The following is a 140,550-nucleotide window of genomic DNA, read 5'->3' as shown; positions in this document are numbered from 1 at the left end:
CTGAAAAGTCATCTCGTTTGTGAGTATGATGTACACATATTCCTTTTTAATAAAATTGTCGCAAAGGTAATGCGCTAGGCTGGTGCGCCCTTTGTATTTTTTTTATTTTAGAGTCCATTTGGGTTTACCCAACCTGTTTTGGAGTGGCAGCACAGCCTTTACACGGCCAAACAGTGGAGTGGATAAGACCAAGCGATTCATCACTCTTAAACGCAGGAGCATTTATTCTTCTTTCCATGAGACCCAGTGTCTGTACAAAGACGAGCTCCCAATCCTACGATTGGAAACCAATCAGAAGCCTTCCTCATTGAATAAACACTGTGACAGCCAATCGAGGTGATCATTCAGTGTTACATTTGTAAATATTAACAAAAGTAACACTAACTTTCTTATATCCTTTGTGAGTAAGAGAGCTGCAGCTAACACAAATGTTTATTGTGTACACAGGTAATTAAACCAGGACATGCCCTTATTTTACTACTTAACCCATTTATTTCAGTAGATCACCACATATAAGCACTATTTAACAGTCTAATCTCCTGATCCATGTTTCCAGCTTAAATTATTTATAAAAAAATATTATACAGCAAATATACCATTGTTATATTTAGGGGGTTTACTGTTAAAAAAAATATATGGTTTAGGGCAGGCATGTCCAACCTGCGGCCTAGAACCGCAGGCAATGCGTCCCACTGCCCCCTGACAATTTATCTTTGCAGGGGAGGAAGAAAATCAGGTGGGGGGCACGGCCACAGCAGCTTCCAACTAACGGTAGGCAGAGGCTGAGGGGGGGGGGGGAGCATGTGCAGTGTTTCTGACTCCTACCACTATGACCATTGCAAATCGTTGAAGTGGTCATGGTGGTTAGAGTGTTCCTTTATTGTCTCTCAGACGAAGTAAACCTCTGTATACTGATCCATTTAATTTGATCATCCTCTAGTTGTGTTAAATTAGTACGGGGGGCGCGGCGGCATTTTATTACATGCCTTAACTATAGTATATATTTTATATGCGGCCCGAGAAAATTTCTCTACACTCAATGTGGCCCTGAGAGGCCAAAAGGTTGGACACCCATGATTTAGGGTATATCTTTTTTATTTTAAATCAGTAAGAAGTTTACATTATTGATGCATTATGAGAACAGGTAAATATATGCAAAAAAATGTATTTCTTTTGTAAATAACTTTAACATGCTTTGTACCAAAAATGTAATTTAATGTTGCAGTAAGTAGAACAAACAGCAGAATGAAAATGTATATGTTTTACCCACAGCAATGGTACTTATGTTCAAAATATTACTTACATTTTTTTCTAATTTGTATTAAATTCTTTCCTTAAAATGCAAACAAATTAAAAAAAATTCTCAGAGGGCCTTAGGATCAAATGAAAGCCCTGTTTTCCCCAAAAACAATATATGTGGTAATTCTTACATAGTTACATAGTAGGTGAGGTGGAATAAAGACAATAGTCCATCCAGTTCAACCTGTGTAGGTGTGTGTGGCTGTAATCATCTCGCATAGCCCTGAATGTTCTGATCCTTGAGATGTACATCTAATAGTCTTTTGAAAGCCACCATACTACCTGCAGAAACCACCTCTTGTGGTAGAGAATTCCACAATCTTGTAGCCCTAACAGTAAAGAACCCCCCACGTTGCCTGAGGTTAAAACGCTTCTCCTCTAATCGCATTGTATGCCCCCGAGTCCTCATGCAATCCCTGCGACTGAACAGCTTTTTTTCTAAGCCTAGATCCCCATTGAGATATTTAAAAATTGCTATCATGTCCCCCCTCAGGCGTCTCTTCTACAGGGAGAATAAATCAAGCGATTGCAGACGCTCCTCATAATCAAGGTCCTCCAATCCCCTAATTAGTTTAGTTGCCCTTCTCTGGACTTTCTCCAGCTCCAACACATCTCTTCTGAGGACTGGTGACCAGAACTGGACAGAATATTCCAGATGCGGTCTGACCAGAGTTTTATAAAGTGGAAGGATTATAGACTTATCTCTGAAATACATCCCTTTCTTTATGCATGCTAATATTCTGCTAGCCTTGGCAGCTGCGCTGTTTTATAAGTAATCACAAAGCTATAGACTCGTGAATAAACACACTCAGAAATGCAAAAATATGGTCAGGGGTAAACAGGTGTGAGAGGTGAAATGGCTAGATGTGTTTTCAGATAAAGAGAAAGTACAATGTGTTTTCCATGAGAACATATTTTGAGCTATTGTTGTAGTATTTACTTTAGTGTACATTGCATGTGACCTTTACATTTTTGGAAGCTTTTTCTTCCAGATTTTTGGTATTATATTAAAGAGTAACTCCTTAAAAAAATGCAAATAAAAAATAATACAGCATATAAAATTGTTACACAAGCCATATTGTAATTTAATGTTTATAAAAATTATCTTTTCAGTCTGCAGTCGCTCTAATGTTCTAATGTTCTGTACAATTCAATGCAACATGGCTATCCGGAGGCCTTCTGAACACAGTTGGAGTACAGAATGCCTCCAAAAATGAAATTTCCTGCTTGTGTGATGGGTTCACTGACTTTTCCAGACTTCTGCCCTAAAATACAAGTCACAATTTAGGCTCCCCCTGCAACAGGAATTTCATTTTTCGTGACATACTGCTCAAGGATTAATTGCATTTCTAATATATCTATAAGCAAGGCCAATCTATAAGTGCTAGGAAATTCCATTACCGTTACTACAAACTGTACAAAATAAGGTATAATGCATTTAAACTTTGTAGCAGTTCTGTACCCTTCCAGGGTCTAAATAAAGAAATATAACCCAGGATTTTGAGGGGCTCCTGGGGGTTTGTCTAATGCAGAGGAAACTGGCTTTTCAGTTTCCTCATTGTTTTCTAAAATCCATTATGGGACCTGGAGCCTGGAGAATTCTTAGAGAACCCGGGTGGGATGAAATCTTCAATCCTGGGTCCAGATTTTCTGAACCACCAACACACTGACTGGTCAGGTGTGTGCTGGCCTACTAATAGTGACATGGCCTCTATTCTGGGCTCCACCCCGGCAGACAGAGGACATCACTGCCAGGAGTCAGGAGGGCTCCACGTGGAAGCCAAAGCAGCAAGAAGCTGCAAATGATGTGCACAGAGTGTGTATGAAGACTGTCTGTGAGAGGCAGGCAAAGGGCCTCAAAGGGTAAGGCCAAAGCAAAAGTGTTGCATGTACACTGCCTGGCCAAAAAAATGTCGCCACCAACAAAAAGGTTAGACACTCTAATATTTAGTTGGCTTTGATTACAGCACACATTCCCTGTGGCATTGTTTTGATAAGCTTCTGCAATGTCACAAGATTTATTTCCATCCAGTGTTACATTCATTTTTCACCAAGATCTTGTATTGATGATGGGAGAGTTGGACCACTGCGCAAAGCCTTCTCCAGCACATCCCAAAGATTCTCAATGGGGTGAAGTTCTGGACTCTGTGGTGGCCAATCCATGTGTGACAATGATGTCTCATGCTTCCTGAACCTCTCTTTCACATTTGAGCCCGATGAATCCTGGCATTGTCATCTTGGAATATGCCCGTGCCATCAGAGAACAAAAAATCCATTGATGGAGTAACCTGGTCATTCAGTATATTCTGGTAGTCAGCTGACCTCATTCTTTGGGCACATGCAGTAATATCCAATAGGAGAGTTACTGCATGCTTAGTTTAGTTAGTTGCTTAGTTAATTCCAGGTGGCAACTTTTTTTCTGGCCAGGCAGTGTATAAGCCTGGAAGCTGAAAGTGTATTTCTTTGGATGGAAATGCTGAAAACCCGTGTGAGGGAAATTCATTGCTTTTCTTTTCTGGAAGTGTGTTGAACATTCTTTAATAAAAAGTGGGCCAACAGGCCCTTAAATGACAATATTTGCCATGGAATGTACTCCCTAATGGGCGCTACACATGAACTATACAACCACAAACATCAATTGTCGCATTGTGCTATGTGTCAAAACCCAGTGCTGTCTTAACAATGTGATTCCCTATACAAGGGTTGTGTGTTACTTTAATTGAACCGTTATATCCTAACTGCCTTAATTAAACTAAAAAACGATAGTAATAATCAACTTATAAATAAATTTACCAGATAAAGTGCTAGTTTATGCAGTCTTCACAGTGCAAAATCAAATCTTCTGAAGTGCAATCCATGCTCCACATAATGTGCAAATAAGGGCATTCAGGTGTTGTGCTCCCCTCCTCATGTGCCCTCACTCACCAACTCTCAATATGTATTGCGCCTGTCAGTATGGGCAATCCTTGTGATCCTTCGAATCCTGTGAGGTATCCCCAGCCCTTCTCCATGCATCCTGCAGAGACAATCTCTCAGTGTTGGCATGTAGGAAGAAAAATCAGGAGATGTCCATTGTGTAATCCTGTCTATTTAAAAAAAATAAAAAATAAATAAAAATTGGACACTCACAAGTAAACTCTTGTGGAAAGCATAAAATGCCGGCGTGGAACACAACTTCGCGGCATGCGCTCCATGGCGTCGCCGGCGGTTCCCACTTAATGCGTTTCATTCCTCCCCCAGAACATCTTCAGAGGGCATTACATTTTAAAGGGAGATTGCACCATACACATAAGCAGCAGTCTATCCATTCATTTTTCAATAATGTTTTCAATTAGATTGTCACACCATAGCACAGGATTACCTACAATTTTAAATTGTCGCATTGTACAATGAACAGATAATAGAAATAATATTAGTCACATCAAACATGTATTTTTGTTCACAGTAACAACATTTGTGGAAAGCAGCATGTAACCTATACCTCTCTACTACAGATTTATACTGTATGTATTCCCAAATATAAAAGAGTCTCTATATGAACAGTGAAAATCAGTAAATTACATTAGAAACAAAAATGAAAAGTAAAAACATGTATAAATATTTATGAAAAAAAAAATATATATATAGATATAGATATATATATACACACACACACAGCCCATTGAGGTATGGACTCTACTAGACCTCTGCTGTGGCATCTGGCACCAAGCTATCAGTAGCAGATCCTTTAAGTCCTATAAGTTGTAAGGTAGGTCCTTGATAAGTAGTAAGGTGGACTGTCTCTTTCTAGCACATCCCACAAATGCTTGATTGGATTGAGATCTGGAGTATTTGGAGGTGAGGTCAACAACTCAAACTCCCTATTGTGTTCCTCAAACCATTCTTGAACTCAACAGACAAGGCTAACTTTTTCTATTGCTCTGTGGTCCAACTCTGATGGCCATATGCCCATTGTAGGCATTTTTAGCTGTGGACACAGGCTAGAATGGGCACAATGCCTGGGCTGTGGCTATGCGGCCCCCTATGCGACAAGCTGCGATTCAATATGTATTCTGACACCTTTCTATTAACACCAGCATTAACTTTTCTAGAAATGTGAGCTACAGTAGCACTTTTATTGGATCAGACAATATGGGCCAGCCTTTGCTACCCTCGTGCATCAGTGAGTGTTGGTCAACCATGACCCCTTCGCTGGTTCACTGGTTTTCCTTCCTTTGAGAACGTTTAGTAGGTCCTGACCACTGGACCCCAGGAACATCCCACAAGAGTTGCAGTTTTGGAGTTGCTCTGGCTCAGTTGTTTAACCATTACAATTTGGGCCATTGTCAAAGACACTCAAATCCTCATGCTTTCTCAACTTCAGGGGCAACATGAACAACTTGCAGCCTAAAATATCCCACACACTTTCAAATGCCATTGTAACGAGATAATCAATGATATTCCCATTACCTCTCAGAGGTCATAATGTTATGGCTGATCGGTGTGAATATGTGTATATATATACATATATATACATATATATATATATATATATATATATATATATATATATATATATATATATATATATATATATATATATATGGTATTTCACAAAAGTGAGTACACCCCTCACCTTTTTGTAAATATTTTATTCTATCTTTTCATGTGACAACACTGAAGAAATGACACTTTGCTACAATGTAAAGTAGTGAGTGTACAGCTTGTATAACAGTGTAAATTTGCTGTCCCCTCAAAATAACTCAACACACAGCCATTAACCACTTAAGCCCCGGAAGATTTTACCCCATTCCGACCAGGGGGTATTTTGCGATTCGGCACTGCGTGACTTTAACGGAGAATTGCGCAGTCGTGCGACGATGTAACTAAACGAATTTGGCGTCCTTTTTTTCCCACAAACAGAGCTTTCTTTTGGTGGTATTTGATCACCGGTGCGATTTTTTGATCACGCGCTATAAACAAAAAAAGAGCGTCAATTTTGCAAAAATAGCAATATTTTTCACATTTTTTTATATGAAATTCCCCCAAAAAAAAATGTAAAAATCAAAATTTTTTAACTTTTTCGGCCAATTTGTTTTATGCTACCTATGTTTGGTAAAGAAAATCGCAAAAAGCGTATTTTGATTGGTTTGCGCAAAAGTTATTGCGTTTACTAACAAAGGGAAAGATTTTTGTCATTTTTGTTGTTTTTTTTTTAACGCGTAATGGCGGCGATCTGCGATTTTTTTTGCGGTACTGCGACATTGGGGCGGACAGATCGGACCCTTGACTGACATTTTTGACACTTTTGGGGTTACCAGTGACATTTCTACAGTAATCAGTGCTATATATATGCACTGTTACTGTAAAAATACACTGGTAGTGAAGGGGTTAACTTTATTTGGGAGGGAGGGGCTGTGTGTATCCCTAGGGGCATGCTTTCTACTGTGATTGGTTGTGGCTTGAGTTGTAAGGACACTGATCAACGGATCTACATACTAGATCTGTGTGATCAGTGTCTTTACAGCGAGGAGAATGACAGGTGGCTTGTTTACACAAGCTGCCTGACATTCTCCCTCTCCCCCGCCGATCGCTGAGTGACCGGCGGACATCGGGTCCGCTGGTCACACGCGCGGGGGGGGTCCGTGACCACGCGGGAGCGGGAGCACGCCTCCGGCGGCGCGCGCTCGCTCCCTAGACCCTCACAAGCTAGTGACGTAGCCCTACGTCACTTTGCCTGTGAGGGGCTGACTGCCGACGTAGATCGGCGTTAGGCAGTCGGCAAGTGGTTAATGTCTAAACAGCTGGCAACAAAAGTGAGTACACCCCTAAGTGAAAACTTCCAAATTGGGCCCAATTAGCCATTTTCCCTCTCCGATGTCATGTGACTCGTTAGTGTTACAAGGTCTCAGGTGTGGATGGGGAGCAGGTGTGTTAAATTTGGTGTTATCGCTCTCATAAGGATGGCCCAGGCTTTAAGAAGATTGCCAAGACCCTGAAACGAAGCTGCAGCACAGTGGCCAAGACCATACAGCGGTTTAACAGGACAGGTTCCACTCAGAACAGGCCTCGCCATGGTCAACCAAAGAGGTTGAGTGCACGTGCTCAGCATTATAGCCAGAGGTTGTCTTTTGGGAAATAGACGTATGAGTGCTGCCAGCATTGCTGCAGAGGTGGAAGGGGTGGGGGGGGGGGTCAGGCTGTTTCAGACCATACGCTGCACACTGCATTTAATTGGTCAGCATTGCTGTCCTCTCAGAAGGAAGCACAAGAAAGCCTGCAACAGTAGGTGAAGACAAGCAGACTAAGGACATGGATTACTGGAACCATGTCCTGTGGTCTGATGAAACCAAGATAAACTTATTTGGTTCAGATGGTGTAAAGCGTGTGTGGCAGCAAGCAGGTGAAGAGTACAAAGACAAGTGTGTCTTACATACAGTCAAGCATGGTGGCGGGAGTGTCATGGTCTGGGGCTGCATGAGTGCTGCCGCCACTGGGGAGCTACAGTTCATTGAGGGAACCGTGAATGCCAACATGTACTGTGACATACTGAAGCAGAACATGATCCCCTCCCTTCAGAGACCAGGCCACAGGGCAGTATTCCAACATGATAAGGACCCCAAACACACCTCCAAGAAGACCACTGCCTTGCTAAAGAAGCTGAGGGTAAAGGTGATGGACTGGCCAAGCATGTCTCCAGACCTAAACACTATTGAGCATCTGTGGGGCATCCTCAAAGAGAAGGTGGAGGAATGCAAGGTCTCTTAACCTCCACCAGCTCCTTGATGTCGCCATGGAGGAGTGGAAGAGGACTTCAGTGGCAACCTGCGAATCTCTAGTGAACTCCATGCCTAAAAGGGTTAAGGCAGTGCTGGAAAATAATGGTGGCCACACAAAATATTGACACTCTGGGCCCAATTTGGACATTTTCACTTAGGGGTGTACTCACTTTTGTTGCCAGCGGTTTAGACATTTATAGCTGTGTGTTGAGTTATTTTGAGGGAACAGCAAATTTACACTGTTATACAAGCTGGACACTCACTACTTTACATTGTAGCAACGTATCATTTCTTCAGTGTTGTCACATGAAAAGACATAATAAAATATTTACAAAAATGTAAGGGGTGTGAGATACTGTGTATGTATATATATATATATATATATTTATATACATATATACTGTATATATACACACATTTCTCTAAATACACAGCAGAGTCTGTTTGCACCCAGTTGCCTATAGAAAACAGTGAGCTCTGTCCATGTCAGCTCTTCATAAACTGAACGGACACAGACCCGTCATCCGCCCTCTCTGCTGGATGGGGGAATCAGTTCCACTGAGGTATTGATTTCTGACAGTGGCAAGACATCCCTGCTTTTCGAATACATTGATCAGTGCTGTCAGCTATAACTGTCAAAACTAATCATGTGGAAATTTTCCAACAGGCTGGTTGTACAGAAGTTGATTGGCAAGATCGACTTCTGTACAACTAGCTGGTCTAACATGGATCAAAATAAGTCTGGTCTCTACTGAACCAGCCAATTATTCGATCCATGTATGACCAGCTATAGAGAACGTATTGTGTTAGCCATACTGCTATTGTATGGTTGCATATTTTGGCCTCCTTTAGTGTCTATATGTCCTTTTCCCAACCATCCGGTCACATCATCCATATTGTTCTTATGTTCCTGAGTGTGACCACTCTTGCATTAAGAAAAGAAGAATCTCCTAGTTGTTGATGAGCAGAGCACAACTTTCTGTGTCTGTTATAATCCCACACTGATCTAAATAATAGGATTGCTGAGTATGGTGCACAGCATGCAGTGCTGAGACAAGGTCATCCAGGGCAAAGATGCCAAACTGAGCCCCCCTCCCCCATTCATGATCTGCAAGATAAGGGGATTCTACACCCAGCATTTACAGTCACTGACACTGTCACTATTCCTATCATCCTTGGAACAGAAGGAAGGCGCCCCCATTCCTACAGTAAACCACTGCCCAAGGCAACTGCCCCTCCTTAGTTCTCATAGTTTACAAATTTAACATGTTGTAGCATATGTAGACGGCATTCAAACCACAGCGAGAGCAATAATTCTAGCACTAGATCTTCTCTGTATCTCTAAACATGTAATCCCTAAACATCTTTAAATCATTGTCTATGGAGCTTTTTAAGTACTGAAGTTTGGCGCCATTCCACAAGTATGCGTAATTTTAAAGCATGACATGTTATGTATCTTTTTACTCAACGTAACATCACCTATTCCATTATACAAAAAAATCGGGCTAACTTTAGTGGTTTTTTTTTTTTATTCATAAAACAGTTTTTTTCCCTAAAAAAATGCGTTTGAAAAAATGCTGTGCAAATGCCGTGTGACACAAAAAGTTGCAATGACCACCATTTTATTCCCTAGCATGTTTGCTAAAAATATATAACGTTTGGGGGTTCTGAGTAATTTTATAGCAAAAAAATTAGGATTTTTACATGTAGGAGAAAAGTGTCAGAATTGGGTGGCAAGTGGTTAACCACTTAAGCCCCGGAAGATTTTACCCCCTTCCTGACCAGGGCTTTTTTTGCGATTCGGCACTGCGTGACTTTAACGGACAATTGCACGGTCATGCGACACTGTACCTAAACTAATATGACGTCCTTTTTTCACACAAACAGAGCTTTCTTTTGGTGGTATTTGATCACCTGTGCGATTTTTACTTTTTGCGCTATAAACAAAAAAAGAGCGGCAATTTTGCAAAAATAACAATATTTTTCACATTTTTTTATATGAAATTCCCCCCAAAAAATGTAAAAATCTAAATTTTTTAACATTTTTGGCCAATTTGTTTTCTGCTACATATGATAGGTAAAAAAAAATCACAAAAAGCGTATTTTGATTGGTTTGCGCAAAAGTTATTGCGTTTACTAACTAAGGGAAAGATTTCTGTCATTTTTGGTGGGTTTTTTTTTAACGCGTAATGGCGGCGATCTGCGATTTTTTTTGCGGTACTGTGACATTGCGGCGGACAGATCGGACCCTTGACTGACATTTTTGACACTTTTGGGGTTACCAGTGACATCACTAAAGTAATCAGTGCTATAAATATGCACTGTTACTACAAAATGACACTGGAAGGGAAGGGGTTAACTTTATTGGGGAAGGAGGGGTTAAGTGTGTCCCTAGGGGCGTGCTTCTTACTGTGATTGGACATGGCTACTGGTGTAGGAACAGTGATCAACGATCCTACATAGTAGAACTGTATGATCACCATTCCTACAAAGGGGAGAATGACAGGCGGTTTGTTTACATCAGCCGCCTGCCTTTCTCCCTTCACGGCGGACTATCGCGAGTGACCGGTGGACATCGGGTCCGCCGGTCACATGCACGGACTTCCCAGGGAACGAGCCGGGGCGGGCGCGCGCCTCAGTGACAGGCTAGTGACGTACCGGTACGTCACTTTGCCTGGCCAGGGCTGACCGCCGCAGTATATGTACTTGCGGCTGTCGGCAACCGGTTAATTACCATAAGTTATATACAAATAATTATTAAATATTGTTTTTAAGGTAATTTACTATATTTTCAAAAACTGTACTTTTTTGGGTTTTAACTTCAAACCAGTAATTTCACAGTAAATCGTTAATTAATACATTGTTATGTTATCACATATAGCATAATACAGTAATATATTATTTTGCTTGATTAAAGAAGTACCTTTTCAGCAGCAGCAGATTCTCCTTCTTAAAGCAGAGTTCCGCCTCCCCCTCCACCCCCTCCACAAATTAAAAGTCAGCAGCTACACATACTGTACACATACTGTAGCTGCTGACTTTTAATATTAGGACACTTCCCTGTCCTGAAGTCCAGTTATTTCGGCACCTCAGCCAATGTTTCCATCGGCTGTCGGGTGCTGCCATCACCATTGCCGGTAAGCGTGCTGTGTATTCCTATTGGCTCGGCGGCGGAGGAGGGAGGAGGGGGCCGAACTTCCAAGGGACGGCGCCGTATCCCGGAAGTGGGGAAGGGTACATCTCAAAAACAGGTACCCATTCCACCCTGAAAGGTGCCAAATGTGGCACTGGAGGAGGGGAGGAAACAAAAGAGCAAAAGTTCCACTTTTGGGTGGAACTCCGCTTTAACTGTGTGAGAAAAACATGGGATTATGGGTAAACCTTATACCCATAAACCCAGGATTTCTCCTTGTAGTTAGGAGGGCTGGACTGGAAAGTAACATTTGCCTTTTAGACACACGCCCCCTTCTATGACACTGCAGTGAGAGGAGAGCCTCCACTGCAGCATTTTTATTGGACAGCTTGGACCAATACTGCTTTACCATTGGTCCAAGGCTCCAAGCTGTCCATTGAGCTCAGTGCCTCTGACAAGAAGCCATCCTCTCGGTCTGCTGCAAACAGCGTGTGCCAGCTTGTATTTAAACTGGCCGCGCTGAATGTAGCTTCTGACAGGCTGCGCAAGGAGGAACCATATTCCGGAATCCCAAATTTTGACCAGTGGTGGCTAACTACCCCCCATATTTGGGGTTCTGTGACCCCAGGTCGCCAAGCTACAACCCTTGAAGCTCGATATTTTTTATTTTTTTTATATGTTCATGGCAGGTGAGGCTCTGGCACCTGCCTCCCCTGACTGCTCGTCCCTGCTGGTAGGCACGAAGGGGGTGGTGGCTTTTCTTTCACTTTCTTTCCCAGGTTCTGGAGCCATTTGGGACAGAAATTGAGATAAAATCCCCTGACCGGAGGCACAAAAAATAATATAGATATGACAGGTTCTAACCATTTCTAACCCTACCCAAAATTGTGGGTAGACTTCTACTTAAGAAATGAACATAAGAATGATAAAACTAAACGTTTTAATGGAAAAATATAAGGAAGACATGCAGCCTCTTTCATTGATTTTTTAAAACGAAGTTTATAGAGAAAGGGTATGATGTTACCCAATTAGACACTACTATTAGAGATGTAGTAGCTGTTGATAGATCCTCTTTATTACGTCCAAGTCTAAAGGGGAATGACAACCAAAGTTTTAAAAATTAATTTATTACTTCTTACTCTACCCAACATTTTTTAATAAAAAACATTATTAAAAAACATTGGCCGGTGTTAAAAAATGACCGGATCCTGGGCCCTATTTTATCTGAACATCCCAAAGTTATTTTTAGGGGAGTCCCATCCTTGAGACATAAAATAGCTCAAAACGTTATTGAAAGACCCATCCAACCCACATTTTTTGGAGACTTTAAGGGTTTCTACCCTTGCCATAGATGCCAGATCTGCTCCCTTAATTCATTTAAGGGGAGAAAAATTGAGAAATTTGTATCCTCCACAACTGGACGAGAATAGAAGATAGATTCTTTTATCACTTGCTCGTCCACCAACGTTGTCTATATGCTGCAATGCAAATGCGGTCAACAATACGTTGGACGCACAACGAGGAACCTACAGATCAGGTTAGGGGAACATGTGGGAAACATTAGGAAAGGCTTCCCTGGCCATAGTGTATCTAAACACTATGACCAATGCCACCACAAGAACCCTAAAAATACATTATTCATAGGGATAGATAGATTTATACCTCATTGGCGAGGATCCAACGTGAGACGAGAAATATCTAGGATGGAAACTCGTTGGATCTATTTTTTAAAATCCTATATCCCTCATGGGTTAAATGTGGAATAGGATGTAAATTATTTTATTAATAATAGTTGATTTTAACCTTTTAATCTCTTTTTTTAATTTGTTGATGTTTATCCTGATTATAATATGCTGATTTTAAAATTGTAAGGCTCTATGTGACACACATTCCGTTTATAATTTTTTCACTTTTTCACTAACATTTTTAATTATTCACTCACAGGATTTTTTATGATCCTTTTATGGAAAATTCATATTATATTGAGAATAGTATGGGTTTATTATTCTATAAAAAACATGTGTTCATCCGCATGTTAGTTTACATCACATCACTAAATATCATTTGATTTTATACCTTAATTTATTCTCATCCTCACTGTTTTCATCAACAGTTTGTTTTCATAAATATATATATATATATTTTTTTTTCATAATTATTTTTTATATATTTTTATCACTTATATAGATATTTATCACCTTCACTGTTTTACACATATTTGGCCACTAGATGGCGTTCACTTGTAATGGAATGTAGTCTCACATTAGCCAATTACTCGATTAATATGTAAAAAACATTTTTAACATACATAATGGATTGGACATCAACTTCCCTTATCCGTTATAACGAGTACCTGGTACTCCACTATATCCTTAATAGTTTTTGAATCAGATAGCGACCTCGGAATTTTTTATATTTAATTTTTTGTATTTTTTATAGTTATATTTCTCATTGGAGGTTATACTCCTAATGAGTTTACACACCGGGGTTCTTAAGCTTGAATCCAATCAATGCTATTCATTATACTTCGCTGACTTCTTTTTCTACTATTGAGGACCGTGGAATACTGGATATTTCGTCACTTCCCGTGTTAGTGTTGTTTGTATACGTGACATCCTAACTTCCGCCCTGAGAGCTTGAATAGTTATTGGTGGATGTGGACCGTCACTTCCTGTTTTTAATTGTCTATTGCGTGACGATCGTATTCCCGCCTTTGGGCCTATCCACTATGGGCGGACGTACGTCATTTCCACCCTAATGACGAATAGTCATTGCGGGATGCGGATCGTCACTTCCTGTTTTTAACCGTCTATCATGTGACGATCGTCTTTCCGCCTTTTGGCCTATCGGCTATGGGCGGACGTACATCATTTCCGCCCCTATCGCATATAGTAACCATTGGCGGATGCGATCGCCACTCAATGTTGATGCGGGGGTACAAAGGTGTGGGGTCACGCCCAGACGACGTCTTTTGATGATGAAACGTTGGCGACTCCAGACGCAACGTACACACGCCCCCCAACGGAGCTGGCTGTTTTCAATTTTCCATATGCTGATTTGGAGACCTGCGGGACGCCGCGGTTAGATCCATGACCAGCCTAACTACATGCCTGTTTTGTCTCTTCATACTGTAAGTAGTTTTTTTTAATAAATATTGCCTATTGTTTACGGGATTACGCTATGGGCCTCTATTTCTTTCTACACATGCATCTATGCTCGATGGAGTAAATGAGGAGTTCCAAGCCTGACATATATTAATGTTATTGGTATAACAACCCACCGGGAAAGGCTGTCTTTCTGAGGAGTTTTGAAGCACTTGAGTTTGACCCCCGCCGATCTACTGGTTTAATTACTAGCTGGGAGAGGCTGTCTCATTCAATTGAGCAGCCACGGAATTCCGGTAAGCTGCTTGTTATACCTGAGCACAGAGGTGTCCCTTTCTTACACTAATCCTTGGTGTCACTGGAAGGAATCTGAATACTTTGCATGTGAATTCATATTTCTGAACCTGCTGTTGGGACTGTACTTATTTATTTGGACACTATCTTTTTCTCTATACAATTTTTGGAGCTTTTTAGCATTTCTAATTTTTCACTGGTTTCAGCGCTGCACTTTTTGGATATATTGCATTTTTGAATCACTGTTAGTTGATTTTGTGCCAGCTGCTTATAATTGTTTATAGTCACCATATTCTTTGTCATATTTAGCGCGGAAATTTTCTTCTTTTATAATAGATTGTTTTATTGGTAGAGTAATATATGTGGTTTTCATTATTTATTTATTAATAGCAGCAGCTATGCAAAATCGCATATTTTGAGAGGGATTTTTAGGATTTCTCTGTTTAGTGCGCTTGGTTAGGGATTGGTTGTGTTATCACATATTAATCAGCCTTATTTTTTTTTTTTAATGCAGTAGCATTGTCATGGTTAGTAGAATGGGAGGGGGGGAAATAAGTAAAAAAGCGTGGATCACCATAGAGAACACAATGAGTGAAACAAGTTTGGGTAATAATAGCTGGGTACCACGTAAATACAGAAGAATGGGAGAGAAGACACCTGATTTAACTAGGAATGTTTTCAGGGTATGGGATCATTACACTAGTGAGGTCAAATTATTTTTTCCAGGGAACAAACAACAGTTCGGTGTGTGGATATTAGATGAAGGGGTACACATAAAAGATATAATAAATAAGAGGAAAATATACACATATCAGGATTTGAAACAAAAGGAGAATCTGATGAAATTGAATGAATGGCGGTGCCTCCAGTTAAGACAATTCATTATGAAATTACCTCAACCAATTAGATCGGAAGAAGCAAAACAAAACATCTTGAAGATATATAAAATACTCATAGGAATGGGGGGACCCGAGGTGCCGCCATTCATTAGAAAATGGGGGGGGGGGGGGATTAGGCAGACATCTGGAGTCTGGAGACCCAACAAATAAAGGGAGTAGTGGAAGCAGTCCATAAGGTAACAACAGACATAAGCTCAATAGAGCTGAATTATAAAAGCTTGGCGAGGTGGTATATAACCCCCGAGAAAGTAAATCAAATACAACCAGAAAAATCCTCTAGGTGTTGGCGGGGTTGCTCCCAGATTGGTACAATGACCCATATATGGTGGGATTGCTCCATGATAGTGGAGAATTGGCAAAAGATTAGGCAGTTAATAAAAGATATAGAAGGAACTGAGGTTAAGGACGATCCATGGGTGTGTTTATTCCATAATGTAGAATAATCGAATAAACAATACAGAAATACACTGATCCCCAGTTTGCTGGTGGCAGCCAAGGGAGCAATACCAAAGAAATGGCAGGAACCAGAGGCCCCAACAATCAGAGTGGTTTAGGAGAGTGGAATTCATACAAGAAATCAAATACTTAAGTCGTAAAGATAAAGGGCATTAGCCAGATATGAAAAGATCTGGGGGATCTGGAGAGAGTTTAAAAAAACTAGAAGTTATAATTGAGAAAATGATAGAAGGTTGAGGAGAAGTAATAAGGGAAAGACGATGAAGACTAATGGCAACAGGGGTGGGATAAGGGGAGAGGGGAGAGGGGGTAGGTGTGAGGGGATGGATTGAAATAGTGTTTGCATCTTCTATACCTTTTTGTTTCTCTTTTTTCTCAAGTTTATAAGGAGAGATGATGTAAATGTATAAAGATGTAATCGTATGAAATTAAATTAAATTAAAATAAAAAAAAAAAAGTGTAACTAAAGGCAAAACTTTTTATTTTTATTTTGTATAGAGTAGTTATATGGTTATAACCCCTGTCAGATTTTTTTCTTGTTGCCATTTGTGTATCAGGTGACCTGGAATCGGTAGATCCAAGTCCTGATCATTAGTACGAGGCCCAGGGTTCTCTGTAAGACTCCGGTCTCTGTGCTGGGAGTGCACCGTGTGGCACAAAGGGAAATACACATACATGCGGCCCCACAGAAAAACCTACTTCCAAGATGCGGAATATACTGTATGTGTTACGTCGGTGTGTATGGTGAGTCTTGAGTTAATGTCAATCAAGATTCACCATACACGTTACACTTGAACCGTACAATCTTTATACATTCAACTTTAGATTTACCAAAACAATGCAATATTGAGACCTAAGAAAATGATCTAATCCATGTATATCTAATCAGGCAGCCATTTGCAATACAAAGTGGTTGGTACATCTAAAGGAAAGTGTAGTCATATGGTATTATGGTGAGCTTTAGGAAATCCCCTTGGTATCTTCGCTTAAATTGTGGAGTTGGGAAAATGTATTGTTTCTGTCTCATAAACACACTTGTATAAAATACTCGAAACCCATACTTGAGTAAAAGTACTTGATCAAAAAGTGACTTGAGTAGAAGTGGAAGTGCTCGATCAAAAAGTGACTTGAGTAGAAGTGGAAGTGCTCGATCAAAAAGTGACTTGAGTAGAAGTGGAAGTGCTCGATCAAAAAGTGACTTGAGTAGAAGTACTAAAGTATTCAACATTTTTTGTACTTAAGTATTGCAAGTAGTTTTTTTTTTAATTTTGCTACTCAAGTACTGAAAGTAAAAGTACCAGTAGTTTTTTAAAAAAAATTGCTACTCAAGTACTGAAAGTAAAAGTACAAGTACTGTGTTATGTAGTTATTAAAGAAATAAGTCAGAAGTTTGAACATCATATTCGGAAAAAAGGGTATTGGATGGGATTGTGGTAAATCCACAGGGTGGGGACCGAGGGGGACCCAGTGGAATTCCCATATTGAAGAGCGGACTTTGAGGGGCTGGTATAGTAATTGGTGAGCAAACAAATAAATAAAAAAGTATAAATTTATTGAAAATTGTTATTAAAAACAGAGAACAACATGAATGTATCACATTTGGTAACTAACAACATAGTTTGAACATGATGACATAAAATTAGTCCATAGACAACTCAACCATGTTGAAACGTAGAAGGTTGTTTCTTTGTAGTGGTTCGACGCGTTTCGCCGGCACAAAGTAATCGGCTTCTTCAGGAACCAGTTATTAGTGGCTAGAAAAGCCTTTAGCGTTAAACATTTACAAAAAGGAGAAGAAAAGACAATCATGAGTAACCTTCATATTGTACCATTAAACATAGGTAGTACATAGCATATAGCTAACCTATTGATTTAGATTCAAAACAATTATACATTACTAGTCAACTTGCTCACCTAGTTCACAGTTGGGGTTAACATGACTGTATATTAGTTTTCTTTCAAATTTGAACATCATATTGTTTTTTATTATTTCAAATGATTAGCCTAAAGGACAATTACAATTCCTTTGGCTGTAACTTTTTGTAAACAAAAACAGATAAACTATGTCCCTCCCTTTCCCCTTTAAAGCATCCCTCCTTCTCCTCCCTGCATGTTTTTTTTTTCTCCACAGCTTATTGGTGCGCAAAATCATATATAAACCAATGTGATATACAACAATATATTCCAATAGTGAAATAAAGGAAGAGTGTATGAAATCAAAGTCAATAAAAAGTCCATATATATAATGCCATAATACCATATATATGTGACAAAACAAGATGAATATATTTTCAAAGGTGCAGGAATCAAACAGGTGCTATTCCAAATAATAGGTGCCGACTCCCACCACCTTGTGGATTTCCCTCTTACCCGGCAGATGAAGGTAAGTGCAAAATAATATCCAAATAGACTCTTCCAGTGAAACAAAACTGCAAAACCTGTGCTCTCAACTTCCAGTGAAAAAAGCCAAATCAGCCTCTTACCAGAAAAAAGGTCTATGTACGCCTATGACTCTCCTTGGTTGGGGGAGGTTCTTTTTCCCCTTAACAGCAGATATGTAGACCATTTTATTTATACATACAGTAGCATTTATTTTGGTATGCGCTGATTAACACATGACATTATACACATTTTTTTGAACTTCATGAAACCTGCCATCTACTGTTCTGGCAGTGGTAATTTTATATAATAACGAGTAACTATGCAGCACAAAAAAAAATATCGGAGTAGAGGTATTGAAATCTTTGAAAAAATGTAGTGAAGTAAAAGTGGAAGTAGGAGAAAAAAATTCTACTCTAGGAAAGTACAGATACCGCCTTTCGGTACTTAAGTACAGTAGTGAAGTAGTTCTACTTAGTTACTATACATCTCTGCTCATAAAGATTACTGGATTTGTCCTCTTGATCTGTCACTGATGTTGACAAAAGAGCGACCCCTCTGAAAGGCAGTGTTAGTGTCTATTTCTTTTGTAGATTATTGACCTGCTTAACTTTGATCACCTTTGTGTCTTTTCTCCATCCTCATCAAAAATGCTCCTGAATCTTATTTCATATGAGGAATGGGGGGAATTTTGGGTGAGGTCCTTTACATCCATGTTATCAAGAATAGTGGGTTCCTGTTTTTCGCCTACCTCCAATTGATGGGAGGAAATGTCTATTGGTAAGATAGTTTCAAAGAGTTCTTCTTGGTTGGGTTTTACACTTCCTACACTTTGATCTTCTTTATGTTCCTTCTTCCTAGACAATTTCCCTCAATGTTCTTCTGCTTATGAGGAATCAGGGGAATTTTGTGTCACGTCCTTTATATCCATGTTATCAAGAAAAGCAAATTCCTCTGGATCACCTCCCTCCAATTTAGGGGAGGAATTGGCTGTTGGTAAGCCGGTGTGGATGGGTTCTGAATTGGGTGTTTGACTTCCTAGACTTTGATCTTCTTTATGGTCTTTTCCCATCTTCATAGAGGAGTCTTCTATATTCCCTTCTGAAGATGTGAAAGGGTTTTGTTTAAGGTTTTTTTCCTCCATGTTATCAAGATTAGTGAATGGCTCCTGATCATCTGGCTCTAGTTCGGAGGAAGAACTAGTGGATGCTAAGTCCGTGTCAATGTTGTCTTTCTTCTCCAACTTCACAGGACACTGTGGTTGCTCTTCATAACTTTCTTTTAAGGTTTCATTTTCTGGTTTGCATGTTTTTTGTTGGTCAGATGATTGAGGCTTGTTTTCTGCAAAAATGTGTGCTGTATGAGATTCTGTACATTGGTCCTTTCCTTCCTGAAGTGAAGCCTGGTTCTTTCCTGCAAAGATTTAAAAATAATTAAAGTATATACGAACACATAGGATAACATTTAAAATGCCTTCAAGTTTTTTTTTTTGCATTCACAGCAGTAAAGTAAAAAAAATGTAATTTTTTGATAATGATTGTAAAGTTATCACCTGATCGCTCAGTGCAGTATCTCAGGGCTCTGTGGGTTAGGGGTGGAGACTCCTTGTGATGAAAGACAGCTTCCTCCAAAGTCACATATCAAAACAGCTTGTTTGACTGCTCTGGTGTCTGCATACTATAGGCAGATGGGAGCAGCTCTCAATCACTATGGACTAGGAGCATATCACTGAACTAAGGGATTGCCACTGGTCTATGGGCTTGTCATAAAGGACAGCAGGCTCCCTATGCTTACGCATGGCATCCTGTATTCCCTGTGATAGATTGACAACACACGTCTATCCTTGCTACCATTGATACCATTGTAAGTAATGGCAAAAAAAGAGCAGAAAGCAGATAAGCACACAGATGAGCAGGAGCATCAGATGTCGGAACACACCCTTCCCCCAAAAAAGCAAATTAAATATAAAACAGTTTTTGACTGACTTAAAGCGGAGTTCCGGCCATGAAAAAACATTTTCAATAAAAATTCTGTCTCCAAAAGCAGCTGGAGCGGAGCTGCACTGCAGAGGTCCCCATCCTGTACAGGAGTACAGAAGTTTAGGAGGTAAAGTCAAGTGCATGTTTGAGTCCACGCCATGTGCATGGCAAGGTTCCATGCTGCTACCAGGATTGGTAGTGGGAAAGCGCTGGACAGGTGGCTGTGGTAAGTGTTCGGTATGGCCCATCTAATTGCAAGATACAGTGGGATAATGTACATTCATGCAGGGACCTGAGAGTAACTGGAGAACAGTTATAGTGCAAGTGTACACAGGGTATTGGTCATTTCTAAAGTCAGAGGCGCGCCTTAAGGTTGAGTATTCCCTGAGGGCAACCTCAGCCTTTCCCCAGGACACTGATGAAATGGCACTAAAGCAAAAGGTATCCCATGTGTAGGAGAGTGATCCTGTTACAGGTGCCTAGCATAGCCCAGAAGAACCCATACTGGGGTAGGCCTCCTATGTGGCCCACACTTGGTGCCCAACGAGAATGGGAACATGGAGGAAGTAGCACCCACCTACCCCTACATGCACGCAGCAGCAGGGATTTCAGATCCATAAATTCTGTTCTTTGATTTTCCTGTGAACTGTTTGGACTGCTTTTGTACTTGGCTTTTCTCTGTCTATCCTCATTGGCCTGTTAACTCTGCTTTTGGGAGCCTGTGCTCTGTGTCTGGAATCTGACCTGACCATCAGTCTGCTAATTTTTCTGCTGTCTTTAGTTTGGTATTCCAAATATATATTAGGCCCAAGGAGTAGTTATAAATGGTGCCACATCCCAAACACGAAATATATAAGGATGAATGGGGCAAAAAGGGACTTTAATGGCACAAAGTAAACACAATTTGAAATAGTCAAATATTTTATTAGAAACTCATTAAAATGTGCGTACATTTTTAATGAGTTTCTAACAAAATCTTTGACTGTTTTAAATTTTGTGCCGTTAAAGTCCCTTTTTGCCCTGTTCTTCCTTATATAGTTTGGTATTACAAACCATCAGCATTGCCAACCTACCAGATTTAAATTTACTGACATGACATCCAGAATTTACGGAAAGTGACGACAGCGACGATTCTGATGTCTCTTTCTGGCACATTGCTCCGTTGGAAATTCTGAAGAATCATTTGATATACTTCCCAAATTTATTTTAGTTTTGGTGATGAGTAGTTTGAAAATAATGAAGAATTTGATGAAACTACTCATTCTGCACCAAAACTAAAAAAAATTTGGGAAGTATATAAAATGATTCTTCAGATTGTGCCAGAAAGAGACATTAGAATCGTCGATGTCGTCACTTTCCGTACCTGATGACGAATTTTCCCACCAATCACTATTGCTCAGTTCTTCAAGTAACTCCATTTCTCTGTCGCTGTTTTCCAGTTCGTCAAAAGCGCTTTTGCGCAAAAAAAACGCTTTTTGGACGCCATGGTCGTTCTCTATTTTCCAGGCACAAAGAACTGGAAAAGCACAGGCAGGGCACTGGAAAAGTCACCAGGTGAAATCCTGTGGTGAAATGGCATGATACAGTGTAATCCGTTAGGATCACAGCTTTGTATCATGTAATTTAGTGTATTTACATTTTTTTAAATTGCTGCCCGTTTCACCCCCCTGCGTCGCGACGCTCGCAGGGAATGGAACCCGAAGACAGGTGCCAGCATCGCCTGAGCACAGAGCGGGAGGATGGCTGGAGGAAGGCAGGGGAGGACCGCGGGGGAATCGCAGGGGAAGGTGAGTTTTATTGTGGGGTAATCAGGAGTGTAGCTCAGGGTTACCGCTTTTGGTACACTATATTAACCCCGAGCCACACTCAGGGAGGTTATTATAATTTATGATTTCGTGTTTCAAACTTTATCATACCCGGGATGTCTGCTAGACTCTTGTTTGGACAGATTTAAGTGAGTTATTATTATTATTATTATTATTATACAGGATTTATATACCGCCAACAGTTTGCGCAGCACTTAACAAAATGAAGGCAGACATTTCAGTTACAATACAATTTGGAACAAAAGGAATCAGAGGGCCCTGCTCGTTAGAGCTTACAATCTAAAAGGGAGGGTCAATTGATACAAAAGGCAATAGCTGTGGGGGATGAGCTGATAAAGAAAGTGAAACAGTGTTATTAGTGAGTAGCCGGGTAGGCTTCTTTAAGGCCCCGTTCACACTGGGGCGATCCGACTTGCTGGGGCGACCTCATAGGTCACGGCACGCTGCTCGCACCGCGACCTCGGAGCGGCCGGCTCGGACTTCATAACATTCAAGTCTATGCAGGTCGCTCCGGGTCGCCCCAAAGAAGCTCCGGACCCTTTTTCTAAGTCGGAGCGACTTGTGTCGCTCCTATTAGAACGGGTCCGCAGCTTCTCAATGGCAGACGACCTACGGTGACCTGCCAGGCGACCAGGTCGCCTGACAGGTCGCCCCAGTGTGAACTGGGTCTTAAGAGAAGGGTTTTCAGGGATCGTCTAAAGATGGATAGATTAGGGTTATTCCTAAGAATTACAGGCCTAAAATATAAAACAACATATATCCATGCAAAACAATGTACCGCTTTTAGCACAAAAATTCAGACTGCCAGGGAAGTTAAAGTGACCATGTCACCACTGAAAAAAAAAAAAAAAAAATGGTCCTATTAAAGTGGAGTTCCGGCCACAAAAACATTTTTTCAATGAGCATACCCCCGGGACAGTCAGGGCTAGTACATTCCATAATGGCTAGCCTCTGATCTGTCTCGGGTTGCACTTACCTGCAAGAAGAAATACTCACTTTTAAAATTTCTTCTCCAGCGTTGCCATCTCTGTTGTGGGCAGCTGAAGCCGGCGCGATCCTCTTCCGTGTCTTCTTCTCCCAGAATGCGCCTGCACCGGCCCCTCTCGTCACTTCCGCTGCGGCGCCTCATTCCTCCACAGCTTCTGGGCATGCCCAGAAGCTGTTTATCGGGGAATGCGGCGTCACACCGGAACTGACGTCGGGGCCGGTGCCGTCGCATTGATTCCTGGGAGCGATGACGTTCAGCTCCCAGGAATCATTGCAAACCGGAAGTGACGGCGCAGGCCGTGGCCACCAAGGGAGGAAGTGGAAGAAAGGTGAGTATATTTTTCTACAATAACAAGGTAAGTAAAAAAAAAAAAAATCCTAACTATCCATTTCTGTTTCAGGTGAGGAAAAGCAAGCGGATGGCCACAAAATCGATTATGTCGATTTTGTGGCCGGAACTCCGCTTTAAACAAACAGGCATTTTATTTACTTTCTCAGTGGCCTGCATCTTAAAACTCCACAGTGCCTGACGCATTCCAAATTTTCAGGTATGTTAATATCTCCTCCTCCTACTGCACCCAGTATTTCTCCCACCAGCTCATACCCCACTATGTTCAAATGCATGCTTGCGATGGCTGGAGAATAGTGTAGCAGCGGCATTTTAGACGCTCTCCAAAAGTTCATTATATTTCCTCTTCCTTTACAGGGTGGCTTTTTTTGTACTGTAAGTGACCTTTTGGTTAATACAAAATTGCTTTATAATGACCCAAGTATTACTTCTGCATGATGTTTCCATACAACCACACTACAGGATTTCTATAAAATAGGTTGGTTTTACTCACCTGTGATATGTATTGGTCCTGTACTTTTCTTTATGAGAGGCCGTGCACCTGGAAGTTGTACTCTGAACTCGTATTCTGATTCATCATCTGACATCCAGACAGCTGGCAAATTTAGTTTCGCTATGTAGGTGTTTTGGTCATTAGATGTTTTGTCTCTTTCTACAGGTAAGCTGTTATATACATCTACTATTTTGTTTTCTCGCATTTTACACGCTGTCACTTTGTGTAAATGCTCCATAAAATTGTAGATTGTGCACTTCAGGGTGGCAGGTTCTCCTTCAATCAGTTCTGGTACCATTATTTCTCCAATTTCTGGATCAGGCAGCTTTTCTGTAGAAGTTTAGACTCAATGTCAGTGTATGGAATAACACAAAAAAACAAAAATACACTGCAACATTCAAACAATCTAAAATCAATTAGGAATTGTAAATCTTGCACCATAACAAGGATATGATCAGTACTACCTACATATGTATGGTATGGTTGTGCAACTCTATCCACTTCTGGACTGGAAGGATTTGCCCCCTTAATGACCAGGCCATTTTCTGCGATTCTGCACTGTGTTATTTTAACAGAAAATTGCGTGGTCGTGCAGCGCTGTACCAAAATAAAATTGATGTCCTTTTTTTCCCACAAATAGAGCTTTCTTTTGGTGGTATTTGGTCACCTCTGCGTTTTTTCTTTTTTGTGCTATAAACAAAAAAAGTGTGACAATTGTGAAAAAAAAAAAACAATATTTTTTATTTTCGGCTATATAACATTCCCAAATTCAAAAAATAAAAAAATCAAATTTTTTTCATCATTTTAGGCCAATTTGTTTTCTGCTACATAAATCGCAATAAGTGTATTTTGATTGGTTTGCGCAAAAGTTATCGTGTCTACAAACTAGGGGAAAGATTTATGTCATTTTTATTTATTTTTTATTTTTTACTAGTAATGGCGGCGATCTGCAATTTTTTAGCGGGACTGCGACATATATATATATATATATAAGTGATCGACCGATTATCGGCAACACCGATATATTGGTGGCCGATATGCACTTTCACCGATATATAGGAATCGGCCCCTGAGGTTACCGATATTGCCGATATTTTGCGAAAGTGCTTGTACCGGAGTGATGCCTGCAGCTAGAGGCATCACCCCAGTACCGACGGTCGGCTATCTTGTAATGACAACCTGATGCAGCTGAGAAGCCACTCAGCTGTCATTCCAAGGAGCGGGAGGGGACGCCCCCCCCTCCCGCCGCCTTCCGTGGCTCGCTCGGGTCTCCCGTCCCACCGGGGGACCCGGGAATCCAACCTGCAGGGCCGCCGAAGAGAAGATCCGATCAAAGCCGCATTCGGCTCTGACTGGGTCTCCATTTTTTTAATTTGGCGCCGAGTACCCGGAAGTGATGTCATGACATAACATCACTTCCGGGTACTGGCAGCGCCAAATTCAAAAATCTTACAGCATTTAAAAACAGCTAAACTTGGCGTTTTGAATGCTTCTAAGTGCAGAGGAGGGTTTGAGGTCTTTTAGACCCCCAGATCCCTTCATCACTGTATCTATAAACATTTAAAAGAAATGTTTTAATGTCCGAACATATCGGCCAATATCGGCTGATACCGATATCTGATGACCAAAGTATCAGTATCGGCGTTAAAAAAAACAATATTGGTAGATCAATAATATATATATATATATATATATATATATATATATATATATATATATATTGTGACAGGAAGTCAGGTAAATCTGTGAGTGTTGTCACAGACAGGAGATACATGTCTGCTTGGTTTAGACAATTCACCAATTACTATAGGGTGTCGGCTGCAGAGGTAGCCAGCAGGAAGGTGTAAGGAAGTTGAAAAACCTTCAGCTATTCAGAATGAGGAAATTAAGGCCTCTATAATTTGTCCAGAGAAAGTCTATTGATTGCTGCCTCCTGACGCTGTGTGAGTAGAGGAGGACAGTCAGATGTATGCCTCCTGAAGCTGTGTGAGAATAGGAGAGGAATGCCTCCTGAAGCGATGTGCGCTGAGGAGGGTAAAAAGACTGAAGACTTCTCAAGGTGAGGTCATGGATTGTTTCTATGTGAAGAGAAAAGGGACATTTTCTGTGTGAAGAGAAAATAAATGGACTATTGATGGTCTGCTGTATGATCAGCCAAGTCTGCCCAACAGTAGGTTGGGGACAGACTCCCTAGGTAGGTTCCTGTGTGTGAAGGTAGCCGCCCACAGTGGCAAGGATTTATTTTGTGTTTTATTTTTATTTTTGATGTTTTTGATGCTTGCACTTGTGTGAAGAAAATTGCAAGAATAAAACCATACACTGTTGTTTTCAACCACTTCTCGGCTATCTCCCTGTGTAACGAACCCCCCCAAGGGGTCATCCACACCCGTCACCGAGCTAATCCCTCACAATATATATATAATACTATACAGTGGGTAAAATAAGAATTGAACATGTCACCATTTGTTTTTTTACGTAAATATATATTTCTAAAGGTGCTATTAGCATTAAATTTTCACCACATGTCAGTAACAACCCATGTAAGTGATACATACAAAGAAACCAAAACAAATACATTGAAAAATGGAATGGCACAGGGAAAAATTATTGATCACATGAAGAAAAGGAGGTGCAAAAAGGCATGAAAAGCCAAGACACCAGCTGAAATATATCAGTAATTAGAAAGCAATCCTGCCCCTTGTCAGTGCAAATTAATATCAGTTGGTTCAGTCTCAACTGATGGTCTATAAAAAAAGGTGTCTCATTTTAGGGATGATCGAACTCTTGAAAAGTTCGGTTCGACCAGAACACCCGAATTTCCCGAAAGTTCGGTTCAAATTCCTGGACCCATTGAAATCAATGGGATCCAAACTTCGGGAATCAAAAAACACAATTATGAAGCCCTAAAACCTAATAAATGCCCCTTAAAGTGTCTAGGGTTCTGGGTCATGCCCCAGGGACTATGAATCAGGCAAAAAAAGTTCTTAAAAATTGTCGTTTTTGATAGACAGCCAATTATTGAAAAAAAAAAAAGAGATTTCTTTGGATTTAGTGTCTGTGGGGTCTAAAAAGTGTACCTGTGAAGTTTCAGCTCTGTAGCACATCCAGAACCAGAATTATAGACATGCAGAACCTTCAAAAATGACTTTTTTTCTTAACCGCGCCTTTATTTTGCTCCTAATCAACGGCACAGCCAATGTGTATGATGGGGACATAATGCAGTGCACTGGGAACAAGATTAGAGTTTTTTTTGGAAAAAGGTGCTGTCTCTTTAAATGTGGATATAATTAACGGGTGTATTTTCACAATGGGGCTATTATTACCAAATGTTTTCAAGAAGTCAAAAGATGTATGTAGATGCACTTTATTTCATGTAAAATGGTGTTTGGTGCACTTTAACCACTTGCCGACCGCCGCACGACTATCTACGGCGGCGGTCAGCCCCTCACAGGCAAAGTGACGTAGGTCTACTTCGCCCGCCTGTGAGGGTTTAGGGAGCGAGCGCGCGCCGCCGGAGGCGCGCTCCCGCTCCCGCGTGGTCACGGACCCCCCCCGCGCGTGTGACCGGCGGACCCGATCGCCGCCGGCCACTCTGCGATCGGCGGGGGAGAGGGAGAAAGTCAGGCAGCTTGTGTAAACAAGCTGCCTGTCATTCTCCTCTCTGTATGAGAGATGATCACATGGATCTACTATGTAGATCCATTGATCACTCTGCATACAGTTGAAGCCCCAGCCAATCACAGTTAGAAGCACGCCCCTAGGGACACACACAGCCCCTCCCTCTCAAATAAAGTTAACCCCTTCACTACCAGTGTATTTTTACAGTAACAGTGCATATATATAGCACTGATTACTGTAGAAATGTCACTGGTAACCCCAAAAGTGTCAAAAATGTCAGTCAGGGGTCCGATCTGTCCGCCGCATTGTCGCAGTACCGCAAAAAAAAAATCGCAGATCGCCGCCATTACGCGTTAAAAAAAAAAACAACAAAAATGACAAAAATCTTTCCCTTTGTTAGTAAACGCAATAACTTTTGCGCAAACCAATCAAAATACGCTTTTTGCGATTTTTTTTACCAAACATAGGTAGCATAAAACAAATTGTCCGAAAATATTAAAAAATTTTGATTTTTACATTTATTTTTGGGGGAATTTCATATAAAAAAAAGGGAAAAATATTGCTATTTTTGCAAAATTTACGCTCTTTTTTTGTTTATAGCGCGTGATCAAAAAATCGCACAGGTGATCAAATACCGCCAAAAGAAAGCTCTGTTTGTGGGAAAAAAAGGACGCCAAATTCGTTTAGGTACAGTGTCGCACGACCGCGCAATTGTCCGTTAAAGTCACGCAGTGCCGAATCGCAAAATACCCCCTGGTCAGGAAGGGGGTAAAATCTTCCGGGGCTTAAGTGGTTAACTTGAATTCTCACAAGAAACAGACATATATGCACGGATACATTGAGGGTTAGGGGTAGGGGCCACAATGTAGTGCACAGTGAACAAGATTAGAGATGTTTTGGATGAATTCTGTTGTCTCTTGACTTTAAATAGAAGTAAAGGATGCTTAAAAATTGGGCCTTTGGTGGTGCCGACGATGCCTTGACACCATAACCCTATGAAAGTTCTGGTCATGAAGGCAATAATTACCTTTGTAAGGAAAAAAATCTGTAAAACAGGTGCGCAAAAATTGTTGTTTGGGTGTTGGCGGAGCCCTACCACTGTAAGCCCAAAGAGCTGGTGTTGAAGTAGGCAAAAAAAATAAGAAGATGTGTACCTGTGGATCAGGTGAGCAAACATTGTGTTTTGGGTGTTGGCGGAGCCTCCCCACCATAAGCCCAAAGAGCTGGTTTTGAAGAAGGCGTACAAATTATGAAGGTGTGCACCTGTGGAACAGGTGCGCAAACATGGTATTTTTGGTGTTTGCGGAGCCTCCCCACCGTAAGCCCAAAGAGCTGGTGTTGCAGAAGGCCAAAAAAAAAAAATTAATCTTTTCTAGTGGAAACTAAAATGAGGTTCTGTGAACCTAAACAGAACGAGAGGAGGGTTGGAGGGTGGCACCCTGGTCCAGGCTTAAACTGAGGCTCAGCTGCCACATCGCAACGATAGACTAGTCTACAAGGTCTGCATCAGGTGCATCAAAGCTTGATATCCATGACTGATTCATTTTAATGAATGTCAAACGGTCGACTGAGTCGGTGGAGAGTCTCGTTCGATGGTCTGTGACGAATCCTCCTGCTGCGCTGAATGCCCGTTCCGATAGGACACTGGAAGCAGGGCAGGCCAACAACTCCATGGCATACTGGGCCAGTTCTGGCCAGTGGTCTAATCTTAAGACCCAGTATGCCAGTGGATCGGATTCCTCACATGAAAAGCCCTCTGTGTCACTTTGTGCCCTGACGTAATCGTCCACCATTTGATGCAGACGCTGTCGATGCGATGTGGCAGCTGAGAGGCCTGGGCGGTGAGGACTAAAAAAAGACCGAAAGGCATCCGTCGACCGCACGCCTTCTCCAACGCTCCTCTCGTGACCCGCAGTAGAGTCCATGGTAGGTTGTCCCCGCCCCTGCACCCTACGGAACTCTGAGAACATGTTCACCAGAATCCTCTTGAGACTGTTCTCAAGGGATTTGATCGTGTGGACTCTCTGGGTGGATGGGAAAAGCTCAGAGACTTTTGACTTGTACCGGTGGTCAAGTAGGGTGGATAACCAATAGTGGTCAGTCTCTTTAATGGCCTTGATTCTGGGGTCCTTTCGCAGGCTCTGAAGCATGATGTTTGCCATGCGTCGCAAATTTGCAAAGGCCTGAGAAGCTGACTCCTCGGGGTCACTCAAAACGACATGATCTTGAACATACTCCTCCTCCTCCTCCCAGCCACGTACTACTCCAAAGTGTCCCAGAGGGAGTCAAACTAGGCCTTGCAGATTGCCACATGTCTTCCTCCTCCTCCTCAAAGCCTGCAAAAGTTCCCGAAGAATCGTCGTCCTCCTCCTCCTCTTCCACCCCTGGATCCTGCTCGTGCCTCTGGGAGCTAGGCATGAAGGGGTCAGGATAAAGGGGGCCTTGAGAGGCAAGAAAGTCCTTCTCTTCCTCCTGCTGCTCTGCCTCCAGTGCCCTGTCCATAATGCCATGCAGAGTGTGCTCCAACAAAAACAGTACCGGTAGGGTGTCACTGATGCATGCGCTGTCCTGGCTGACCATCCTTGTGGCCTCCTCAAATGGAGAGAGGACAGCACATGCATCCTTAATCAAAAGCCACTGCCGTAGCGAAAAAAAGCCCAGGTGCGCTGAGCCAGTGCTGGTGCCGTACTCGCAGAGATATTCATTGAGGGGCCTCTGCTGCGTGTACAGGCGCTGCAGCATAGCCAAGGTGGAGTTCCAGCTGGTGGGCATGTCAAAGACGAGGCGGTGTACCAGCAGGTGAAACTCGTGCTGCACTTCGGCTAAACGTGCAGTGGCACTGTACGACCGCCTAAAGTGACTGCACACCCTTCTTGCCATCCTTAGCACATCCTGCATTCCCGGGTACGAGTTCAAAAACCGCTGTATCACGAGATTCAGGACATGCATCAGGCATGGCACATGGGTTAACTTTCCCTGACGAAGGGCGGCCAGGAGGTTTGACCAGTGGCGGCCCGTGCATAGGGGGCGCCAGGGCGCCGCCCCCTACCCCTAAAAAAAAGAAAAAAAAATGACAAAGCGAACAAATAAAGTTTTACAAAAAAAAAATTGGGTTCGCCGGCCTCTGTAATGGAAGTGGTGGCTAGGGGGGGGGGGGGTTACGTCCCAGAAGAGGCGCCGATCGGCAGCCTTCTGGGGGCGTAACCCGAGCGCAAGTCCTTGCGATTGGACACCCCCACTTTCGGATATCCTGGCTGTGATTGGTCTAGTCTCCAGCCTGGACCAATCATCATCCAGGACATCCAATCCCTGACGTCACAATGGGGGCGGTGCCGGTGCGTGAGTCAGTCACTCACCGTCACCGCCGCTCGGAGGACGAGGGAGAAGCCGCTCTCCTTCCCGCCGCCGCCGCAGAGAGGACGGACTGGATCGAGAAGGGAAGAACCCGCCACCGCCGCCGCCAGGTAAGTGCATTAAATTGAAGGGAGCATGCACGCTGGTCTCTGCATTGATTGGGGGACAATGCTGTGGGCACTCTGCAATCATTGGGGTACAATGCTGTGGGCACTCTGCATTTATTGGGGTACAATGCTGTGGGCACTCTGCATTTATTGGGGTACAATGCTGTGGGCACTCTGCATTTATTGGGGTACAATGCTGTGGCACTCTGCAATCATTGGGGTACAATGCTGTGGGCACTCTGCATTTATTGGGGGACAATGCTGTGGGCACTCTGCATTTATTGGGGGACAATGCTGTGGCGCTCTGCATTTATTGGGGTACGATGCTGTGGCACTCTGCAATCATTGGGGTACGATGCTGTGGCACTCTGCAATCATTGGGGTACAATTCTGTGGCACTCTGCAATCATTGGGGTACAATGCTGTGGGCACTCTGCAATCATTGGGGTACAATTCTGTGGCACTCTGCAATCATTGGGGTACAATTCTGTGGGCACTCTGCAATCATTGGGGTACAATGCTGTGGGCACTCTGCAATCATTGGGGTACAATGCTGTGGGCACTCTGCAATCATTGGGGTACAATGCTGTGGGCATTCTGCAATCATTGGGGTACAATTCTGTGGCACTCTGCAATCATTGGGGTACAATTCTGTGGCACTCTGCAATCATTGGGGTACAATGCTGTGGCACTCTGCAATCATTGGGGTACAATGCTGTGGCACTCTGCAATCATTGAGGTACAATTCTGTGGCACTCTGTAATCATTGGGGTACAATTCTGTGGCACTCTGCAATCATTGGGGTACAATGCTGTGGGCACTCTGCAATCATTGGGGTACAATGCTGTGGGCACTCTGCATTTATTGGGGTACAATGCTGTGGGCACTCTGCAATCATTGGGGGACAATGCTGTGGGCACTCTGCAATCATTGGGGACAATGCTGTGGCGCTCTGCAGTGATTGGGGACAATGCTGTGGCGCTCTGCATTGAAAGGGGCATGCACGTTGAACTCTGCATTGTGGGGGCACAGCACAGTGTTCATTGCATTGAAGGGGGCACAGCACAGTGTTTATTGCATTGAAGGGGGCACAGCACAGTGTTCATTGCATTGAAGGGGGCACAGCACAGTGTTTATTGCATTGAAGGGGGCACAGCACAGTGTTTATTGCATTGAAGGGGGCACAGCACAGTGTTCATTGCATTGAAGGGGGCACAGCTTCAAAGTCACGCAATTTTTTTACTGCGTTTTTTGGCACGAAGCAATACCTATTACATTTTTCTTTTTGCGCCCCCCCCAAAAATTTTGAGCACCAGCCGCCACTGGGTTTGACCCATTATCGGAAACCACCATTCCTGGCTGCAGCTGGCGTGGTGTCAACCACCTCTGGGCCTGTGCCTGCAGAGCAGCAAGAATCTCAGGGGCAGTTTGCTGCCTGTCCCCTAGACACACAAGCTGCAGCACTGCGTGACACCTTTTGGCCTGAGACATAGAATAGCCCTTTGAACGATTACTTGGTACCTCATCATATTCAAAGGACCATTCTGCAGAGGAGGGCATGGAGGAGAATGAGGAGGAGGAGTAGGAGGGGGTAGAAGTGATCGATCTACCGGGATCAGCGACACCACCAGCTGTTTGCAGATGTGGGGGCAATACCGGCTGCAGCACCGAGCCCTGGCCACAATCCCTTCCGCTGGCAAGCATTGTCACCCAATGAGCAGTGACAGAAATGTACCGTCCCTGCCCATGTTTGCTTGACCAAGTGTCAGCCGTCAGGTGTATCTTACAACTGACTGACTTGGCCAGGGACGACACTACATTGCCTTCCACATGTTGGTATAGGGATGGCAGGGCCTTACGGGCAAAGTAATGCCGACTTGGCACCTGCCACTGTGGAACTGCATATTTTGCAAAGTCGCGGAAGGGAGCAGACTCTACCAGGTTAAATGGTAAGAGTTGCAGAGCCAGTAGTTTTGCCAGACTACTGTTTAGACGCTGGGCATGTGGGTGGCGGGGAGTAATACTTTTTTTTTTCTTTCCAGCATGTGTGGAATCAAAATTTGCCATCTAGATGTTACAGCTGGTGGTGTGCTGGAGGTAGATGCAACACTGCCTGCTATATCATCATCCCTGTCAGTGGAGGCTGCCAACAGGTGACGAGTGACTATAGCAGGGACAGATTGATGTGCAGGTGGAGCACGAGGAGGAGCGCGAGGAGGACTAGGAGGCCGTCTAACTGATCTTTGGCCCTTTTGCGGGTTTTTCAAGTGCTTCTGCCAACGGGCCAAGTTGGTGGGTTGTCAAATGCCTGGTTAGGCAGCTTGTACCCAAGTGGTTGACCTTTTTGCCACATTTTATTCCCTTATGACAAATCTTGCAGATCGTAACTGTTTGATCTGCATGAGATGTCTCAAAAAAGGCCCAGCAAGAAGAGGTTTGTATAGTGGCCCGGGAGACAACAGGTGCGGCCTTAGAGGGAGTGGGCAGTCTGCTCTCCCCTCTTGCTTGCTCTGCCTCCTCCTGAACCTCAGACCCAACATCAGACTCCATAAAGGAGTGAGCATCAGGCAAGAGTAGATGGCCGACCCTGTGGTCAAACAGCACAGCTGACTCCTCTGCGATGTCTGAAGTTGGGTCTAAGGGAGGACTTGAGGTGGACATGGACTCATCTTTGTTTGCTCTGCCAACTGCAGAAGACTGACCACTTTTCTCTGCCTGGGTCACTGTAGTTGCTGATGATGACGATGATGAGGATTTGGTAATATAGTCCACCACCTCCTGTACGTACTGTGGACGTATAGCTTGGCCACTGTGGGAGAACCATCGAAATGGTGGCCTGGCTGAGGACTGACCACCACGTCCACCCTTGCCTCTAGACACCCTAGAAGCTGTGCCACTTTCCGCAGCAGGACCACGTATGCATTTCCTTGGTCTACCCATAGTTGTCACTGAGGCTTTATCAACTGTGCAATGTGAAAATCCCCTGCAAGACGCACACTGCTATGCGACACAAAGTTGTCGCTAAATAAAGCAGATGTGTGTGACGCAGAGTAGCAAAGCCTTTTGCAGTGGACTTAACGCTTACAACAAGAACAGGCGTTAACTTGTCACTGAGGCTTTATCAACTGTGTGATGTGAAAATCACCTGCAAGACGCGCACTGCTATGCGACCCAAAGTTGTTGCTAAATACAGCAGATGTGTGTATCGCTGAAATGTATTTTGCACAATAGTTGACTAGCAAGCACGTATACCTGCTGTAGATATATCAGCAGTGCAACGTGCTCACTAGACGGAACCCTGACACTTAAAACTATCCCTACAAAAACTAGATTGTTGAATCTAACTATAGTGGTATATAGTACCCTAACTACACTGCATATCCCTTTCCTCACACTAAAAGAACAGCTCCATACAGCAGAAGATAATTTCTAACTGACACTGTCCCTTTAAATTTTTATTTTTTTTCTCAAACAGCACATTCGCTGTATTTCTAACTACACTGACAATCTTTCTGTAAGCTGACTGCTCTTCTGCTGATCTGGAGCTTTACAAGCAATCGGCTATGCAGCAAATGTTGTTTAACACAGCAGGAGAAACACAAATGCTTCCAGTCTCTTCCAAAGCCTCTGTATTACAGTGCTAGAGGTTAGGCGGGGCTATGTTATATACTGGGGGGCGTATTCACTCCTGATTGGCCTCTGGTCCCCGTAGTCACTCCAATCACATTCCTAGCAAACTCCTGCCCCCTCATTGGCTTTTACTGATGTTTCTGGGCCAATTACAGGCTTTTAAAGCCCACTTCCTGTCCCATTGCATTTTGGGCGGTTCGGGTTACCCCGAATTCCGAACTTTTACCGCAAAAAGTTCGGAATTCGGCCGAATTTCGAACACCCAATGTTCGGGTCGAACCGATGGTCGACCCGAACCGTTCGATCATCCCTACTCATTATCAAGGTGTCACAAAAAAAACATCTCATGATGGGTAAAAGCAAAGAGCTCTCTCAAGACCTTCACAAACTTATTGCTGAAAAACATACTGATGTTATTGGTTACAGAAGGATTTCTAAACTTCTGAATGTTTTAGTGAGCACTGTGGGGGCAATAATCCAGAAGTGGAAAAAACATAATTTCACCATAAACCGGCCAGGACCAGGTGCTTCTCCCGAGTTCTCCTTGGACTGATCCCAGCCCTTTAACAGCCAATGACAGTTGATCACATGATGTAAACAAAAGCCAGTAAGCGCCCTTTTTTTTTTCCTTATGCTGACTGCGCAAGGAGAAAAAAAAAGCTGGTAACCGATTTCTGTAAAAGGGACATCGGTTCCACACAGTGACTGCCAGTTTCCACCGGTGCTCCTAACCAGTGCTCACCAGTGCCACCTACCAGTACCCATAAGTACTGCTAACCAGCGCCCACCAGTGCCACCTATCAGTACCTATCAGTGCTGCCATTCAGTACCCATCAGTGCCTCATCATCAGTGCCACCTATCAGTGCTGCCTATCAGTGTCACCTACCAGTGCTACCTACCAGTGCCACCTAGCAGTGCCCTTCAGTGCCATCTATCAGTGCAGCCTCATCAGTGCCCATCAGTGTAGCCTCATTAGCTCACATCAATGAAGGAGAAAAATTACCTGTAAAAAACTATAAAAACTGTTTTGTTTTGTTTTTTTCTAAATTTTCTAAAATCTTTTTGTGTTTGTTTAGCAAAAAAATAAAATAAAAACCCCAGTAGTGATTAAGCACCACCAAAAGAAAGCTCTATTTGTGTGAAACAAATGATAAAAAATGTAATTTGGGTACAGTGTAGCATGACCGTGCAATTGTCATTCAAAGTGTGAAATTAGCCTGAACAGGAAGGGGTTGAAAGTGCACGGTAAGCAAGTGGCTAACATAATCTCTCTTACAAACTCTAACACAGCAAAGAATGGGTCAGTTACATAGATAGGAGCCCAATAGGTAGCTGAGTACTTACAGCAGGATGTCAACATTGCTGCTAATTATGAAACAGTATCTTAGTGTTGTCAGTCTGAAACAGGAAGTGCTGTTACTGGCAGGATCTCCAGGTAAGAAACAGATTCACAAAAAACAATCCGCTTAACCAGTTCTGGGCCAGAAGGATTTGCCCCCTTAATGACCAGGCCAGCCTCGTCTGGAGACGGGACTAGTCTCACGGGAGTGTACCAGCCATCCAGCATCAGGCACTGTACCAGCGAGCCAGCCAGCTACCCACAGCCCTGTACCAGCCAGTCCCAGGCCCTGTACCAGCCAGCCACAGGCACTGTACCAGCGAGCCACCCACAGCCCCTGTGCCAGCCACCTACCTTCCACAGGGTGCCAGCCATCCACCACAGGGTGCCAGCAAGCCAGCCATTAAGCATTAAACAAAAATTAACATGTTCAGTTCCAGATTTGTCAAAAATTGTCTTTATTTTTCAAAACTTTAAATGTACAAAATATCAGCCCATAACGGCCGATACAGATACGTTGTGACCAAAATATTGGTATCGGCCCTAAAAAAAACATATCGGTCTATCCCTAATTATATATATATATATATATATCTATATATATATATATATATATATAGTGGGTACGGAAAGTATTCAGACCCCCTTAAATTTTTCACTCTTTGTTATATTGCAGCCATTTGCTAAAATCATTTAGGTTCATTCTTCTTCCTCATGAATGTACACATAGCACCCCATACTGACAGAAAAACACAGAATTGTTGACATTGTTGCAGATTTATTAAAAAAGAAAAACTGAAATATCACATGGTCCTAAGTATTCAGACCCTTTGCTCAGTATTTAGTAGAAGCCCCCTTTTGATCTAATACAGCCAGGAGTCTTTTTGGGAAAGATGCAACAAGTCTTTCACACCTGGATTTGGGGATCCTCTGCCATTCTCCAGTTCTGTCAGGTTGGATGGTAAACGTTGGTGGACAGCCATTTTTAGGTCTCTCCAGAGATGCTCAATTGGGTTTAAGTCAGGGCTCTGGCTGGGCCATTCAAGAACAGTCACGGAGTTGTTGTGAATCCACTCCTTCGTTATTTTAGCGGTGTGCTTAGGGTCATTGTCTTGTTGGAAGGTAAACCTTCGGCCCAGTCTGAGGTCCAGAGCACTCTGGAGAAGGTTTTTGTCCAGGATATCCCTGTACTTGGCCGCATTCATCTTTCCCTCGATTGCAACCAGTCGTCCTGTTCCTGCAGCTGAAAAACACCCCCACAGCATGATGCTGCCACCACCATGCTTCACTGTTGGGACTGTATTGGACAGGTGATGAGCAGTGCCTGGTTTTCTCCACACATACCGCTTAGAATTAAGGCCAAAAAGTTCTATTTTGGTCTCATCAGACCAGAGAATCTTATTTCTCACCATCTTGGAGTCCTTCAGGTGTTTTTTTAGCAAACTCCATGCGGGCTTTCATGTGTCTTACACTGAGGAGAGGCTTCCGTCGGGCCACTCTGCCATAAAGCCCCGACTGGTGAAGGGCTGCAGTGATGGTTGACTTTCTACAACTTTCTCCCATCTCCTGACTGCATCTCTGGAGCTCAGCCACAGTGATCTTTGGGTTCTTCTTTACCTCTCTCACCAAGGCTCTTCTCCCCCGATAGCTCAGTTTGGCCGGACGGCCAGCTCTAGGAAGGGTTCTGGTCGTCCCAAACGTCTTCCATTTGAGGATTATGGAGGCCACTGTGCTCTTATGAACCTTAAGTGCAGCAGAAATCTTTTTGTAACCTTGGCCAGATCTGTGCCTTGCCACAATTCTGTCTCTGAGCTTTTCAGGCAGTTCCTTTGACCTCATGATTCTCATTTGCTCTGACATGCATTGTGATCTGGAAGGTCTTATATAGACAGGTGTGTGGCTTTCCTAATCAAGTCCAATCAGTATAATCAAACACAGCTGGACTCAAATGAAGGTGTAGAACCATCTCAAGGATGATCAGAAGAAATGGAAAGCACCTGAGTTAAATATATGAGTGTCACAGCAAAGTGTCTGAATACTTAGGACCATGTGATATTTCAGTTTTTCTGCAACAATCTGCAACAATGTCAACAATTCTGTGTTTTTCTGTCAGTATGGGGTGCTATGTGTACATTCATGAGGAAGAAGAATGAACTTAAATGATTTTAGCAAATGGCTGCAATATAACAAAGAGTGAAAAATTTAAGGGGGTCTGAATACTTTCCGTACCCACTGTATATACATACATACACACACACACACACTATCTTACAAAGGTGAGTACACCCCTCACAAAAATGTAAATATTTTATGCTATCTTTTCATGTGACAACACTGAAGAAATGACACTTTGCTACAATGTAAAGTAAAGGCCTGTTCTGGGTGTAACTTGTCCTGGTAAACCGCTGTATGGTCTTGGCCACCGTGCTGCAGCTCAGTTTCAGGGTCTTGGAAATCTTCTTATAACTTAGGCCATCTTTATGTAGAGCAACAATTCTTTTTTTCAGATCCTCAGAGAGTTCTTTGCCATGAGGTGCCATGTTGAACTTCCAGTGACCAGTATGAGAGAGTGAGAGCGATAACACCAAATTTAACACACCTGCTCCCCATTCACACCTGAGACCTTGTAACACTAACGAGTCACATGACACCGGGGAGGGAAAATTGCTAATTAGGCCCAATTTGGACATTTCCACTTAGGGGTGTACTCACTTTTGTTGCCAGCGGTTTAGACATTAATGGCTGTGTGTTGAGTTATTTTGAGAGGACAGTAAATTTACACTGTTATACAAGCTGTACACTCGCTACTTTACATTGTAGCAAAGTGTCATTTCTTCAGTGTTGTTACATGAAAAGATATAACAAAATATTTACAAAAATGTGAGGGGTGTACTCACTTTTGTTAGATACTGTGTGTATATATATATAATATATATATTTCACAAACACTAAGCTATTGCTTCAAAGTCAGTAGCAACATTGTCATCCTGCTAAATCTTTGTGCACCAGTACTGATGCTGGAACAAGGGGGGGGGGACCCCTGAAAGCAGTTCTGAAGAGATAGATTACAAGTCTTGTCATATCCTTCCTAAACTTAAACCTACTCCAACCCCCATTCTAAGCTTATTTTAACTTCCCTGTAACAGGAAAGATCTGTATACTTACCTATTCTAAGGGCGTTCCAATCCGGTCACATGATCGGGTCCCAGTGGCAACTTCAGTGTAGAGGAGGGATAGCCGACAACTGATGCCCCATAGTAAGCCTATGGGTGATGTCATCGTCCAGGCTCTGCAGTCGATGTCGCTGTCCCTCCTCTACACTGAAACTGCCACTGGGACCCGATCATGTGACCGGACTTCAGAATAGGTACTGTAAGTATAAACATCTTTCCTTTACAAGGTAGTAAGAATAGGCTTAGAATGAAGGTGGGAGCAGGTTTAAGTATAGTTAGGATGTGACTGGATTTCCATTTTAACTGTTAAGATAGCCATAGATGGATTGAAATTCAACTGGTTCAGAAGGGACCATCCAAATTTCTATCCATGTGTGGCTGTCCCTGTTCAACAGAAGTCGATCATTGGATGCATGTGTGGTATGCTGGAGAATAAAGGCTCAACACCAATAGTCTAACCTCCCGTAATAAAGCTACTATACCTCTATTTTCTTCTTCTTTTTGTAGAAGCGGATACTCTGAATGTTTAGCACAGTCCCTTCTGGTTTTATTAGCCGATTGGTTTTCTTTGGAAGGGATGTGGAAGAAAATATAAACAAAGGCATGTCAAATAAAGAAATTCATATACTAAATACTGTCATTGCAGATATTAAACCCATACAGTTACCAGTCAGCAATACATTGGTGATATGGGTATTTCAACTGTATAACATATCCTACACATAATTCAAACCAAACAGAACTACATCAAACAAGACACAAAGTTATGTCATTGGAGAACTTCTCTCGATAACGAAATGCTCTTGATCCCCTTAGGGAAAGAGAGCCTTGACTGATGGGGGCATGGACAGAAAGTGGGAGTTATATTGGGAAAGTAGTAAAAGTTCATTGGATGAAGTCACAGGGTGATGGGTGGGCCTGAGCTTGTTAAGTATTCCCCCAGGGAATTTTGGGGCTTTTTGGAAGATTACATGGTGTGAAGAGCTGCCCACCCACCTGCCCTTAGTGGATGGTACGTCACAGCTTTAGCAGCGTTTTTTTGACCTTGCAATCATTTGAAGTTTGTAGTAATGGGCTATGCCCGTAATCGGGAATTAAGCTGTCTGTCCAGCACTTATGGTAAGAACAGGCCCCCTTTGGAATTGTTTTGTTAAGGCTAAAACGTGCTCACAGTACAACTGTGACTGGCACTGGTTAAAAGTGTTTACATGTTCTGTTGGAAATTAAATAAAGCTGTGGCCTTGACCCTTTTCCAACTTAATGGTTGTAAGTGTGGTTTCCTACATGGGGCAAGGGAGGGGAGGTGTTATAATGTTAATTATTTGGTTTGCCTAGGCCTATGCGCCTCAGCAGTCATGGTTTAACCATTTTACCTTTGCCTTAAGTATTAGGTAGCTCTTCCCCAGAGGTGGCTCTAGACTTTTTGAGGCCTTAGGCGAAATTCAAATATGAGGCGCTGCAAAACGCTGCAAACTGTGCAACCAGATCAATCTGTCTAAAAGTGTCACACACACAAATGGGACCTTTAATATAACGGGATCATACAACTGCACCCCCAGTAATGTTGTGTACCTCATCCAATGCAAAAGATCTAGCAAAGGATCTTATGTAGGCGAAACAGGACAGAAGTTGCAGGTGAGGATGAATTTGCACAGACATACCATCAAGGAACATAAAGAAGATAGTTTCTGCACACCTGTGGGACATCATTCTTCACAACCGGACCACACTATAGAAGACCTCAATGTTTTAGTTCCTAAAGCGGAGTTCCAGCCTAAACACACTCTCCTGTCCCACGGTCCAGCGATGCGCCGTCTTCTGCCTCTCTGCTCTGCGGCGCCGGCATCATTGCTGTGGGCACCCGGCTGTGGCAGTTTGCGGCTTCACAGCCGGGTACGCACTGCGCATGCGCGATTTGCGCTACGCGTCGCGATTCGCCGGAAATCTTCTGGGACCTCAGAAGATTGCAGGGAGGGAGGGGGAGAGGAGAACTTCCGCTCAGGGCGCCGCGGCACTCCGAGCGGAAGTGGGAGCAAGTACCTGTCAAAACTAGGTACCCCCCCCCCAAAAACAATGACATGCCAAATGTGGCATGTCAGGGGGTTGGAACTACCTAAAGCGGAAGTTCCACTTTTGGGTGGAACTCCGCTTTAAAGGGAATTTCAGAACTATCCAGGAAAGGAAAACTTTTGAATTAGGAATGATACTTCTTTTTGACACAAAAAATAACGGCTTAAATTTAGATATGGGTTTCCTTACTCATTATCCCACAGTTTTATGACCCCCTCTGTGACTATCCCCCCCCCCCCCCACCTTCAGCTCTCCCTCTGTCTTATCTCACTAACTATGCTAGTTATACTAGCATAGTTAGTACTTTTGATACTGTCAATACTTTTGACAATATAGTGTATGGTTAATGTGACCTTACTTTCACCCAAATATCCCTTTATTCGACTTTATGAATTATATGATTAGTGTTTAAAGAGTTAGTAAACCCTCACATATACCCATTGAAGTGACTGGTCTCAGGTGATGCACAGAGATGAAAGAAATCCTCTTAGGTAAGATACACCTGTTTATCTGCCATCTTCTTTTATCTACAGTCCAGAATTGACTCTCATTTGTCTGAGTTTAGGAAAAAGAGAGCTGAGGTTACACTGTGCATAGCTCAGTGAGGATAACTCTGAAAGCCGATTGGTGGGAGGGGACACACCCCTCTACAACAGCTCACAGGAACAGAGCTGAGGCTGCCAATCAGCTGGAGGTCCCTCCCCTGTCACCTTTTTCCTCTTGCTGTCAGAAAAACGTGTCAGAAGTAAATCATGCTGATAGCAGAGGAAGGAGGCAGCACACAGAAAAATACACTTAGTGCTCTGGATTGAGACAAGTACACATTATAGAGGGATATGCTTTGTTCATATTTCATATCTTTGGTTTGCAACTACTTTAACATGGTATTGGTACACACATTTTTTACAGATTTTGTTTAAATTTTACTTTCCTCCAATATATTTCCCCCACCTCTTTAACTCACATGATATTGAAGCAGCGCTGCTTCCCTGGCAATAAAGCCTACTTAAAGAGCCACAGGGTGGTGGCATTAAGGGGTTAAAGAGGAGTTTGAATAAACCCACAAGAGATATGGGAAACCGTTTTACACTGAAATTCACACTGGTATACTATCTCAGACTAACAATTATTTTATAATACATTTAAAGAGCTTTAAGGTTTGTATGTTACCTCTTCTCTGGGATTTACATTTGCAATAAATGAATACAGCTACACATATCACCAAAGCCAGTACACCCAGTACAGAACAGATAATGGCCGGCAGATTGGAGGACTCTAGAGGAAAAAAAAAAAGACAATAATATTTAAAGATAGGGAGGTTGTTACTAGCACATACACTATATTACCTAAAGTATTGGGACGCCTGCCTTTACATGCACGTCAACTTTATTAGCATCCCAGTCTTAGTCCGTAGGGTTCTATTTTGGATTGGCCCAGCCTTTGCAGCTATAACAGCTTCAATTCTTCTGGGAAGGCTGTCCACAAGGTTTAGGAGTGTGTCTATGGGAATGTTTGACCATTCTTCCAGAAGGCACTGATGTTGGACGAGAAGGTCTGCCTGCACTCTAATTCATCCCAAAGGTGTTCTATCAGGTTGAGATCAGGACTCTGTGCAGGCCAGTCACGTTCCTCCACCCCAAACCCGCTCATCAATGACTTTATGGACCTTGCTTTGTGCACTGGTCTAAATCATTTGGTGGAGGGGGATTATGGTGGGGGGTTGCTTTTCAGGGGTGGGTCTTGGCCCCTTATTTCCAGTGAAGGGAACTCTTAAGGCGTCAGCATACCAAGACATTTTTGGACAATTTCATGCTCCTAACTTTGTGGGAACAGTTTGGGGATGGCCCCTTCTGTTCCAACATGACTGCACACCAGTACACAAAGCAAGGTCCATAAAGTTATGGATGAGTGAGATTGGGGTGGAGGAACTTGATTGGCCTGCACAGATTCCTGACCTCAACCCGATAGGACACCTTTGGGATGAATTAGAGCGGAGACTGCGAGCCAGGCCTTCTCGGAAGAATGGTCAAACACTCCCATAGACACTCCTAAACCTTGTGGACAGCCTTCCTAGAGGAGTTGAAGCTGTTATAGCTGCAAAGGGTGGGCCAACTCAATATTGAACCCTACGGACTAAGACTGGGATGCCATTAAAGTTCATGTGTGTGTAAAGGCAGGCGTCCCAATACTTTTGGTATTATAGTGTACATGGAAGATATACATAATCACATAAAGAATACCTGACTTCACACCTTGATATGTGAGCTGGAAGTCCTCCTGTAGAGGTTCTTGTAGGGATACATGTTGGATTCTGCAGGAGAACGTTTTGTTCCGGTCATCATCGATCGGTGTGATTGTCACAGTGCTGTTCACTTGGTACGTTCCATTGTCGTATTTGAGTGGTTCTCCCATGGACTGATTCTTCAGGACCTCTCCATCTTTATACAGCGTTACATTAATATCATTAGGAAAGTATCCACTGGCCATACAGGTCAGAGTGTTCTCCGTATTTCTCTGGACACTTTTGCCAAGTATGGAGAGTAGAGGTTGGGCTGTAGAGGACATAGGGATGGTAATGAAGTTGTACATTAGATACACAAGAATGTTTTGATCCACAGATAGTTAGAAGCAGGGCTTTTTTTCAGCGGGAACACGGGGGAACGCAGTTCCGGCACCTCCAGCACTGAATGTACTGTATGTAATAGAAAGGGGTGCTGGGTTTGCTACAGTGTCTGTTGATGCTGAATGATCTATTGTTGCTGGAGGGGATATATTGTTGCTGGGGGGATCTACTGTTACTGCTGGAGGACCTATTATTTCTGGAAGGGATCTATTTTTTACTGGGGGAAGGTCTATCGTTGCTTGTGGCAGATCTATTGTTGCTGGGTTTGGTCTTATGTTGCTGAGGGGTCAATTGTTGCTGGGAGGGATTTTCTGTTGAGGGAACAGTTTATTGTGTCAGGCTTCTGGTGGGTCTATTGATGCTGTCTACAGGGAGATATGTTGTTGCTGCTGGGGGTCTATTGTTGCTGGGGGTATTTTGCTGTGGGCGGTCCATTGTTGCTAGTGGGATCTACTGTTGCTGATGGGGTCTTGTTTTTGGCTGCAGGGGATCTATTATACTGCTATTCTTGGTATTATTAACGCATTCTATACAATTTACCTAGTATCACAAAATAATACTTGGTTCTGTATTCTCTAAAAGGGGCAGTACTGGGAGGTGGGAAGGGGGTGGAATCAAGGAAAGGAAAGGAGGAAGGTAGGGGCGGAGACAAGGGTAATTTCAAAAGAGGGAGTTCCTGCACCTATTCTCTGAGAAAAAAAGCCCTAGTTAGAAGAATACATTTGTGAGCAATAGGAATAATAAGGGACATTTAACCTGATTCAGAAAGCAGGAACCATCCTACTGCAGCCATGGAGGAGGTAAGTGTGATGTGTTACACTTACCTTCACTTTATACAACATTGCAAAACTTAGCTGTTTCTGCCAGTCCCTGAGCCATGCTCTGCATCCTTTTATTTGAAGCATACAGTCCCACTGACGTTTATGGGGATTTCTTGACTGCTCAGTGCAGAGAGCACAATGAGCCTAAGGAAAGAGGGTGAAGCAGGGGCAGACAGGGAACTTTCAGCCCAGGGGGCAGGAACAAACCAGAGGCCCATGGAGCAGTGACTTGGCCCCCCTCCCACTCTCCTTCTTCCCATCCTCCTCCTGATCCCAATTCCAAGCTGAAGCCCTGCTCTAAATACTCTCTACTTACCGGCTGAATCTGGGTTCCCGACCTGGCCAGCAGGGGGCAGTTGGGGAAAGCTGAGTCAGCTCGGTTGGGGCTGGCCGGGGGAGGAGAGTCTCCAGTGGGGCATGGAACTGGCCTCTGCTCAGACACAATTTATACCATCCACACCGGGGATGTGCTCTAGCCTTGTCTTCAACCGCCCTCAGTAGGTCAGTGGAAGGGACTTCCCTTCACCAGGAATCCTTTAGACATGTCTGTGGCAGAAACAGTGCAGCTGTTTTACAGGGGCATCAGAATGGCCCAGGGGGCAATTGCCCCCCTGCCCCCTGGCCCTGTCCTCTCCTGTCCTCCCCTGTGGTGAAGAGTGGGTAGATCCAAGGTTTTGCAGTAGTCTATTTGGTTAAGGATGCTAGACAGGTGAGTGTTACTTACAGAGTACACCTACCTCCTCTAGAATAGCAGAGAGACTATGTTTATTTAACCACTTTGCATCTGGGGCAATTTTGTAATCTTTCACACATGTTACAGCGGAGTTCCACCCTAAAATTATACTTACCTCCATCTTCTCGCTCCGGGTCACCTGAAAAACAAATGGATAATCACAATTTATTTATTTTTTTTTTACTTACCAGGTTTAGAAGAAAATATACTTACCTTACTTCCTCTATCTCCCCTCGGCGGCCACGGCGATTCGTCACTTCCTGGCTTTCAATGATTCCTGGGAGCTGAACGTCATCGCTCCCAAGAATCAATGTGCCTGCACCGGCCCGACGTCAGTTTCGGTGCAGGCGCCGTCATACCTTGCTAAACAGATTCTGGGCATGCCCAGAAGCTGTGCAGGGATGACGCTGCAGCCCAGGAAGTGACGGCGGGGCCGGTGCAGTGCATCGTGGGACCGAAGAAGACAGAAGAGGACGCAGAAGAGGATCGCGCTGGCTTCAAGCTGCCCACACCTGAGATGGCAGCGCTGGACAAGACTTTTTCAAGGTAAGTATTTCTTCTAAAAGGTAAGTGCAACCCGGGACAGATCAGAGGCTAGCCATTGTGGAATGCACTAGCCCTGACTGTCCCGGGGGTATTTTTATTAAAAGAAACGTTCCCAGGGTGGAACTCCGCTTTAATTTTAGTTTTGTATGGGGGTGGCTAAAATATCTGATATCTATGTTGAGACCGGAGGAAGCAGTATTCTGATGGAAGCACACATATGGCACTTTTCCACTGCAAGTACCGGCTCGGCTCCACTCGGCCCTGCTTGGCTCAGTTTGGTTTTCCACTGCATGGTACGGTGTTGGAATGGTTCGGTACGGTCCACCGGACCTGCTGATTGGCTCCCGCTGTATCAAATCACAGGTCGTCGTCGGCCCATGCACGCCCCAGACCCAGTGCACAAAATGACTTACAGGTATGTCATTTCGCGCAGGAGGGCCGTTCTGCTGCAGTATATCTGCATGGGGCAGTGAATAAGTGGTTAACTAAGCTCTAAAAAGAAGCAGAGTATAAAAGTTCCCGTAATAAGAAATCAAATCTAAATTTCTGTACCTGAAACGTCCAGTCTGATCTTTGTCTCCATTAGGAAAGAACTGTAGTTGACTTTACACGTGTAGACTCCACCGTCTGATACTGATGTGTCAGAAATGGTCAGATTAGCAATTCCATTCAATGCTTGAGCTCTATCCAACGAAAATCTGGGATCAATTGATGTCTTACTGTAGCTTAGGATATGGTTTCCTTTAAAATCCCAAAAAACTGCAAAATATCTGGGATCTGCAGGAAGTTTATCTGCTGTGAAGCTGCAGGGAATGCGGGCAATGGATCCAACTCTGGCTGTAGATGTAGAAGGTCCCGTCATCTGTAAATTACCACCTGCAAGAGATGACAATCAGTCAACTTTATACTTAATTACAATAAATGTATTCTTGCACATGGACATAACAACTGATGTTTATACTCAGGATCTTGTTGACAGAAAGATCCTGACTGAGTAAAATGTTCTGTAAGGACCTTGTGTAAATGCACGTAAACGTGTGTATGTCAGAAATATAAGAAAATGGGAAGAAGATCTCCAAGCGTCCTTTTCTGAAAACCAGTGGCTGGCAGCCATTCGCTGTAATTACTCACACTGTGTGACCCACCGGGTGCAAGCGCAAAAATTGATTACAAGATGGTACCTGACACTGTATCGTTTGTCAAAATTTTCTAACACACTCAGCCCCCTATGGTGGAGGAACTGTGGTCAAGTTGGTAACATCATACACATCAGTGTTAATTTTGGCAGCAAATTACAATTTAGTTTCAGTCTTAGTCTTAGGACTAAAATGGCATTTTAGTTTTAGTCCCATTTTAGTCTTCTGCAAGTGTTTTAGTTTTAGTCGTATTTAGTCGACTAAAACTCCAGTACATTTTAGTCGACTAAAACTCCAGTACATTTTAGTCATCTATAATCGAATGGGCGTAGTTCAATTGTAATTTGTAATGCATTATTTAAGCATTTCTCTACAATTTCCAAACTCATTATATACTACTGCTGGTCCTGGAGTGAAAAATCTAATATGTTATTATTTATGGTATTAAGCTTTGAGCATGCACTAGCACAGCACTACACCAGTGTTAATTTTGGCAGTAAATTTCAATTTAGTTTTAGTTATAGTCGTATTTTAGTCATCTGAATTGTTTTAGTTTTAGTCGTATTTTAGTCGACTAAAATTGTGTTCATTTAGTCAACGAAAACATTTTAGTCGGTTTTAGTCGACTAAATTAACACTGATACACACCTTTTGGTCATGTAAAAACCTGACCAGCTTCTGGAGGAACATTTTTGAGATTCTTACAGAAACCCAAACCCTGCACTCGCAATACTACACTTGGACATAGACATCTTCCACCACAGAACTGTTGTAATACACATTCTAGTGACAGCCAAAACAGTGATAGCAAGACAAGACGCTGGACTCATACTCGAACACCCAATCCCTCAGAAGTAATAGACTTCACAAACACACAATTCTCATACGAAAAAATGTATTCCTACACAACATCACAATGTGTGAAATTCAACAAGATGTGGAAACCGTGGACGGACGGCAAATATTACGTCAAAGTCTTATGATACAATAATACATTGTACTATACTCTTTTTGTATAATGGATGAATTGCGATTATTTTTATGTAGGCACTGTCATTTCCAGAAAATCTTCCATAATTTCATATAACCATCATCTGAATATCCCTTCAAATGTTTATGTTCCTCGTTGTTTATCTCATCTTTTGAAAACCAATAAAAATTTTGAGAAAAAAAAAAGAAATATAAAAAAGTAAGGTGCTACTATACCACTTCACTACTTCATGAAAATAAGAAAATGAAATGCATATTCAACCATCAATCCATAATCAATATCTATATCAATATATAGGTGTAAGAAAAAGCCCCTATAAGAAAATACAGTCCTTTTAGGATTCTCCAATCATCGTGCTAAGAAATACAAATACAAAGATTGAAAGACCTTTCCTCAGTGCTCCACCACAGTGCATGTAAAATGCAAACTCACCAACCATAAATATTTGACACGCCTCAAATAATTTGGGAGCCCATTCACATTAGCGCGACTTGTCCATTGATTAGCACAGGACCCGTTCTAATAGGAGCGACACAAGTCGCTCCGACTTAGAAAAAGGGTCCTGTACTACTTTGGGGCGACCTGGAGGCGACTTGCATAGACTTCCATTATGTGAAGTCTCTGCAAGTCGCGCCGAAGTCGCGGTGCACAGCGGTGCACGCGACTTCACAGGTCGCCCCCCAAAGTCGTGTCGCGCTAGTCTGAATGGGTTCTAACCGTTTTCTCTCCTTAGCTCATAATTTAGATACTCAACATATTCAAGGTTCTCAAACACCAGACCCTCCAGATATCTTTCTCCCATTCCATTGCAAAAAGAATCCAAAATATATAATACATCGTAATAGTGTAGTATTTTTTTTCTTTTATTTAAATATAAAAAGAAACAGATATACACTTACATTTATTGGTGCTATCATCATCGGCACCAACACAAACAGCCTTGTTATTGGTCGCTCGCCTAGAGCCAACGTGCCTTCCAACACACGGAAGTGATGCCTGAGACTTGACAGGAAATTATGTAAACAAATGCGCGCGCGCAGCTTCAATGCATTTTGTGTAATCTGCGTCATCAGGAAGCTAACCTGCCGCCATCTTAAAGCCTTTGTTACCCCAACACTTCATATTCCCGATATGTGGCTCCTTTACCATGTACTTGTATGATAAAAAAAACTGACCACACTAAGAGGGAGAGCACATTGTGGTCAGTTCTCTAGCTATGCTGGGAACTCAGTGTATTCTCCTCCAATGATCAGACTTGTCCTGACTTTGTTGATTTGGATGTATGCTTTGGGTCGTTATCATGCTGAAAGATTAAGTTCCTCTTCATATTCCGCTTTCTAGCAGAAGCCTGAAGGTTTTGTGCCAATGTTGACTGATATTTGGAACTGTTCATAATTCCCTCTACCTGGACTAAGGCCCCTGTTCCAGCTAAAGAAAAACAGCCCCAAAGCATGCCACCACCATGCTTCACTGTGTGTATGGTGTTCTTTTGGTGATGTGCAGTGTTGTTTTTGCACCAAACATATCTTTTGGAATTATGGCCAAAAAGTTCAACCTTGGTTTCATCAGACCAGAACACATTTTCCCACATGATTTTGGGAGACTTTAGATTAGTTTTTTCAAAATGTATCTGGGCTTGGATGTTTTTCTTGGTAAGAAAAGGTTTCCGCCTTCCACTCTCCCCCATTGCCCAGACATATGAAGAACACGGGAGATTGTTGTCACATGGACCACACAGCCAGTACTTGCCAGATATTCCTGCAGCTCCTTTAATGTTGCTGTAGGCCTCTTGGCAGCCTCCCTGACCAGTTTTCTTCTCGTCTTTTCATCAATTTTGGGGTGACGTCCAGTTCTTGGTAATGTCACGGTTGTGTCATATTTTCTCCACTTGATGTTGACCATCTTCACTGTGTTCCATGGTGTATCTGATGACTTGGAAATTCTTTTGTACCCTTCTCCTGACTGATACCTTTTAACAATGAGATCCCTCTGATGCTTTGGAAGCTCTCTGTAGACCAGGGTTTTGCTGCAGGATGTGACTAAGAAAATGTCAGGAAAGACCTACTAGAACAGCTGAACTTTATTTGTTTTTAATGAGAGGCATATTAAATCATGGCAGGTGTGTACTGACTCCTATTCTGAACACAGCTACATCCCCAGTTATAAGAGCAGGGCATTTTTTTAGCGGGAACGCGGGGGAACACAGTTCCGGCACCTCCAGCACTGAATGTATGTAATGGCAAGGGTTGCTGGGGTGGAGTGTGATGGAAGGTCTACTGATGCTGGCTGTTGGGGGATCTATTGTTGCTGGAGAGAATTCAGTTTTGTGTGGTGGCCTATTGTTGCTGGTGGGGTCAATTGTTGTTGCAAGTGATCTACTGTTGAGGGAGGGGTCTATTGTTCCTGGCTGCTGAAGAGTCTATTGATGCTGGCTGCTGGGAGATCTGTTCTTGCTGCTGGGAGTCAATTGTTGCTGGAGTGATATTTTGTTGCAGGGGTCCAAAGTTGCTGGGGAGGTCTATTATTGCTAGGGGAATCTATTGTTGTTGGGGGTGTATATTGTTGCTAGCAGCAGGGGATCTATTTTACTGCTTTTCTTGTTATCGCTACCAAATTCCATACAAATTAATTAGCACGACATAATGATATTTGGGTTTGTATTCTCTAAATGAGGCTGTGCTGGGAGGTTGGTAGGGGGCGGTACTAAGGGATGGTGCTTGGAGGTGGGTAGGGGCGGAGACAAGAAGTGACTCAGATGGGGGGGGAGTTCCTGCACCTATTCTCTGAGATAAAACGCCCTGTATAAGAAGGTGTGCACAGTTATGCAACCACATTATTTTAGTTTTTTATTTTCACCTCCCGCCCCCCCCAAAAAAAAAAGATTTCGGTTTGATTTTCTACTGAGTTGCACAGTTTATAGGTCACATTGAAGTTGGAAAAAGTTCTGAAATTATTTGTCTTTGTCTCATTTTACATCACAGAAACCTGACATTTTAACAGGGGTGTGTAGACTTTTTATATCCATTGTGAATATATATAACATTATAAATACATTTTCCCCTTTTTTATAAGAGATCGCATTCCCTCTTTTCTCAGCTGCATATGAGCTGGGGGGGAAGAGAAACAGCATACAGTGCCTTGCGAAAGTATTCGGCCCCCTTGAACTTTTTGACCTTTTGCCACATTTCAGGCTTCAAACATAAAGATATAAAACTGTAATTTTTTGTGAAGAATCAACAACAAGTGGGACACAGTCATGAAGTGGAACGAAATTTATTGGATATTTCAAACTTTGTTAACAAATAAAAAACTGAAAAATTGGGCGTGCAAGATTATTCAGCCCCTTTACTTTCAGTGCAGCAAACTCTCTCCAGAAGTTCAGTGAGGATCTCTGAATGATCCAATGTTGACCTAAATGCCTAATGATTATAAATAGAATCCACCTGTGTGTAATCAAGTCTCCATATAAATGCACCTGCACTGTGATAGTCTCAGAGGTCAGTTTAAACCGCAGAGAGCATCATGAAGAGCAAGGAACACACCAGGCAGGTCCGAGATACAGTTTTAGAGAAGTTTAAAGCCGGATTTGGATACAAAAAGATTTCCCAAGCTTTAAACATCCCAAGGAGCACTGTGCAAGCGAGAATATTGAAATGGAAGGAGTATTAGACCACTGCAAATCTACGAAGACCTGGCCGTCCCTCTAAACTTTCAGCTCATACAAGGAGAAGACTGATCAGAGATGCAGCCAAGAGGCCCATGATCACTCTGGATGAACTGCAGAGATCTACAGCTGAGGTGGGAGACTCTGTCCATAGGACAACAATCAGTCGTATACTGCACAAATCTGGCCTTTGTGGAAGAGTGGCAAGAAGAAAGCCATTTCTTAAAGATATCCATAAAAAGTGTAGTTAAAGTTTGCCACAAGCCACCTGGGAGACACACCAAACATCTGGAAGAAGGTGCTCTGGTCAGATGAAACCAAAATCAAACTTTTTGGCAACAATGCAAAACGTTATGTTTGGCATAAAAGCAACACAGCTCATCACCCTGAACACACCATCCCCACTGTCAAACATGGTGGTGGCAGCATCATGGTTTGGGCCTGCTTTTCTTCAGCAGGGACAGGGAAGATGGTTAAAATTGATGGGAAGATGGATGGAGCCAAATACAGGACCATTCTGGAAGAAAACCTGATGGAGTCTGCAAAAGACCTGAGACTGGGACGGAGATTTGTCTTCCAACAAGACAATGATCCAAAACATAAAGCAAAATCTACAATGGAATGGTTCACAAATAAACATATCCAGGTGTTAGAATGGCCAAGTCAAAGTCCAGACCTGAATCCAATCGAGAATCTGTGGAAAGAACTGAAAACTGCTGTTCACAAACGCTCTCCATCCAACCTCACTGTGCTCGAGCTGTTTTGCAAGGAGGAATGGGCAAAAATTTCAGTCTCTCGATGTGCAAAACTGATAGAGACATACCCTAAGCGACTTACAGCTGTAATCACAGCAAAAGGTGGCGCTACAAAGTATTAACTTAAGGGGGGGGCTGAATAATTTTGCACGCCCAATTTTTCAGTTTTTTATTTGTTAAAAAAGTTTGAAATATCCAATAAATTTCGTTCCACTTCATGATTATGTCCCACTTGTTGTTAATTCTTCACAAAAAAATACAGTTTTATATCTTTATGATTGAAGCCTGAAATGTGGCAAAAGGTCGAAAAGTTCAAGGGGGCCGAATACTTTCGCAAGGCACTGTATATATATATATACAGAATACCTATATATACAAAAATGTTTTGCCTTTAATTTATATTATATTTTAAACTGAATGGGCTGTTTTACAAGGTGATCGTTTACAATCACTTTAAGTACCCCTTCCTCACATGCTATTGGTTAAAGTATTCACCAAATCTCAATTTCTTTTATTGATACAATTCCCAAACAATCTATTAAATTCTCTTATATACGAAAACAGGCTGTGTATGTTGGAAGCGGACTAATCCATCTTATACATTGTTGCAATAATTAATATCTTTACATTATTCAAATGTATATTACATACAATTCAATACATTAAAAAAGCCATCATCTTATACAAATCATATATTACAAACATATTTCCTAAACAATCTTTAACCACTTGCCGACTGCTCACAGTATATTTACTGCGGCGGTCAGCCCCTCACAGGCAGAGCAACGTAGGTCTACGTCGCTAGCCTGTGAGGCTCTGGGGAGCGAGCGCGTGCCGCCAAATGCGCGCTCCCGCTCGGTCACGGACCCCCCTGTGCGTGTGTCCACCAGGCACTCGCGATCGTCCGTGACACAGGGAGAAAGACAGGCGGCTGATGTAAACAAGCCGCCTGTCATTCTCCCCTGTGTAAGAATAGTGATCATACGGTTCTGCTATGTAGGACCGTTGATCACTGTTCTTACACCTCAAGCCACAACCAATCACAGTTAGAAGCACGCCCCTAGGGACACACTAAACCCCTCCCTCTCAAAAAAGTTAACCCCTTCACTGCCAGTGTCATTTTTATAGTAACAGTGCATATGTATAGCACTGATTACTGTAGTAATGTCACTGGTAACCCCAAAAGTGTCAAAAATGTCAGTCAAGGGTCCGATCTGTCCGCCGCAATGTTGCAGTCCCGCAAAAAAAAAAAAAATCGCAGATCGCCGCCATTACGCGTAAAAAAAAAAAAATGACAAAAATCTTTCCCTTAGTTAGTAAACGCAATAACTTTTGCGCAAACCAATCAAAATACACTTTTTGCGATTTTTTTTTTACCAAAAAATATATAGCCTAAAACAAATTGGCCTAAAATGTTAAAAAATATTGATTTTTACATTTTTTTTTGGAAATTTCATATAAAAAAATTCGAAAAATATTGTTATTTTTGCAAAATTGACGCTCTTTTTTTGTTTATAGCGCATGATCAAAAAATCGCACAGGTGATCAAATACCACCAAAAGAAAGCTCTGTTTGTGGGAAAAAAAGGAAGTCAAATTTGTTTAGGTACAGCGTCGCACGATCGCGCAATTCTCCGTTAAAGTCACGCAGTGCGGAATAGGCCCTGGTCAGGAAGGGTGTAAAATCTTCCGGGGCTTAAGTGGTTAAGTTGAAGCACCCAGCCAGCCCAATTCCCCCCCCCCCCCCCATACACACACAATGTAGGTGGCTCCACCTCTCTCACCTGCAGGGAGATCATCCAGCAGGGGTGTCGGCATATGGGTACCAGGGAGAAATGGAGATCACAGAGGGTCAGCCTACCACACAATGCCCTCCTCCTGCCCAGGACCACACTGCACCCCAGGCACCTGCATCTCCCTTGTCCCCTTCCTGCACTCCATAGGACTTGCTCAGGAGATCAGATTTATGGAAGCTGTTGGGAGACAAGCTGTCACTTGTACACAGAAGCTGGACTTCTGTGTGTACAAGTGATAGTGGTGAGCGGGGAGCAGGGAGCTTGAGCCAAAGGTGGTGGAAGTGAGTTCCACCAAGTTCCAGCTGAATAAAAGCCCTGCTTGGCACACTTTGGGCCCCCTTAGTACCAATTGAGCATCGTTTAAACACCACAACCTACCTAAGTATTGTTGCTAATCATGTCCATCCCTTTAGGACTACAGTGCCCCCATGATACATCTACTTCATTGTCCCCTGCTCTATCTGTCAACCACCTGTCACATGAGCTTCAATAAAGAGGATTTATGGAAGTGCACCCATCTTTGGATGGCTCCTTCCAGCAGGATAATGCACCATGTCACAAAGCTCAAATCATCTCACCACTGGTTTCTTCACCATGACAATGAGGTCACTGCACTCCAATGGCCTCCACACTCACCACATCTCATTCAATAGAGCACCATTGGGATGTGGTGCAATGGGAGATTCGCATCATGGATGTACAGCTGACAAATCTGCAGAAACTGCGTGATGCTATCATGTCACTATGGACCAAAATCTCTGAGGAATGTTTCCAACACCTTGTTGTATCTATGCCACATAAGATGAAGGCGGTTCTGAAGGAAATAGGGGGTCCAACCCGTTACTAGCAAGGTGGACCTAAAAAAAAATGGCTGGTGAATGTAAGTATAGGGTCCACCAATAAAGAGATAAAAATACTTCAAATATTTTATATCGGAAAAAATAAATTAATAATATAGATGTAGCACCCTCCTAGGTAGGTGCTAGGTAAAAACATCTAATGCTCCTGCTGCTTATCAGGGGAGCCTGATCTATTAGTTTGCCTGTCACATGTTTCCAGGTGTGATTCACTGGGTCTGAGGGAGTGTCCCCACTATATCCAATGAGGGAGCTTGTTGGACAGTGAAGGAAACCTAGCCAGTGACACATCATGTTTTATGGCAGTCCCAGTGGGAGGGCATTCTTGCAATGTATCCTGGGATTGACCATAAATACTGAGGGAGCGTGTGACAGGGCGTCTTTTTGTGGAAGCAAAGTCCCAGGAGGAGGTGGATGACTGTCTCTCCTCCTGCAGAGTGTGAGGAAGGTGGTTCAGGCAGTTGGAATAGTGAACCAGGTGTGGAGCTGAGCTGCAGAGGATCCAGTGAAGCTTACAGTGGAGATGCTGGCAGAGTCTCTTGGAAAAAACAGTGTCCGTGAGTACCTGGAGATTTGCCAAAGGGTCTGCCTAGGAAAGTGGACCACTCCAGAGAAGTCAGGGGATCAAGGAGCCAGCTCACACACGGAGTGATACAGCAAAGGGGGTGCCGTGTAGTTGACCTTGAAGAATAGGAGCAAAGGGGGTGCCAGGAAGGGCCATGAAGATTGTTCTGCAGTACAGTACAGTTTACCTCAGACAGTTCAATTAATACTACTTCACTGCTAATGAAGCAGCGGCCTTGCCGCACTCAGCATTATTCAGTCGTCCCAGCCTATTGTGCATAGTTATACAAGTTGGAGTATCCCACTCATTCCCTTCTCCCATCCAAGTTCTCAATAAAAACACAAAAACCAAAGCTCATAGACTGTTTCCTGACTGAGCCAAAATCACTTTGAACATGTGGTACTGTTATGCTGTTGCTAATGGTAACCCAGGGGAATCCGTATTCCGCAGCTCCCAAGTAGTGCTATATATATATATATATATATATATATATACACATACACAGTATTTGACAAAAGTGAGTACACACCTCACATTTGTGTAAATATTTTCTTATATCTTTTCATGTGACAACACTGAAGAAATGACACTTTGCTACAATGTAGTGAGTGTACAGCTTGTATAACAGTGTAAATTTACTGTCCCCTCAAAATAACTCAACACACAGCCATTAATGTCTAAACGGCTGGCAACAAAATTGAGTACAGTGAGTAAGTGTAAATGTCCAAATTGGGCCCAATTAGCCATTTTCCCTCCCCGATGTCATGTGACTCATTAGTGTTACAAGGTCTCAGGTGTGAATCGGGAGCAGGTGTGTTATATTTGGTGTTATCGCTCTCACTCTCTCATACTGGTCACTGGAAGTTCAACATGGCACCTCATGGCAAAGAACTCTGAGGATCGAAAAAAAAGAATTGTTGCTCTACATAAAGATGGCCTAGGCTATACGAAGACTGCCAGGACCCTGAAACTGAGCTGCAGCACAATGACCAAGACCATACAGCGGTAAAACAGGACAGGTTCCACTCAGAACAGGCCTTGCCATGGTCAAACAAAGAAGTTGAGTGCACGTACTCAGCGTCATATCCAGAGGTTGTCTTTGGGAAATAGATGTATGAGTGCTGCCAGCATTGCTGCAGAGGTTGAAGGGGTGAAGGGTCAACCTGTCAGTGCTCAGACCATACGAAGCACACTGCATCTTCTAAAGATGATGCTCAAGAAAGCCTGCAAACAGTTTGCTGAAGTCAAGCAGACTAAGGACACGGATTGCTGAAACCATGTCCTGCGGTCTGATGAGACCAAGATAAACGTATTTAGTTCAGATTGTGTCAAGCGTGTGTGGAGGTGCAACCAGGTGAGGAGTACAAAGACAAGTGTGTCTTGCCTATAGTCAAGCATGGTGGTGGGAGTGTCATGGTCTGGGGCTGCATGAGTGCTGCCGGCACTGGGGAGTTACAGTTCATTGAGGGAACCATGAATGCCAACATGTACTGTGACATACTGAAGCAGAGCATGATCCCCTCCCTTCAGAGACAGGGTGGCAGGGCAGTATTCCAACATGATAACGACCCCAAACATACCTCGAAGATGACCACTGCCTAAACAATGTAGGCTATGTGGGACTTTGAGTGAGACACCAGCAGGTAATGCCCAGCATCTCCATCCCTGTATCAGAAAAAATGAAAGTTGAAAAGGATTAAAAGAGGTGCATAAAAGCCAGCCAGCCCCCAGTCTGATGTAGTCACCCTCCAGTCTGCCACCAACCAAGTAGACCTGTCTCATGATATAAATAAAGAACAGGGGTTTAGATGACCACTGCCTTGCTAAAGAAGCTGAGGGTAAAGGTGATGGACTGGCCAAGCATGTCTCCAGACCTAAACCCTAATGAGCATCTGTTGAGCATCTTCAAAACGGAAGGTGGAGGAGCGCAAGGTCTCTAACATCCACCAGCTCCGTGATGTCATCATGGAGAAGTGGAAGAGGACTCCAGTGGCAACCTGTGAAGCTCTGGTGAACTCCATGCCCAAGAGGGTTAAGGCAGTGCTGGAAAATAATGGTGGCCACACAAAATATTGACACTTTGGGCCCAATTTGGACATTTTCACTTAGGGGTGTACTCACTTTTTTGCCAGCGGTTTAGACATTAATGGCTGTGTGTTGAGTTATTGTTAGGGGACAGCAAATTTGCACTGTTATACAAGCTGTACACTCACTGCTTTACATTGTAGCAAAGTGTCATTTCTTCAGTGTTGTCACATGAAAAGGTATAATTAAATATATACAAAAATGTGAGGGGAGTACTTACTTTTGTGATATACTTTATATATAATTATATATATATATATATATATATATATATATATATATATATATATATATATATATATATATATATTTTTTTTTTTTTATCATGGGCCCTATAAGGGTTTACAATAAAGATTATTTATGCTTTTTTACGCTATGAGCAGCCCGTCTTTTGCTTTTGTTTTCTCTCCCCAAGATTGCACTGGGAACTCTTCACTCTCTGGAGGGAGCTGACCGTTTGAAGACTGCATCTTGGTCATGGAGACCATTAAAGCTTTACTTGATCCCCTTGCCATATGGTAACAAGGATCAACATCGTCTAGTGAGTGGGAATTTTTTTCAATATCTCTCACGGAGGATGCCACCATTCTTACTTCCAGGATATACTCTCACGACGCATCTGGGCATAGTGGCAGGAAGATTGCGCCACCCTTGGTGGAAACCCATGAAGGATTTATTGTATACCAATATCTGATCTGTTTTTACTAGACTGTATTTTTAGTTTTGATGCACTGGGTTTATAAGGGGTGACTTATTTTTTTCTTTCTTTCTCTGCACTAGCACTTTATATGTAATTTCCTCACACATATCATTTTAACACATTGGTTTATCATTTACACATTGTCAATTTGTGCTTTTTTGGGATATTTGCTGATCATTTTTTTGAACTAGCGCTGTTTATGGCATAGAGTGTACCACTCCTGCGTTTGTTTCTGTTTATAGTTATACCGTTGGTTTTGCAACAGCAGCAACTCAATTTATTCACACTGCACTTAATTTTGCTTCACTTATTTGTTTATTGGTGCAAGTGGGTTAAGACTCCATTAACACTAGTACGACTTGTCCGGCGACTTGTGTGCCCTCAAGTCGCCCCAAGTCGCTTGTCATAACAAATGTAATGTAAATGAATGAGAGCCGTCTTAATATGCACTACTGAAGTCACTCCGACTTCAGAAAATGGTCCTGTACTACTTCAAGGCGACTTGTATCCGACTTGTGCCAATAAACTTCAATGGGAGTCGCCTCCAAGTCGGATCCTTATCTTTTGTCAAGCGACTGTGATCCGACTTTCCAGGAAGAAGGAAATTTAGCCAGGCATTCCCCACATTGCAGCCATGTCTACAGTTCCTATATACCATTATCTTTGCCTGGTCTGTGTGAGTGGCACTGGTGGACACAAATAAGTGGCACTGGTGGGCAGTGGCACTGATGGACACTGATTCGTGGCACTGATATGTGGCACTGGTGGACACTGATTCGAGGCACTGATACGTGTCACTGGTGGACACTGATTAGTGGCACTGATACGTGGTACTGATATATGGCACTAATACGTGGTACTGGTGGACACTGATTAGTGGCACTGATACGTGGTACTGATATATGGCACTGATACGTGGTACTGGTGGGCAATGAGGAAATGAGTAAAAAAAAAAAAACAGAAAAGGGGAATTAGGTCACAACACATCATATTCTGATTGGCCAAATACAAAGTCGTCTATCATATAAGTCGCTTTAAATAATTGACAAGTCGCGCTGAAGTCGCGGTAAAGTTGCGGTAAAAAGTCGCTCCGTCATGGGGCGACTTATGGTCGCGGTAGCATGAACTTATTGTCTTATAGTAGTCACATTATCATCAGCAACAGCATGCTTTGCCCCAACAAGCAAAGGCAGCAGAATATGAGTATTCATTAAAAAGGGAATTTACTCCAGAGAATAAACTATAATTCTACCACTTTACAAAACTCTGGTGCAGTCACATCTGGAGTATGCCATCCAGTTCTGGTCTCCAGTCCTCAGGTAGAATATGCTGGAACTGGAAAGAATCCAGAGAAGGGCAACAAAGCTAATAAGGGGGCTGGAGGACTTCTGTTATGAGGAACAACTACAAATATTAACCACTTCTGAACCAGAAAGTTTTACCCCCTTAATGACCAGGCAATTTCTTGCGATACAGCACTGCGTTATTTTAAGTGACAACTGCGCGGTCGTGTGAAGCTGTACCCAAATAAAATTGATGTCCCTTTTCCCCACAAAGAGCTTTTTTTTTTTTTGTGGTATTTGATCATCTTTGCGCTATAAACAAAAAAAGAGTGACAATTCTGAAAAGAAAAAAAAAAACAATATTTTTTACTTTCTGCTATATAACATTCCCAATAAAAAAAGTTACTGCGTCTACAAACTAGTGGAAAGATTTATGTCATTTTTATTTATTTATTAATTTTTTTATTAGTAATGGCGGTGATCAGCGATTTCTAACAGGACTATGACATTGCGGCAGACTGATTGGACCCCTAACTGACATTTTTGACACTTTTGGGGGAGGTTAGTGACATTACTACAGTAATCAGTGCTAAAAATATGCATTGTTACTGTAATAATGACACTGGCAGGGAAGGGGTTAACACCAGGGGTGATCAATGGGTTAAATGTATCCCTAGGGGATGCTCGCTAACTGTGTGGGCGTTGTATTCACTGAATGAACACAGAGACCTGTGCTCCTAAATAAGAGGAACAGAGGATCCCTGTGTTCATTGCTGAAAGAACATTGGTCCGCTGTGTTTACAATGGCAGACCGCCATTCTGTCTCCGCGGGGATCGATCGGCTCCCCCTGTGGCCAATCGGCACGTGCATGTGCCCCCACTAGTGGTCCTGTGAAGCAACATACAGTTGCGTCGTTTCGCAGGACAGAGCCAACCTGCCGCAGTATATGTACTGCTGACGGTCGGCAAGTGGTAAACGTACTCGTGTGAGAGGAGATATGATAGCAATCTGCAAATATCTTAATGGAGATTCTAGCATAGGGAACAAACTATTCGGTCTCAGGGACTGTAGGAAGACACAGGGTGGTTTACCCTTAACCTGTGTAGGGAGTTTTTCACTGTCAGGGTGGTAAGGATGTTGAACTCCCTTCCACAATTGGTGTTGTCAGTGGGAAGTATTGATAGGGCTCTCCTCACTTCCTGGAACATTGGACTTGGTTTACTCACTGACAACACGCTGTTTGCTGTCACAAGTGGCTCTTCTGGTGGATGGCTTGCATCCAATGTGGCATGGCTGTAGATAAGCTCTTTGATTTTATATTTCTTTGAGTTTGCATGTGGCTTTTTAATCGTAATAAACCCATTGATGCTGCACGGCACCCCCTTGTGTTCCTCTTTTGCAATGTACTTTATATTTTTACACTTTCCGCACCCCCAACATGCTGGACTGCTATCCTACTCTTTTTTTTTTGGTGGGGGGGGATGGTCCATTAAATTGTATCTAAAACCTTAAAGCGGACTTCCGGCCGCAAAATCGTTACAATAGATTTTGTGGCATCCGCTTCCTTAGTGTCACTTGAAAAAGAATTGGATATTCCTCTGTGGCCGCGGCCCACGCCCCCACTTCCTGTCCTGCAATGCGTCCTGGGTGCTCATACTCATCCCTCCCAGGAGGCAATGGGCAGTGATGTAAGCGGCCGGCCGCTCCTCTCATCGCGTTATTTGCAAACAGGAAATGACGCGATGATAGGTGTCCCTATGGAAACCCTTACTATGCCGATCGCACAGTACTGGGCATGCGCGAGATTTCGCACTGCATTCATCTGCCCCCTCCAGCTAGAACCAGGAAGCAGGGCATACATTTGCATACTGCGGCTTCGGGTGACCAGAACAAAGATGGCGGCGCTAAGCAAACGTTTTATAAAGTAAGATTTTATGATTGCCAATCAATTATTAAACTGTGTAAAACCGGATTAGCGGATGTATGAAGGGCGGTGGATCACTGTTTGGGAAGTATTTAAAAAAAAAAACATTCTGTGGCCGGAACTGCGCTTTAACTTTTTTTTAGTTTTGGATGGTGTAGAGGAGGGTTAGACTCCCAGTTAGATTAATTATTATATATAAAGCAGAACTAAACCCTCCTATCATTTTCAGCCAAGGAAACTGCCATCTTAGCCTCTGTTTGATCTGCAACTGCCATCGTGTGTGATTACTCATGACACCATTTGATGGTTTGACAGTTTGGCTGAGAGCACAAGCAAATGTGACAGTTATTCCCGACATGCCAGGAATGTAACTGTTTTTTCAAACCATTAAATCAATGGGTTTAGTTCCGCTTTAGGATATACTATAAACTAACTAACCCGTAGCTAAAGTAACGTATGATTGGCCTGATTGATGAAAATGTTCTGGAGTAGAATTGATTCTCATAGCATTAAATTCTCCACAGCGGCCAATCATATTCTGTCTTTACAGTGTTGAAGAAGGAAAGGAGAAATCAGACGGAATTCTGCAGGAGCATACAAATCTGTCTGAGACTATCCTTCTGAGATTGTCAGAGATACTTTCAGGATTGTCATGTCACTCTCACCTAGGCACTGTTGCTGCCTGGAAGCTGGGGCTAAGTTAAATTAGAAGGATAGACAGAACTTTTTTTCATTTTGGATAGTGTAAGGGAGGGTTATAACCCCTGTCAGTTTAGGTTTTGCCATCTATGTCCTATTGGGGAGATTTAACGTCACTTTCTGTTGCATAGCCAGCCAAACAGTAAGTGAGAGGAAATCCCGGCAAATTAAGGGAATTCCTTGGGGACCCCCCAGGTCACCAGAACTAATGTCCCCATTGGAAAAATTTGCCTATATTACTTTTCTGGGTACAACCCAAAATTTGGGTTTTCTTTTAATTTCACTTTAGAAGAGAATTTCTTAACAGGGCACAAACAGCAAAAAAAAATCAAGTGTTCTAATCCCTCTCCACTCTATCCAAAATGAAAAAAAAAGTTTTGCTTTAGGTATATTTTGAGTGTATTTTGTATTCCACTGTTTTTTTTTATATCAGATATCAGCTGACCCTGTTAAAATGCAAAATAATTTTAGCCTCATGCTGGGGTAGAGGGAATCAAGCTGATGAAAAAAATGATTAGTTCTTTAACCACTTCCTTACCGGGCCATAGTAATATGACGCCGGCAGGAAGTGTCCCTCGGTCCGGGCGGGTGTCATATGACGTCCGCCCGGATCAGCTGCTCTCCAGCCCAAAGGGGGCGTGCAGCGCAGCGATCGGGGATTCGGCATGTCCGTCAGAACACAGCCCATCCCTGATCAGTGTAAAGAGCCATTAAAAAAATGTCTCTTTACCATGTGACTGGCCGTGTCCAATCACAGCCGGCCACATGCACTTCCCTCGTGCACGCCGCTCGCGCGCATCCCCCAGGGGCACGCAAAGCGGCGATTGGGGATGGAGAGTGTCACTCTGACACAGTCCATCCCTGATCAGGGTAAAGAGCCAAAGAAATTGGCTCTTTACCACGTGACTGGCTGTGATTGAACAGAATGTCAACAGAGAACACGCTAACTAGCTGTCACCGTGTTCTCCTCCTCACACACTGATCCTGTGTGAGGAGGAGATTGCGGTAACAGCTAGTTAACAATTACAGTGCACCCCAAAACACACTGATTGCCCCCCCAATAAAGAGTACCTGTCACTAGCCCATCAAAGTACCTGTCACTAGCCCATCAAATTACCCAAGTACCTGCCACCAGCCCATCAGGTACTCTGATGGCAGGTACTCGGGTACTCTGATGACAGGTACTCGGGTATTCTGATGGGCTGGTGGCAGGTATTTGGGTACTCTGATGACAGGTACTCGGGTACTCTGATGGGCTGGTGACAGGTACTTGGGTACTCTGATGACAGGTACTCGGGTAATTTGAGTACCTGTCATTAGAGTACCCGAGTACCTGTCATCAGAGTACCCGAGTACCTGTCACCAGAGTATCCGGAATCAGAGTACCCAAGTACCTCTCTGCAGCCCATCAGAGTACCCGAGAACATGTCATCAGCGTACCCAAGTACCTGTCACCAGCCCATCAGAGTACCCGGGTACCTGTCATCAGAGTACCCGAGTACCTGTCTCCAGCTCATCAGAGTACCTATCTGCAGCCCATCAGAATACCTGAGTACCTGTCCCCAGCCCATCAGGGTATCTGAGTACCTATCTGCAGCCCAATAGAGTACCTGAGTACCTGTCTTCTGCCCATCAGAGTACCCGAGTACCTGTCTCCAGCCCAGAGTACCCAAGCACTTGTCTCCAGCCCAGAGTACCCGAGTACCTGTCTCCAGCCCAGAGTACCCGAGTACCTGTCTCCAGCCCAGAGTGCCCGAGTACCTATCTGTAGCCCATCATGTTACCCAAGTACCTGTCTCTAGCCCATCAGAATACCCAAGTACCTCTCTGAAACTCATCAGAGTACCTGAGTACCTTTCTGAAGCCGATCAGTGTACCTGAGTACCTGTCTGCAGTCCATCAGAGTACCTGAGTACCTATCTGCAGTCCATGCCTCCTAGATTATGTGTTGGGGTGTTTGCTTTCCAAAATGGGGTCATTTTGTGGGGGTTTGCATTGTCTTGGCGTTCCAGGGCCTTCAAAAGTGTGATAGGTTGTAATGAAATTATATGTGTAATTTATGCTCCTAGAACACCTGACGGTGCTCCTTGCATGTTGGGTCTCTGTATGTAGCTATGCTGTGACAAAGTCCCACATATGTTGTATCGCCATACTCAGGAGGAGTAGCAAAATGTATTTTGGGGTGTAATTTTTGCTATATACATGCTATGTGTTAGAAATATCTTATAAATTGACAACTTTGTGTGAAAAAAAAAATGTTTTAATTTTCTTTCAACATTTTCCAAAAACTTGTGGAAAAAAATGACATGTTCAAAAGACTTATTATGCCTCATAGAATATATACGTTGGGGTGTTTGCTTTCCAAAATGGGGTAATTTTGTGGGTAATTCCATTGTCCTGGTGCTCCAGGGCCTTCAAAAGTGTGATAGGTCATTAGGAAATTATATTGGTAATTTATGCTCCTAGAACACCTGACGGTGCTCTTTGCATGTTGGGCCTCTGTATGTGGCCAGGCTGTGTAAAAGTCTCACACATGTGGTATTGCCATACTCAGGAGGAGTAGCAGAATGTATTTTGGGGTGTAATTGCAAGTATGCATATACTGTGTGTGAGAAATAACTTGTTATTATGACAATTTTGAGTAAAAAAAAAAAAAAACGACTTAAAAAAACTCACCATGCCTCTTACTAAATACTCTGGAATGTCTACTTTCCAAAAAGGTGTCATTTGGGGGGTATTTGTACTGTCCTGACATTTCAGAGCCTCAAAAAATGAGATAGGCCGTCGTTACATCGGGTGTGATCAATTTTCAATGATTGGCACCATAGCTTGTAGACGCTATAACTTTTACACAGACTAAATAATAACCACTAATTTGGGTTATTTTTACCAAAGATATGCAGTAGTATAAATTTTGGCCCAAATTTATGAAAAAAAAATTACTTATATGCAAAATTTTATAATAAAAACTAAAACAAAATGTTTTTTATTTCAAAATGTTCGCTCTTTTTTCACTTATATCGCAAAAAATAAAAAACCCAGTGGTGATTAAATACTACCAAAAGAAAGCTCTATTTGTGTGAAAAAAATTATAAAAAATTTGATTGGGTACAGCGTTGCATGACTGAGTAATTATCATTCAAAGTGTGAGAGCGCTGAAAGCTGAAAATTGGTCTGGGCAGGAAGGGGGTGTAGCTGCACTGTATGGAAGTGGTTAAGAATAACTATTTCTGCAATAACAAAAATGGATTTCCTTACCTGAAATGCTCACTTTGATCTTTTTATCTACTGCAAGAGGACTGTTGGTCACTGAACATGTGTAGACTCCACTATCTGACAAGAATGTATTAGATATGGTCATACCAGCATTTCCATTCAATGCTTGATCTATATCCAATGATATCTTATAAATTGACAACTTTGTGTGAAAAAAAAAATGTTTTAATTTTCTTTCAACATTTTCCAAAAACTTGTGGAAAAAAATGACATGTTCAAAAGACTTATTATGCCTCATAGAATATATACGTTGGGGTGTTTGCTTTCCAAAATGGGGTAATTTTGTGGGTAATTCCATTGTCCTGGTGCTCCAGGGCCTTCAAAAGTGTGATAGGTCATTAGGAAATTATATTGGTAATTTATGCTCCTAGAACACCTGACGGTGCTCTTTGCATGTTGGGCCTCTGTATGTGGCCAGGCTGTGTAAAAGTCTCACACATGTGGTATTGCCATACTCAGGAGGAGTAGCAGAATGTATTTTGGGGTGTAATTGCAAGTATGCATATACTGTGTGTGAGAAATAACTTGTTATTATGACAATTTTGAGTAAAAAAAAAAAAAACGACTTAAAAAAACTCACCATGCCTCTTACTAAATACTCTGGAATGTCTACTTTCCAAAAAGGTGTCATTTGGGGGGTATTTGTACTGTCCTGACATTTCAGAGCCTCAAAAAATGAGATAGGCCGTCGTTACATCGGGTGTGATCAATTTTCAATGATTGGCACCATAGCTTGTAGACGCTATAACTTTTACACAGACTAAATAATAACCACTAATTTGGGTTATTTTTACCAAAGATATGCAGTAGTATAAATTTTGGCCCAAATTTATGAAAAAAAAATTACTTATATGCAAAATTTTATAATAAAAACTAAAACAAAATGTTTTTTATTTCAAAATGTTCGCTCTTTTTTCACTTATATCGCAAAAAATAAAAAACCCAGTGGTGATTAAATACTACCAAAAGAAAGCTCTATTTGTGTGAAAAAAATTATAAAAAATTTGATTGGGTACAGCGTTGCATGACTGAGTAATTATCATTCAAAGTGTGAGAGCGCTGAAAGCTGAAAATTGGTCTGGGCAGGAAGGGGGTGTAGCTGCACTGTATGGAAGTGGTTAAGAATAACTATTTCTGCAATAACAAAAATGGATTTCCTTACCTGAAATGCTCACTTTGATCTTTTTATCTACTGCAAGAGGACTGTTGGTCACTGAACATGTGTAGACTCCACTATCTGACAAGAATGTATTAGATATGGTCATACCAGCATTTCCATTCAATGCTTGATCTATATCCAATGAATATCTGGGATCAGCTGATGTCACATTGTTGTTGTAGCTTAGGATGGGTTTTCCTTTTAAATGCCACAAGACTGCAAAAAATCTGGGCTCTGCAGGAAGTTTATCTGCTGTGAAGGTGCAGGGAATGTGGGCAATGGATCCAACTCTGGCTGTATATGTTGAAGGTCCCGTCATCTGTAGAGCAACACCTGCATGAAAGAAAAATAAAATGTATATTTAAAGTAAGGTGAGGTCAGAAAAATAGAGCTATTTCTTTGCAATATTAGAATTTGTCATGCACACAGGTTTTCTTTAACTTTCTTTAAACTTTAAATTAACTAAGTTATTGATGTTTTGAAGAGATCCTCCACTGTTCCCATTAACAGTAAATTGACATGTTTGTACGAATGTAGCCAATAATGAGAGCTCAGATGGTTATTGTAACGGATCTTAGTACCCCAGGTGGGCACATCCGCCGGACCTGTGTCTCCTGTCCTCCAAACGCACCCACAGCCTGCGAAGAAGCCATAACCAGCCCTTAACCCCTCAATCACGAGACAATCCACACAGGTGTTGAGGGTTCAACATGCAGAGCTTAAAACTGTTTATTAAATCCCAAGACATACAGTTTTACACACAGTTAGGGACACTCCCCTTAGCCTTGCCAAAGGGGGGAAGGGGACAAGGAACAACCAATGGGAACTGAACATTTGTACATTGAAACAGGCTACAGATAACCTAATGAGCTTATGGTAAACAGGCAGTCTCTCAATACACACCCCCTGCGGAGAGATGTCTCCAGTCCAGACCATTGTCTATGTGTCATGAATCCACACAATTAGACACAGAAACAGGAGGGGGGGATGGGGGGAGAAGGGCTGTAGCATTACATTACATCAACTCAATGCCAGCATGTCCCTAGGTCTCCAGTATCTTCTGGCCCATAGTCTGTCGCTAGGAGGCTTGCGCACAGTCCCCTCCAAAACACACAGTGACAGTGGGTTCTGTCACAGTTATCATAAGATTCCATAATCATTTATTGATGGTGTCCATAAAAAAACCACCAGGATAAAAGGCAGCCAAATAATTTCGAGGGCAAACAACCCCCCTTCATCAGGACTCCAATAAAAGTAGCAATACTCTTATAGGACTTTGTCTGGAAGCTCTTAGACAGTGCTCTTTTTCAAGAACTGGGCTTTAAGAATCACAATGGACTGTGGTGGCCAATGTTGTGGAGGCACTAAGCCCAATCAAAACCTCCTGAGTAACACATGTAGGATCAGAGTTCAGCACCTCACATCTACTCCATCTACACCACTTACCTATATTCTCCAGCTTTCCCCCCACCCATCCTTTCATCATCATTAAAGCTTAGCTAATCAAAGGTGATGTCCCCCCCCCCCCCCTCTGTCACATGACAAAGTTTAGGCCTAGCAATCGGGAAGAACTGCATCATGGAAGGTAGCTACATGCTCCCTTATAAAAGTATATATTAAATCAGCGCAATCTTAAAGTAAGTTTTGAAATACCTCTATTTACAAAATAAACTAAATATATTCACCCAATGGCAGTTAACATAAAAGTGTCTTCCACTAAACACATAAATATAATACACATCAAAATAAAAAAGCAGCGCCAAAGATTCAAATAATTCCTTTAACCCAATCGGTGCACAATTGTGCCAAATTATATATTAAATCAGTGCTATAACACTGTGCAGTAACAAACTATAAAAAAAAAAAACTATATTATTTATTAATGAGTGGAAAAAAATAAATTAATAAATATATCCAAATGTGATAAGTCCATATGAATATGTGTCATATCACACATTCCTTCAATGAAATTCCACCGTGCAGTGCCAAAGCAGATAATAAAGTGCTGGGGCTCTCTTCCACCCGTGCTAACAAGATGCTCACCTCAACATATGACTCGTGCTACCAGTGAGTCAAATAGAGCTGTTCCCCTCTGGGGATATCAATCAAAATACTGCTCACCCCTCTTCTCCTTCCTCTTCCTCCAAGATAAAATACCTCCAAAATGGCTCCACAGTATATATATAGGGGGGGAAAAATAACACACCCTCTAGAGCTCTCTGTATTTCTAGTTTATTTCACATTAAAATTCAAAGTAATACACTTACAAAACAGGCACTTAAAGCGGAGTTTCACCTAAAACCCAAAAAAATACATAAAAATACCCCCCGGGACAGTCAGGGCTAGTGCATTCCACAATGGATAGCCTCTGAACTGTCCCGGGTTGCACTTACCTGCAAGAAGAAATACTTACCTTGAAAATGTATTGTCCAACGCTGCCATCTCAGGTGTGGGCAGCTTGAAGCCAGCGCGATCCTCTTCTGCGTCCTCTTCCGTCCTCTTCACTGCACTGCACCGGCCCCGCCGTCACTTCCGGGGCTGCAGCGTCATCCCTGCACAGCTTCTGGGCATGCCCAGAAGCTGTTTAGCAAGATATGACGGTGCCTGCACCGGAACTGACGTCGTGGCCGGTGCAGGGGCATTGATTCCTGGGAGTGATGACGTTTAGCTCCCAGGAATCATTGCAAGCCAGGAAGTGTCGACTCGCCGTGGCCGCCGAGGGAGGAAGAGGAAGTAAGGTAAGTATACTATCTTCTAGAACATGGTAAGTAAAAAAAAAAAAAATTGCGATTATCCATTTGTTTTTCAGGTGACCCGGAGCAAGAAGATGGACCGAACTTCAATTTTAGGGTGGAACTCCACTTTAAGCAGTGCGAGCTCGACAAGCTTCACAAGGTGATACTCTTCGAATACACCTCCACTAGAATGGCCGAGATGTGACGTCCATGTGCAGGCTCCACCCCATACGCGTTACGTCCAAGCATAGACTTCGTCAGTAGGGGTGGAGCCAGGCCAGCATAACGTCCTATCTAATTTATACCAAGCCTGATCAGCAGTGCCCGCCTTCCCTGCAGGTGAAAATTCCCTCCCCAATGCTCCGTATCGGCACTTGCAATACCAGGAAACCATCACAGGGAAGAGAGAGGGGTCACTAATGCTAAAAAAGAGAGCCGGGGACACCGCTTATCTGATACCCTATCTTAACATAAATTACCAGAGCCTGCCCACTCAAGCCACCCTCTCGGCCACCTTAGCATACAATTCAATAAAAGCTACCTGGATATACAGCAGCATACACATTTAAAATAAATACAATTTACATGTTGAAATATTAAATACATACTAAAATGCATAATAAAAAACAAAAAATTTTGATATCTAAAAAAATCCCCTTAAAGGAATAGAATTCTAAAAATTTATAAAAACGATATGTCCCTCATTTATCACTAATAAAACAATTCAGGTCGAAATCAACTTTTAAACCCCTAGGTGTAAGAACTTTAGCCTCAAAAATCCAATACGATTCTTTCCTACTGAGTTGCCTAATAAAGTTCCCTCCTCTCCAATGTCTCTCTACTTTTTCTATCCCCCCAGAAGTTCAATGAACTGGGGTCTTTTTTGTGAACTTCTTTAAAGTGACTAGAAACATTGTGCCTTATCATCCCCTTTTTTATTTTTTTAACAAGTTCTCCCATCCTAACACTTAAACTTCTAGATGTACATCCTATATACTGGAGCCCACATCCACACTCCAGCATATAGGTAATGCCCATAGTGGCACAGGTAATCATGAAATATAAAATCAAAAATCTGATTACCGGTGGGATTTATCTTTTTTGATAAAATATATTGAATTAGGCATTACACCATGTGGGCTGAGAATCAAGAAACAATGTCGTTTTTTAGACGAGGATCTGACCAAAGAATGGAGATTTTTGGCAGAATACTGTACCACCAAATAGAATAAATGAATTATTCAACAAAGATAGAGGTAGTTAAAATTGACCCAACAGACGATACAGGATAAAGAAAAAAAATTTTCAGGAATTTCAATCTTCCCGTTTATCTTCAAGATTGTGGGACACATTGGAACGGAATGTGAAACTGCATGAAGATGAGCTTGTTAATACTAAAGTCAAAAAATTAGAACGTGATGTTTCTGATTACAAAAACAATTGAGTATTCCAGTGGAAACATCCCAAATACACAATTGCACCCACATTTCAACATGTTTCTAATGATAAAAGAATTAGGATGGCCACCTCATCCTCTTGAAAAAAACTGAAAAAAATCGAACAGTAAGAACAAACGTCCTTATGATAAATATAGGCAATATCAGTCCAATTTAACATCAGACAGCCATGGGCCGATTGATGAACTTATCAGTGGCCCAGGTCGGGCTGGTGTTAATGTCGACACAGAGGCTGCTTTTAGGGTCAGGAACGTAGACCCTGTGATTGAGGTGACCAAGACCACCACCAGTGGTGATCTTGTGCCTTCCCCCCCATCCATCATGCAAGCACCATCTCCCCAGGCAACAACATTAATATTTCCATACCCATTCACAATAAATATAGTTCACTATCTCGAGACCTAGATAGATATATCAGGGAAGGTGGACGACCAAAAATCTTTGAATCTTCCATCAAAGCTACTAGGAATTAATCAATAGATAATATAACAACTTCAGTTGTGTGGGATTTTCAGACCCCCAGCTCCAAAGGGAAAAATAAAAGAGAAAATAAATCTCACAGAGGACGAAGAGGGGGCCGGTGTCTCAAGACAAAACAAGAAAGAAAGAATATGGTCCAAGTAAACAATGACACAACCAAAATTTACAATCTATTCTCTCATGCCCTTTCTGAGGTAGAAACACTTCTTCTCAAAAAGGGACTTGGGTTCTCTCCCTCCATTAGGCACCAATAATTTTAGTTTATTTAAAGATCTGAATAGGTTTATACGATTCCTTACGATCAGAAGACATTATGTCAACAGCTCGAATATAGGAATGAGCTCGAATGAGGAGTCTTTCCTCAAACAACATCCTCTCCTTCTCATTAAAACAACATTGCCGAGGGTAACCTCCCCAATAGGGAGCCCATCTTATATATATTGGAGGAATTATGGTCAGAAAATAATACTGAAGAGGTTTCCACAATTCTATGTATGCACCCAGAAATTGTACATACCAATTTTAGACCCAAATCCACTTTTTATCCAGCTCAGTGCAAAGATGCATACATAGAGACGTACTATCAGGCAGTATACAAGGATCTCAAAACACTCTGAGACCCCCAAAGATACATCTCAAGGTAACCTCACTAGGCCGGAACAATAGGCATTAAAATAGCTGATAAATAATAAACAGATTATTATTAAACAAACTGACAAGGGGGGGGAGTTTGGTTGTACAGAATAAGACTGACTATCTTCAGGAAGCTTGTCGTCTTCTAGCTGACACCAACACCTACATGAAATTGGTTACAGGTTCGTTACCCGGTTTCCAGTTAGAATTCAAGACCTTGGTTGAGAGGGCATGGCGTGGGGGTGTGTTAAAGGACAAAGAGAAGAAGTTTTTGCTTCCTATAGAATGTAGTACTCCATATTTCTACCACCTCCCAAAAGTACACATGTCCCTAGAGAATCCTCCCCACCCAGGAGGCCGATAGTTTTTAGTACCAACAGTTTTACTAGTGGTTTATCAAAATATATTGATCACTTTCTTCAGCCGATAGTATGCCAGCTTCCTTTGTACATTAGAGATTCCAGCCATGTTTTAGAAGCTTTGGGGTCATATTCATGGGAGGATCACTACATGTGGGCCTCCTTGGACGTTTCTTCTTTATATACATCCATTCCCCATGAAGTGGGGTTGACTGCTCTTCAGTATTTTCTAATTAAATCAGGCAACATTAATTCGGAGCAATCCATTTTTATAGTGGAAGGCACCGAACTTTGTGTGCGTCACAATTATTTTTCTTTTCTTGAACAGTTTTTTTCTGCAGGTGAAAGACACCGCCATGGGCACTAATTTCGCCCCTGTATATGCAAATCTTACAATGGGTTACTGGGAGGAGGGATAGGTTTGGACCAACAATCCGTTTGCCCAGCGTATCATATTCTATGGTCGTTATATTGATGATGCCCTCCTCATTTGGAGTGGGGGTCTGGAGGCCTTCACCGCCTTTGTGGCCCATTGCAATGCCAACTCGCTGGGCCTTTCCTTTACTCATGTGTTGGATCCCAGTGTGATAGTGTTTCTAGATCTTCTAGATCTAGTTTTGTCCCATGACAGCGGTGTGATCACCAGTAGGAATCACATCAAACCCACTAGTGGTACTCTTATCTTCATTTCTCAAGTTGCCATCACCAAGCTTGGAAGCATAACATTCCCAGTGGACAATTTCATAGACTTCAGAGAAATTGTTCCAAAAAAGAAGACTACATGACACAGGGTTCCTTGCTGATCAAGAGATTTGAAGATAAGGGTTACCCCTCATCTCTTATAGAAGATGTTTTTCATATGCACATAGATCCGGTCTCTGTGGTCAATAGAGATGATAAGGCTAGAAATAATGTGAGGTGTATCATGTAACTCCCTTACATGCCAATTGCCTTGAGGGACATGCATTACATAGCAGGATTCATCATTTAACCCCTTGCATGCCAAATGCAGGAACATGACTCATCTCCTTACATGCTAAATGCTTGGCAGGGACACAGGCAGGAACATCACCTAATGGTTAAGTGATGATCCTGCCTGTGTCCCTCCGTGTAGTCAGCATGTAAGGGGTTAGTCTTAAGCTCTTACATGCCGAATGCTCGTCAGGACACAGGCAGGACCACTGAAATCCTTACATGCATTTGGCATGTAGGGAGTTAAGTGATTGTGCCTAAGTCCTGTCAAGCATTTGGCATGTAAGTCCTTTCTAGTAGTAAAGTGTTTGTTACCTCAACGGTCATATTGTTCCTGCTAGTCCTTCTGCTTTCCTTTTAAAAACTGACCACACTATGGTAAGTTCCTAGCTATGCTCATGTTCACTTGTTCTTACACCCCCCCCCCCCCCAAACTTCCTGCACAGCCATTCGCTGGGATGCTCAGTGTACTGCTGTTTCTCCTCCCCCCAGCTCTCATATTGGGGGTCAAAAGATAAGATATATTCAGGGAAAATATAAATAGCTAATAGGCTTGCCAGCTGAACACTTCAAGGCCAAAACACAATACCATATAAATATATCATTGAAGTAGTGCAGCGCAAGCAATAAAATATAAACTAGAAAATCCATAAAATCATTAAAAAATCATTAAAATAATCCATCTCATAAAAATCCACATATCCATGACCGCTGTGAATAGGTGCTTCAAACTGGGGCATGCAGGTGCCACTGTGGGAATCCTTCCACCACAAACATTAACAGCCTTTCACCTTCTTGCTAAAACCAAAAAGGTCTCAATACACCTTCCCCAATGGGGTCACAGATTCTCCAGTAGGCGTTCAATAGTTGCGGTGACAGCCCATCCGTAAACCGCCCCTGCCGGCTTCCATGTCCGACACTTACACAGGAACACCGATAAATCCTCTCTGTACTACCGACACACTTCTCTGCCACCGCCGCCTGCCCGAATAGCTCACATCTGTGTAAGCTGCTAGTGGAAGGGACTCATTCAGTGCTAAAAGTCCACAGGTTAGGGGGCGCAAATTACTGATCTTGCCCCGGGCACTGACAACCCACACCTACGCCATTGGTGCAACCTTCAACTGCTTCCCACTGTGCCACCTTCAATTGCTTTGGGTGAAACCTTTCCCAATTTTCAGAGAACTCACCAAATTTCAAAACCCTAAAAATGTATGGGTCGTACTTGCCTATGTAAGCATCCACATAACAGAGCTATCATTTCCCAGTTTGGAACATACATAAAATCAAGAGTGGATATGAGAAAGACATCACATAATTCTGTTTATTAAAATCATTAAAAGCATAAAATTAGTGCATATACATTCAGCAGTACTATCCCTACAATCTATCTATGCTGTGAGACACCTTTGGACAGCAGCATTGTCAGTCTGGGTGGAGTGATGTGTTAAATGTACTAGCAGATGTTGATATACTAGCAAACTGAAGCCAACTAAAGCCAGGCTGTATTAAAAGAGGCTAGTCTGTGCCCAATTGGGAGGATTCCTGGAGAGGACAGCCTGTCCTTATCCTGTTCCTACTCATCCTGAGCCTTTCCCCACCGCTATTCATTCTCCCTAACAGATGGGTTGTCCCTATACTGTCCACTCGCAAAATGTATGCCAAGTCAGGGAGCCAGGGTGTTAAATAGACTTTGTCTGACACAAGATGGCTGCCAGAGTCACATGGGGAGGCAGCATCCAATCAGATTTCTTCCCCAGTGACCCAATAAAACACAGAGGAGATGTACATCCTGGTTTCCTCTTCCTATTCAATGCTGCTGCAGTTTGATTGTCACCTGCAGTGGAAAAAAGAGACTGCACTTGTCAAGTGATCTGGTATTATTGAAAACTTGCATGTTGCACAGGCCCTGTGAAAATTGTGGATAGTGGCTCCAAGGAGGTAATCACATATGAAGTTTGTGAGTCCAATGGCTCCCAAAAATTTGGGTGAGATCAAATGTGGAAGGCTAACCCAGGGATTGGCACTATTCTAGAAAGAGCTAAAAAGTCTCCTTAAAGTGTTACTAAACCCACAACAGTAAAATGTGTCTGTATAGACAGTAAAGCATGCTTGTTATGCTCACCTAAGGGGTTATTCTTCTGCATTGAGTAAAAAGGCTGTTCAATTCTGTGTTCTCTTATCCTCCCCTTCTCCCACTGACTCCAGAGCATGTACGTCACACCATCCCAATTGATGAAATGCCCACGTCTACGACCTCTAGAGTGCAGAGTTTTTCAATGCTCTGGGAAATTTCATGACTAAAGCCCCGTACACATGTACCGATCGTCGGCCGAATGATCGGCTGTCTTTTGTCCGAGGGCTGTCTTATCTGTTGAAAAGTGCAAAAGACTGCACACGAATTTTGTCGGCCAACAACAGCCGACTGCAGAAGTGATGTCATGTGATGGTTAACTTTCCTTGTCTTTTTTCTTTTCTGAGCATGCCCAGTCTTGCAAATCTGCTGTCTGTCGGCCGAAATCTGTACTGACTGGCGAACAATCGGCCGTTCTGGTGTTGGCCAACAAAAATTTTAATGCTTGCACGACAGATTCCGTTCGGCCGAAAATGCGCTGTCGGCTGTCGGAAGCATCATACTAACAAGCCTACAATCGGTCGTCGGCCGAATCTTTACGGCCGACAATCGGTACATGTGTACGGGCCTTAAATGTAAACAGGCCAATGTCATCCACTCTGGGCCTGGTTACAGAAACTTAGACACTTTTCAGGGGCACAGCCAATGCCAAAAGGGGAGGAAGAGTATGAGACCTGGATGGAGCAGGATCTGCAGGCCATCGAGGAATGGGGTGTTCCTGAATTCCAGAAGAAACAGCGGATCACCGAGAGCGTAAGGGGAGCTGCTGCTGAGGCCATTAGAAATCTTAAATTCACCCAAAAGACCTGCACGGCATACGACTATCTTATTATGTTGCAACAAAAAAGGCATCTGATCTGATTTATCAATTAGAGCACACTTTTCAACACCAAGGTGAACCTTTGTCCAAGTACATCAGAAGACTAAACAAAATATTATATCAAATTGTGTTAAGGAATGGGATGGAATCCACAGCTCTAGACCAAGCAATAATAAAAACAGATCCTGAGAGGTGCTCTGCACTCCGATCCAATATGGATTCATTTAAAAACCATTGAGCGATGTCAGTCCTTAAAGCGGAGTTCCGTGCACAAAATCGATATTTTTTTTTGTGCCCGTCCGCTTCTACACCTTCACCTGAAAAGGAATTGGATAGTTAGGTTTTTTTTTTTTTTATTTACTCACCTTGTAATTGAAGATCGAAGATACTCACCTAGTCTTCACTTCCTCCCTCTGTGCCGTGGCTCCGTCGTCACTTCCGGGCTTGCACTGATTCCTGGGAGCTGAACGTCATCGCTCCCAGGAATCAATGCGACGGCACCGGCCCCGCTCGTCACTTCCGGCTAAACAGCTTCTGGGCATGCCTGTTGGAAAAGAAAGACCAGAGCTCCTGCATTAGAACAAAACAAACACCCAGGAAAGAGAAAGCTCTTACATGCTCTACCCAAGCAGGAGGAGACCCTCCGGAAGATTGGGATGAGACAGATGCTGGACAGTCCAAGAGAACTATACTCCAAACCTCATCCACTACAGCAATGTCTGATATTTATGCTCAAGTAATGCAGGCACAGCTTGAAATGGGCAAAAAATGGGCAGGTAGTGGAGACACAAGCACACTTGCAGAAGTTTCTCTCAGATGTCCAACAGGCAATGGTGGACTTGGCCACAGGAAAAAAGTATCCAAAGAAGTTAGGCCTAGTTCCACTTCAACCTTATCTAGGATGAGATGTTACAGGGAAGTGGGTCACTTCAAAGCACAATGTCCCAATGGGGAGAATGTGGCTGACCTTACAGCAGAAGTTGTGAAAGCGTTAAAGAAGCTGTTCCTCGGAAAGCAGGAGGGAAACTTCAGGGGGCCTCAGTGAAGGAGTGAACTGAGGACCCACAGCCTGAAAGCTCCAGGACTGGAGAAACTCAAAGAGAGATGGAGATTCAGAAGCCGGTCCCAGACTGCCAGCCGTGGACGCAGCCAAATTCTTACAAAATGCCCTCAGGTGAACAGACAAGGGAGGTCGATGCAGACCATTCTGCAGGGCTCAAGAGAGACAAATAGGAAGCAAGAAAAATGTGCAGGTGCAGACTACAGAGCTCAACAAACTGCCCAAACAATTAGTGGACACTTCACCAGTAATCTCTATGAAAGTTGAAGGAATATATACAAAAGCTCTGTTAGATATGTGCGCCCAAGTGACACTGATGAGACTTTTATGATAAATACCTGCAGCACATACCACTCCGAAAGCTAGAAGAACTAGAGATTTGGGGAATTCGGACACAGAAGTTCCCTTATGATGGATACATCCCCGTGAAGCTGACCAGTGACGGAGAAATCTGAGACTTTGACACTCTAGCAATTGTGTGCCCCCGTTCCCCCCCCCCCCCCGGGTCTCGACAGAGTTCACTACTAATAGGGATGAATACTGATCTGGTATGGAGGCTTCTTACTAGTGATCGACCGATATAGTTTTTTTAGTGCCGATGCCAATATTTTGGTCATCGGATATTGGTATCGGCCGATATTTTCGGACATTTAAAAAAAAAATTTTTTTATTTGTCACAGGTACTGTTATGGAGGGACTTGGGGGTCTAAAATACCCCAAACCCCTCCTCTGCACTTAAAAGCATTCAAAACAGCCAAGTTCGGCTGTTTTGAATGCTGTCATTATTTTGAATCAGGCGCCGAATACCCAGAAGTGATGTCATGACATCACTTCCGGGTTTTTATATGGAGACCTGATCAGAGCCGAATGCGGCTTTGATCGGGTCTTCTCTTCGACGGCCGTGGAGGTAGGATGCCCAGGTCTCCTGGTGGGATGGGATGTCCCCTCCAGCTCCTTGTAATGACAGCTGAGCGGCTTCTCAGTCGCATGGGTTGTCATTACAAGACAGCTGACCAACCGCTATAGTCGCCGGTACCAGGGTGATGCCTCTAGCTGCAGGCATCACTCTGGTACAGCACTTTCCTGGAATATCGGCAATATCGGTAACCTCAGGGGCTGATTCCGATATATCGGGGAAAGTGCATATCAGCCCCCAATTGGTCGATCCCTACTTCTTACTCCTATAGCCATGAAGAAAGATGAGCAAGTTGAGAGCATTCATCCTCAGTTGCAACAAGCCTATCGGCCTGTTCTACGAGAGCAGAAGGCTCCCTGATGTGGAAGTTGGGAAGGTGTGGAAGCTCGGCTCTGAAGAGAGAGTATTGCAACCTGGTGAAATCACCTATTTGAGAGCCACTGTGAAGCTGACCTGGGATCAGCTTGGGCCCTTCATTGGCCTTGAAATCGATTCTGAGGGAGAAGACGCTGTAGTTGAGGTAATTCCCGAAATAATATTGACCAAGGCTCTGAATCTAAGTTGTGGAAGAGTACAGTGCCTTGCGAAAGTATTCGGCCCCCTTGAACTTTGCGACCCTTTGCCACATTTCAGGCTTCAAACATAAAGATATAAAACTGTAATTTTTGTGAAGAATCAACAACAAGTGGGACACAATCATGAAGTGGAATGAAATTTATTGGATATTTGAAACTTTGTTAACAAATAAAAAACTGAAAAATTGGGCGTGCAAAATTATTCAGCCCCTTTACTTTCAGTGCAGCAAACTCTCTTCAGAAGTTCAGTGAGGATCTCTGAATGATCCATTGTTGACCCAAATGACTAATGATGATAAATAGAATCCACCTGTGTGTAATCAAGTCTCCGTATAAATGCACCTGCACTGTGATAGTCTCAGAGGTCAGTTTAAAGCGCAGAGAGCATCGTGAAGAACAAGGAACACATCAGGCCGGTCCGAGATACTGTTTAAAGCCGGATTTGGATACAAAAAGATTTCTCAAGCTTTAAACATCCCAAGGAGCACTGTGCAAGCGATAATATTGAAATGGAAGGAGTATCAGACCACTGCAAATCTACGAAGACCTGGCCGTCCCTCTAAACTTTCAGCTCATACAAAGGAGAAGACTGATCAGAGATGCAGCCAAGAGGCCCATGATCACTCTGGATGAACTGCAGAGATCTACAGCTGAGGTGGGAGACTCTGTCCATAGGACAACAATCAGTCGTATACTGCACAAATCTGGCCTTTATGGAAGAGTGGCAAGAAGAAAGCCATTTCTTAAAGATATCCATAAAAAGTGTAATTTAAAGTTTGCCACAAGCCACCTGGGAGACACCAAACATGTGGAAGAAGGTGCTCTGGTCAGATGAAACCAAAATCAAACTTTTTGGCAACAATGCAAAACTTTATGATTAGCGTAAAAGCGACACAGCTCATCACCCTGAACACACCATCCCCACTGTCAAACATGGTAGTGGCAGCATCATGGTTTGGGCCTGCTTTTCTTCAGCAGGGACAGGGAAGATGGTTAAAATTGATGGAAGATGGATGGAGCCAAATACAGGACCATTCTGGAAAAAAACCTGATGGAGTCTGCAAAAGACCTGAGACTGGGACAGAGATTTGTCTTCCAACAAGACAATGATCCAAAATATAAAGCAAAATCTACAATGGAATGGTTCACAAATAAACATATCCAGGTGTTAGAATGGCCAAGTCAAAGTCCAGACCTGAATCCAATCGAGAATCTGTGGAAAGAACTGAAAACTGCTGTTCACAAACGCTCTCCATCCAACCTCACTGAGCTCGAGCTGTTTTGCAAGGAGGAATGGGCAAACATTTCAGTCTCTCGATGTGCAAAACTGATAGAGACATACCAAAAGCGACTTACAGCTGTAATCGCAGCAAAAGGTGGCGCTACAAAGTATTAACTTAAGGGGGCTGAATAATTTTGCACGCCCAATTTTTCAGTTTTTTATTTGTTAAAAAAGTTTGAAATATCTAATAAATTTCATTCCACTTCATGACTGTGCCCCACGTGTTGTTGATTCTTCACAAAAAAATTAAGTTTTATATCTTTATGTTTGAAGCCTGAAATGTGGCAAAAGGTCGCAAAGTTCAAGGGGGCCGAATACTTTCACAAGGCACTATATATATATACGTATATATATATATATATATATATATATATATATATATATATATATATATACACATATATACACACACACATGCACACATGCACAGTATATACACGCACACGCACATATATATATATATATATATATATATATACATACACACACACATGCACAGTATATATACACACACACACATGCACACAGACAAACACACATGCACAGTATATACCCCCCTTGGATGGTCATAGGAGTGTCAGGTACCCTTGTTACCAGCTGTATCTTTACAGCAGTAAGGATACTATGGCGCCTTTCACCCCCCTGGATGATTGCAGGATTGCTAGGAGATTCCCCTTTTATGCTGTAACCTTACAGCAGTAAGGTAAGGGTGTAGTAAACCCTGAAGAATTATCCTTTGATTATTTCACCGTCCACCTTTTGGTGTTTAAATCACCCCCTTGATCGGCTCACATATGATATCTAGTGGGAAAACCAATCACAAGACCTCACCTTTATTGTCACATTTATGAACTTTGTTGCTGTGTTTAATGCATTGAGATTATTTATTTCATTTTAGGGACTTCAATCAATTATACATTTATTGCCATTTTAACTTGTTTATTGTTGTCACCAAGTCATGGTTTACACTGTAGTCACGCTTCATATAGAAATTCATCAAATTTGCAATATAAGTGATTCATTATTTATTCACCGTTATCAATTGTTGTCACTTTGCTGCTATTTATATGACTGGCACTGGAGCCATGTTATATATTTAACCTCTTCCTTTGCACTATCAGCACTTTACACTGGTATTTTGTTTACAGCACCGAAGTCACATTGTACTCATGATTGAGATAATATTTTGCACATGTTATTGATGTTTGCTCATTTACGGATTTTTTTGTCACTGGATAAGCGCAGCTTCATTACTTTATTAGTATTTTCTACAATCTATTCAGTTTTTTGGTAAGGCTGAACTAGGAGCAGCAGCTATCCCTGGTCTTTAGCTGTTCTCTAAAGCCCCGTACACGCGATCAGATTATCGAACGATCTGTCGTCCTTTTTTTGTGGCATGCTAGTCTGATGTGGAAAATGAAGAGGTTATTTTCATATGAATTTTCCCGTAAGACAGAATTCTACTTCAGAAGTGATGTCATGTGTTGGATTGCTTTGTATGTGTTCTTTCGTCTCTGAGCATGCCTAGTCTTGCTCTTAAGATTTTTTTTCGTCGAAATCTGTACTAATGAGACGAAAATCGGACGTTGTATTACGGAAGACAAAAATTATATAGCCTGCACATCAGGATTTTGTCAGCCGAAAAGTCGAAGTCGGCTGTCGAAGCACCATACTAACAATCCGAAAATCGGCAGATCGTATGTCGGACGAATGTTCCCATCAGATTTTCTTATCTTGTGTACGGGCCTTTATTCTATTCCACTCCTTTGTGATAGCGCATGGGCTTTGTCACATATCAGCCTATTTTTAACACTGAGGCACCATTCACATGTCAGCGTATGGATCGCGGCGCAATTCCGCCCACGATCCGGAGATTATTGCAAATCGTGGGACGCCTGTGCATTGCCTGTGATTTGCAATAGCCCCCCAAACGCTGAGCGATGTTGCCTCGATTTCCGCCTGCCGAATCGCGGTAACATCGCGCAAAAAAAAATCGCGGGACGCATTACGCCCAAAAAAGTACAAGAGCTTCTTTGGAGCGTATTGCGTCCCTCGTTTTTTTTGCGCGATGTTACCGCGATTCGGCAGGTGGAAAACGCGGCAACATCGCTCAGCGTTTGGGGGGCTATTGCAAATCACAGGCAACGCACAGGCGCCCCGCGATTTGCAATAATCTCCGGATCACGGGCGGAATCGCGGCGATCCAAACGCTGACATGAGAATGCAGCCTTAGGCATAAACATCTGGTTTGCATTTTCTCCATAAATGCAGAAAGAAGAAAAAAAAAATCTGAAAGTAACTGACCTGTGGAGCAGAGAAGGGAGAAAAGCCAAACAATTCTTCCATTCATTATGATGTTTGTTTCTCTGGTAGGTTAAGTGGTGGCCGTCGTGTCCCCGTGATCTGTTGAGAAGGTTAATAAATGAAGAGTTACCGTAAGAAAAGTCTGCCCTGAGTGTGGAAGGATCCCTTTCACTTTCATATTTGCACTTCCTATTAGGCAATCCCTGAAAAAAAAAAAAGTTGAAATCAGGACAGAGAAATGGATCCAGGAGACTAAAGTCCTGAATATAAAAGAAACCCCATTTTAAAGCTGTATGAAAGGTTAGGATATATTGATTTTAAAGAACATTTTTTTAATTGTTTGTGCTGTCATTTAAAAAAAAAAATGCAATGGGGTTTGCCACACATGTACATTCCTTAGTAGCTTAGTACTGTCTAACCAGAAAAATAGCTGAACAAAAACCAGTCGGTTTTGTTTTAGTTACACATTCCCCTTTACCTTTATTCAGTTGGTGACTGTAATGGTTTGGAGAGTAAAGAAAATGATTCAGCCCTCGGATCTGTAAAACATCTGTCTATAAACTACATATAGGCAGTGCCATCTTAAGAGCCTTATAGGCCCCTGGGCAATGCAGTGCACTGGGGCCCTCTGCCTACACAATCACCCACGAGAATATACTACAAGAGAGTACAACTACCTGGAGTATATACCTTATTATATACATATTACAGGGACCAATATATACTACAAGAGAGTACAACTACCTGGAGGATATACCTTACTATATACATATTACAGGGAACACTATATACTACAAGAGAGTACAACTACCTGGAGTATATACCTTACTATATACATATTACAGGGAACACTATATAATACAAGAGTCTCTTGTAGTATATAGTGTTCCCTGTAATATTTATATAGTAAGGTATATCCTCCAGGTAGTTGTCTCTTGTAGTATATATTTGTCCCTGTAATATGTATATAGTAAGGTATATACTCCAGCCTGAGCCTAGTTGTACTCTCTTGTAGTATAAATTGGTCCCTGTAATATGTATATAGTAAGGTATATACTCCAGCCTGAGCCTAGTTGTACTCTCTTGTAGTATATATTGGTCCCTGTAATATGTATATAGTAAGGTATATACTCCAGGCAGTAGTTGTACTCTCTTGTAGTATGTAGTGTTCCCTGTAATATGGATATAGACTATATACACATTACAGGGAACACTATACTACAAGAGAGTACAACTACTACCTGGAGGATATATACCTTACTATATACATATTACAGGGACCAATATATAGTAAGGTATATCCTCCAGGACAGGTAGTTGTCTCTTGTGTCGATCATGCCATGGAGAGAGTTAAAAAAAGAATATCAAGCAGCCTGGCAGCTGGGCTGGCTGCCTTACCTTTCACAACGGCTGCACATGGGAGGAGGTGGGTGGAGGCGGAGCCAGTCTTCTAGGCGCGGAGACGAAGAGGAGAGAAGGACGAGCCGACAAGGAGGATCCTCCTCCGCTGTGCATCATGGGTCTGCTCTGCTAACGTCACTGGTTGCTAGATGCCAATCAGGGCGGCCTTAGCAACCAGTGTCTGTGCAGTGCAGACTCGAGCCACGGCCACCGGCGGACAACAAGGGAGGGGGCCCGGCGTACAACGGGGGGGCCCTAGACCACCAGGGACAGTAATTGCCACCATCCATGTGGGGCCCCTTGGCAAGTGGGGCCCCCGGGCAACCGCCGGGCATGCCCATTGGAAAAGACGGCCCTGCATATAGGCACTTTTCCACTGCAAGTACCGCCTCGGCTCCACTCTGCCCTGCTTGGCCCAGCTTGGCTCTGTTTGGTTTTCCACTGCATGGTACCACATGGTAAGGTGTTGGAACGGTTCAGTACGGTTTGGTACGGTTTGCTTTTCCACTAAAGTAAAGTGGGTGGGATAACAACGATTCTCTGACCAATCAGTGGCTAGTAGTGACAAACAGTCAAGGCTGCATGCAAAGGATTGTGGGATATGGTACCGGTACGGCCCTCTTGGAACCCCAACCAAGGTGGTACTGTTTAAGCGAGCCGTACCATTCGGTTCCATGTAGTGGAAAAGCGCTGCCGTACCGTATCGAACTGTACCATGCAGTGGAAAAGCGCAAAAGCGAGCCGAACCCTTCGGTTCCATGTAGTGGAAAAGCGCTGCCGTACCATACCGTACCGGTCCAACACCGTACCATGCGGGACCATGCAGTGGAAAAGCGCAAAAGCGGGCCGAACCGTTCGGTTCCATGCAGTAGAAAACCGCCTATAGTTGCCAACATTTGAAAAAAATTTCCAGGGACACTTTGCAGCACAGCTATCAATTACTTACCACACCCACTTCCCTGAAGCTCCGCCCACTCCATATAATTATCCACTGCCTACTTATCATCAGATTATAGGGTCTACTCAATAAAGAGAATTACAGGAAATTGAATTTTAAACTTAAGGCCAAAGTAGCAGAGTTGGAATAGAAAGAAGAAGGGGCTTTATTAGCCCCCTTTTTCTATATGGGATAATGGCAGGGACAGTCAGGTATAGATTTGACCTCTAGTTAATTTGGTATAGTAATATAGTTTTATCTGAAGTTGGGGAGAGTGACCTTGAAAGAATGTCATGTTTGGTGAGATACTCCCAATAGGAACACGTCTAAAGGGATGCAGGCCCAGCAGCTTCCCTCATTGAGCCCTGCATGTATCAGTTGTGGATTTTTTTACAAATGTTCCCAATACATGTATAATAATAATAATCTCTCACCCACAGGTGGTTCTAAAATGGCTGCTGCATATTTAATGAACCATGTGCTTGTGGGGGGGGGGAGGTGCAGCCATGTGTGGATGACCTCACTACCTAGGAGTGGTCAAAAGATATGACCACATCCCGTGGGAGGTCTTTCTGTGTACAGGATTATAAAAGGGTCAATTTGCATGAGAAAGCCCTGCTTCTATCTCACCCTTTGGCCCTTTCACATCCATTATGATGTAGCCTTGCTTGTTTGTTCGTTTGGAAGGTTGGCTGTTAGGAAACATGCGGCCAAGAGACCCCTTTTTGTTGCAGAGATCTATTGGAAGCTGTTACAACTACCAGAGCTAAGTATAATTTCACATATTTTGGGAAAAGGGTTGTAAGTTTAAAGTGTATTTGTTCATGGTAACTTTTATGTGTAAGGAAGCTTTATGTATTATGATGTCCAGTAATGGTAACTTTTAAGATGTGTAAGGAAGCTTTGTGTTTATGATGTCCAGTAAAGTTTTGTTTTAGGCTTTTCTATCAAAACTGCTCTTGGTGCCTGCTTTCATTCTAAATATTCACGAGATATGTCAGTGGCTGTCCAGTATACCTGAATTATAAATTTTGTTGTTATCCACCATTTGATACACTGCAGCTGCCACAGCTGATAGATAATTATGGAAACATTCCTATTTGACCCACTCAGCACAGAGGAACAAACAAGGATTTCTTCAGAATAACAACAGACCTGTATCCATCTGGTTATTTGGACCTACTGTGGAGACCGGACCTCCTTGGGTGCTGTTTCCTTGACGATATTGGAGTCTAACTTTTACCCATATGCTTGTGAGGCCATTTCATTAATTTGATTGGCCATACTGTTCTGGTAAGCTGCCTCACATAAGTATTGCACTGTGGTGTCCCCTGCCTACACTTCCCTGTGGTTGTCACAAGAAGAGTTATTTTTGCATATAAAGGTTCTTCTTCCTGGACGAAAATTTCACCTTCACTTATTGGGACGATGAAAGATTGTATTAACATGCCTTATTACATTTCATATATATTTCAGCTTATGCCCATTCCATGATGAAATATGGGCCCTTGCATTTACATAGTAACGAGCTAGACTGACACCCATTCATCCACCTTGGACAGCAGCCAGCTGTATTTTGCATTTAGACGACATGTTAAACCACCTCTCCATTCATTCATTTGAACACTTGACAGTTGGATATTTTGCATTTAGATTACAAGACATTTTGCATAGAGATTGCTGACGCCACCCATAAACAATTGACAATTGCTTACATTAACACATGACAACTGAATGCAGACGGGGCGACTCTCCGACAAAACACAGATTCAGATACGGGAACACCTCATATTGACACAGATGCATGGCGAAAGCAAAGGCCCTTTCATGTACTGTTCTGTCTGATATGTGCTATTGTTAATTTGACTGATGAATTGTAAACCAGTTTGGAGCAGTCTTTCCCGCTCAAAACATGCCTTAAATATGAGCTAAACTTGCAATAAACTCAGTTGTGACTGCACTAAGTTTGAGTGCTATGTGTCGTCATAACTCCCGGCCGGACGAGAGGGAATTCACTATCGAGGGGGGTTAGCAACTGAAGGGCTGTATATCATCGTGATTGCCTCCTGACGAGATTTGAGCTAACAGACGATTTTTGTTTTTTTTCTTTGGACTTTTAGCACTTATCAGTTATATTCATTTAATATATGACATCCATTAATATATTCACATGTGATTTATGTATTAGCGCTACACTATTTTTTACTTTTATGCATTTTGGTTCACTGTCTGTTGGTCTAGTGTCAGCAGCTTCCCCCCCCCCCATCTTTAAATCATTCTTTATCATTTTTTAGCGCAGAAATTCCCCCCCTTTTTTTGACAGTGACCTTTTGACTCCTGGGTAATTTCAGCCCCGCTCAATTTCTGGTGGTATCTGGGCAGTTTTAGATCAGCTGTAGCCTTCCCGCCTAATGTAACCTTGTTTCTGGGGAGATTTGCGCGTGAGCCCCGCTTCCTGCTCAAATCTCCCGCCTTTAGGGGTTCAACCAGTCCCAACTAGTTCCCTGTAGGGCTATTCAAGTGTGACCCCGGGGCTCGGAATCATCACATCTTTAAGAAAGCTCTGGCGAGCCGACCCCGCATATATGCACATGCTCTGGCATTGTCACCCCTGGTCGTGTACTGGACCAGAGATCTGGACTTTGTAACTCGGGTGACCACCATCCGCGTGCCTCTCAAGCTTGAATACTGTATCCTGGGACTTGTAAATGATTTAGCTCATTCAGTGGCGACTCGCACTCTCCTGGGCCTTCTGCTGTTTTACGCGAGGAAACTGGTGGTCATCAGATGGCGAAAGCCTGATGCGCCCACTCTTTCCGCGTGGAAATCCTTTGTAAATTCGGTGATCTCACTATATAAGGCCACTTATGCCAACAGAGGTTGCCCACAGAAGTTTGCAAAGGTTTGAGACATTTGGTTAGAATCTAGCGAAACCACCAATGATGCTGGGGGCTCTGATGGGGTGATCCCGGGCACATGATAGGTATGGATTCCTCTTCCCCAGTGTACGGTGGAGTCAGACTCCTACCACTCTCCTGGGCTCCTGGATTGTCCCGAGGTGAATGGATTGTCAATGTGTGCCTAATCCTGGTGAAGCTCGATCTATTGTAGCAGCTGGGTGCAGCCTTGTTTGGGGATGTTGTTATGCCTTTGTGCATTGTTATGTTTTGTGTTGTTGAGCCATGGAATGCCCAACGGCTCTGTTTTGTATTTTGTTTCTTTCACTAAAACTTAATAAAAATAATTTTCAAAAAAAAAGAAAGAAAGCTCTGGTGTTCCCAACCCCCCCCCCCCCTCCTCTTTTGGTTGTCACGGCCAGTTATTATTTATTGGTTTACTGTGTCGCCTTTGTGTAATGCTTAGGTGGTCGAAAGTGGTTATGTTGATGAGTTGCTGTAATATATTGGATCATTTTGTTTAAAGTCATGTTATATGTTTTCAACCTGGTTGTTTTTTAAGTTTTGTGTATCTATTTTAAAATAAAGTTTTATCTATTTATTTATTTTATACTAATAATAAAACGGCTGTGGCCTGATCTTTTCCAAACCAATATCGTGTCTGTGTTTATTTATTGATTTGTAAGAATAAGTTGTTTAAAGGTTTAGCTGTAAGTCAAAACATCCTGCCTATTATTCCCATAATTCTCCCATTCAGCTGCATTACTTCTGCCTAAAGTTTAAAATTCTCATCACAATTCCCTGCAATTCTAAAATGTGAAATGTGCTCAGGTGTGACCATACAAAAAATTTAATATGGAAATATAAATAAAGTGCAAAGTGTAAATAAGTATATTGCCGGGACAATGTAAATTACCCGGGACAGGCTCCTATTTGCTGGGACTGTCCCTGCAAAAACGGGACAGTTGGCTAGTATGGGACGAATAAATAAAGATTTAAAGTTACAATAAACTTTGATATATTAAAAAAAATCTATTCAAGTTTAATTTCCTTTTTTTTTTTTTTTTCAATATAGAGTTTTATTGATAAAATTGTCATTACAAATTGTAATACAAAAGTGAAGATAATATTATAAGTTCCCCATTGAGAGGTCAAAGTCACAGAGAAATAAAAAAAAGGAGAAATAATAAAATAATAAAGTGTAAACAGGAATTATTTTTATATTTCAAAAACTTCTATGGCTCTCAGCCTCTTCTAAATCTCCATATTCTTTTTTATTTTTTTGCTGTGATCTGAGTTCATGTTAGAGGGTGGCTACGTTCCTTCTCCACGGTCCTCCTGTATGTAGGAATGTAGCCACCCTCTCTTGATTAGAGAGGGTGGACTAGGGACTGTGGACTATAGTGGAGTTCTCTAAACTTTTTAGCACAAGAGCCACATTGTGTAATTTACAAATATTCAAGGGTCAAAAAATCAGTTTCATAAATGAATGAGTCCTCCCTCACATCAGTGTCCCCCTGCATTAGGGTCCCCATCAGATCCCCTCTTTGCATCTGGGTTCCCATCTGATCCCTCCATTACATCAGGGTCCTGATCAGAGTCCTTCTTATATCAGGGTCCCCATCAGAATCCCCTATTACATTAGGGTCCAAACAGAGTCCCCTCTTACATCAGGGTCCCCATGAGATTCTCCCTTAAATCAGGGTACCCATCAGAACCCACTCTTATTTCAGGGTCACCATCAGAGTCCCCTATTACATCAGGGTCCCCATCAGAGCCCCCTTTATTTCAGGGTCACCATCAGAGTCCTCTATTACATTAGGTTTCCCAACAAAGTCCCCCCTTACATCAGGGTCCCCATGAGATTCCCCCTTACATCAGAGTACCCATGAGAGCCCCCCCCCCCCTTGTTTCAGGGTCATCATCAGAGTCCCCTATTACATCAGGGTCCCCTTTAGTGCCCACCTTATTTCAGGGTCACCATCAGAGTCCCTTATTACACAAGGTGGTACCCATCAGAGCCCCCCTTATTTCTGGGTCACCATCAGAATCCCCTGTTACATCAGGGTCCCATCAGAGCCCCCCTTATTTCAGGGTCCCGATTAGAGTCCTCTATTTCATTAGGGTCCCTAAAAGAGTCCCCCCTTACATCAGGGTCCCCATGAGATTCCCCTTAAATCGGGGTACCCATCAGAACCCCCCTTTTTTCAGGGTCACCATCAGAGCCACCCTTATTTCAGGGTTCTCATTAGAGTCCTCTATTACATTAGGGTCCCCAACAGAGTCCCTCCTTACATCAGGGTACCCATCAGAACCCCCCTTATTTCAGGGTCACCATCAAAGTCCCCTATTACATCAGGGTCCACATCAGAGCCCCCCTTTTTTCAGGGTCCCCATTACAGTCCCCTATTACATAAGGGTCCCCAGCAGAGTCCCCGTTTACACCAGGGTCCCCATGAAATCCCCCCTTAAATCAGGGTAACCATGAGAGCCCCCCTTGTTTCAGGGTCCCTATCAGAGCTCCCCTTCTTTCAGGGTCACCATTAGAGTCCCCCTTACCACACTAAGGTTTACAGCACAGCTGTAGAAGCAGGGATTTAGCTGTAAGGCGGAGAAAAACTCAATGGAGGAAGTTCTGACCTGGTTTGAATGCTGGAGCCAGCATTTCATTGGTTGCTAGGATGCTGGCGATCCTAGCAACTAATATTGGAAATGATGATTGTGACCTCTGACCTGACTCCTCAATCTGCCCACATTGAGGCTACATCAATGACCCTAGCTGTGGGCCAGATTAAATATTCAAGTGGCTGGGTGTTACCCGCGGGCCGTAATTGGGAGAGGCCAGAACTATGGGCTTTGTAGTGTATATAGAAACGGTGCACAAGACCGTCACTACCATGTGCAGCTCATTCCAAGAAGATAGAAGTGAGGGGGGAAAAGAAAAGGTTCAGGGGCTCAACAAAGGACCTTACAAGGAGGCAAAAAAAAAAACACAGGAAGAAAAAATCTTATGAAAAATAGATTGCATGGCATTAAGCAGTGGATGTGTATGGATTAATATCGGATAATAGGCGTATATTTTAGTTTTACATTAAAGGCCAAGTTCACCTTTTCAGGCAGAGTATTACTTTTTTATAATATATAGAAGACTTTTCTAATGTCTTTTATGATCAAGCTATCCCTATGTGCTTATCTCTCACTTACCTCTTATCACTCTTATCACTTACCTCTTATCACTTACAACTTATCTCTCACATGGCAGCTTTGAATTGTCACCTCTCTGTTTGAAATGTTAAAAAAATGCTTTCTGCTTCCATAACTTCCTATGGATCATTTCCCATCATGCACTGATTACTGCATCACAGAATAGGGCGTATTTTACTTCTGTGGGCCAGATCCTCCTCAATTCTACACCACCACTTGTTTTATTTTCACCCACTTTCCTACTTCTTCCTTTAAAGTGACCATATACTACCCAATCTAATCGTGTACAATCTCCTTTAGATATACTATCAGCTATGTAGTACAGGAGCCTGCCTGATTTAATACAAATTCAATAGATTTCTTCCTATTCCATAGTGTTAGTAACTCTAAAGGAAATTGTACAGAGATTGTACAATCAGATTGCATAGTGTTTGGTCATTTAAAAAAAAAAAAAGTACATAGGTGAAAGTGGATGGAAAAACTCGGTAGGACAGACCCTGTCCTGCCACGGCATGCGGGAATGCGAGTTCCTGTTAGGAGGAGATGTAAATGGGGCCTGACAGCTGAGTTTTTCCATCCATTTCCTCCTATGAACTTGTTTAAATGGCCATACACTATGCAATCTGATTGTACAGTCTCCTGACCCAACCAGTACCCAGGTCGAAGATGCCAAACTGCGCAACCCCCCCTCCTTTCCCCCTGGGCACAAGAATAACCCACAGAATTGGAGTCAGTAGATGCAATAATTGTTGGAGATACAACAGCTTTCAGCTTAGCAGATTAACTGCAGTTCACAAATAGGACACTAGGTGTCGCTAATGCTCAGTGATATGCTATGCATTTCTATGATGTGTTGTAATTTGCTGTACACTGTACTGAACTTGTTGGTTATCTCTTCCTGTCTGTTGTTCTTATTACAATGAGGTGACATCTTTGATTTCTGTGTTATGTTCCAATAAAGAAGCCAGTTCCTTTTTACTCCACAATGTCTGATCTGAATGGACTCCGCTGCAGCCAGTGATCACACTCTGCAACAATAACCCCCAGCATTGGTGACAGTAAAAACAATCATAAACCCTCTGCATTGCTGTTAGTGTACGCAATAATAACCCTCAGCACAGGTGTCAATGCACAAAATAATAGCCCCCAGAATTGGTGTAAGTGAACACCATAATAACACCCAGCACTGGTGTCTGTATACGCAGGGGTGTATCTGCTGCGAGGCAAAAAAGGCGTTTGCCTTAGGCTGCATTTTTTAGGGGGGGGGGGGGGGCTACATCGCGGACATCCAGTTCTGATAGGGTGTCTATTGCCGCGCTCCCAGAACCCCCCGCGCATCCACTGCAGCATGCACCCGGCGCGATCTGTAAATGCTGTGTCCTTTAGGCACAGCTGATTACAGATCAGGGTAAAGAGCTAATCACAGCGGGTCTTTACCACATGATCAGCTGTGTCCAATCACAGCTGATCACGATCTAAACACATTTTCCGGATATCGGCATTCCTTTGCTCACGCTGTCACAGTGTATCCGACAAGTGTTAAATTGGACATCTACACTAATGATCAGTGCAGCCCCAAACATTCCCCCTTCAGTGCTGTCTATCAGTAGTGATGGTTGAACATTGGCCGGGGCGGTTCGCGAACGCCAGCCGCGAATTTTCTCAAAAGTTTGCGGCGGGCCCCATTGACTTTAATGGGAGGCGAACTTTAAAAACCTTTAGGTCATATTTGCAGCCACAAAAGACGTACTAGCTGTGCACAAATAGTCCCAGCACATGGACAATGTCATAACAGAAGTATTGCAATTGAAAAAGTTGCCCTAAATGTTTTTTTTTTTTTTTTACAGCAAAAAAATATATATTTTTTTTTTCAGAAATCAGCCAGAACTGACAGCAGCCGGTAAATACATGTCAAATACATATAGGGTCCATTCACACATCTGTGACAACCACTGGATACCTGGCCCTATAGTAAAGAGGCTGTAATAGACCCTAAAATGACATTGGAGCACCTTAAATGACTTTTGTGGACATTGACAGAGCGATTTGTGACTGCAGCCGATCTCTAACTGCCCCTAAAGCAACCACAGGTTACCTGGCCCTCATGTTAAAGAGACTGTAATAGACCCTAAAACGACATTGGAGCATTTTAAATGACTTTTGTGGACCTTGACAGAGCGATTTGTGACTGCAGCCGATCTCTAACTGCCCCTAAAGCAACCACAGGATACCTGTCCCTAAGCTCAATAGATACTAGTAGACCTATACCGAAATACCAGCCCTGGAAAGGACTTTTGTGGATCTTCACAGCGCTATTTGTGTCTAGAAAACTCTCCCTAATGAGCACAGCAGACCTCTCCCTACACTGGCAGAAAGCGGAATATGAAATGGCCGCCAGATCGGGTCTATTTATAGGGTATGGGGACTGTCCATGTGCTGGAATGTTTCAATTGGCTGTCCCGTTCTACCTGACGGCTGTGTCATGGGTCAAAGTTCTTCTGAATGAAAAAGAAAATGGTGGTGCGGACATATTCACGAACATCGGCAAAAGTCCGACTTTTTGCGAATTTGCGAACAAGCAAAATTCGCCGCGAACCGACCGCCGGGCGAACCGCAAGGCCATCTCTATCTATCAGTGCCCATCCGTGCTGCCAATCAGTGCCACTCAGTGCTGTCAATCAGTGCCCATCAGTAGTACCAATTAGTGCTGTCAATCAGTGCCCATCAGTGCTGCCTTTCAGTGCTCCCACTCATTCCACTCAGTGATGCCTCCTCATCAGTACCACAAGTTAGTGCCGCCTATCGGTGCCCATCAGTGCTGCCAATCAGTGCCAATCAGTGCTGTCAATCAGTGCCCATCAGTAGTGCCAATTAGTGCTTTCAATCAGTGCCCATCAGTAGTGCCAATTAGTGCTTTCAATCAGTGCCTATCAGTGCTGCCTTCCAGTGCGTATCAGTGCTGCCTTTCAGTGATCCAACTCATTCCACTCAGTGATGCCTCCTCATCAGTACAGCAAGTTAGTTCCGCCTATTGGTGCCCATCTGTGCTGCCTATCAGTGCCGCCTATTAATGCCCATCAGTGCAGCATACCAGTTCAGCTTCATCAATGTCTCCTCATCAGTGCCCACCAGTTCTGCCTCATCCTCTGCCCTGCTGATCCAATTCTATGTCCCGCTGACCCCATCCTCCGCCCCTATTGACCACATATGTGGCACTTGGATGAATTATGTCTTGGGGTCTGATGAGAATGCCGCAGCTGTTCACTGTATGTTATACCATGGCTAGGGTGGGGCAAAGTTAGATGTGGGGTTCCCGATTTTTTTTCTTGCCTAGGGCAGCACAAAATCAATATACACCTATACTCCATAATAACCCCCAGCACAGGTATCAGTGGATGCATTGATAACCCCCAACACAGATGTAACTGCATGCAAAAACTCTCAGCATTGGCGTCAGTGGACACATTAATAACTCTCAGCACAGGTCAGTCTTAAAAGGCCCAGATCCACCTGCACAGTGTGCTGGCTGTTCCTAAGACCTGGCCCCAGGATTGGAGATTTCCTCCCACCCAGATAGCTTGGAAATCTCCAGACTCCAGGTCCCCAACTGGACTTTATCCACCATAGGGGAGACTGAAAACCCAGTCTTCTCCCAGTAAAACAGTCCTCCTGGAGCCTCTCAACCTGCCTGGTTGATAATCCTGGGAGAAATACCTGCTCACCACTAGTTGCACTGCCACATATCCCCTCCCCCTTGTTTCGACCCCGGAGGGGGCGTAACACACCAGCCTACCTTCCACTTGGCACCTCTGTGCCAGCTCTCTCACAAGGACCAGAACCCTGTTTTACTACGCCTTTTGTTCTAAAGGGGAACTCTACCCAATGCCTCCTCTGGTTTCTCCCTCTATGCCCAACTGTCACTCTGCTACGGGTTTTAATGAGACCTTCTCAACTCTTCTTCCATGTGCACTTCCATAAGCATTTCTCCTTTTGAAAATTGAATGGGGTACCCCTGGCCGTTACTTCAACCCTTCTGCCTCCACACTTTAAGTTTCCAGGTTTCCCCATACCTCTTCCTGCATTACTGTCCTGAGCCTGTAGGGGACCACCTCTCCTATTTCCAGCACTGGTTAGGGCAGAGTCTGCGCAGGGTACACAGAGCAGAAGTCAGCCATTACCCACGGGAACCTCGCAAGATGCCACCTCCCCTGGTGTCACCCACTCAGCAGGCAGCTGTCCTACCATCTGACCACTTCTAATACCACCTAGATTTCTATCTACATGTGAACTCTCGTTTGATCTACATTTCACTTTTACCACACTGCTTATCCATTTCCCCATTTCAGGGACCCGATCTGGATTGTCACATAAATAAACCTTTTGTGGACCTGGTGTCCCCAATCTCTTTAATCACGTCCATCTGAGCCCCGGTCAGGATCTCTGCTGTTTTCTGGTCCACATTTGGCCCTTCCAGCTCCCACAATTTGGTCACTGGTGTAGTATACGCACCCTTCATCCCCAACTGACCAGCACCACCCTGGACCATAGCAGCAGAAATGCTTTCCATCTGGCTGTAAGGAGGTGAAATCTTGAACACATTTTTACTTCCTCCAAAACCTCTCCCATATACTATATCTTTAGGAAGTAATCCAGCAACATATCCAGAGGCAGTGGCGGCCCGTGCATAGGGGGCGCCAGAGCACCTCCCCCCCCTGAAAAAAAAGAAAAAAAAAATTAGAAAAAAAAATGACAAAAAGAACAAATAAAGTTTTGAAAAAAAAAAAATTGTGTTCGCAGGCCTATGCGCTGGGCCTGGTGGCTATGGGGGGGGTTTACGACCCAGAAGAGGCGCAGATTGGCTGCCTTCTGGGGGGCGTAACCTGGGCGCAGGAAAAAGCGCTGAGCCACCCCCACCTTCGTGATATCCTGGCTGTGATTGGTCCAGTCTCCAGCCTGGACCAATCATCATCCAGGACATCGCTGACTCGCAATGGGGGCGGAGCCGGTGCGTGCGTCAGTCACGCACCGTTCACCGCCCGATCTCCTTCCCGCCGCCCGGACCGGAAGACAGAAGACTGAAGAGGAGGACGTCCACGGCGCTGCTCGTCTCGGTTCCCGGAATCCCGCCATCCCACCGCCGTCAGAAGGTAAGTGATTGAAGCCTGACCTCTGCTCTCACCTGTGCCATCACCTGTGCCATGCCTATGCCATCACCTGTGCCATCACCTGTGCCATGCCTATGCCATCACCTGTGCCATCACCTGTGCCATCACCTGTGCCATGCCTATGCCATCACCTGTGCCATGCCTATGCCATCACCTGTACCATCACCTGTGCCATGCCTATGCCATGCCTATGCCATCACCTGTGCCATCACCTGTGCCATGCCTATGCCATCACATGTGCCATGCCTATACCATCACCTATGCCATGCCTGTACCATGACCTCAAAGTCATGCAATTTTTTTTACCGCGTTTTTTGCCGCGAAGCAATACCTATTACATTTTTCTTTTTGTGCCCCCCCAAAAATTTTGAGCACCAACCGCCACTGTCCAGAGGCAACTTTTTACAGAAGTAATACATTCACAAATAAACCATTTCTGTCTGATCTTCCTTCGTGTTGTACAGCCTGCCAATCAGTGCTCCCCCTAGTGGTACTCCGCAGTACCAGACCGTCAGACTGTGTAGGAGACACACTAGTATAGATTGGCAGTAAATCCCAAAGTTCAAGCATCTCCTTTAATATGTTTGTTATGCACCAGACCCTTGGTTCTAGAGCCAAGTCCTTCCTAGGGACCTTCATGATACTGGGAATGCAACGGGACTCCCTTGCTGAGACTTGAGAAGTTTTAAGAACAACAAAATCTCCTCCCAGCTGGGAATTACCACAGCCTGCTGCTAATCTCATACCCAACTTCTCAGGCTTAGCATCAGTGGACTGCTCCAGATCATTTTAGTGATAAAATCACCTCCACCATCCTGCTCAGGTGGTGCTTCACAAACCTCACACACCTTTGCATTTTCAACAGGTTTTATGAACCCACTATTTACCTGCACACTTTAAGGATTAGTAGATTGCTCTAATATATTTTTAACCACTTTACCACCACAGGATTTTGCTGTTTTACGTCTGGGCCACTTTTTGCGATTCGGCACTGTGCGACTTTAACTGACAATTGCGCGGTCATGCAACGCCATACCCAAACAAAATCTATGTCCTTTTTTTCCCACAAACAGAGCTTTCTTTTGGTGGTATTTGATCATCTCTGCGATTTTTATTTTTTGTGATATTATTAAAAAAAAGCGACAATTTTGAAAAAATAACAATATTTTTCTACTTTGACAGTTAAAAAATATCCAATATATTCAATTTTTGTCATATATTTAGGCCAAAATGTATTTAGCTACATGTCTTTGACAAAAAAATTCTCAATGAGTTTATTTTTAACCACTTTAAGACCGGAAGATTTTACCCCATTCCTGACCAGGCCATATTTTGCAATTCGGCACTCCGTTATTTTAACGGACAATTGCGCGGACGTGCGACGCTGTACCCAAATTAAATTGATGTCCTTTTTTTCTCCACAAACAGAGCTTTTCCTTTGGTGGTATTTGATCACCAAATGTGCAATTTTTACTTTTTGCGCTATAAACAAAAAAAGAGTGACAATTTTGGAAAGATAACAATATTTTTAAAATTTTTTTATATGAAATTCCCCCCCCCCCAAAAAAAAAATTAAAAATCTAATTTTTTTAACATTTTAGGCCAATTTGTTTTCTGCTAAATATTTTTGGTAAAAAAAAAAAAAATCACAATTAGCGTATTTTGATTGGTTTGCGCAAACGTTATTGCAGCTACTAACTACGGGAAATTGATGTAATTTTTATGGTTTTTCTTTTTAACTAGTAATGGCGGCGATCTTGCGGCGATCTGCAATTTTTTTTGCGGGACTGCGACATTGCGGCAGACAGATCGGACCCTTGACTGACATTTTTGACACTTTTGGGGGTACCACTGACATTACTACAGTAAGCAGTGCTATACATATGCACTGTTACTGTAAAAATGACACTGGCAGGGAAGGGGTTAACTTTTATTGGTGATCAAGGGGTTAATGTATGCCTGATGCTTACTGACGTGTGTGGGGGGAGGGGACTATGTGACACAGGGACAGATCGAGGGTTCAGCTAAGCTGAATCCTGCAATCTGACCCTGCCTGTCACTTAGGAGATTCGCCCGCTTTGTTTACACAAGCGGGCGGATCTCCACACTCGATCCCCGATGATCGGGGAAGAGCAGCGGTGATCACCGCCACTCCTCCCTTGGCCCGACTCCAGCTGTGACTGAATACAGCGGGAGCGAGCCTCTGGCGGCGCGCGCGCTCCACTGAGAGAAGGGAATGTCTGGTGACGTAGGTCTACGTCGCCAGACGATAATGAGCCACTGTGCCGCAGTAGCAGCAAAGTAAGCAGTGTTAAAGTGGTTAATAAATGCTGCAGTTCCACTCTGCCCCTCCAGAGTGACATCACAGTTGTCCAGGGGAATCTCCGGCTCCAACATATGAAGTTCCCTGGAGTTTTCTAGGGACAACTGTGCTGTCTTAACATCAGTTGCTATGGGCAACGGCCCACACTTGATTACAGTTTTTGCTTGGCTCGAACCCGGGGTTTTCCCAACAGCAGTATATTTTGTATTATCATTAACATTGACCGCATTTTTACCTCTTGCAGGCTGTCCTATCCCACTACCAACTTGAGACTGGCAGACATAAAATACCTCACTATTGCTCTTTTGAGAACCACAGACAGGTGCAGGCTTGAATTTAACCCCTGCCTCCCCACTGAACAGCGTACTGCACAAGGAAAAGTCACTTTCAAGAGCACCCTTAGTGGTCCCACTAACTGGGGTCATTCTCACATCATGGACAGTCTCATAACCAGTCTGTTCCAACATGAAACCAGCAGTTCCAGCCGATTCATTAAAGACAGTCTTACCCACCGCAGTAGTAGGGGTCACCACCATGTTCATTTGAGTACGATGTCTCGTGAACCAGTCCTCTGCTGCACTTTCACTGGCCAACTCCCTCTGGTGGCCACAGGATGAATTTACAGCTGGCATTTCCAACTGTTTAGCACCCCCTGCAGACACAACAGGAAACTCCTTGTTGCCAGGGCTGACAGCAAACACATTTGCACCGGAACCTGGGCTTGCAGACAACGCCTTTTGCCCAGCAACATTATCTCCAGCAGTCTTCCATAATGTGGGACAAGAAAAAATGCCATGCCCAAGTTGACCACATTCCAGGCATTGTAATTTGCAACTTTCTCCTGTTGCTATGGGAGATGGCATTCGCTTAGCTGCACTTTGCTGGCTCTTTCCAACATGCTGTCTCAGCGGCTCCTCCTGACGCCACTTGCCAAAATCCTTGGCAGGCACACCCCATAGTCCACAGACAGCCCCACTGGCCTCCTGTTTTGCTACGGGCAGGGCCGGTGCTAGACTATTTTGTACCCTAGGCAGGACCAGCTACTTGACCCCCCCCCCCAAAACAAAAACTGTACACATTGTCCCCTTTCCTGCACATAATGCCCCCTCTTTTTAACCCTACACCCCCTTCCTGCACACACTTACCCCCTTTAGCCCTACACCCCATTCCTGTACACACTGTCCTCCTTTAACCCTACACCCCCTTCCTGTACACACTGCCCCTCCTTTCTGCACACACTGCCCCTCCTTCCTGTACACACTGCCCCTCCTTCCTGTACACACTGCCCCTCTTTCCTGTACACACTGCCCCTCCTTTCTGCACACACTGCCCCTCCTTCCTGCACACACTGCCCCTCCTTCCTGTACACACTGCCCCTCCTTTCTGCACACACTGCCCCTCCTTCCTGTACACACTGCCCCTCATTCCTGTACACACTGTCCCTCCTTCCTGTACACACTGCCCCTCATTCCTGTACACACTGTCCCTCCTTCCTGTACACACTGCCCCTCCTTCCTGTACACACTGCCCCTCCTTCCTGCACACACTGCCCCTCCTTCCTGTACACACTGCCCCTCCTTCCTGTTCACACTGCCCCTCCTTCCTGTACACACTGCCCCTCCTTCCTGCACACACTGCCCCTCCTTCCTGCACACACTCCCCCCTTAACGCTACACCCCCTTCCTGCACACACTCCCCTTTAATGCTACTCCCCCTTTAACGCTACACCCCCTTCCTGCACACACTCCCCTTTAATGCTACTCCCCCTTTAACGCTACACCCCCTTCCTGCACACACTGCCCCTTTAATGCTACACCCCCTTCCTGTACACACTGCCCCCTTTAATGCTACACCCCTTCCTGCACACACTGCCCCCTTTCATGCTACATTCCCTTCCTGCACACACTGCCCCCTTTAATGCTACATCCCCTTTCTGCACACACTGCCACCTTTAATGCTACACCCCCTTTAACCCTATACCCCCTTCCCATACACACTGCCCCCTTTAACCCTACACCCCCTTCCCATACACACTGCCCCCCTTTAACCTTACACCCCCTTCCCATACACACTGCCCCCTTTAACCCTACACCCTCTTCATATATACACTGCCACCCTTTAACCCTACATGCCCCTTCCTGTACACACTGCCCCTCTCTAGAGGTGACATCCACTAGGGATGAAGAGGTGACAGGAGAGGAATTTGGCACTGGCCATGGCTGCGCCCTAGGTGGCAGTGCGCCCTAGGCGGCTGCCTAGTTCGCCTAGCTGTAGCACCGGCCCTGGCTACGGGCAACCACTCTTGGTCCATGCCTTTGGTCAGCCTCTCTCCTGGTACATATCACAGGCTTTCCTCTGCTGAACCCGGTCTCAAGTTGTGACACATTCACATTTTCCATCACAGCTACTGGTTTATCTGCAGCAGCATTGCCAGGGGCAACAACACCCCTCTCCAAGGTATGGATACCCAGCAGCTCTCTCCTTTTACTGAAGGTTGGCTTGCTTTCTCCTCTGGCTTGGTTCAGCGCTGTCAGGTGCCGCTTGCACCAGTCCACTGCGGACTCCAACCCTGGTGGATTCTCCATACCTGTAGTCACTCCTATGCACAGAGCAACAACAGAAGCACTGTCTCTTTAAGGAGCTTCTTTCTTCCAGGTACACCACCTGCTTCCCACACTGCTGAGCACAAGCAGTCTCTGGCAATAGCTCACTGATATCTGTGAGGATCTTGAGTTCTGCCCACATCCGAGCACCACTTGTAATATTTGGGGGTGTTTAGCATGAGTGCAAAGCCTACCAGTGAGCTTAGTCCACACAGTTGTGCTGTTTAAGGGCTTGTTGGCCCACTTTTATTAAAGGAAAATATAAAGAAACACAAGTCCAATAACATAACAGTTGCCCATGTAGGGGTTTCAGCTTTCGACAGCAATAATGTAAATAAAAAATCCAAAGCCACCTGGCTCTCTAGAAGAACCGCTGCTCAGGCTTTAAGCCTCGACCCTCTTGGCCATCTAACAGAGTTCCTGTACTAACACTGTACCTCAGTTAGCACGCTTTCTCCAGCTTCCTTGCTGTTCCAGCCCAAAGGCTCACCATCTACTCGTACCGTGCAGACATGTACCCTTCTCCCTTGCATGCCAGGACTCCTCGGGAGGGTGGAGCCCAGAACCCTGTTTCTGTCTGTCTTAAAAGGCCCAGAGCCACCTGCACAATCATTGTGCTATCTGTTCCTGAGACCTGGTCCCAGTATTGGAGATTTCCTCCCACCCAGATCGCTTGGAAATCTCTAGACTCCAGGTCCCCAACTGGACTTTATCCACCATAGGGGAAACTGAAAACCCAGTCTTTTCCCAATAAAACAGTCCTCCTGGATAGGGTTGAGCGGACACCTAGATGTCCGTGTTCGACGGGTTCGGCCGAACTTTAAAAAAAAGTCCGGGTCCGTGTCCCGGACTTTTACCGAACTTTTCCCGGACACCGAACCCCATTGAAGTCAATGGGGACCCGAACTTTAAGGCACTAAAATGGCTCTAAAACACCAAAGGAAAGGGCTAGAGTGCTGCAAATGGCAGCAAAACGTAATTAAGAGCATGGCAAGTGCTCTGCAAACAAATGTGGATAGGGAAATAACTTAAAACAACAAAAAAAAACAGAAAAATAAAACAATGTTCTTCTTCATCTCTGAAGGACGAGGCCCATATGGAGTAGGAGGGAGGTTGAGGTGGTGGTGGATGTGGCGGTGACATAGGCGTGCGCACAGGGTGTGCTGGGTGTGCCTGGGCACACCCTAATCACCTAGGGCACATAGCATTGCCAGTGAGGAGATGGGAAAGATCTCCCTGGGACCTGCTCTGCTCTATTTCTCCTTGCCTACAGGTACATGGCCCCGATACATTACTCTCCCTGCTGGCAAACACATGCATGTGTATTTCAACTTTGGGGTGCACACCTTAATGCAATAGGCTGCGCACACCTATGGGCGGTGTAGGTGGAAGCGGCGGTGGAGGAGGACCAGGGCCGGATTAACAGCATCATGGGCTTGGTGCTGAGGATTTTGAAGGGCCTTAGGGCCGTGCCTTGCCATGCACCCAGAGGAGGAAGGGTGCAGCCATGCATGCCTAATTCAACATGGGATGCTGTCTCTGAAGCCCATAAACACATCCATGCATCGCCAACTGTCCCTCCTTGTCCGGCCTTCACGCTGTGTGGGGAGGTTCTGAGGGTGCTGCCTGGGGAAGCGAGCATAGAAGCCAGACTTCTGTGTTTACAAGTGACAGAAGAGCGGTAACAGTGAATATGGCCAACCCGGGGCCTATATAAAAGGTAGGGGCCTGGAGCTGCAGCTCCAATAGACCCTACATTAATCTGGCCCTGAGGAGGAGGACGAGGTAGCCAACACTGCTTCTTTTCACAAATTTTAAATGAGGGTACACCCCAAAAGAGTGAGAAAGAGCAAAAATGGAACAATGGGTGGGTAAGGTCGGTATCCATTGCTATTCTGCATAAGGTACGGAAAAGTCCCGTGGGATCCATGCCTGGTTCATTTTAATGAACGTGAGCTTGTCCACATTGTCTCTGGACAGGCGGCTGCGCTTGTCTGTTATAACGCCCCCAGCCGTGCTAAATACCCGTTCAGATAATACACTGGCTGCAGGGCACGCCAGCACCTCCAAGGCGTAAAGGGCAAGCTCAGGCCATGTGCCCAATTTGGAGACCCAGAAGTTGAAGGGGGCAGACCCGTCATTCACTACATGTAGGCGTGTGCACACATACTGCTCCACCATGTTGGTAAAATGCTGCCTCCTGCTAAGACGTTCCATCTGAGCTGCTGGTGCTGCTGTTTGTTGTGGCGTGCTGACAAAGCTTTTCCACATTTCGGCCATGCTAACCCTGCCTTCTGAGGTGCTGGCGGTGCCCTGGTTGCGTTGGCGACCTCCTCCTCCTCCTCCTCTGCCTTGTGCTTCCACTGTGGCCCCGCTGTCAGATGGGAATGCCAGCAGCATGGCGTCTACCAGCGTGCGCTTGTACTCGCGCATCTTGCGATCGCGCTCCAGTGAGTGAATTAAGGACGGTACGTTGTCCTTGTAACGGGGATCCAGCAGCGTGGCCACCCAGTAATCAGCACAAGTTAGAATGTGGGCAACTCGGCGGTCGTTGTGGAGACACTGCAGCATGTAATCGCTCATGTGTGCCAGGCTGCCCAGAGGCAACGAAAGGCTGTCCTCTGTGGGAGGTGTATGGTCCGTGTCCTCTGTATCCCCCCAGCCACGCACCAGTGATGGCCATGAGCTGGCCTGGGTGCCACCCTGCTGTGAACATGGTTCCATCTCCTCCTCCAGCTCCTCCTCCTCCTCATCCTCCTCATCCTCCAGAACTGTGCCCCTGCTGGACAATTGCGTCCCTGGCGTTTGCGTGTGCAGGAACCCACCCTCGGAGCCCCTTGCGAATGACTGCCCTGAAAGCCTTGGAAATGTTACCTCTTCATCCTCCTCCTCCTCCTCATCCTGTGCCACATCCTCTTCCATCATCGCCCGAATTGTTTTTTCAAGGAGGCATAGAAGTGGGATAGTTAAGCTGAGAACGGCGTCATTGCCACTGGCCATGTTGGTGGAGTACTCAAAACAGCGCAACAAGGCACACAGGTCTCGCATGGAGGCCCAGTTATTGGTGGTGAAGTGGTGCTGTTCCGCAGAGCGACTCACGCGTGCGTGCTGCAGCTGAAACTCCACTATGGCCTGCTGCTGCTCGCACAGTCTTTCCAGCATGTGCAAGGTGGAGTTCCACCTTGTGGGCACGTCACATATGAGGCGGTGAGCGGGAAGGCCGAAGTTACGCTGCAGCGCTGCCAGGCGAGCAGCAGCAGGGTGAGAACGCCGAAAGTGCGCACAAACGGCCCGCACTTTCTGCAGCAGCTCTGACATATCGGGGTAGTTTTTAAGGAACCTCTGCACCACCAAATTCAGCACATGCGCCAGGCAAGGGATGTGCGTCAAACCGGCTAGGCCCAGAGCTGCTATGAGATTTCGCCCGTTATCGCACACCACCAGGCCGGGCTTGAGGCTCGCTGGCAGCAACCACTCATTTGTCTGCTGTTCCATGCTCCTCCACAACTCCTGCGCGGTGTGTGGTTTGTCCCCCAAACAGGCAAGTTGTAAAACTGCCTGCTGTCGTTTACCCCTGGCCGTGCTGAAGTTGGTGGTGAAGGTGTTACGCTGTCCGGATGAGGAGGCGGTAGAGGATGAGGAAGCGGAGTAGGAGGAGTTAGGAACAGGAGGCAAACTGAAGCGCCCTGCAATCCTCGGTGGTGGAAGGACATGCGCCAAATTGCTATCCGCCTCAGGCCCATCCGCCACTGCATTTACCCAGTGTGCCGTTAGGGAGATATAACGCCCCTGACCGTGCTTACTGGTCCACGTATCCGTAGTTAGGTGGACCTTGGCACAGATGGCGTTGCGCAGTGCACACCTGATTTTTTCCCCCACTTGGTTGTGCAGGGAAGGGATGGCTTGCCTGGAAAAGTAGTGGCGGCTGGGCACGACGTACTGTGGGACAGCCACCGACATAAGGTTTTTAAAACTGTGCGTCTCCACCAGACGGAATGACAGCATTTCAAAGGCCAATAATTTTGAAATGCTGGCATTCAGGGCCAGGGATCGCGGGTGGGTAGGGGGGTACTTCCTCTTCCTCTCAAGTGTTTGGGAGATGGAAAGCTGAACGCTTCCACGGGACATTGTGGAGATGGTTGTTGGTGACCCAGGTGGTGGTGTTGCTGACAGATCGTCTGTTTGCGGGGTGGCAGGTGCCGGTATCACTACAGATGTGGCTGGAGCGGCCGAGACTGCAGCAGAAGAGGAAGCAGGATGAGCCAGAGACGTTTCTTGGTTTTGAAGGTGTGTACTCCACTGCAGCTCGTGCTTTGCACTTAGATGCCTGATCATGCAGGTTGTGCTCAGGTTGAGAAGGTTCATGCCTCGCTTCAAGCTCTGATTGCACAGGGTGCAAACCACTCGTGTCCTGTCATCAGCACATTTTCTAAAGAACTTCCACGCTAGAGAACTCCTTTGAGCTGACTTTGGTGCGCTCGTTCCCTTGCTGCGTTGGGCAGTAGCGGGCGTAGTGTCTAGGGCACGGCCGCTCCGCTTCTGCACCCTGCTCCCTCTTCTGCTGTGCTGGTGGCTCTGTGCGACCACCGCCTCTTCCTCCAAACTACTCAGTTCACCTGCATGACGTTCATTCCATGTGGGGTCGAGGACCTCATCGTCCTCCACATCATCTTCCACCCAGTCTTCACCCCTGCCCTCCTTGTCGGTCTCCACAATGCTGAACGCCGCAGCAGTTGGCACCTGCGTTTCGTCATCATCGGAGATGTGCTGCGATGATCCTTGCATGTACTCATCTTGAGGAATAAGTGGTTGGGCATCGCTGCACTCAATCTCTTCCACTTCTGGGGCAGGGCTAGGTGGATGGCCCTGGGAAACCCTGCTGACAGAGTCCTCAAAAAGAATAAGAGACTGCTGTATGGCTTGGGGCTCAGACTGCTGGCCTGATTTGCAAGGGGGTGAGGTGAAAGACGGTTGGACATTGGCTGCAGGTGCCAACTCTGACCTTTCTGCAGTAGACTGGGTGGGAGACAATGTGAAGGAACTGGAGGCACTGTCAGCAGCAAACCAATCTACTATCGCCTCAACTTGTTCTGGCCTCATCACTTCTAGGGGCGTTTGATGCCCTACCAAATACTGATGCAGGTTCTGTCGCCTACTCACACTTGAGGAAGGTGTTTCACTTGTGCGTGTAGCTGGCACAGATCGACCATGTCCTCTCCTTGCAACAGGAGCTCTACCAGCAGCACCACGACCCAGGCCACGGCCCTTATTTGACGGTCTCCTCATATTTCTGTAATTTAAGATCTTGCCCTAGAAAGGTTTTTATTGAATAGCGGAATAGAAAATATGATCCAAAAAAAGTGTATGTATATCACACGTACACAACCACACTAGGCCCCAATTACTATTGTTTGTACCCCTAAAAGGCTAGATGAGGAGTAGGGGGAGTATGGAACAGGCAGCACCCTCAAACCTTCAGAAGTATGAGATGAACCCCAACAACTTGGAAAGGTGGATCTCTCTCACACGTACCGACACAGACTATCCCGCAATTCAATTGATCCTCAAAGGTTTTTATTGAATAGCGGAATAGGAAATATGATCAAAAAAAGTGTATGTATCTCGCACGTACACAACCACACTAGGCCCCAATTACTATTGTTTGTACCCCTAAAAGGCTAGATGAGGAGTAGGGGGGGTATGGAACAGGCAGCACCCTCAAACCTTCAGAAGTATGAGATGAACCCCAACAACTTGGAAAGGTGGATCTCTCTCACACGTACCGACACAGACTATCCCGCAATTCAATTGATCCTCAAAGGTTTTTATTGAATAGCGGAATAGGAAATATGATCAAAAAAAGTGTATGTATCTCGCACGTACACAACCACACTAGGCCCCAATTACTATTGTTTGTACCCCTAAAAGGCTAGATGAGGAGTAGGGGGGGTATGGAACAGGCAGCACCCTCAAACCTTCAGAAGTATGAGATGAACCCCAACAACTTGGAAAGGTGGATCTCTCTCACACGTACCAACACAGACTATCCCCCAATTTAACTGATCCCCAAAGGTTTTTGATTAAATAGCGGAATAGAAAATATGATCCCAAAAAAGTGTATGTATATCACACGTACACAACCACACTAGGCCCCAATTACTATTGTTTGTACCCCTAAAAGGCTAGGAGTAGGGGGGAGTATGGAACAGGCAGCACCCTCAAACCTTCAGAAGTATGAGATGAACCCCAACAACTTGGAAAGGTGGATCTCTCTCACACGTACCAACACAGACTATCCCCCAATTTAACTGATCCCCAGAGGTTTTTGATTAAATAGCGGAATAGAAAATATGATCCCAAAAAAGTGTATGTATATCACACGTACACAACCACACTAGGCCCCAATTACTATTGTTTGTACCCCTAAAAGGCTAGGAGTAGGGGGAGTATGGAACAGGCAGCACCCTCAAACCTTCAGAAGTATGAGATGAACCCCAACAACTTGGAAAGGTGGATCTCTCTCACACGTACCAACACAGACTATCCCCCAATTTAACTGATCCCCAGAGGTTTTTGATTAAATAGCGGAATAGAAAATATGATCCCAAAAAAGTGTATGTATATCACACGTACACAACCACACTAGGCCCCAATTACTATTGTTTGTACCCCTAAAAGGCTAGGAGTAGGGGGAGTATGGAACAGGCAGCACCCTCAAACCTTCAGAAGTATGAGATGAACCCCAACAACTTGGAAAGGTGGATCTCTCTCACACGTACCAACACAGACTATCCCCCAATTTAACTGATCCCCAAAGGTTTTTGATTAAATAGCGGAATAGAAAATATGATCCCAAAAAAGTGTATGTATATCACACGTACACAACCACACTAGGCCCCAATTACTATTGTTTGTACCCCTAAAAGGCTAGGAGTAGGGGGAGTATGGAACAGGCAGCACCCTCAAACCTTCAGAAGTATGAGATGAACCCCAACAACTTGGAAAGGTGGATCTCTCTCACACGTACCAACACAGACTATCCCCCAATTTAACTGATCCCCAAAGGTTTTTGATTAAATAGCGGAATAGAAAATATGATCCCAAAAAAGTGTATGTATATCACACGTACACAACCACACTAGGCCCCAATTACTATTGTTTGTACCCCTAAAAGGCTAGGAGTAGGGGGGAGTATGGAACAGGCAGCACCCTCAAACCTTCAGAAGTATGAGATGAACCCCAACAACTTGGAAAGGTGGATCTCTCTCACACGTACCAACACAGACTATCCCCCAATTTAACTGATCCCCAGAGGTTTTTGATTAAATAGCGGAATAGAAAATATGATCCCAAAAAAGTGTATGTATATCACACGTACACAACCACACTAGGCCCCAATTACTATTGTTTGTACCCCTAAAAGGCTAGGAGTAGGGGGAGTATGGAACAGGCAGCACCCTCAAACCTTCAGAAGTATGAGATGAACCCCAACAACTTGGAAAGGTGGATCTCTCTCACACGTACCAACACAGACTATCCCCCAATTTAACTGATCCCCAAAGGTTTTTGATTAAATAGCGGAATAGAAAATATGATCCCAAAAAAGTGTATGTATATCACACGTACACAACCACACTAGGCCCCAATTACTATTGTTTGTACCCCTAAAAGGCTAGGAGTAGGGGGAGTATGGAACAGGCAGCACCCTCAAACCTTCAGAAGTATGAGATGAACCCCAACAACTTGGAAAGGTGGATCTCTCTCACACGTACCAACACAGACTATCCCCCAATTTAACTGATCCCCAGAGGTTTTTGATTAAATAGCGGAATAGAAAATATGATCCCAAAAAAGTGTATGTATATCACACGTACACAACCACACTAGGCCCCAATTACTATTGTTTGTACCCCTAAAAGGCTAGGAGTAGGGGGAGTATGGAACAGGCAGCACCCTCAAACCTTCAGAAGTATGAGATGAACCCCAACAACTTGGAAAGGTGGATCTCTCTCACACGTACCAACACAGACTATCCCCCAATTTAACTGATCCCCAGAGGTTTTTGATTAAATAGCGGAATAGAAAATATGATCCCAAAAAAGTGTATGTATATCACACGTACACAACCACACTAGGCCCCAATTACTATTGTTTGTACCCCTAAAAGGCTAGGAGTAGGGGGAGTATGGAACAGGCAGCACCCTCAAACCTTCAGAAGTATGAGATGAACCCCAACAACTTGGAAAGGTGGATCTCTCTCACACGTACCAACACAGACTATCCCCCAATTTAACTGATCCCCAAAGGTTTTTGATTAAATAGCGGAATAGAAAATATGATCCCAAAAAAGTGTATGTATATCACACGTACACAACCACACTAGGCCCCAATTACTATTGTTTGTACCCCTAAAAGGCTAGGAGTAGGGGGAGTATGGAACAGGCAGCACCCTCAAACCTTCAGAAGTATGAGATGAACCCCAACAACTTGGAAAGGTGGATCTCTCTCACACGTACCAACACAGACTATCCCCCAATTTAACTGATCCCCAAAGGTTTTTGATTAAATAGCGGAATAGAAAATATGATCCCAAAAAAGTGTATGTATATCACACGTACACAACCACACTAGGCCCCAATTACTATTGTTTGTACCCCTAAAAGGCTAGGAGTAGGGGGAGTATGGAACAGGCAGCACCCTCAAACCTTCAGAAGTATGAGATGAACCCCAACAACTTGGAAAGGTGGATCTCTCTCACACGTACCAACACAGACTATCCCCCAATTTAACTGATCCCCAGAGGTTTTTGATTAAATAGCGGAATAGAAAATATGATCCCAAAAAAGTGTATGTATATCACACGTACACAACCACACTAGGCCCCAATTACTATTGTTTGTACCCCTAAAAGGCTAGGAGTAGGGGGAGTATGGAACAGGCAGCACCCTCAAACCTTCAGAAGTATGAGATGAACCCCAACAACTTGGAAAGGTGGATCTCTCTCACACGTACCAACACAGACTATCCCCCAATTTAACTGATCCCCAGAGGTTTTTGATTAAATAGCGGAATAGAAAATATGATCCCAAAAAAGTGTATGTATATCACACGTACACAACCACACTAGGCCCCAATTACTATTGTTTGTACCCCTAAAAGGCTAGGAGTAGGGGGGAGTATGGAACAGGCAGCACCCTCAAACCTTCAGAAGTATGAGATGAACCCCAACAACTTGGAAAGGTGGATCTCTCTCACACGTACCAACACAGACTATCCCCCAATTTAACTGATCCCCAAAGGTTTTTGATTAAATAGCGGAATAGAAAATATGATCCCAAAAAAGTGTATGTATATCACACGTACACAACCACACTAGGCCCCAATTACTATTGTTTGTACCCCTAAAAGGCTAGATGAGGAGTAGGGGGAGTATGGAACAGGCAGCACCCTCAAACCTTCAGTATGAGATTGTGTTCACTGTACCCCACAAAGATTGAGTTCACTGCACCCCACAATGATTGTGTTCACTGCACCCCACAAAGATTGTGTTCACTGCACCTCACAAAGATTGTGTTCACTGTACCCCCCAAAGATTTTGTTCACTGCACCCCACAAAGATTCTGTTCACTGTACCCCACAAAGATTGTGTTCACTGCACCCCAAAAAGATTGTGTTCACTGCACCCCAAAAAGGATGTTGTTCACTGCACCCCAAAAAGGATGTTGTTCACTCCACCCCAAAAAGATTGTGTTCACTGCACCCCACAAAGATTGTGTTCACTGCACCCCAAAAAGATTGTGTTCACTGCACCCCAAAAATGATTTTGTTCACTGCACCCCAAAAAGGATTTTGTTCACTGCACCCCAAAAAGGATGTTGTTCACTCCACCCCAAAAAGATTGTGTTCACTGCACCCCAAAAAGATTGTGTTCACTGCACCCCACAAAGGATTTTGTTCACTGCACCCCAAAAAGATTGTGTTCACTGCACCCCAAAAAGGATGTTGTTCACTGCACCCCAAAAAGGATTTTGTTCACTGCACCCCAAAAAGATTGTGTTCACTGCACCCCACAAAGGATTTTGTTCACTGCACCCCACAAAGATTGTGTTCACTGCACACCAAAAAGGATTGTGTTCACTGCACCCCAAAAAGATTTTGTTCACTGCACCCCAAAAAGATTGTGTTCACTGCAGCCCAAAAAGATTGTGTTCACTGCAGCCCAAAAAGATTGTGTTCACTGCAGCCCAAAAAGATTGTGTTCACTGCAGCCCAAAAAGATTGTGTTCACTGCAGCCCAAAAAGATTGTGTTCACTGCAGCTCACACACAGAAAAATGGATGTGGATCACTGACACCTGCCTATCTCCAATCCCACACCACACAGCAATATCGATTGTAGTTTGTAGAACACAGTTTCCCTAAAATTCAGCAGACTCTGTCCCTAACAGGATTGAGAAGAGATCGTAGATCAGGATTGAGTGCAGATTCACCCCACCCCCCACACAGCAATATCGATTGTAGTTTGTAGAACACAGTTTCCCTAAAATTCAGCAGACTCTGTCCCTAACAGGATTGAGAAGAGATCGTAGATCAGGATTGAGTGCAGATTCACCCCACCCCCCACACAGCAATATCGATTGTAGTTTGTAGAACACAGTTTCCCTAAAATTCAGCAGACTCTGTCCCTAACAGGATTGAGAAGAGATCGTAGATCAGGATTGAGTGCAGATTCACCCCACCCCCCACACAGCAATATCGATTGTAGTTTGTAGAAGACACTGACCCTATATAATTCAGCAGACTCTATCCCTAAAATGCCTACAACTCGCCCTGCCTAAACACTCCGACCTGTCCCTCAATTCTATCCGGACACAAATGGTTTTTTCCTGCCTATCTTTCCCTAATCAGCAGCCAGCACGTTGATGTGTGCTCTCTGTCCCTGAATCTAAGCAGCATAATGACGCCGCTGCGGCTGCCTCGAACTTATAAAGACTTGGTCACATGCTTCAGACGGCCAATCACAGCTACTGAGACATTTGCAGGCATGGCTGGGATGGCTTAAGGCACACCAGTTAAACGATTGTTGATTGGCTGTTGAAAGTCCGCCATGAAAAGAGCGCCAAAGCATGCAAAACCCGGAAATAAAACGACCGAACACGGATTTTTACCCGAACATACAGTAAAGTGTCCGTGTCCGTGTTCGGGTACAAAAAATCCAATTATTCGGTACGAACACGAATAATACAGTCCGTGTTCGCTCAACACTACTCCTGGAGCCTCTCAACCTGCCTGGTTGATAATTCTGGGAGAAATACCTGCTCACCACTAGTTGCGCTGCCACAATGCATACATACACACATACATCCACACATATATATACATCCATCCATCCACACATCCACACACACACACACATATATATATATATATATATATATATACATACATACACAAACACACAGAGAAACACTGTACATACATACTCACACTTCTAGTATATATATATATATATATATATAGCGCTGATATTCTCCCATGTTGATGTGTGTTTGTATACTTTAATAAAACGTCTATGGACATTGCTATGTTTGAGTAGTTGGAGCCATCTAGTGACCAAATACTGGTAATGCAGATATGTTTTTCCTGAAAGAAGCACAAAAGCCTAGACAGGAAGTGACTGTTGGTTTTAGGAGGTTTAGTGACCTACCCATGAACACCTTCTTGTGCAGGGCATGCTGGGTAGGGGATAAAAGGAGCCGGAGCAGCCATTTTAGGTCTCTTGGAATCTTGTGGTCTGCCTTAGAGGACCTGTGGGGAGACGGTGGCCAGATTGCAGAGACCCAGAGACACTCATCCGAGCATCAGAGGACGGGATCCACCCAATGGGGCTGAACGGAGCGATTGGCCCAGCTGACGGAGAAGCAAGTTTCAGTCACCAGACAAAAGTCGCCACACAGAGCCTCTATCCAGTGGGTGAGCGGGTCATGGCCCACAGTTTGTTAAATCTCACATGCAGTTAGACTCATATACAGGCCTCACTGGAAATTATAGTCCCACGAAGGAGTAGAGCAACTGATACTGAGAAGGTTTGAGGCCTATTTACCTTGATGTCTCAAGAAATGTTAAAATAGTTGTTACAGCTACACCAGAAGCATTTTCACTTCAATTTAATTCACCAAAACTGTGGATTACAAATCACAAGGAGCCACTTTAGCTAGCGAAGAAAAGAAGATCCAGGACTAAGTACTCAAAAAAGTGAGATCTCACACATAGCTTATAAAGTAGGGGGAGCTCCCAGGTATATATATATATATATATATATATATATATACACTGTATATGTATACTGTTTCTTTTTATTTGTTTATATTGAAATCCATTGTGCTGTTGTATTATCCTGGAGTGACAATACAGGTATTTTGTACTATCTTACGTTGTATTGTATTGCATTGCCTCACAGCTGTGCCAAGGGGATTGAGCCAAGTTAGTGGGGTTTATTGGTAGAGTGCAGGCCCAGATCAAACCAGCAGCCCTTTCGGGGGTCAGTGCTACATATATATATATATATATATATATATATATATATATATATATATATATATAGCCTTTTAAAAAAAATGCAGATCTACTGACCGGCCTGATCCAGACACCTCCTCGCTTGGCTGACTTTCCCATTCCTTTTTTGGAGGATGCAGAGCAGGCCAGCAATCTGGAAAAAACCTCCCCTTTTAGCACTCTGTCCATCCTCAGCTCTGCACATTACTGAAAACTCTACTGACAGTTCAGACACTTCTAACAGTTTATTTTTCCCTCTCACACATTTACACGTGCCTCTCCGGCTACTCCGAAAACAGTGGGAAGTATTGCATCCCAGCAAGCTGTGCCGGCATCAGACCGGCCCTTAGCAACAGATGATGATGTAATTGGTTGGCAGGACGCGAGCGGGCGGCCCAAATAGCTTTTCCAGTGTATGTAGCAGGTACATGCACGTTTGACACAGTGGACCTGCACCAGTGTAATAAAAAAAAAAGGTTTAACTGGGGTGGTGAAAATAATCTTTTACCAAATGCCTGCTTGGTTGAGGACATTTTTGGCCACTTTGCTGCGGCATCCCTGGGAACTCTTCACGGCACACTAGGGTGCCGCAGCACCCCGGTTGAGAAAAGCTGCCCTAGCATGAACTTTAGTGTTACATAGTTAGGTTGAAAAAAAGACAAAATTCCTTCTAGCTCAACCAATAAAAAACAAAAAACAAGGGGGCGTGGCTTGCAGCTGATGTAGACGGACGTGCCGAGCGCTCTCTCCGCCATCGATCCTGACTTTTATCCTGATTGTTGCAGTATCCGACGCCATCCGTCTTCCTCACTTACCTCCCCGATCTCCTGACACCGATACCTACCTGCCGGTGTGTTGCCGAAGCTGGGGTGATGTCTTGGAAGGGTAAGGACACGCTGGGGCCTTCGGATCCCGCTCTCCAAGATGGCGCCCGACCGACCCGCTCCGCCAGGGAGGCCGCGATGAAGCTCTTTGCCAAGTCCTCTGCTAAGGAGACACCTGCTAAGCCCCTACATGCTCCGGACGATCCACTGCCGGCGGAGCTGGATGACCCCTGGCCTGCGGATGTGGCCGCTACCTCCTCCTGGGATGCCGTGAGTACTGCTGCCCTTACTGGGCCTGAACCAGACCGGGGTGTAGCAGTTGATGACTCCCCCGAACCCACCCTGCGGGACATATTCACAGTAGTTACATCCAGTAATAAGGCTATCCATGATCTCACTTCTGAGCTTAAGGGGGTGAAGATGGAGGTCAATCTGCTACGGCAGGATATGCAGAAGCTGCGGGACCGCACGGCTGCCATTGAGGATAGACTGGGACATGTGGAAGATGACCTGCCACCATTGCAGAGGGATGTACATCATATGCAACTTCTTACTGCGGGCCATTCCTCACGCTTGGAGGATATGGAGAACAGACTTCGTCGAAACAATGTCAGGGCAGTGGGCATCCCAGAAAAGGCTGAGGGCAAAGACCCTGTCACTTTTATGGAAAATTGGCTGCTTAACTCTTTTGGCAGGGATGCATTCTCTCATATGTTTGCCATTGAAAGGGCCCACAGATTTCCTTCCAAACCGCCTCGCCCAGGCGAACCCCCGCGCCCCTTTTTGTTCAAACTTCTGAACTATAAGGACAGGGATGCCTGCCTGTTCCTTGCCCGCACTAAGGGTGACCTCATGAAAATGGATAATACCCGCATTTCTTTCTACCTGGACTTCTCTGCAGAAGTACAACGGCGCAGAGCCAAGTTCACTGATGTTAAAAAACGTCTAAGGAGATTCACGGTCAACTATGCCATGTTGTATCCGGCCCGTATGAGGGTGGTTGCTAACCATGAAACCCACTTCTTTGATAACCCTGTTGCTGCATCTAGCTGGCTGGACAGAGTGGAGCCCACTTTGGAAAGATCTGGTGCTGCGCCAGCTTGATGACGGGTCCGACTGGTTTCTTCATTCTAGGAGGAAGTTTGTTTGCACTTTATTGATTGAACATTTTCTGCATATATCCCTGTCTTTTGGCGGAGAGTGTCGAGTGATGGATCCCGTTGGATTCTTTGCCTTGCTCGGGACTGTGGTTCCTGTGAGTTCCTTCGGATCAAGACAGAATTGGTCTTTTTTCTGTTGAGACGTTGGGGCCCCCATCCCCTTTCTGTCCTATGTGGACGTTTGTTGCGGGGTGCGACCCCCCCCCCCCCTTTTTGCCAATTTTTTTCACTTGAGTTTTCTACTGTATTTTCATATGCTCAGTACTGCACTTTTCTGACTGCCTGCCTCACCTGTTGTGAGCTCTTAGCCATCATTTGGTTTGAATTCTTTTTGCCGCTGCCAATTGTTTTGAACCTTGTCTTGCACGTGGAGCTCCTCACTGTGTTTGTCGTCACCAACTGTATGCTGTTTCTAACGTTTGCTGGGCCTATGTGGTCCTGTGCTCGGGTTGTTTGGGGGACTGTGACACCTGCTCTCTCCTTTTTCCTATCCCTTCCTCCATGTATTTACTGTGCCGCCCTCCACTGCCTTGTGTTTGCTCCCTCCTTTACTTTACATGTCTATCAGTGTTATGGCTAATTGCTGTACTTTAGTCTCTTGGAATGTTCGCGGACTGGGTGATAGTGTTAAGCGGGTGGCGATGTTCTCTACTTTGAAAAGGTATACCCCTGCTGTAATTTGTTTGCAAGAGACCCACCTACAGCCTTCGACTCTCCCTTTGTTGAGGCGTCGCGGCTACGGCACCCAGTTTCACTCCACCCACTCCGCGTATTCTAGGGGGGTTAGTATATTGATATCTGATCATGCTCCCTTCCAGTTGTTGACCTCTAAAATTGATGATCAGGGTAGATATATTTTTCTTTCATGTAAACTGTATTATTTTCATTGTGTGCTAGCCAACATCTATGTGCCCCCCCCTTCTCCCCAGAGGTACTTCATGCCCTGGCCCACTTTATGAGTCCCTACTCGAGTGTGCCTGTGGTGGTGTTGGGAGACTTTAACAATGTGCTGGATAGGGGTCTTGGCAGGTACCGCCCGGGCACGGGCCCGCCTAGTGCCTCGGGCTCTACCCCCTTTTCCCGTCTTTTGTCGGAATAGGGACTACAGGATGTGTGGAGGAGTAAGAACCCTGATGCGCGTTGTTACTCCTGTTACTCAACCTCCTACAAGGGTCTTTCTCGTATTGACTTTTGTTTGGGGAATTCTCTGGCCTGCTCTATGATTCATGCTGTCCGATATGCTCCTAGGAATATCTCTGACCATTCACCCCTTGTAGTACAATTAGGAGGACTACCCCCCGCGGGTTCTCGGCTGTGGAAGGTTAGCCCTTTTTGGCTTGCTCTTCTTCCTGCGGATGACCCCGTTTCTCCGGTCTTACGCAAATTCCTTTTGCAAAATGTGGACTCGGCAACGCCTTTGGTGGTGTGGGACGCGTTGAAAGCATATTTGAGGGGGATTCTCATTACCCGAATTTCAGCCATTAAGTCTAAGACTAAGGACTGGGAGAATCATATCCTCGCTAGGGCCGGGGAGGCGGAACTGGCGTTTGTGACTGACCCCACTCCTGCTCATGAACGGCGTTGGCTGGAGGCCCAGGCCCTTTACCAGCAGGTCACTATTAATGCTGCAGAGAATAAACGGTTTTTCATCCAACAACGTTACTTTAATGAGGGAGAAAATACTGGACATTTACTTGCTGTAATTGCCAGGGCTCAACAGGGTGTTTCCCATATTGCTGCTATCCAGGCGCCTGATGGTGAGCTGGTTCAGGACCCGACCCGGGTTGCTTCAGTGTTCACCGATTATTTTAGGGCCCTGTACTCCTCTAGGGTCTGCTCCTCTGAGGCGGCCTTGGGGGACTTCCTGGCCGGCTGTAAGATACCTAGGGTTTCGCTGTCTCAGCGGCGGGCACTGGGTGGACCCCTGACTGTCAAGGAACTGTCTTTGGCGGCCTCTCAAATGGCGAATAATAAGTCTCCTGGAGCTGACGGCTTCCCTGCTGAGATTTACAAGTCCTATGGGGATACCCTCCTTCCTGCCTTGCTGACTACTCTGAATGAGGCTCATAGGGTGGGTACATTACCGGATTCCATGCGTGAGGCGATAGTAGTGGTTATCCCTAAGCCTGGTAAGGACCCGGTACACCCGGATTCTTATAGGCCCATATCCTTACTTAATACGGACGTCAAGCTGTTGGCTAGGGTCCTGGCTAATAGATTGTCGGCCGTCGTCTCTGAGTTGGTACATGTTGACCAGTCGGGATTTATTCCTGCCAGGTCGACATCCTTAAACCTCCGTAGACTGTTTTTAAACCTTCAGCTCCCTGTTGATAATCCGGGTAGCAGAGCCATCTTCTCCCCCGACGCTGCCAAGGCTTTTGACAGCGTCGAGTTGCAATATCTTTGGGTGGTGCTGGATCGCTTTGGCCTGGGCTCTGAGTTTATTTCCTGGGTTAAGTTACTTTATGCTGGACCTACGGCTCGCATCAGAATTAATGGTACCCTCTCTGACTCCTTCTCTTTGCACCGGGGGACTAGACAGGGATGCCCTCTCTCCCCATTGCTGTTCGCATTGGCGATTGAACCTCTGGCGATTATGATTAGAGACTCCCCCTCTATAGTAGGGTTTCGCCGTGGAGACAGGGAAGATAAAATCTCCCTTTACGCGGATGATGCCCTCCTGTATCTGGGGGATCTTGGGAATTCCCTGCAGGAGATCATGTCCCTTATTACGAGATTTGGCGCATTTTCTGGCTTTGCCATAAACTGGGACAAATCGGTTTTGCTCCCTTTGGATCCCCTTCCGTCTACTATGCCACTTGCTGCCTCTCAACTGCAGGTGGTCTCCACCTTCCGCTATCTGGGTGTGGTGGTCTCAGCTGACCCGAGAGATTATGTCTCCCTCAACCTTAAACCCCTCCTCCTCCGTTTTCGTATTAAATGTGCTAGCTGGTGTAAACTTCCCCTTACAGTTATGGGTAGGGTCAATTTGATCAAAATGATCTGGGCTCCTCAGCTGCTCTACATCCTTCATAACTCCCCGATGTGGATACCTCGATACTGGTTTGATAGAATAGACTCCCAATTTAGGGCCCTTATATGGCGGGGTGGGGTGGCCCGATTGAAACTTACTACTCTGCAATATCCCAAAGATAGGGGTGGAATGGCCCTCCCCCACGCCCAGATGTACTTTTTTGCATCACAGTTGCAGCACTTCACGGGTTGGGATCTTCCTTCTTGCGTAGATCCCTCCCGGGCCTTGCTTACACTGTCTGCATCTGACTACACTTCCTTCTCCTTGATGGAACTGGGGTTCCCTGAATTACCCCCCCACTGTCCTACCTCCCACCTTCTGACTAAACTGTGGAAAGCGGTAAAGCAGAATCTGGGCCTCTCTGGCTTTTTTGCCCGTACCCCTCTGTGGAACAACCGTTCCTATGGGGAGGTCGCTAGGTTGGGTTCTTTCCCTGGGTGGATCCGGGCTGGGGTGAAATATTTTTCTCAGGTGTGTGACCCTGCTATTAAGCCCTGGTCTCGATTTCAGGCTGATTTCCCACAGCTGGGTAATTGCCGCTATCAATATATGCGCTTGTCGCATGAGCTACAGAGTCAGAACCGCCATACCCCTCTGCGATTGATTGATTCTCCATTCCTGGAATCTATTTTTAGAGACGGTGAGAAACGGGGTATAATCTCTAGAATATATGTTACATTGTTGTCTTCCCTGCAGGACCCCTCCCTACTTCCCTGTAGGGCGAAGTGGGAGGGGGATCTGGGCCCCATTGATGGGGATCGTTGGGAGCAGATACTTGAAGCCGGCCCATTGGTCTCTGTCTCCGCTAGCCATAAATTATCCCATTTATTTGTACTGCACCGCACTTATAGGACCCCGGCACAACTCTATGCATTGGGTAGGAGGGCCTCACCTCTCTGTCCCAAATGTAATTTACATACAGGTGACTTTATTCACATGCTTTGGAGGCGCCCCAAATTGGTACGATACTGGCAATTCGTAGTATCCACTATTAATCGTGTATACCAAGTTCAACTTCAGTTGGATCCGCTGGCGTGCTTGTTGGGTGGCCTGGATGAGACGCTATACCTCCCACACGTTCTTGTTGCCCTCCTTCGACTTCTCTACTTAGCTAAAAAACTGATTGCTAGAGTGTGGATATCTTCCAGGCCTCCTGCGGGTGCCCAGTGGATCCAATCTGTCAACTCTATTCTGATACATGAAAAACACACCTATTATCATAGAAAAACTCCTCTTAAGTTTGAGAAAATCTGGGGCCCCTGGCTGTCTTCTCCGGAGGTGGCTCCGCCTCAACTTGTTCTTAATCACTTGCTTATGTAGATATTGGTATGCTTTTGGCAGCTGGTATGTTTATGACAACACGTGTTTAGTTGTTTTTCCTGTTTTTTTTTTTTTTTTTGTTTTCTTTCCTTATGTTCTGTTTTCTTTTGGGGATGCGCATGGAGCAACAATGAGGTTCTTGTCCTTTCGCTAAAGCGCAATTTGCACTGATTAACATTGTATTTTTGTATCCTCTGTGATTATGTATGCTGTCTGTGTATTTCTTGTGCAATGTTTTATTGTTCTGTGCCATTCCTAAATAAAGTTATTTTTCTGATTAAAAAAAAAAAAATACAACATACAATCCCATATATACAATCCTAAAACCACAGTTGATCCAGAGGAAGGCGAAATGCCCCAGAATAGCATGATCCAATTTGCTACAGCAGGGGTAAAAATTCCTTCCTGATCCCCCGAGAAGGAATCGGATATTCCCTGGATCAACTTTATCTATAAATATTAGTACCCATTTATATTATGTACACCTAGAAATGAAGTCTATTCCACATTTTCACAGCTCTTGCTGTGAAGAAACCTTTTTGGAGATGAACTCTCTTTTCCTCTAGAGTGCCCCCTTGTCCTCTGTAATGACGCTAAAGTGAATAACTCAACACCAACTTCACTATACGGACCCCTTATGTATTCATACATGTTGATCATATCCCCCCTTAATCTCCTCTTCAAGAGAGAATTCAGTTTGTCTAATAGTTCCTCATAGCTAAACTCCTCCATGCCTCTTATTAGTTTGGTTGCCCTTCTCTGCACTTTCTCCAGTTCCCTGATATCCTTTTTAAGAACTGGTGCCCAAAACTGAACTACATATTCCAGATGAGGTCTTGTAGGGGCAAAATGATATCTCTCTCCCTGCAGTCCATGCCTCTGTTAATACAAGAAAGAATTTTTAGTGTATTTTTTACTAAAAGTTTGTGCGTGATAAACTTCAAAATAACGAATAATATTCTCCAAGGTCTCTGCTTTCAGAAAATATATACTTGGGGGTTTGTAGTGATTATAAGAGATCACTTTGTAAAACAACCCATTCAGTTTAAAATTTTTGGTATAGATATAAAAAACATAAATACATTTTTTCACTTTTCTTTCTTTATAAGTGATCACATTCCCTTTGTTTTCAGCTGCATAAGAGCTGGGGGACGTAGAAGCAGCAGCACACTGATCTTCTCAATGAATGGCTGTGATACACTAAAAAATACTAGGAGTATAGTTGGTGGTCAGTGGCAGTGAGTAAACTCCCCCACGGTGGGGGCCAGCAACAGTGAATTAACCACCACACATTGGCATTGGTAGACAGTGGCATTGAGTTAATTCCCCCCATTAGTGTTTATTGGCAGTGAGTTAACCCCCTGCATTGGTGGTCAGTGGCAGTGAGTTAATTTCCTCACATTGGTGGTCATTGGGTGAGTTAACCCCCTGCATTGGTGGTCAGTGGCTATGAGTAATTTCCCCCACATTGGTATTCATTGGCAATGAGTTAAACCCCAACCCCCTGCATTGGTGGTCAGTGGCTATGATGAGTTATTTCCCCCACATTGGTATTCATTGGCAATGAGTTAAACCCCCAACCCCCTGCATTGGTGGTTAGTGGCTATGAGTTATTTCTCCCACATTGGTATTCATTGGCAGTGAGTTAAGCCCCAACCCCCTGCATTTGTGGTCAGTGGCAGTGAGTTAAACCTCCATTAGTGGTCATTACCTTATCACACGCTCCCACACTGCTCTCTCTTGCACCAGAAAAGAACCTTACTTGTACTTTGGGGTAGCGATAACTCCACCACACAGTACAGGCTTTCTTTCACTGCCAGGTGCCAGAATGCAGACATCGTTTCAGTGCTTGGCATCCAGCTGCTACTCTGCTGCCTAACTGGTGCCCAGTAGCTCATGGGCTGCATGCAGAGGGCTGGCAAGCTGCATGTTGGGCACCAAGAGATTAGACTATTATGCCACTACTTCTAAGTGGATATTGATCCCAGAGTTTTTTGATTCACAGTGTTCCTAGTTTGATAGTTTTAGATCTTTGTATTTGTGTTTGTCTTGTAGCCCGATAAAGGGGGGAACGTGTTTTGCCCCCTCAAATTCTGGATGGACCCTCTGCACACAGCTATGCACTCTTTCCAGCAAACTATGCAATGAAAAACAGGGATTTTGAGGTTTACATATATTGAAATACATGCTTCAGCTGGCCAACTGCGTCAAAGTAATCCCTATTGTGGCCAGTCTTGCTTTGCTTTGCCACTACAAATGCGACGGTGGACACCATGCCAACATGGGGCATAAAGACCCAAGGTGGGGAAGAGCAACTAGGTTCAGTTCTTGTCTACAGATAAACTTCTAGATACACGAAGGTATCTTTTCTCTGTGTTTTGCCCCCAACACACATTGGCCATCTTGTTAAACATTAAAACTGTTTTGGGCCCTTTATGAATTTGATCCAGCACTCCTTCTTCTGGCACATCATCAAGTCACAGACTGGCATGTAAGAGGAGGTTCATGTGTAATACTTTTCTTGACTAGTTACAACTGCTAGAGGTGGGGGTGTTTCTGTTAAAGAATCTGCCGAAGGAGTTTAAAAAAATGATAGGCGTACTCTCTTTATTCAGGTATGGGCTTCTTCTTCTACCAGTAAATTAATGTTTGGCTAAAATCATAAAAAAAACATATTCAGTACATCTCTGCTATACATGCATATTTATCCTGTTTTGTCTGCAAATACAAAAAAAAAGAGAAGCCCGAAGCAAAAAAAAAATAGCAAAGGGGTCAACATGACTGGAAAAACAGGGGAATCAGGGATAGAGAGGGTTAATTTTAAAATACGAAGATAGGAAGGTACACGTACAGTGATGGGAGGGTACATGGTGGAAGGAGGGACTCCAAGGGGTATTCAAGGCGGGATTGCAAAGTTCAGGCATTGGAGGAAGAACGTTGAAGAAGAAAGTTCCCAGCCCCCCCCCCATCCCCCCCTACACTGGATCAATCCCCCTTTTTATTAGTGATCGACCGATATCGCTTTTTCTTTGCCGATACCGATACCGATATTTTGGCCATTGCATATCGGTATTGGCCGATATGGGCCGATATTTTCGTACATTTTTTTTTTTTTTTTTTTACTTGACAGGTACTCTTGTGGAGGGATCTGGGGGTCTAAAAGACCCAAACCCATCCTCTACACTTAAAAGCATTCAAAACGCCAAGTTTGGCTGTTTTTAATGCTGTCATTTTTTTGAATCTGGGGCCAGTACCCTGAAGTGATGTCATGCAATCACATCCAGGTTTTTGCACGGAGACCCTATCAGAGCCAAATGTGGCTTTGATCGGGTCTTAGGTGGCCATGCAGGCTGGTTGCCCAGGTCTCTTAGTGGGGCGGGAGACCCGGTCGAGCCGCGGAGACCGGCGGGAGGAGGGACGTCCCCTCCCGCTCCTTGTAATGACAGCCAAGGGGCTTCTCAGCCACATCGGTTGTCATTACAAGACAGCTGACTGTCGGCTATGGACGCCGGTACCGGGGTGATGCCTCTAGCTGCAGGCATCACTCCGGTACAAGCACTTTCCGAAATATCCATAATATCGTCCACCTTGGTGGCCGATTCCGATATATCGGGGAAAGTGCATATCGGCCCTCGATATAGCGGCTTTGTCGATAATCAGTCGATCCCTACTTTTTATGGTTATAGTGGCATGGCGGTTGGGGTCTTTGGAGGCATTGTAAAATCTGCTGTGATTATCATGTTTGGGACCTATCTAAGGTATGGACTCCCATGTGGAATACTAGTTAATGGTGGTTTAACTGGTTGTTTGAACAGAGAGTTGGGGTTGTCTCCGAGCTGGTGTGGTGTGGCCAGGGACCGTGTAAGTAGTTACGGAGATACAACGTGGATGTTTCATACTGTGTGCCTCCAAAGATCGGCAACCTTATGTTTATGGTTACTGTATTATTAATATTGTTTCTGTTTTAAGGAATGTTTTGTTATATTAGGTTATTCTGTTATTAAATGGCTGCAACGACCAATTTTACTCCAAAATGGTGTCCTGGTGTTTATTGTAGTTAAGTATAGCATAGTGGTTATTATCACGATGGGTTGATGACGTATGTTGTGCCTTAGTCATGACTTATTTGGTTAGCACTTCTGTCCTGCAGCACTGGGGTAATTGGTTTGAATCCCAACCAGGACACTATCTGCATGGATTTTGCATCATCTCCCTGTGCTTGCTTGAGTTTCTTCTGGGTAAACCAAGGACACACTGGCTGTCATTTACCTCCTGTTTAAATTGGCCTCAGCATGTGACATAGAGACCTTAGATTGTAAGCTCTTTGAGGGCAGGCAGTGAGTGTAAAGCATTATTTGTGGACATAATATAAACATTCACTTTACAATAAGTTTTCCAGTTTTTCTCTCAATGGGTCTCTCCAGAGAGGGGTGATCCACCCTACAGATGTATTCTGCCCCCTGGTGGACACTAAGTGTAGGGACGATGGTCAGACTGGCTGTACAGCTGTATGTGTTATCAGCTCCTTTACTGGGGGTTACAGTACTGGTAACCATATTATCAGTCTCCTCACATAACTCCTCATCCCGGGTTCTTCTCAGCCAGGTCACTTTGACCACATCTGGGAAATACTTGGTGATATGACACAGCAGGGTGACCGGGGTGTCATGGAATACGTTGGGTGTCTGTATCTCTTCTATTGCTGGAGCCCATGGGTATTCTGCAAAACAAAAAGAAGGAAAGCTAATACTGTATCTCCCAAATCTTCACACTGAGGTATATATAAGTCTATATAGCATGAAACTTTGCATGAATTAAGGAAATTCTGCTGTATTTTCCGTGTTCTTTTGCATATACAAAGGTTAATGCAAACTATCATATCAATAGAAAATAATACAAAGAATTGGGGATATCTGCAAGACCCTACTAAAGAGGACCAATAAGTTATGAAGTCCACTATACCACCAGTATGGTATTGATTACCTCACCCAGACACACAACTATAAAAATAAACACTGGGGAGGCTCCCAAAAAATTAGACACTATAGGTAATACTATTGGTTTGACTTGCTCAAAAATACTTTATTACAGGATGATAGACATTATTCAAAAACTAACTAAACAACGTTGTCATACGTAAATACTCAGATGTTACCTGGCAGACTAAAAATGTAAAGGCTCAACCAAAATACTTCCATATATACTATATTACCAAAAGTATTGGGACGCCTGCCTTTACACAAACATGAAAGTTAATGCCATCCCAGTCTTAGTCCATAGGGTTCAATATTGAGTTGGCCCACCCTTTGCAGCTATAACAGCTCCAACTCTTCTGAGAAGGCTGTCCATAAGGTTTAGGAGTGTCTATGGGAAAAGTTTGATCATTCTTCCAGAAGTGCATATGTAAGGCCAGGCACTGACATTGGACGAGAAGGCCTGGCTCACAAGTCGCCGCTTAAATTCCTCCAAAAGGTGTTCTATCGGGTTGAGGTCAGGACTCCGTGCAGGCCAGTCAAGTTCCTCCACCCCAATCTCGCTCATCCATGTCTTTTTAGTTACAGCATGGCAACACTGTAACAGATATCAGCCACTCCTTTTGAAAAAGCAAACAAGGATTTGGCAGCCCTGGATAGAACACTTACCATCCTCTCAATTGACTTCCTGATTTCTAGACCTGTAAAGGTTCCATGTGATACAGCTTGAAAAACCCCTGGAGTACCCATCTCTGTTTTCTCCCCTCCCCCTTTCTTTTTTGTTCTGCTTTCTTCGCAGCTTGCATAGGGTAGGCCAGTGCCGGTCCTCAGGGCACACTAACAGGCCAGATTTTAAGTATTACCTTGTGGAGATGCAGACTAGAATACTGCAATCACTGAACAGCAAATGATATCACCTGTGATGTATTTCAGTTTTCTTGCAAACCTGGCCTGTTAGTGTGCCCTGAGGACCGGAGTTGAGAAACGTTGGGGTAGGCCATGGCCGCCTATATACATATATATATATATAGAACTAATGGACAAGATATGCCTTCAGATAGCAGCAATCTGAGCATATATATCATGTACAGATGGTGCCAAATCCTCAAAATATTATTAGAGAAGGAAGGATTGGGAGACAAGGATTTTTGGGCACAACATTCATTAAAATTAAATATTTATTGTTAAATCCATATAAAATCAGGAAAAAAGAAAACTACTGAATATAAAAAGACCTAAAAAAGGTCCAAGAAAACAGTATACAAATATATAGCAGTGTGTTAGAAAAACAATTCCATACAGCATGTATACTTGATGTTGCAAATTGTGTAATCAAATACTTGACATCAGGAGAATCCTGCCGACGGATGCCAAAAGACACGAGGTGCCGTCCAACCGGGTCAACTGATGTCGTATTCAAACATTCATATTAGTACATTCTAGATTGCTCAACATGTTTCGCCTTTTTCAAAGCTTCACCTGGAGCTTTTACTGGAATACTCTGTGTAATAAACATAATATATGTTTCAAAAATACATATGGAAGCTCATTAATCCAATATAGAAGGAACAGTTACATAGAATTGAGGACTGCATAAAACATTACTCACATATAACAATTTACATCACAATAATGGGCTACCAACAGGGCCGGACTGGCCTACCGGGATACCGGGAAATTTCCCGGTAGGCTGCCTGCCCTGGGGCTGCTTTGGGCTGTGGGCAGCTGCGGCGGTGCCCAGGACGGATCCCGGGCGGGTGGCCGCCTGGCCGGATTCACAGAAGAGCGGATGCACGGCACGCCATTAGCTGAGACAGAGGGGAGGAGCGGTGGGCAGCTGCGGCGGTGCTCAGGATGGATCCCGGGCGGGTGGCCGCCTGGTCGGGTGCACAGAATAGCGGGTGCGCGGTGCGCCATGAGCTGATACAGAGGGGAGGAGCGGTGGGCAGCTGCGGGTGCCCAGGAGGGATCCCGGGCGGGTGGCCGGCCAGGTGCACAGAAGAGCGGGTGCGTGCAGCGTGGCGCGCCGTAAGCTGAGACAGAGGGGAGGGGCGTCAAAGTCCTCTTCTTCCACCTCCCCTCCCTCCTTGTGTATGACACACAAGGCTTGAGTCTGAAATGTAAGTCCCGCCCCCTAGACCGGCTCCTGAGATAGACGGCACACTGATCCAATGCTGTGGAATTGAATCAGTGTGACGTGATCATAGGAGCTGGTCTAGGAGGCGGGACTTTCTTACAGTGGCATGGCATCCCGGGCAATTCAAATCCAAGCTCCCTGACAGACACCGCAGGAGATTGCTGATGTGCGTGATCCAGGCACAGGTAGGCTTTATTTGGTGGGCACTGATTACTCTGCATTTGGTGGGCACTGATTACTCTACATTTGGTGGGCACTGATTACTCTACATTTGGTGGGCACTGATTACTCTGCATTTGGTGGGCACTGATTACTCTGCATTTGGTGGGCAATGATTACTCTGCATTTGGTGGGCACTGATTACTCTACATTTGGTGGGCACTGATTACTCTACATTTGGTGGGCAATGATTACTCTGCATTTGGTGGGCACTGATTACTCTACATTTGGTGGGCACTGATTACATTTGGTGGGCAATGATTACTCTGCATTTGGTGGGCACTGATTACTCTGCATTTGGTGGGCACTGATTACTCTGCATTTGGTGGGCACTGATTAGGCTGCATTTGGTGGGCACTGATTAGGCTGCATTTGGTGGGCATGGATGAGGCTGCATTTGGTGGGCATGGATGAGGCTGCATTTGGTGGGCACGGATGAGGCTGAATTTGGTGGGCACAGATGAGGCTGCATTTGGTGGGCACGCATTAGGCTGCATTTGGTGGGCACAGATGAGGCTGCATTTGGTGGGCACAGATGAGGCTGCATTTGGTGGGCAAGGATGAGGCTGCATTTGGTGGGCATGGATGAGGCTGCATTTGGTGGGCACGGATGAGGCTGCATTTGGTGGGCACTAATTAGGCTGCATTTGGTGGGCACGAATGAGGCTGCATTTGGTGGGCACTGATGAGGCTGCATTTGGTGGGCACTAATTAGGCTGCATTTGGTGGGCACTGATTAGGCTGCATTTGGTGGGCACTGATTAGGCTGCATTTGGTGGGCACGGATGAGGCTGCATTTGGTGGGCACGGATGAGGCTGCATTTGGTGGGCATGGATAAGGCTGCATTTGGTGGGCATGGATAAGGCTGCATTTGGTGGGCACGGATGAGGCTGCATTTGGTGGGCACGGGTGAGGCTGCATTTGGTGGGCACGGGTGAGGCTGCATTTGGTGGGCACGGACGATGCTGCATTTGGTGGACACGGATGAGACTGCATTTGGTGGGCACGCATTAGGCTGCATTTGGTGTGCACAGATGAGGCTGCGTTTGGTGGGCACTGATGAGGCTGCATTTGGTGGGCACTGATTAGGCTGCATTTGGTGGGCACTGATTAGGCTGCATTTGGTGGGCACGGATGAGGCTGCATTTGGTGGACACGGATGAGGCTGCATTTGGTGGGCACTGATTAGGCTGCATTTGGTGGCACTGATTAGGCTGCATTTGGTGGGAATGGATGAAGCTGCATTTGGTGGGCACTGATGAGGCTGCATTTGGTGGGCACTAATTAGGCTGCATTTGGTGGGCACTGATTAGGCTGCATTCGATGGGCATGGATGAGGCTGCATTTGGTGGGCACACATTCGGCTGCATTTGGTGGGCACTGATTACTCTACATTTGGTGGGCACTGATTACTCTGCATTTGGTGGGCACTGATTACTCTGCATTTGGTGGGCAATGATTACTCTGCATTTGGTGGGCACTGATTACTCTACATTTGGTGGGCACTGATTACTCTACATTTGGTGGGCAATGATTACTCTGCATTTGGTGGGCACTGATTACTCTACATTTGGTGGGCACTGATTACATTTGGTGGGCACTGATTACTCTGCATTTGGTGGGCACTGATTACTCTGCATTTGGTGGGCACTGATTAGGCTGCATTTGGTGGGCACTGATTAGGCTGCATTTGGTGGGCATGGATGAGGCTGCATTTGGTGGGCATGGATGAGGCTGCATTTGGTGGGCACGGATGAGGCTGAATTTGGTGGGCACAGATGAGGCTGCATTTGGTGGGCACGCATTAGGCTGCATTTGGTGGGCACGCATTAGGCTGCATTTGGTGGGCACAGATGAGGCTGCATTTGGTGGGCACAGATGAGGCTGCATTTGGTGGGCAAGGATGAGGCTGCATTTGGTGGGCATGGATGAGGCTGCATTTGGTGGGCACGGATGAGGCTGCATTTGGTGGGCACTAATTAGGCTGCATTTGGTGGGCACGAATGAGGCTGCATTTGGTGGGCACTGATGAGGCTGCATTTGGTGGGCACTAATTAGGCTGCATTTGGTGGGCACTGATTAGGCTGCATTTGGTGGGCACTGATTAGGCTGCATTTGGTGGGCACGGATGAGGCTGCATTTGGTGGGCACTGATGAGGCTGCATTTGGTGGGCATGGATAAGGCTGCATTTGGTGGGCATGGATAAGGCTGCATTTGGTGGGCACGGATGAGGCTGCATTTGGTGGGCACGGGTGAGGCTGCATTTGGTGGGCACGGGTGAGGCTGCATTTGGTGGGCACGGACGATGCTGCATTTGGTGGACACGGATGAGACTGCATTTGGTGGGCACGCATTAGGCTGCATTTGGTGTGCACAGATGAGGCTGCGTTTGGTGGGCACTGATGAGGCTGCATTTGGTGGGCACTGATTAGGCTGCATTTGGTGGGCACTGATTAGGCTGCATTTGGTGGGCACGGATGAGGCTGCATTTGGTGGACAGGGATGAGGCTGCATTTGGTGGGCACTGATTAGGCTGCATTTGGTGGCACTGATTAGGCTGCATTTGGTGGGAATGGATGAAGCTGCATTTGGTGGGCACTGATGAGGCTGCATTTGGTGGGCACTAATTAGGCTGCATTTGGTGGGCACTGATTAGGCTGCATTCGATGGGCATGGATGAGGCTGCATTTGGTGGGCACACATTCGGCTGCATTTGGTGGGCACTGATTAGGCTGCATTTGGTGGGCACACATTAGGCTGCATTTGGTGGGCACTGATTAGGCTGCACTGATCTCTTGTATCATGTCTGCAGTCTCTGACCATCTCTTGTATCATGTCTGCAGTCTCTAACCATCTCTTTTATCATGTCTGCAGTCTCTGACCATCTCTTTTATCATGTCTGCAGTCTCTGACCATCTCTTTTATCATATCTGCAGTCTCTGACCATCTCTTGTATCATGTCTGCAGTCTCTGACCATCTCTTGTATCATGTCTGCAGTCTCTGACCATCTCCTGTATCATGTCTGCTGTCTCCGACCATCTCCTGTATCATGTCTGCTGTCTCTGACCATCTCTTGTATCATTTCTGCTGTCTCTGACCATCTCCTGTATCATGCCTGCTGTCTCTGACCATCTCCTGTATCATGTCTACTGTCTCTGACTATCTCTTGTCTTTTATAATGCCTGCAGTCTCTGAGGGGGAGTCTGGAAAGGAATCAAGAGTTGGAGTGGTGCTGGGATGGGGGTCATAGGAGAAGTCAGACGTATGTGGACTGTTGAGAGGAGACTATAGGATAAAACCAGAGCCACCAAGCTGGTGCCGACTAACTGAGCCCTGCACGGTGCACCTGAGAGGAGGTCCACCAGGCAAGTCTGGGGGGGGGGGGGTCAGTGATGCAATTAATATAAGGGCTCCCCTTATATCATTACCCCCCCACACACACACACATACACATTCCCAGAGTCCCTGGAGTCCCCCTGGATTGCACCACCTTCACCACTTTTAACCGGAATTTTCTTTATTATATACATATATATATAATAAAGCCCAATGTGCCTTAATGTCTGTCTTATCTATAATACACTCTTTAAATTTGCTTTAAAATGCATGGTTTTCCCTTTTATGAACAAAACAATGGCGTTATGCTGTTGGGCCGGTATAATAATGCTATGGGGCTGGTATGAAATTATTTCCAGGGCTGGTTTTTATTCCCAGTCTGGCCCTGGCTACCAACTAGTGCATGATCATATCAGGGCCCAAAACGAGCAGTGAGCAACCAGGGCTGAGACGGCCACCCAATGGTTGTATGTGGGGATCCACACCGTACTAATATATATGGTATGTCACAGTAACCTTTGTAAAGCAGTAGAAAACGATGCTAAAATTGCACATACCTGTATAGTATTATAGGGTGAGACAAATGCCTCAGCATCATATGTGGATAATTTGTGGATTACAGGAGACTCATAGAGTTGGTAAGTAGTAAAGAAGCATAGGATTGGCAATAACGAGGAATGATGAAGGCCTGACTGCCATCTGTATGCAAACAACATGTATACATGTATATATTTAGAATCAATGATTCCGGGTACAATGCCGTACACCCAGTGATTAAAATAGACACTTGTGCATATAGCCATCAAGGAGAAGATATGTATACAGAAAGATAGTGTTGAAAAACCCCTACAGGGGAGGCTATCAGGTGGTATAGCATATAGGCAGGGATGATTAAACAAACAAGATAGCCCCCATGAAGCCAGGTGGAGAGGATCAGAAATCATCACTCACATACATATATTACAGACAGCCTTCCAACAGTCTTAATAAAAGACCCTGGAAGAGATTATTTAAGTCCTAAATATAAGCCCATCATCAAACTGGTAAAGTAATATATGATAGACAGATATACTGCATAGATTCATTTATATCATGGAGAAAATGCAAAGGTAGGCAGTCTGTAGGTAATGAGGTCATTGACGAACCGCCCGGGATCCACACCATTTAAGGGCCACTTTTACATGCCCTGGTATGGTGGCGGTTCCCCATCCGGGGAGAATTTGTGGATACATTCAGGAGCTCGGATCTGTGTAAGCCATTAGGATCATAATTTCATGCCTGCAATCTGTCTATTACTGCACCCTTTAAATGGATACAAGCCAGTTTCTTTCATTATACCTATTTAATTTCCCTAACAGTATCTATTCTGATAGGCCTTGTACCTTGGACTCAAACTACAATGTTAGCTTAATATCAGGGCTGTTGGTAAGCCGTGGTGTTCCTCTTTTTATTATCTATTATTCGCTGTTTTCAAACCTTTACCCCTTGTTTGGCGGGGGTCGTTTTGGATCCATAATCATGGGGTCTCACGATGTGGAGGTTTTTCAGTATCATCACCTCATTACCTACAGACTGCCTACCTTTGCATTTTCTCCATGATATAAATGAATCTATGCAGTATATCTGTCTATCATATATTACTTTACCAGCATCATATGTGGATAACGGGGGGGGGGGGGGGGGGGATATTTGTGGATTACAGGAGACTCATAGAGTTGGTAAGTAGTAAAGAAGCATAGGATTGGCAATAACGAGGAATGATGAAGGCCTGACTGCCATCTGTATGCAAACAACATGTATACATGTATATATTTAGAATCAATGATTCCGGGTACAATGCCGTACACCCAGTGATTAAAATAGACACTTATGCATATAGCCATCAAGGAGAAGATATGTATACAGAAAGATAGTGTTGAAAAACCCCTACAGGGGAGACTATCAGGTGGTATAGCATATAGGCAGGGATGATTAAACAAGACCCTGGAAGAGATTATTTAAGTCCTAAATATAAGCCCATCATCAAACTGGTAAAGTAATATATGATAGACAGATATACTGCATAGATTCATTTATATCATGGAGAAAATGCAAAGGTAGGCAGTCTGTAGGTAATGAGGTGATGATACTGAAAAACCTCCACATCGTGAGACCCCAAGTGCTATAACATGCAATGAAAGGTGATTATGGATCCAAAACGACCCCCGCCAAACAAGGGGTAAAGGTTTGAAAACAGCGAATAATTGATAATAAAAAGAGGAATACCACGGCTTACCAACAGCCCTGATATTAAGCTAATATTGTAGTTTGAGTCCAAGGTACAAGGCCCATCAGAATAGATACTGTTAGGGAAATTAAATAGGTATAATGAAAGAAACTGGCTTGTATCCATTTAAAGGGTGCAGTAATAGACAGATTGCAGGCATGAAATTATGATCCTAATGGCTTACACAGATCCGAGCTCCTGAATGTATCCACAAATTCTCCCCGGATGGGGAACCGCCACCATACCAGGGCATGTAAAAGTGGCCCTTAAATGGTGTGGATCCCGGGCGATTCGTCAATCACATCACCGCCCAGGCCACTCCCCCAGACGTGCATGGAAGACCGATCGGCAGGGCGCCCTCACGTCCCGCCGTCAGTCAAGCACTATTTCGAAGGGGATGAGCGAATATGCTAGGCAGGAAATGCCTGCATACAGCGATCAGGTGCCACAGGAAGTGCCAACCAGAAGGGGCGGAGCTTCACTGCGGCATGTCTGGCCCCATACACCAACAACAGGAGCCATCAGGACCCAACCCCACAGCACCCCTACAGGCTCCGAACAGAACATCGCAACAAGATGATAGCCCACCACTATACAACAAATTGACATACAAGTAGTACAATAAAGAACAAACAATTTGTATGTGTATAACATGTAGATGTACATCATTGATGCATATTGAATTATCTTTATTTATAGAAGACAGCAATGTGACACTTATTTAATACAAATGCAATACACATGTAGGGAATAATCCCTACATATTAGGTATGACTTGCAAAAAAGAGTCATTACCTTGCAGAAGGACGTACATAGTGGAAGCTCTCCCTAAAGTCCCTGGATAAAAAGGAACTCATAACATAGAAAAATGCAGTTAATCAAAGAGGATAAGCACATAAAAAAAGGGGGCTGATATCTCCATATTGACCATCCTTGATATTACTTAGAATCCAGATTTATTTATACAGACCCGATTTTTTGTGTTAAAAACCACCCCCCAGGACCCAAATTAAAAATGGGGGAAAAAAGGAAAGGTGATCCTTCACATATACAGTAGACAATTGTATAGTTCCATCGTAGTAAACATACATCAAGTATTTTGATTGGAACATTAAACGTTCACTCAAAACGTCCACATTCTATAAAAAGGATCTATATGATTGAGTTTCATTAATTCCTGGCCTCCGTGTAGCATTGAAGCGTTCTATCCAGAGGGCTTCCCTCTGGAGAATCCTTTTGTCCCAGTTTCCCCCGCGGGGGTCTTGAGGAATGATTTCCAACACAAAAAAACCGGGCCTTTTTTTGGTTAAATTTATGGTACAAATCCAAATGTCTACTGACCGGTGTGATCATCTTCCCTCCCGCCGACACGTAAACATGATCATTAATCCTTTGGTGCAATTCCCGTATGGTTTTACCCACATAGAAAGTGCCGCAGGTACAATACATCAAGTAGACTATCCCACGGGTACTACAATCAGCTCTGAATTTCGGTACTAGAGTTTCCCCATTGGGGAGTGTGTACTGTGTCCCTTCCTCTACCCATGGGCATAGGGCACATTCATGGCATCTATAGGTCCCTCCTGGAGATAGTCTACTATTTTTAGTGGGTTGATAGTGACTTGAAGTTAATTGATCCCTTAAGGATGTAGTCCGTTTGAATACTATTTGCGGGTGTTCACTGATGTGTTTTTTGATGATAGGGTCATCGCGCAAAAGATGCCAATGTTTCTCAAGAATGGTTCTTAGTGTATTTTCATGACTCGAGTATTTGGTGATAAATTTAACTGTGGATTGTGCCGATACCGGTTTAGTTTTAAATAAAAGGTTGTTTCTATTCTGTGCCAAAGCTCGATTAAATGCTTTGCACAGAATGCGTTTATTGTAACCTCGAGATCTTAAACGCTCGCAAAGTAAATCCGCCTGTCCTTTAAAGTCCCTATCCGAGGTACAATTACGCCATAGGCGAATGTACTGAGCGTATGGAATGCTACGTATAAGTGCAGGGGGATGGGCACTGGAAGCGTGCAAAATCACATTCCCCGCAGTCTCCTTACGGTAGAGGTTCGTAGTCAGGTGTCCATTCTCTTGTTTGATTACTGTCAAATCTAAAAAGTTCACTTGCAATTGATCAATAGTATATGTCAATTTCAAGTTAAAACTGTTGATATTTAGTTGTGCGATGAAGTCGTCCAGCAACTGTTTTGGGCCCGTCCACACCAAAGAAATGTCATCAATAAAACATAGCCACACCGCTACGTAAGAAAAGAATCGCGACAACGCCTCATCTGATGTAATGTGGCGTTCCCACCCCCCCAGGTACAGGTTGGCGTAGGCCGGGGCACAGCACGTGCCCATGGCCACGCCCTGTACCTGGAGGTAGTGGGAACCATTGAAAACGAACCAATTGTGTTTAAGAATAAACATAAGTAATTTCAAAAGAAAGTCACAGAAAGGCCACGTGCGGTGGTCTTGCTCATATAGAAAGGTGCGAATCATCCTGACGCCCTGCTCGTGAGGGATGCTAGAGTACAAAGCCTCCACATCCAAAGTCACGAGCAAGGCGTCGGGAGGAACCACCATATCTTCAAACAGTTTGAGGAAATCGAGTGTATCCTTTACATAGGATGGCAATCTGACCACATGGGGCAGCAGGAAGAAGTCCACTAAGCGACTAGCATTCTCCGTTAGGCTCCCAATACCCGAGACGACAGGTCTACCGGGTGGGGCTACCAAGCTCTTGTGAGTCTTGGGGAGAGCATAAAAGGTCGCTTGTCTCGGGAATTGAGTATTGAGATAATTATAACAGTCTTGGTCTAAAAGACCAGATTAGTGTGCTTGTCCAATCAAGTCTAGATAATCAGCCTGAAACTTAGTTGTTGCAGAGAGGGGTATTTTCCTATACCAAGCTGTATTAGTAAGGATGTCCAAACACATTTTTTTCATAACCCTCCCTAGTCATTAAGACTAAATTACCCCCCTTATCTGATGGTTTTATAATGCGGTCCGCATGATTTTTCAACCTGGTAACTGTCTTGAGTTGCTGTTTGGATAGGTTACACTGTGTGGAGGTCAAAGGACATTTCTTTATCTCACCAATACAGGTGGTCAAAAAAGCCCACACATTTGAATTTGTAGTTAAATCGGGAAATTGGTAGATTTGGGTTTAAAGGATGCCTGTTTCTCTAATGGAGTAGGTATCTGTATGGGCTGGCTATGATATTGAGAATCTGAAGGGTTTCCCTCCTCAAGTAGGAGAATAAGATCTCGTAGAGCCTGAAACTCATATTAGTACATCCTAGATTGCTCAACATGTTTCGCCTTTTTCAAAGCTTCATCTGGAGCTTTTACTGGAATACTCTGTGTAATAAACATATATGTTTCAAAAATACATATGGAAGCTCATTAATACAATATAGAAGGAACAGTTACATGGAATTGAGGACTGCATAAAACATTACTCACATATAACAATTTACATCACAATAATGGGCTACCAACTAGTGCATGATCATATCAGGGCCCAAAACAAGCAGTGAGCAACCAGGGCTGAGACGGCCACCCAATGGTTGTATGTGGGGGTCCACACCGTACTAATATATATGGTATGTCACAGTAACCTTTGTAAAGCAGTAGAAAAAGATGCTAAAATTGCACATACCTGTATAGTATTATAGGGTGAGACAAATGCCTCAGCATCATATGTGGATAACGGGGGGGGGGGGGGGGGGGATATTTGTGGATTACAGGAGACTCATAGAGTTGGTAAGTAGTAAAGAAGCATAGGATTGGCAATAACGAGGAATGATGAAGGCCTGACTGCCATCTGTATGCAAACAACATGTATACATGTATATATTTAGAATCAATGATTCCGGGTACAATGCCGTACACCCAGTGATTAAAATAGACACTTGTGCATATAGCCATCAAGGAGAAGATATGTACACAGAAAGATAGTGTTGAAAAACCCCTACAGGGGAGACTATCAGGTGGTATAGCATATAGGCAGGGATGATTAAACAAACAAGATAGCCCCCATGAAGCCAGGTGGAGAGGATCAGAAATCATCACTCACATACAAATATTACAGACAGCCTTCCAACCACTCACATACATATATTACAGACAGCCTTCCTTAATAAAAGACCCTGGAAGAGATTATTTAAGTCCTAAATATAAGCCCATCATAAAACTGGTAAAGTAATATATGATAGACAGATATACTGCATAGATTCATTTATATCATGGAGAAAATGCAAAGGTAGGCAGTCTGTAGGTAATGAGGTGATGATACTGAAAAACCTCCAGATCGTGAGACCCCAAGTGCTATAACATGCAATGAAAGATGATTATGGATCCAAAACGACTCCCGCCAAACAAGGGGTAAAGGTTTGAAAACAGCGAATAATAGATAATAAAAAGAGGAACACCACGGCTTACCAACAGCCCTGATATTAAGCTAATATTGTAGTTTGAGTCCAAGGTACAAGGCCCATCAGAATAGATACTGTTAGGGAAATTAAATAGCTATAATGAAAGAAACTGGCTTGTATCCATTTAAAGGGTGCAGTAATAGACAGATTGCAGGCATGAAATTATGATCCTAATGGCTTACACAGATCCGAGCTCCTGAATGTATCCACAAATTCTCCCCGGATGGGGAACCACCACCATACCAGGGCATGTAAAAGTGGCCCTTAAATGGTGTGGATCCCGGGCAGTTCGTCAATCATGTCACCGCCCCGGCCACTCCCCCAGACGTGCATGGAAGACCGATCGGCAGGGCGCCCTCACGTCCCGCCGTCAGTCAAGCACTATTTCGAAGGGGATGAGCGAATATGCTAGGCAGGAAATGCCTGCATACAGCGATCAGGTGCCACAGGAAGTGCCGACCAGAAGGGGCGGAGCTTCACTGCGGCATGTCTGGCCCCACATACACCAACAACAGGAGCCATCAGGACCCAACCCCACAGCACCCCTACAGGCTCCGAACAGAACATCGCAACAAGATGATAGCCCACCACTATACAACAAATTGACATACAAGTAGTACAATAAAGGACAAACAATTTGTATGTGTATAACATGTAGATGTACATCATTGATGCATATTGAATTATCTTTATTTATAGAAGACAGCAATGTGACACTTATTTAATACAAATGCAATACACATGTAGGGAATAATCCCTACATATTAGGTATGACTTGCAAAAAAGAGTCATTACCTTGCAGAAGGACGTACATAGTGGAAGCTCTCCCTAAAGTCCCTGGATAAAGAGGAACTCATAACATAGAAAAATGCAGTTAATCAAAGAGGATAAGCACATAAAAAAAGGGGGCTGATATCTCCATATTGACCATCCTTGATATTACTTAGAATCTAGATTTATTTATACAGACCCGATTTTTTGTGTTAGAAACCACCCCCCAGGACCCAAATTAAAAATGGGGGAAAAAAGGAAAGGTGATCCTTCACATATACAGTAGACAATTGTATAGTTCCATCGTAGTAAACATACATCAAGTATTTTGATTGGAACGTTAAACGTTCACTCAAAACGTCCACATTCTATAAAAAGGATCTATATGATTGAGTTTCATTAATTCCTGGCCTCCGTGTAGCATTGAGGCGTTCTATCCAGAGGGCTTCCCTCTGGAGAATCCTCTTGTCCCAGTTTCCCCCACGGGGGTCTTGAGGAATGATTTCCAACACAAAAAAACGGGCCTTTTTTAGGGTTAAATTTATGGTACAAATCCAAATGTCTACTGACCGGTGTGATCATCTTCCCTCCCGCCGACACGTAAACATGATCATTAATCCTTTGGTGCAATTCCCATATGGTTTTACCCACATAGAAAGTGCCGCAGGTACAATACATGAAGTAGACTATCCCACGGGTACTACAATCAGCTCTGAATTTCGGTACTAGAATTTCCCGATTGGGGAGTGTGTACTGTGTCCCTTCCTCTACCCATGGGCATAGGGCACATTCATGGCATCTATAGGTCCCTCCTGGAGATAGTCTACTATTTTTAGTGGGTTGATAGTGACTTGAAGTTAATTGATCCCTTAAGGATGTAGTCCGTTTGAATACTATTTGCGGGTGTTCACTGATGTGTTTTTTGATGATAGGGTCATCGCGCAAAAGATGCCAATGTTTCTCAAGAATGGTTCTTAGTGTATTTTCATGACTCGAGTATTTGGTGATAAATTTAACTGTGGATTGTGCCGATACCGGTTTAGTTTTAAATAAAAGGTTGTTTCTATTCTGTGCCAAAGCTCGATTAAATGCTTTGCGCAGAATGCGTTTATTGTAACCTTGAGATCTTAAACGCTCGCGAAGTAAATCCGTCTGTCCTTTAAAGTCCCTATCCGAGGTACAATTACGCCATAGGCGAATGTACTGAGCGTATGGAATGCTACGTATAAGCGCAGGGGGATGGGCACTGGAAGCGTGCAAAATCACATTCCCCGCAGTCTCCTTACGGTAGAGGTTCGTAGTCAGGTGTCCATTCTCTTGTTTGATTACTGTCAAATCTAAAAAGTTCACTTGCAATTGATCAATAGTATATGTCAATTTCAAGTTAAAACTGTTGATATTTAGTTGTGCGATGAAGTCGTCCAGCAACTGTTTTGGGCCCGTCCACACCAAAAAAATTTCATCAATAAAATGTAGCCACACCGCTACGTAAGAAAAGAATCGCGACAACGCCTCATCTGATGTAATGTGGCGTTCCCACCCCCCCAGGTACAGGTTGGCGTAGGCCGGGGCACAGCACGTGCCCATGGCCACGCCCTGTACCTAGAGGTAGTGGGAACCGTTGAAAACGAACTGTAGTGGAGTAGCAGTATGATCCACGATATCTCCACTGGTAGTCATGCACACAACACAATCTCCACTGGTAGTCAATGCCTACAATAATCCTGGTAGCGTATAATATTCCCAACCCTCCAATAACCAGACATATGGCTTGGAGGTCAAAACTAGACTGCCTGTTTATTGAAAAAACACAGGGATCTACACTCAGCCAAAACCCCTCCCTCTTCGAGACATTCCACACACAGAGCTGAACATCCCATAATAACCTTAGTCTGCCAGACAAACAATAGGACAATAGGAGGCAGGTATGTAACAATAACAAACCCCCACACATCTCCTGAGGGACATTGCTCAGACATATGATAGTCCCAAGCGAAAGAGGTCTCACTCTCTCTACATACCAAACACTTGGTTCTTAAAAGTATACACATGCAATACACCTAATGCATACACGAAGGACAATATACAGTGGCTGTGTTTGCCACAATGCTCCCCCAGAACCAAGCCGGCATACACAGTCTGATCCATAACGGATCGGCTTGGGGATGTCCAGGGAGTACTCACAGATCATTTTTCCAGTTCAGTTTGTCGCGATAACCCGTCAGCATTGCCATTCTGTTTTCCGGGGCGGTAGTGAATAGTAAAGTCATAAGGTTGTACCGCCAAACTCCAGTGCAACAACCGGACATTGTCCCCTGCTACTCGGTTTAGCCATACCAACGGGTTGTGATCCGGGAACTGTGGTCCATACAAGTAGGGCTGAAGCTTCATTCACTGGG

The 140,550-nt window shown here is 44.2% G+C and overlaps 2 protein-coding genes across 2 annotated transcripts in view; both read right to left on the bottom strand.

Annotated features, from left to right (window-relative positions):
- Positions 1-19,208: 19,208 nt before the first annotated feature.
- Positions 19,209-82,671, bottom strand: LOC309558541 (uncharacterized protein; the record flags this gene model as incomplete). The annotated part of the gene is made up of 6 exons (XM_082261620.1): positions 82,589-82,671; positions 66,865-67,194; positions 46,524-46,847; positions 43,489-43,800; positions 23,957-24,286; positions 19,209-19,735 (listed from the first exon to the last, which is right to left on the bottom strand). The coding sequence occupies exons 1-6, from the start codon at positions 82,632-82,634 to the stop codon at positions 19,209-19,211; spliced, it is 1,869 nt and encodes a 622-aa protein (XP_082117746.1). The 5' UTR covers positions 82,635-82,671.
- Positions 82,672-124,215: 41,544 nt separating this feature from the next.
- LOC309559152 (uncharacterized protein) overlaps positions 124,216-140,550 on the bottom strand; it is a 51,902-nt gene continuing 35,567 nt past the window's right edge. Inside the window, exon 7 of the mRNA XM_082262298.1 lies at positions 124,216-124,730. Coding sequence (XP_082118424.1) covers positions 124,387-124,730 — 344 coding nt within the window. The 3' untranslated portion in view covers positions 124,216-124,386. The remainder of the gene's footprint in view (positions 124,731-140,550) is intronic.

This window comes from Pelophylax lessonae (genome assembly GCF_965119305.1).
Source record: "Pelophylax lessonae genome assembly, chromosome: 6".
Taxonomy (NCBI): Eukaryota; Metazoa; Chordata; class Amphibia; order Anura; family Ranidae; genus Pelophylax; species Pelophylax lessonae.
The sequence above is the reverse complement of the archived record's forward strand: the minus strand, read 5'-3'. Positions and strand labels throughout refer to the sequence as shown.